Source organism: Numenius arquata, chromosome 1, assembly GCF_964106895.1.
Source record: "Numenius arquata chromosome 1, bNumArq3.hap1.1, whole genome shotgun sequence".
Classification (NCBI taxonomy): domain Eukaryota; kingdom Metazoa; phylum Chordata; class Aves; order Charadriiformes; family Scolopacidae; genus Numenius; species Numenius arquata.
Window position 1 is genome coordinate 39,421,049 of NC_133576.1, and position 144,179 is coordinate 39,565,227.

General features: G+C 39.2%; 4 protein-coding genes across 6 annotated transcripts; all 4 read right to left on the minus strand.

The window, feature by feature from the left end:
* Window positions 1–347: 347 nt before the first annotated feature.
* On the minus strand, window positions 348–11,710 carry CFAP298 (cilia and flagella associated protein 298). Of its 2 annotated transcripts, XM_074151538.1 has the most exons (7): window positions 11,306–11,710; window positions 8,589–8,756; window positions 6,970–7,037; window positions 3,745–3,903; window positions 3,108–3,239; window positions 1,116–1,211; window positions 348–1,015 (listed from the first exon to the last, which is right to left on the minus strand). In XM_074151538.1, exons 1-7 carry the CDS (start codon window positions 11,442–11,444, stop codon window positions 905–907), a joined length of 873 nt encoding a protein of 290 aa, XP_074007639.1. In that variant the 5' UTR covers window positions 11,445–11,710; the 3' UTR covers window positions 348–904. The 2 variants fall into 2 exon arrangements, with proteins under 2 accessions (XP_074007639.1, XP_074007647.1); XM_074151546.1 differs by lacking the exon at window positions 1,116–1,211 and having other exon boundaries at window positions 905–1,015; window positions 11,306–11,444.
* Window positions 11,711–12,141: 431 nt separating this feature from the next.
* On the minus strand, window positions 12,142–75,706 carry SYNJ1 (synaptojanin 1). The gene is made up of 31 exons (XM_074159395.1): window positions 75,571–75,706; window positions 64,455–64,541; window positions 63,786–64,053; window positions 61,107–61,332; window positions 59,268–59,351; window positions 58,418–58,479; window positions 57,730–57,826; window positions 56,248–56,417; window positions 54,152–54,233; window positions 52,631–52,783; window positions 49,304–49,460; window positions 47,585–47,608; window positions 43,117–43,308; window positions 42,892–42,976; window positions 41,518–41,658; window positions 40,945–41,137; window positions 39,482–39,640; window positions 37,176–37,332; window positions 36,707–36,824; window positions 36,374–36,589; window positions 35,451–35,529; window positions 34,259–34,421; window positions 33,438–33,644; window positions 31,993–32,115; window positions 31,336–31,374; window positions 26,223–26,270; window positions 24,494–24,532; window positions 24,329–24,399; window positions 20,615–20,723; window positions 19,663–19,883; window positions 12,142–15,135 (listed from the first exon to the last, which is right to left on the minus strand). The coding sequence occupies exons 1-31, from the start codon at window positions 75,692–75,694 to the stop codon at window positions 14,281–14,283; spliced, it is 4,749 nt and encodes a 1,582-aa protein (XP_074015496.1). The 5' UTR covers window positions 75,695–75,706; the 3' UTR covers window positions 12,142–14,280.
* A 9,101-nt stretch (window positions 75,707–84,807) lies between these two features.
* Window positions 84,808–112,153, minus strand: PAXBP1 (PAX3 and PAX7 binding protein 1). Of its 2 annotated transcripts, XM_074161426.1 has the most exons (19): window positions 111,929–112,059; window positions 111,606–111,790; window positions 109,810–109,938; window positions 108,029–108,205; window positions 106,486–106,707; window positions 105,774–105,877; window positions 104,693–104,913; window positions 103,566–103,755; window positions 98,648–98,771; window positions 96,262–96,361; window positions 95,682–95,797; window positions 94,283–94,482; window positions 92,132–92,276; window positions 91,846–91,967; window positions 91,009–91,085; window positions 90,679–90,745; window positions 88,949–89,095; window positions 88,422–88,576; window positions 84,808–86,314 (listed from the first exon to the last, which is right to left on the minus strand). In XM_074161426.1, the coding sequence occupies exons 1-19, from the start codon at window positions 112,057–112,059 to the stop codon at window positions 86,197–86,199; spliced, it is 2,730 nt and encodes a 909-aa protein (XP_074017527.1). In that variant the 3' UTR covers window positions 84,808–86,196. The 2 variants fall into 2 exon arrangements, with proteins under 2 accessions (XP_074017527.1, XP_074017455.1); XM_074161354.1 differs by having other exon boundaries at window positions 111,606–112,153.
* Window positions 112,154–116,275: 4,122 nt separating this feature from the next.
* Window positions 116,276–116,947, minus strand: EPCIP (exosomal polycystin 1 interacting protein). Its single transcript, XM_074157818.1, has one exon. It carries the CDS (start codon window positions 116,945–116,947, stop codon window positions 116,276–116,278), a length of 672 nt encoding a protein of 223 aa, XP_074013919.1.
* Window positions 116,948–144,179: the final 27,232 nt, after the last annotated feature.

Here is a 144,179-nt window from a genome sequence, read left to right on the forward strand (position 1 = left end):
GTCTTGAACCCAAAACTGACTGATGATACTTTTTAGAAACAGTGTCAGGATCCTAAACATCAAGCATATTGTTAGAAACTAAACACTTCTAGTCCAGTCAGAAGTACTTCCATGTTAGAGATCTTGCCCTATTAAAATTTGGGTCCGTTGTACCCAAGCTACTTGCAAACAATGCTTACTTTTGTAAACAGATTTCTGTCAATTTTTATATAAAAGCATATATATATGCTTGATATATAGCATCATGGCTAACAGCTTGTTAAACTGAATGAGACCACTAGATTGCCTTCCAATGTCAATGAAAACTAAACCAAAAGAATGAAAATGAAGCATTCCACAAGGATTTTCATGTTATTTGTGTTTATATAAAAATACTTCCTTTAAACAATTGTTAGGAGGTCAACTCATTTAAAAATGATAGTTTGGAATTAGCTGTGTTGAAACACAAACACAAACATAAAAATCACTAACTCACTGGATTAGCCTGGGAAAACTGATTTCTTATAAAATAAATTATCTTGTACACACTGTACCATCTAAAATAAAGGCAAGAATCATGAAGAGAGTATAAAGACCACTCAAAACAATACCAAACATTCTAGTCCATATTTACTAGGTATATTATCTATGAAATAGTTTAATGTTTCAGTATTCAGATTACAAGTTTCTAATAAAATAACAAACTTCAACAGGATTGACTCTATTCTTTGCAGAGACAAGCGCTGCTACAGTTACATCCAAATGTAAACTTATATTGAAAATCTAAGGCTGAAACAGGCACCTGCTACAGAAGGGACAATTTCAGCTTTTGTCAGAAGAATCTACTGCACAGAACACAACTCCTCGTTGCAAACAAGTGTATCAACCCAACAGCTTAAAGAGGCAAAAAGGTGTTTGCAGAGCATCATCTTGGCCCCCATTTGATGTCTTTTACACCGTGAAATTGCCTTTTCAAAGCATGGTTGTCTGCCCACTCAGCATTTAGAAATGAATCGTCATCATCCTCTTCTAGTTTCTGTAAACAGAACGGACAGGTTAAGGAGGCAGTAACGAATGCAACCGGCAGTTAGTGTCTACAACAGCACAGCTCACATACAGTAAAAAGACACTGTTACCTTAAGTTCCTCCTGCTTTCTGTAGTAATACAGCATCATCTGTTTTTGCTCTTCATGACTAATCAGAGGTTCACGCCCTGGAGCTCCTTGTCCTTTCTGAAAGGGAAGCCATAAATTTTATTTATGATGGCATTTGCGATACAAAAGAGAAGCTGCTACGCAAAGATAGCAAAATCTTTCTTCAGACAATAGGATTTCTCAAATTTAATAAGGTCCCTCAGGACAGGAAAATAAATGTTGAGAAACTTCTGCTGCATTCAAGTGAGAATTATTTTTTCATCTCAGCATCTGAAACATGCTGTCAATTTTCTGGACATCAATGGAAGCTGCAAACAGGATTGAGTCTATTTTACTTAAACTTCTGCTCTAAAAGACATAATAAATCTCTCTGTTTTAAGGCCATTCTGGGTGTCTCAGGATGGGCCCATCCATCTTTAGCTCCCCTGCTAACACAGACTCAAGATGGCATATGACTAAGTAAAGCAGGGAAAGAAGGCAGTTACAAAACACTACAAATAAAAGAAATTTTATTTGTTACTACAAAGAACTTTTTTTTTTTTCCCAGGCAACTGTCCTCATGGAAGAAATGATGCACACAGCAGAAAACAGCTGATGACAGCTATTGTCAACAATAGCAAACAGAACAGTTTGAATGGAGACAGTGAATTCTCTCTGAAACAAAAAGAGTGTGAGGTGGTTTAAATTAGCTCTCCAACACAAGAATGCAGGCATCTCTTGTCAGATAGAAAACCACCGTACTACTTGTGTTCTCTGAAGAGGTCCACCAACTAATTAAACAGTAAGACAGCTTTCCTGGGAGCCTACACTTCAATGGCTGTTGAGTTGTCACACAATTTTTCAGTCACCTTCATAGGAGAGAGAAAGCAATTATGGTCTTCTAAATGACAAACACATAAATCACTTGACTTCTCTTTGAGTAATTCTATTACAGACACCTGCAGATAATAAGATAATAAGATCTGCCATAATCATTAATGCTTTCTGTGGCAGAGAAGCTCTCACTAACATGGAAGTGAGAGCATGGCAGCTCCAGAGTAATTCAGAGCTATGGGTAAGTACTCCGAGACATCTGACATTCACAAAAGCACCCTTTGAGTGTGATTTTATATAGAGAGACAGATACAGATGCACACGATCATGGTAAGCATCTTCTGACAAAGCTCTGAAAATGAACTGAAACACCAAACATTCTTCCCTTGAATATGGTACTCACCAGAGATGAACACAACTGCACAGGCAGTACTAAAATCACTTTGTCCAAAAAACAATCAACAGTCCCAGTAGCCTGGTGCTAATTCTGATATTGCAAGAACATGACCACTGCATCAGACATCACTAACACTTGATGACTGGCTTTTGCTGAAGCATCAGGACTATAACTGAGGAGCAGCAAGAGGTCTTTGCCTCATTTTAGCTCATTACTCCAGAGGATGACTCATCAGACCTATGTTCACAATTAATACAGAAGGCCTCATCTGCTTCATCACATCTCATAACTGGAAAGCCTCATTTCCTTAGAAAAAGTTCAGCTTGGAAACTTTAGGTGAGCTGCAGCTGACAGCGCCACTGGGTGGTGCAGGCCCAGCAGCTTGTTTTTCCTGCTAGCACTCAGCGAGTTCTCCCTGAACGCTTTGGGAGAGCATAAGTTGAGGCTCTGAAGCCAACTGAAAAGCCAGTTGAGGTTTTTTAAACTTTTCAGTTGGTATTTCACCTAAATATCTCTGTGCTGTACTTCAGAAAAGTGCTGTGGAGCAAGTAATAACAACTACAGTATTTAACTGACAGGTAAAGGAATTACTAAAGAAAAACGCAGAATGTGATAAATTAAAACCTTAAAACAGATGTAGTTTTAAGACACTCAAGCCAGAACTAATCTAATCCATTTTATACACCTACAGACAATTCTCTTCTGCAGAGAATTTGACAGCCAAAGGCGAGTAACTTGTAAAGAAATCTCCCAGCAATACTTACTTTCTGTATCTTGACAATGATGGTTGTTTTCTCATTTTTGCCTACATAGTCAGAGAGCAACTTTGTTTCTTTCAACTCCTTTCCTGCCCACCATAATTGTGCTTCTGATTCTTCTATAACTTCAAGTCCAGCCTGTGACAAAAAAAAAAAACAAAACCAAACAAGGGTGTTAGTTTTTTGCTTTTTTCAAAACCAGGAAAATTTTTCTGGGAAAAATCTTTCTGGAATTCTTATCAGAAAGGCCAATGTAATTCACCTGATTTTACACTATACTTCTGCTACATTTTTCTCCTCATATTAATCTACAGCATTTTCATTCATATCCCATTCAATCTTCATCTAACATAAACACTTTGGGTAATACATTCTCAATACTGGCATTAGAAAGAAATGACAAGCAATTCAAAATGGGTCCAAGAATTACCTGAACTCAACTTTGTATGTAACATTTGAAATAAACTTAATTCATCTTATTTCTAGTTAAGCTATTTGTGGCTTTTACATAAACTATCAGACAAAAATATTGAACAAAATCTGTCGTGCAGATGAAAAAAAAACTTTCATTGATAAAATAGAGAACAGCATAGCACATATCTGACCCTGGCACTACATATAATTCAAATACATTACTGCATACATGAGTTCCTGACAAGTCTTCCTTATCTTCAAACTCCATCCGAATTGGGTCATGCGGAGGCAATCCCATTGGATACACAATCATCACGGCCCCTCGGAGCTGATCCAATGCGTCTTTCACCATCTCCATATTAACACACACATTGGCCTGAACTTGTTTCTGAAACACAGGCAGGGATCATTGGTAATTTAAAAAAATATGCAGAAAGACTTTGCTTTTGTAGGCAGTTCAAAGGTAACAGTGGAATATTTTCACAAAGCTAACTGGCTGCACAAAGATATTAGGAACACAAATTTTCTCAATTGCATGTCAACTGCTGAGTACATCACTGGACTTTTGCCCCCTCCATTTATCTTGCTTACACTGGAGGGGACAAAAAATAAAATAAAAATCTTCACTAAATCGTAGAGGAGGTATTTAGTAACAAATGTCTGTGGGATACAGGCATTAAAACAAGTACGCGTATGACCACAGAAATTGGACGGGGAGTCTTTTGTTCCAAGTACTTGTGATTCATGAACAAGATTCAAAACAGTAGAATTTGAGTGAGAGCTAGAAAAGGGGCCTAAAACTTGAGGAAAAAAATAGAGCATATGTAAGCAGAAGAGTAAAGCTTGGCATATTGCACAGCTTATGCAGAGATCTCTAAGATCAAATACTTGACATCATTCCAAACCCTACTGCAACGGATAGAGGAAAAACAAGATGCATCTGGAAGAGAAGAAAAAGTTTTTGCTTATGGTTAACAGCTCCAATATTTTAAGTAACAAGGTTTATAAAAAAAGAATAAGAGAATGTTGCCTCCTTGTGGACATTCTTAAACTAGTTAACTGGCAAGTACAATTGGTTTCTCAATCTCAGATGATCAGCCTTTTTTTTTTTTTTTTTAAATACACAGGTATATTTCTCAATTTTCATCATTATAAAGCAATGAACCTAACAAACCACAAACTACCCTTAACTTCATCCACCAGTGAATGGCAGTAATTTCTGGACTAAGTCAGCATGCAGTGCAGTGGGGCCTGTTCTCTTCAATATCTTTATCAATGATCTGGCCAAGGGGATTGAGTGCACCCTCAGTAAGTTTGCAAACACCACCAACTTGGGTAGAAGCATTAATTGGACTGAGGGTAGGAAGGCTCTACAGATGGATCTGGACAGGCTGGATCGATGGGTAGAGGCTGGCTGTATGAGGTTCGACAAGGCCAAGTGCCGGGTCCTGCACTTGGGTCACAACAACCCCATGCAGTGATACAAGCTTGGGGAAGAGTGGCTGGAGAGCTGCCTGGCAGTAAAGGACCTGGGGGTGTTGGTCAACTGCTGGCTGAATATGAGCCAGCAGTGTGCCCAGGTGGCCAAGAAGGCCAGTAGCATCCTCTGACTTATATCAAGGAATAGTATGGCCAGCAGGACTAGGGAAGTTATTGTCCCCCTGTACTCAGCACTGGTGAGGACCCACCCACCTTGAGTACTGTGTCCAGTTTTCAGCCCCTCACTACAGAAGGGACACTGAGGTGCTGGAGTGTGTCCAGAGAAGGGCAACAAAACTGGTGAGGGGTCTGGAGAACAAGTCTCATGAGGAGCAGCTGAGGGAACTGGGGTTGTTCAGTCTGGAGAAGAGAGGGCTGAGGGGAGACCTTATCGCTCTCTACAACTACCTGAAAGGAGGGTGCAGTGAGGTGGGGGTTGGTCTCTTCTCCCAAGTAACAGAAAATAGGACAAGAGGAAATGACCTCAAGTTGCACCAGGGGAGGTTCAGATTGGATATCAGGAAAAATTTCTTCACTGAAAGGGTTATCAAGCATTGAAACAGGCTGCCCAGGGAAGTGGCTGAGTCACCATCCCTGGTGGTATTTAAAAGATGTGTGGATGTAGTGCTGAGGGACATAGGTTAGTGGTAACTTGGCAGTGTTAGGTTAATGGTTGGACTTGATGATCTTTAAGGTCTCTTCCAACCTAAATGACTCTATGAATTTTGCAACTTTTTATTGTAAATGACAACACATAGTTGGAAGTTTCACCCAGGAAGACCTGAAAAGTGGAGATCAGATCTGAAGGTATTTTTGACTGAAGAAGTAAAACTACTTATTATTAATTTCCTCCTTGTTTAGAAATAGAATTGATGAGATGTGATCCAACAGAAAAAGAAGTCCATCTGGAGAAAATCTTAAGAGTACAGAAGCTTTAATCTGAAACATCTCTCATTTTGTGTAGATTTTGCTATGACTCAGAACAGTTTGGCTGAAATCCCGCCTCAATTCAGGAAAGGTTTGCTGTACCTCAGTGCACTGGAAGCGCTGCCAGCCAACAGGGCAGCTCCTCTGCTTGCCTCCACAAGGCTTTTGGAAATACTGAGCTGCTTACTCTAAATCACTGATATGACACTGTTACCAGCAACAAAACAGCCAAGAAGGCCAATTTAAGTGCACAGGCAACACCAAAAATTCAGTAACATTATCTGTTTGCATAACTATTTTAAAGTTCCACATGTACCAATTCCCAGAATTCTAGAGGTAGGAAGAAGAAAATTCCTTTCAGATGTTTACCAAAAAAAAAAAAAGCAATCTGACAATAAATACTACTTAATTTGTTTTTCAAAGTCACATGAAATCTGAGACACAATATAGAGCATCACCAGATTTGGTAAAGTGAGGCTGAATAATTCAGATCACAGTACCATCAGGACATACCCTCACACTTATCTTTAAACATACAAACTCATTGGGACTAAGCATGAGTCCAAGTGCTTGTAAAACCAAGGCCTAATCTAAGAGATTAGAACATATTTTTCAATTAATTATACATAAAACTCAAAAGACTATGTTAACGAGCAAAAGGTATTTTTTTCCAGGAACATCACAGAATGCTGTTAATTTTTCACCAGAAAACACGACAAGCATTCACCTAAAAAATGCATCAATGCAAATTAAGAGCCTGTGGACGAAATTAAACATGATTTAATCATTCAATGTGGTCTCGGTTGCCAGCATTCACTTGGAGTTTAATATCTGATTCCTTAACTTGTTGAACCAGCTTGCCAAAAGCCATTAAGAAAATCATTAACAGAAATGTCAGCTTTTATTAGACTATTCACATCAATTCAGGATACTACTCAAAAATTCTCAGCCCTAACACTGAAACAAGTCTATTTTTTCTTAAGCTACTCAACTACATAGCACCTATTAAGACAGTACCACATAACACATGCTACTTCAGGAAAGTTACCTTAGAGATTAACGCCTTGGCTTCCTCTATTGTCTTCTTAATAACTTGCTGCATTTTTTCATTTGGGGCTGAAAATAAGAGAAACATATTTAATAGTCTACACTTACTATAAAAAACAAACAAACAAACAAACAAATGACCTTTCCAGGTTATTCCCTGCTGTAAGCAAATGAAACATTGTTAAATCACAAAGCAAGACAGACAGTACTAAGTTGCAGTATATTTACCAGTTTGACAGTTCATTGCCATATTTCTTACTAACTTAAGAAACAAAAGAGTGTTTCTCCTGGGAGAGCCAAACTTACTTTTCCACACAAACATTTGACTAGTATTTGGAACTTCATTTGGGACAAAAGTATTGAGTAGAAAGCAACAGCCACAATTTCATACTCACCAAAACCAAGACTCTCTTTCCCATGCTGTACTCACGACTCTGGTGGGCTGTGCTGATAGATGTGCATAAAAGCAGGCAAGAGCTTGGAGTTTTCTGACTTTTTTCCAATTAAGATTTCAATTTAACAACAAATGCAGTTTTGTGAATACACTGTGTATTTCATATTACAGTTATCTATTTTGTTATAAAAAGCTTCTCATCAAAAACAAAAATCCAATTAAATCATATTCATTCACAGCTGAACATTTAAATGCATCATTTGATGGTATTTAGTTTGGCCCACATTTACATGCTGTTCAATATCGTAACTTTGTTCATATTACAAAGGTGTCCTCCCACTAACAAATGCCCAAGTACAACTACAAGTAGAAGTGGTACTGTCCTTACATTAAAGTTGCTTGCAAGTTTTTACTGTAAGGCCCAACACTGCTCACAACCATGCCAGACAAGACAGGCTTTGTCTGCATGCCTACGTACGAGACACTGAGAACACGATTAGGAGAGAAAAAATTTAGCTATAATATAAGCTCTTGATCAAGTTCAGCAAGGGCTTAAATTTTATTGGGCAATGTGTTGTGTTAGACACTTGGAGTAAGCTGTTTGTGTATGACAAGTTAAGATTAAGTTATTCAAAGATTCCTCCTTAACTGAGCTGCCCTGCAATCAACATCTAAAGTGCTGCTGACCCGACAAGGGCTGCCGTGGTTTTGGGACTACAGGGACAGACAGCAAGAAGACAATCACGGTCTCTCCTGGGCAATCAGTCCTCATGCTCTTCACTGTAAAGCAGGGCTCGACACGCATACCAAGTGCTAAGGCAAAACCACTTGGCTGGAGTTGCAGAAAAAAAAAGTGTCGGGAGCGAGTTCAGTAAGTCTGAGTCACAGTGAATGAGAAGAAATGAGAAATACCACAAAAACAATCTGTTAATGTGTCTTGGAGTGGCTGGAGAAAAATAATACACATGTATACATTTACAAATGGAGAAGAAATTAAAGTGAAACAAAGTTGCTTCTGATAATTGTTTACTTATCTTTGGAGTTACTTTCAAGTACTACAGTTGCAAAGCTAAACGGCATATGTGCTGAAGAGATATACTACTATTTTGGCTTTAAATCACCATTACATTACACCCTAATACAAAACAGAAGACTTATGTAAACTGATAGTTTAGCTGATCTACTGTGTCTGCAGAGAAAGAAACAAATGTTTACAATAGATTTACCGTGTCCATTTCTTCGCCCAATTTCATCTTTCTTGAAGACACTTCCACCACTTGGTACACACTTTTCTGCCCACTCATCCTTTAATTTCAGTTCTTCGATTTGCTCATCTGTCAGTCCTTGCATATTATAAGGCAAGAAAATACCATGCTCTGCCAGCTCCTCCATCTCTTTAAAGCGTTTAGAGAACAAGATTAAAATTTTGTGTTATTGAGAGCGTAACATTTACAAAAGCCTTTCACACACATACATGCAGGGAAAACCTTACTCCTAGCCTTCAGCTTTTAAAGAGCTAAGTATATGGAATAAACACTAAGATATATATACACACACATATATAGATATATATGCTGTAATTATGTTACAATTAATACATTTCATAAATATATGAAACAGTATAACAAATTTTTATAACAGTATAACAGAGTGCAGGTATGCAAACCTAGATCATACTTGCTGGCCATAAACTTTTTTTTTTTTTATTTCCTTAGTCAGCTTTAGCTGACTGCATATACCTTTTTCCAAGTACTTTTGGGAAAGTAACTTTTTTTTTTTAAATGGAAAAACATTTTATTCTTATACAGTAATTAATTTCTTTCCAGCTGAGAAAATACATAACTGGACTATCTATAGCTTTGTCCATACCACATCTTACCCAAAAGGTCAGATTCACACACAGTATGAAATAAAAAATAAAGAAAAGTCTCTACAGTAATTTATGTCTAATCAAGTAGCAACGGACCAGGATAATTCTGAGACAACAGAGAGGTGTAAATGCTGGTTACCAATGCAGAGTCTCACGCAGTGAGAACAGGCAGTGTGTGGATACGCTTTCCCAACCCTGTTATCTAGCCTATAGCATCTGATCCATGGGCTGCAATCTACACTCACTACTTTCCCCCAGAACAGCTTATCCAGCTGCCAGTCCACTTCATAGTATTGTTTCCTTGAAAGCCCTCCAGCCTCTTTACCATCACTGTACTAATGAAAGCACATCCCTCTCACCAGAAGCACCCTAAGTCCCAAGAAATGGCAATTCTGTTGTGGCTGGGAATATGGGCACCCACATGAAAACATAATGGCCAAGACTAAAATAGCAAGTACTGTGGAGCAACAGCCGCAGAGCTGTAGAAAGAGCGAGGGCTGAAAATATAGTAACCAAGGTGTCTGGGTTTGGGAGGTTTTTTAATTTCAGATTAGCCTCAGTATGGCCTCATAACGCTACATACATATTTGCAGCTGGAGCATATCAGGTGTAGATAGGCTGCACCCTTCAGGTAATCTCCTCTGAAGGGAATCTCAGCTCACGTGTTCCCAGGCTGATCCGCAATGCAAACCACAGCGGGTCAGCAGGGACAAACAGTAAATGTTTAATGTTTTTCAAAAGCCACCTCCTGAATTGAACTAAAGCACTAATTTAGACACATCCAGTGACTCTCCATCACACGGCAAGTGGATCATGAATCATAGAACGGTTAGAGTTGGAAGGGACCTTAAAGATCATCGAGTTCCAACCCCCCTGCCATGGGCAGGGACACCTCCACTAGACCAGGTTGCTCAAAGTCCCATCCAGCCTGGCCTTAAACACTTCCAGGGATGGGGCATCCACAACTTCCCTGGGCAACCTGTTCCAGTGTCTCACCACCCTCACAGTAAAGAATTTCCTCCTAATAGCTAATCTAAATCTCCCCTCTTCCAATTTAAAACCATTACCCCTTGTCCTGTCACTACATTTCCTGACAAAGAGTCCCTCTCCAGCTCTCCTTCAGGCTCCCTTCAGATACTGGAAGGCTGCTATGAGGTCTCCCCGGAGCCTTCTCTTCTCCAGGCTGAACAACCCCAGCTCTCTCAGCCTGTCTTCATAGGAGAGGTGCTCCATCCCTCTGATCGTCTTTGTGGCCCTCTGCTGGACCCGTTCCAACAGGTCCATGTCCTTTCTATGTTGAGGACTCCAAAGCTGGACACAGTACTTACTCCAGGTGGGGTCTCACAAGCACAGAGTAGAGGGGTAGAATCACCTCCCGTTACCTGCTGGCCACACTTCTTTTGATGCAGCCCAGGATGCGGTTGGCTTTCTGGGCTGCCAGTGCGCACTGCCAGCTCATGTTGAGCTTCTTGGATGCCTGGCACCAAGCATGCAGTAGGCAACATGAGAATTTCATTCATATGTAGGGTACACCGTTGGTCACAAAGGATTTATGCAGCTGCTACGGGAGCGGACATGCTGCAGTTCAGTCATGCAGTAGATGACTTTTCAGCCACATACAGTGGGAAACTCAGAGCCGTACAGTCTCCAAAAAATAAGGACTACTAAAACACCAGAAGGCGGGAATTTACACATGGTTTGGTGGTTTTGGTGGGTATTCACTGTTCTCTTAAATTTAGGGGGGGATGGCTTGCCTGCTTCTAAGCTCGGATTTGAAAGGTATCTCTTAACTTCTGCCAGCGTAGAACCCCTGCCAGGCTGCAGCCAAGCGACCTCCCAGCGCCGCCCCTCAGCTGCTGCTCCGCGAGTTAGTGGAGCGCAAACACCCAGGAGACGGAGCGGCGCCCGGGCCCAGGGCCGCCGGGCTACCGCCGCTCCGAAGGCCGCCCGTCCACCCGCCTCAACGGGGGAGGTGCTGCCAGGCCCGGCCAGGCGGCGAGCCCGCTCCGGCGTAGGGGGAGAAGCCAGCGCCCGCCGGCTGCCGGGGGCGGGAGGAGGCCGGCGGGCAGGTACCTGAGCAGAGGCGCTGCACCTTCAGCCTCCCGTTGTAGATGCGGGCGACGAGGGGCGCCAGGTCGGCCAGGCGGGAGCTGCCTGCCGCCTCCAGCAGGAACTGACTCTCGTCGCCGCGCTTCACGTGCAGCCGCACCATGGCGAGGCCGGGGCCGGCGGCGCCGCCACTACTCTGCGCGAGAAGAGGCGGCGGCGGCCCTTCGCGCCGTTACGCTCCCACAGCAACCGCCCCGCGTCCCTGGATACCGGCGGGGGGGGGGGGGGGGGGAAGGGAGGGGAGAAAGGCGGCGCCCGGCCCTTCCCGGACACCGTGAGGGCGCGCTGCTGCCCGCCCCTCGCAGCCGTCCGCCCACCGGAGCCCCCAGGTGCCGTACCGCCCACCCGGCGCCGGCCCTCTCTGCCGGCGCTTCCGCTTCCGCCCCTCCCGCCGTACGTCATCAGAGATGCTTAAAGGGCCCGCGCCACCCATCCCAGCGGCGCCGCCGCGGGACGGGTGGCGGGGCGGCCCCCGAGAGACAAAGAGAGAAAAAAGCTAAAACTTGTTAAGGGCAGGTACGTTTATTTCATGAATACACCGCCGCCTTCCGCAGGGTCGGTACGGAACGTTGTGCGCCGCGGGGGGGGGGAGGGGGAGGGGGAGGGGGAGGGGGAGGGAGGTGGTGTTCGCTACTGCAGCTGCGGGACGGACAGACAGCCAGATGGACACACGGGGCGGGTGGGGGGGCGTCGGGGGGGGGTGGGGGGGTGCCTGTGCGCCACAAAGCGAGAAAATCGTCACGTTTCACACAGCCGTCTACCACAGGGAACACAGAATTCATGAAAAAGGCGTCGAGCGACTCTTAAATTTTAATTCTTAGTATTTTCAGAACTTCTGCTAGTAATTATTTCCGTTAATACACGTTACAGCGGTTAGCTATAGATATATAAATACACACTATGGGTTTTGGAACATTTCTTGTGATCTTTGCAGTAATTTGCTGTCGATCTCCGTAATCCCATAAAGTGTAGAGGTGCTGTATACCAGGTACGTTTTAGACAGTAGTTTTTTTAATCACTGGAATTAAATATTCAACAAAGAACATATTTATCACGTAACTCCCACTAGCAAAAAATTCCCCCCCCTCCCCCAAATTGTTTTGCTAATGTAAGAATATACCAAAACACCGATCACACAGATGTGTAGAGCAACAGTTTAAAACAAGATAATTCACGCACCGGAGCACGAAGCGTATAGTACCACGGCTGTTTAAAATGTACAAGTACTGATTAATGACCTGAACGGGAAAAAAAGCACGATATAAAACTCGCTGTCGCCACTCCTCTATCCAACTGCAGCTCATGGCTAACCATATCCCGTTTAAAGGAAGAGTGGATTATTTAAATAAATAACGTTTTGATAGCATTTGGGAATTCAAAAAGAAGTACTGTTGTCCTGTATTTTGCTACTAGAAATAGAACGCTAGTGTGCTGTGTTGCAGTCCCTGGTTTTGCCGAACCAGTAGAGTTTGTTCTCAAGTAAGCCAATGTGTGTAGGCATGTATTTGCAGTCCCCCAAAAAGGTGACAACACTGTGACATGTTCAGCTTTGGATGAAAGTACGCAGCTGCCTATACAAATTATGTCTTAAGACACTGCGAATTTTAAGGAGAACTGCAGGGTTTTATAGCATACGTAAGTGGAGCTGAGGAAATCAGTTATTTTAAATTGCCTCAAGATGACAACATATCGTATTTTATGTAATCTCCTGTGAGTTTTAGAAAAATCATAAAAGCATAAAGAGTTGTGTTTTTATAGCGTAGTATGTAGAACTGTGACTTAGCCTTCGCTAGCCTCAAAGCAGCAGCACACAAAGGATGGTCCCTGTCTCTGGGCGAGGAAGAGTCTCTCAGTTTTAACTGCAAAAGCGACAGAATCATACTGTTCAGCTCAGAGAATGACTGTTCTCCCGTTTACTCTGAAAGTAAGATTTTAATAACTAGTCTACTAGATGGGGAGGATGCTGAGCAGACAGCCCAGTCACATAAGGTGACTTTCTCCTTCTCTTGATGTTTTAACGCGGCTGCCGATTCCCTCACTCAGGTCTTTCTATAGGGCAAGAAAGCCCTTCTGACCTGCAAAAGGGGAGACGGGGACAAGCCAGCTCAGATATGTTGTCTGCAACAACATGTAAAGGATGCCTTGTATCTCAAAACCCAAGGGGAATTTTTTCCCGGAGGTTGAGTGAAAACTTGTTCTATCAGTTGTTTTTGATCTGCGGAAAAAGTGTATCTTTAAAATAGTAATGCGTAAATGGATGATATGGAACAATTATTCTGAAGTAATGCTAGTGAGTATATGTCACAATAAGATTTAAAAGCTGAAATGTACTGACACAGAAAATGAAAGTAAAATACTGAATATATTAATACGCAAGGTTTTGTTTGTATCTTGAAATTAAACTATTTTTGTTGTGCCTCAAGTTCAAATATAAGCCTTACAAATATCCATAGCCTCTGTTATAAATTAAACAACTTCTAAACAATACTTGTCAACATTCAAATCTCAATAAACTTTGGCAGCTCTTTGGTAAATACTCATAAATATCAATCAACAAAACAGTAGAAAGGGAGTGGGGAGGCTACCAGCAGGGAGCCTCTTTTTTTGAAATTCCACGAAGGGGAACAGAAATGAGAGCTCCCTAAGCAAAAACTATTTCCAGGATTGGGGTATTTTAATGAGATTAGTAGCTCATCCTTCTTTTCTCTGTCTATTCAAATACTGTTAGATCAGGATTTTAATAAATTTCAGATAGTTTTTTGTACTCTACCATATATACATATTCAAAATTTATACACAAACAATAGTGGCCGTTTATGAGTAGAGTTAAGTTTCAGTGCATTTGACAATTAATTATTGCACACAGAATAATCTCAAATGCCCAATTATTCTACTGGATAAATGCAGCAACAAATATAACCTCGTATATTTTTGAACATCTATCTTTCTGTAAAATCTTGTGTTGGTGACACCTTAGGTGCCAAAGAAGTGAAAGGATCAGCGGGGGATCTGTTGCTGGTTATTCTTGATGGTATAGGAGGTGCAGGTGGTCTTCTTGCTGGCATTGTATAGAAGCAATCAGTAGAACTTTTATTCCAGTCACTATCAAAGTTAAAGTCTGAACCAAGGAAAGTATTTTGTTCAGTGCCCAGCAAATCTGGAGATCCAGCTGACTTCCTGGAACTGATTTGCTTAAAATCTGGAACACTTTTAGATGGCTTTAGCTTTACGTTGAAATTCTCCTCTTCATCATCAAACGTTACCCATCCTTTTGGCTGTACGTTTTTTACCATGAGAGATTTACTTCGCGAGCAAAAAGTATTTTCAGATGCATCAACAGAAAATGCAGGCTTGCTTGTATTACAGCTGGGGGGATTTAGAGAAGGGAAAGGATTGCAAGCGGCATGTCCTTCTAGGAAATGTGAAGTTATTTCAGACTCTGGCGTCTCCGTTCTGAATGGGTTTCCAGCATTCGGAGTTCTTTCAGTGAATGGATTTGTGCAGTTCAGTCCAGTAATAAATGGATTTGGAGAGCTGCGCTTATGTTCCTGGGATGCATTAAAGGTTGGAATAGGAGGCATTGCTGGCATGCAATTTACAGTGTTCAAAGTATCAGCATTTCTTTGTGTTGCTGAAGGCAACTGTATCAACTCCTTTTGGTTTAAAGTCGTTACGGGTGATGTTCGAACAGATGTCTGCATCTTGGACACGAGCAGCTTAAATGACAAATCTTCAAAAGGGTCGCTGTTTAACTGCGTTTCAAGTTTAGTGCCGTGTGTTCCGTTTGTTTTCATCTGGAAAGAAAACAAGATGCTTAGTAATCACGTGCCTGGCTGTTTTAAGATTAGTACTAAGTCATTTCTTACTCCCTTACGCGAAGAAAAGAAGCTCTTGGGCTTAAACTAAAACTTCAGGACAATTTGGTTGTAACTTGCACAAGGCACTTGTATAGGTTGATTGCTTCTTTTCTGGAAAACAATAACCCTTAACCCCTTTTCTGGAGAAAAGCCTACTAGCTATTAAACACTATTTTCTCCCTTGTTGGTTGATGCAGCTTGAATCTACTTCATGCAGGTCAGAATCCTAGCCAAAAGCACTAGTGGACATTGTATAAGAAAAACTTGAAGAAACTTGGGAAACGATGCTGTATTCTAAACAAGTGATAACCCGGCACAAATATGAAATAAAAAGCTCTAGGTTTCATTGTTTGAGAGTTTATAACGCTGATGTTACAAGCAATATTTAAGCATCACAATGAAAGGAAAAATTAGTGTAATTAGTATATGCACTTCAGACATTTCTATGTAGATATATGCATCCATAGGCATCTCCAGTGCTTCTTGACATGTGAAGGTACGATTCTCAGTTTGTAATATTTTAAAATGGCAAGTTATCATTGTTTAGAATAATACTAAATGGAGAAGACAAGAGGTTTCTCCACAGACTTCTCATCTTTTTAAAACAGATTATTCCTGTTTTTATACATTTCTTCAACAACAATGCAGCTTTTATACCTCGTAATGACTGTCCAAAAACATGGAATATCTACCTTTGTTCAGATCATCACACTGACAGAACAGAGTTTGGAGCTTCTCCTTATTACGTGAATGCAAAGAATTACGCTTAAGTTAAAACAGCTTCTGAGAATTCGAATTTCACAAACAAATTTGTCATTTTAACACATCACCTTAATATACCCAGTTAGTTTGGATATTTAGCATGAAAATTCTGTTAACTAATGTTTTGTTTAACTAGGATGCTAGCTAAAACTATCAACTAAAATACAATATTATTATAGCCTAGCTTCAATCTTTAAACATCTTGTTTTTACTGCATTTATTGTGCATAGTTTGAAGCATGTCTCCACATATCCACTGCTTAAGCAGCTATGCAAAATTAGTCTACAGGCTTTAGAGATTCTCAGGAATAATATAAGTTCTTCCCACTGTATTCAGCAGAACAATTTCTTTTAAAAAATTGCAGTTGTATCTTGAACTGGTTGGCAGGAGAAATGAAGTATGTGGACAACAATGCATTTGCTCTGGTGGGTTTTTTGAAACAATAATGTCTGTTACATGCACCCCTCGTACTACTCCGTCAGAGAGTTTCTAAAATAAATGAGGCCTAATGTTACCAAACCATAAATAGAGTAGTTCAATAGTGGTATTTTTCTATGTATATAGTGTTTTGGAAAATGATATTAAAACAAAGGCATCAAGTAACTGAGAGGGTAAATGTGAAAAATTGAACTGTAGAAAGAAAATAAATCAGCTTGGCACCAGCTGCTTAAGTCCTGTGTTCATTAACCAAGTAATCAAAAAGTACAAGATCCCAAAGAAACTATGAATCCCAATTGCTCTTTATTGTAAGTAAAAATTTGCTCTGAATAATTCTGGAACCAAATGCTTTTAAAATTGTAACAAACAGTGTATTTTACTTTGGGTAATAGTAAGTTCTCCATTCTTTGAGAAATGTGAAATATTGGTTTTATTTTGAAAAAACTTTGGCAGTGCAATTGCATCAGGATTTATTTGTGTTGAAGAGAAATGTTAACTCCAACACCTACTCATTTCTTTCCAAATAGACTGAGACCAGGAAATTCAGCAGTGACTAAGCAACATACATGAGGTTCCAATTGTTTCATAAAAGATGAAGAAGCAAAATATTTGCTATGGTGCTAAAAAATACAGTTAACAGTATTAATTTTAATTGCATTATGAAAGGAAAAAACAAACTATGGTATGACAGTCAATTCATTAATGCGGACAGGTGATTCTTAACGTGGATGAGACTGCAGATGTATGAAAACAAGATTCATACATCTTCTCTGCTTGAATAGATGGAGACCACATACAAGATTGGTAAATAGTCAGATACCTGTTACCCTGATGGTTGCTCCTGCTTGTGAAAGAGAAACAGACATCAAAGGAAAGAAAATTAGGAAGAAAATCCAAGTAACAAAGCAACCTCATATTAACAATACTTTAAGTTTTCACAAAGCCATTTTTTGACATATGAATACAAACCAAAAATACTTACTACACACTACACTAAATTCTAAATTTCTGTTGTATTCTATTGTAAGACTTATAAGCTGTACCATTAAGAGTAAAAAAAAAAAAACCAACTCAAGCCAATTCTAATGTTATTTCCAGACAAACAGTCATTGTGCAGCTGACAGTGCTATTTTTTGAAGACTGAGTGTAAGAATTTGATTATTGACGGTCTAATTCTAACCAGCTATTAACATGAAAAGCATTATAGCCCTCATTCTGGGAACTGTGTTGGTATAATTACTCTTCTATAGTAATAGTTTTTCAAGCTAAATAAACCATAAGACTTCTCATTCAATCAAAAACCAAAGTTTCCTTAATTTACAATAAATAAAATCTATTTACAATAACTACTTTTCTGTTTTAATGTATTGCTTGGTCATCTATAGAGTCCTGAACAGTCCCACTGTAGACAAGCAATTAGTTTTACAAGGAGAGACTTAGGTTCTTAAATATCCCAATCAGGCTTTCAATCAAAGACGGGCCTGGAATCCTATCTCTCAAAAGACTTGGTATTTATTTAAAGACCGTTTCACGGAAAACTTCATCTTTACAAATGATAATCAAAAAATGAAATAAATGTCATTTAACTAAACTAAACTAACAAACACACACACACACACACACACACACACCGCCCCCAAAACCCAACCAGAAAACAGAAATAAAAAATCTAAGCTGGAGACAATAATGAAGCTCAAAGTGAGCCTTCCTTGTGATTGCACAGCCTGCATTAATCAAAGAAATCTGATTGCAGAGAAAATTATAGCTCCCTGAACTAGTCTTAAACTATCTGGTTTGGATACTGTTAACAATATAGTCACAGCTTTACACAACTCAAAAAAACCCTGTTTACTGTGTTCTTAATCATATTTGTGATTGCTGTGTATACGCACAGATAAATGTAATTTTTGTAGTAATTTTGAAAGAACTGCTTGCACCTCTTACAAAATGATCAGTGGTAAAACTACATTTAGAAGGTGTAAGGCTTTCAAGAGTGACACAATGCAACCCGTTTCTTATCACAAAATTGGTACATTCTCAAGTAACTTACGCCTGCGTGTATATTCTCTGCTGGCAACACTTCATACTTTCTAACAAACTACAGAAGTCCTGGTATTCTACCTATATATTCAAAATATCCTGTTTTTTGGCTTAAGTCTCCAAAATGAAAAAAAAAGTTAACAGGCAGAGAGAGAGGTTCAGCAGAAAGGAAGGAAGAGTATTTAAAGATTTTTCAATTAGAATTCAAAATCAGCTCACTGAAGACTAAATTTGGCTGTTTCGTTGTGTACAAAAGAGGTATTAACTAACTGCTTTAGCGAAAGTGGTCCTCAGATGTAGAGATAAGGTAAAATCTAAAATACTGATGAAAACTTACATAGTTGTACATATCCACAGGTGAGTTTATGTTTTAAAAAAGCCCAAACACCAGAAAACAAACCCACAAATTTATTCTTGGTAAGAGGTGGGCAAAAATCCATCAGCTTCAATAAATTTGTGCTTTTATTTAAGTAGCATTATTATCTGGCCTAGCACTTGATACTGTAAAAACTAATAGCACTGGCCTTTAGTGAAGTTGTTTAGCCTTATGTATATATAAACAACACTGAAAACCCACTTATGCTTTTTTTTTTTAAACAGTAGGAAGAGACTCTAGAAAAATGGGTTCCTTTGAAAATAACATTGTAAATGGTCCCATAGCACAGAATATTAATATTACTGTATTAAATTTTCAGATTATTGCGATATGTTTCTACATTTTAGTTGACACTGGGGAATGGGAAGAAATATATTTCTATTGCATATCTATCAGTATTGTCTTCCTGCAATTATTATCATCAACATAAAGCACTACATCATGAGATCTATAAAGCTTACTTTATAATCAAAACCTGTGTTAGCTGGTTACTGTAAGTTTAAGTCATGCATGTGTCATTATAAAATTAATTTCTTAGATTGAATAATTTTCCACACGAAGTTGTCAAATTCCAACATAATATTAAGAACAAGCTGTCCATAAGTTTTAAGTCTGTCATAAGAAATCTTAAGTTAAATGTTTAGTATTTAAGAAGATGTTAGTTATTCATGGGCAATACATAAGCAATTATTATCCTACTAGAGCTTGATGATTTTTGAATCCAATCTTTTGACCTTTATTCTTGTTTATTTTCTTGCTTTAGGAGTTTCTCAAAAATCTACAGCATTCATTACAAGCTGTGTTAATTTACATAATGAAAAACGTATATACAAGGGCTTTTTACTTACTTGCTGCTGTGAAGGAGCAGATTCAGAAGGCAAACTGTGAGATGATCGGCTGCGAGGAGGTGGTTGTGGGGGTTCCAGACCTTGTGGGGCACTTGTCTGAGATGGATGCGATGCCACAGGTGTCAGAGGCTCCTGCATCCTTAGCACAGGCGGTGGCTGAGTGGTGGGCTGAGCAGGTCCAGCAGCCTGAGGCTTTAGTGGTTCAGGAAGCAACGGTGAGCCTGCAAGTATATTTGCAGTGTTTTTCATTGTAAAGAATTGTAATAGAAATATTAAGAAAGCCATGAATGAGAACACGTGACTGTGGAAGCACCAGAACTGCAGAAGAAGGAGCTGTAAGAACAGCAGGTGTTCATAGCAACTAGATTTAAAGTCATCAAAAGCTCAGCATATCTCCATTAAAAATTATTGCCACAGATACAAAATAGAGAACCAGAAACCATGTCATTCTTTAATGTACTTCAGTTGTATTTAAAAGGATTTTGGAAGTCACTATTATAAAATGCGTATTTTGATATTAACATAAATAAAAAAAAACCCTTATACTTAAGTTTAGGAAGTAGCTTTGAGAGTTAAACATAAACACCATTCCAAATATGATATCATTCCAAATTATGATTACAGAGCAACCAGCGCAGAGAACGGTCCAGTGATCAACACACATAGTAGGACACACCAATGTGCTCAGACCAAAACACAGCAGTCTGATCAAAGTTTCTTTTGATAGCATGAAATCTGTGGGTCTAGATCTCATCTGACTGCTGCCTATTATCTGATAAGGGTTTACAATACTTGTGGATGGTTAAAAGAAACTCCCAAATGTTATGACATTCAAGAACCTTAATTTCTAGTGAAAAACGAAGGCATCTGTTGAAAGGAAAGCATTCAAACCACAGACATTACCTCTTGACTGAATAGTGACATTTATGTTCAACTTCTAAAGTAAACTTACCCCTTGGTGGTTCAGCTGGTTTGGTCTGAGTTTCAGGTGCTGGTCTTCCTCCAGAGGGACGGGCATGGCTTTGTGGTGCACTAATAACTCCAGCTCGAGGTGGAACAGTCTGACATAATAATTGGTAAAAAGAAAGTATTTTAGTTCTACTTTGGATCTGTAGTCATTTACTGCGAAATGATTCGGGATAATTAGGACTGTGAAAAATAAATTCTTTGGTAACAGTGCTGAACTAATTTTTTAGGCACATATGAAAACAAAGAACATATTCTCAAAACATTATGAGAGTTCAATTCAAAGCAAAGGATTTTTACAGCAGTCTTCAACTTTATATAAATATTTACCTGTGCAACAATGTTAAAACCACTTATTTTCTTAGTATTAACAAGTTAATTTTACCTAAGTCTGTGAGTTGTAAGCAACAAAACCAACAACAGCAACTACTTTATTTAGAGATCTCCTAAGGACACATTGATAACCCACCCTTCAGTGCAGATTGTAGATACCATCTAACTTTTGGGCTATAATTATAGCCTGCCATTTGCAAACAACAGCTACAGTCACTTTTATATAGTGGAAGTCCAAGATATGCATAAAAGACCATGGTTAGTTCTTTTCTCTGAAACTTCTATTTGCTAATTGTTAGGCAGTTATTCCTCTTCCTCAGCAAACAGGATTAATAAAATATACATTCTGTCTCATCTGAAGGCTGGTATCTTCCCAAACTTGTTGGAATAGAAGTTCGTATGCTGGGAAGAGAATTGCTCTCATAAAACAAAATTTAAAAGTGTACATCAGTATTTAATGAGAAATAGAACACTATTCGAGATTACAACTGAAGCTGAGTAAATTACAAACACCACACTTGAAAGCCGAATATAAAGCATTAGAATAAAAATGCTAGATTTCAGGGGAAAAAAAAAAATCCAGCAAAACAAAAAAGATCATGAGGCAAGATAGTTTTTAAGATTTGTTTCCACTCTAATTTTGTGTACTTGCTATATTCTGACAAAATCTTAGTAACAGTGGATGTTCTAGAAACGGTTTTCAGAGCAAACCCTGTTACACAACTCTCTACACAAACATGATTTAAAAACAAGGAAAGAAACTTCACCACTACAAAACAAGTATCATCCTTGATTTTCTTTTACTGTATGTATGTACTCTACTTCGAAGACTTTGTATAACATCTGATTCATTATGCTTGGCTAAATCCCTTTAGCAACTTTCTAAATGCGTTAAACCACCTAACCTCTGAAATATCTATCTTCCCCAAAATGCCAAGATGCATTTTGTCATTTCTTTGAATATTCTGAAAGTGGGAAAAAGGATGATTGGATTAAATGCCAAAATGTATTAAAAAAAAAAAAAATAATTAAAAGGAACAGAAAAGAAACAGAAAGGAATTCTAAAATAATCCTTCAGAACCACTCAGTGGGGAGCAGTGGCTGCCGTGGCTACTGTCCCTGGTCCTGAAATCCTTGAAATGCTGCCCAAAAAACAACCCGAGAACAAAGAAAGCAGCAACGTGAGTTAGGAAATCCAAACAAGGGTTAAGCTAAGGCTTGAAAAGCCAAGAAGATCTTAGGAGATGTTTTTTTCAGACCTTCTACTGCCTTTGTTTGTTTAGTTTGTTGTAGTTTTGCTCTATTTGGATTTTTTTGTTTTAAAGAAAATCTCAATATCTGCAAAAGAAGAGATGCAGTCAGCTTTGTCTTGTTAAATTATGAAATTATGCTGGCAATTGCAGTACCATGGTCCTTTCTGGAAACGGGTAAGCAGCTCTAACTGTAGTCCAGCCTGGGTGCTAAGAAACATAGCACAAGAGAACAGTACTACTTTTTTTTTCCTATCTTGTTCATATCTACAAAAATTTTTGCACTTGTGCCAGTTCCAAGATACTGGTGGAGTCTCTTCTGTACACCAGATTTTTTTTTTATTGAATTATTTTGATTTAGAAATGGAAAATCCTGTGCTGGCTTCAGTTTACCAAAAAAAAAAAAAAAAGTGGAGGGAAAAAAAAAAAAGTGAGGCACATGGTGATAAATGAATACATTCTTTCCTGTGTTTACCAGGTTTTCTTTACCCAAATTTTAGAAGAGGGCATTTTATGTTTCTAGGAAAATAACAAAAAAGGATCAAGGACTGTTCACTGTGACAATCAATCTATTTGAGAAAAATGGATCAGCAAAAAGTTATTTCGGTGTTGGCTTTCAACAGTAGTTTTCAGTAGTTTCAATACTGTACAAGAGTACAAAAGAAATAGCAATAGCAGTAAGGTACAACTCAAACTCTACAAGAACTCCAATATCTCTGCACAGCTGGCGATGCTTTTTTTTTTTCTTGCTCATTTAAAAGGTGGAAAAGGACTCTACAACCTTTTATAAAGCAAATTTCTATGGATTTAACTTAAACTCTTGTGGTTAACTGCCTCTTTATTGTAATGGTTTCTTCACACATTCTCTCTCTGTCATTTGCAACAACTGGTCTATCACTTTATCTGAAAGAAAGATACAGCATTAAAGAGGTGCCAGATTTGTAGATATTTCAGAAACCTCATCAGTATCTATCCCACTGACATTGATGCAAGCAGAATGCTTTTCAGCCTTACTCAAGACTTGTATCTGTGTTCTCCATCCTGTCAGTGTCATTGTGAACATTACCCCAATGAGAAATGCCTTAGACAAAGAAAACAAAGTTCCCTAAAGACCAAGAAACTGGTAAGAAAGAGACAACTTTTGCTACTTTTTAGTCTATGAGATGTCCAGGTACAAAGAGGTATGATCTAAGTTAAAGAGCCTGGAAATGCCACAGCAGAGGGAACAAAGTAAGCACAAATACTGTGGCTGATGTAGATATAGAAAGACAAGTCCTTCATGCTGCTGCAAAAATTCTCTCAGAAATATGCTGCACAGTCTAAAGAATTATCAATTAACAAACAATACCATTTCTTAGTCATTCTTTAAGAAGACCTATAGCTATTAAAACACTTTCTCCTTCCCTAATGCAAGGCTCCTATTTGCTGCTATTAAGAGAAATAAGGCAGATGTCTCCCATCTCTTGATTTCTTGCTTGTAGTGAAGCATTCAAGTGCCCATAAATCCTTCATTCAGTTCCTTCAGCTCAGTTCCACAAATAAAGAACAAAATGCAGAACTAAGGTTTGTTGAATGTTTCATTGAAATAGTTGAATGTTTCACTTTTACATGAAGACCTTATCAAAATTATTTTTCAAAACAAGGTACAAAATTCTATTACACACCAAGTAATCAGCAATATAATACACCAACTGCTTATATATCAACAATATAATACATTAACTGCCTGCAAGCAATTCACTGCTATCAGGATATACATTTCAGCACAGAAGATAACACATCTCATCATACCAAATCACCAACGTAGTCAACAGGAACATATAATACAAAGAGTAAGATTGCAGTTATTTGAAAGTGGATGTAAATATGGTATTATTTGGGAGCCTGTAAAGTGACTGCATAGAGTGCAAAACTATTAATAAAGTCATGTCCAGTATATATATTCTGAAATATTTTTAGTCGACAAGAATTGCTGTGGGAACTAACTCATATAAGCTGTAAAATGATTAGTAAGTTTTGAAGTTTTCTTACATCTGTTACAAATTACAGAAACCCACTGGCAGTGTAATAAACTGTAGAAACTTAGGAGGAAAATTATTTTAAGACAGAACACCTACCGGTCTGGTTGTACCATATCCAGCAGTTCCTGTGCTTGAAATTCCAGTTGAAGGTGGAGGCTGATTACGAACTGGAACAGATATTAGAGATCGCTGACTTAGAACATCTTTCAAAATCAATTTATTTCTGTATTATAATTAGTACAAAGCATGTATCTGTATTACCTAAGTTATCTTTTCTTTGTGTTCCAGGGCTTTTTTGTGCTTTGAAGCATGAAAAAAAAATTAGATTATCTTTGTTAGATAAGCTACAAATGGGTATTATACGGTAATGGTACATTATCACTAATGGAAATGGGAGCAAAAAGACATTAGTGATTTATTTTAAAGTTGTTACGTATTAAAGTCTAACCATCAACTAAGCTGTTACTCTAGTACACTCTTATCCCACAGCACACATGAAGTAATTTGACCCTTCTAATTACAAATTAAGTCAAATGACCTCCTATTGGTTACAAGCTAAAGACGCCCACTTGTACAGGTACCCTGTGTTCTCAATCGTGCTAGACGTAGTTGTTTTCTGTTGTAGCATATTCTGCAGATATTCTAACAGCAGTCTTTAAAACAAAGAGAACTTATGTAACATACTGATTCAAAAAATCATGTGATCAGAAGAGCACATCTGTAATTATACACGATTCAGCAACCTGCAGAGTCTATGCCAAAGTTCCTGAACCTACTCTCTTTGTTTATGGATAAATATATTACAGCACCAACCTCAACATTTACACGCTGATGCTAATGACAACCTTGTATGCAACATTCAAGTTGTGAAGTGCAAGATACGAAAAAAATTACCTTTACCTCAGAAAAGTGCACAATTTCTAACAGGCAAAGAAGTTTATGATTCTGGCTTGTGTTTCTGTTGCCTATGTCCCAGGAAGGTAAAATCACCATGTCAGTTACAGAAACTGGAAGGAATACTCTGTGGTACATAAGATACTTAGTTTATCAAGTTGACTTCCAGTTGTCAGACAACCCTGCTCGCTTAGAAACAGTTAGAATGGGTTTCTGGGTACAGTTCTCAGTAATGCAACTCGTACCCCTGAAGATGATGGCACCAGTTTACCCTACTTAGAGCAGGGGGTTGGACTAGATAACCACGAGAGGTCCCTTCCAACCTGAACTATTCTATGCATATAGTGATTTTGCCAATTTAGAAAAATGAACCAGCAGTATAGCCAAAATTAATTGTAGTATACAGGAGGGCATCTTGATTGTGACTATATTAGGACTTTCACTGCGATACCTGTATTTGCTACAAAGGGTCACATTCCTGAGGGAATAAGAAGAAACCCAAACCCATGACTCCACTAGCATGGCTAAAACAGGACCCATTCAGTGCTATATATACATACTCCAACTGGAATAATGCAAGAGAGATGCTTCTCATAAATGTATGTCACATGCATTTAGGCACCAAAACGAAAATACATACACTGTATTTTGTACATACAGCTCTTTAGGAAGTGATAAAAAATATTAAATTACAGGCTAAATTATTTAAATAGAAGTTTCTCTCCCCAAAATATATGAACAGATGTTCTATATGGAAAAACTAGGCTTTCTGGATTCCCGATTTGGTTACAGGAATAGTATTTACTCTAGCAATCAGTCAGTTACAGCTTCATCTGAGAGTCAAAGTATTCTTGGTTAGTGCAGTCTAAGTTTTCACTTTGTTTTTCATAAATTAAGACTGCCTTCTATAACAATTTACACCATCAATGTAAAGCAGCGAGCAACTTGCCTGTCTGAAAACTACATTAAATAAAAGAAAAAAGATTCTTCACAATAAATACCTTCATGAAACCACCTTTAGTATCACAAGGGCAATAATATTACTCGGGTATTAAATTAGAAATCCATTTCTAGAATACAAAAATTGTTATGTTACCTTCTACTTCTCTCCTAGCTACCCCAGGACTGGGAGGAGCTCCAAGACCTTTTCAGAGAAAGAAGAGAAGCTGTACATTGCATAAGAAAAGCAGTAGATTGAGAAAGTAAAACCAGAAAGAACACTGCCAGAAGACAGCTTTACATAATTTAAAAATGGTCTAGCTAGACTTTAGTTATTTGTAGGAGATAACTGTTTGCAGCAGCACGGGGAAATCAGACTGATATGAGTTAGAGATGAGCAAGTATGATCATGTTTAGAAACGTGTGATTATTTCAATTTTACATTACAGTTGGAAGAGAATTTCATTTCTTCAGTATTCACTCTCCACAAACTTTTTAAAATTCAGAATGATATTAAAAGTCAGTCTTGAAATTCTCCTCAAGCAGAGCGCATGTCTATACCCAAACACTTGAAAATGTACATCAGTTATACCCTGCAACATTAAGTCTGCTTCCTGTAATTCAGGAGAATACTATTGTAGTAAGTTTCTGCCCAGACTACATATGAATAAGCAAGTTTATGAAATAATTAAGTTTCCCATTTATTTTCTAATATATTGTATCCTACAGAATCATATCATTAAATTATCTCCAAGCAGCACTCTGTACTTGGGAAAGCTGTACCAGCTGGTGCACAGTAAATGTTACAGTTCATATTGAAAGACAGAAGATTTTCAATCATGCATAACCATGCTGAATTATTTTATTTCTGTAAGATGATCAAGCATATACTGGGTCCATAAAATTGTATGGTAAAAACATGGCAGGACATAGATAACACTAGAGACGGTATGCAAGGAGAAATCCTTAAGGCATGCGCATAGGAATAAGTAACAGCAATATCTGGCAACTCTGGAGCGGCTCAAGTATAGAGGAAGGAAAGGGAGCCAGTGTTCAAGAAGCCTACCTTAAAAGCAACTTTTGCCTTAGCGATGACACAGCCTCATGCTTTCTCATCATGTGCCAATGTGTGGTATCTGCTCAGGAGCTCTCTATGATCTGGAAAGAGTGCTGTGAATTTTGTCAGATATGGGTGGAGGTGTCACTCAGAGTAGGAAGAGTGAAGGTTGCAGATGAGGCTGGTATGTGAATATATCCAGAGATGTCAAATCTCTGGTTTTGCTGAACATCTGGTTCAAAGATGTTAAATACTGGCATATGTTGCATATTCTGGGTGAGTTCCAGACTCTGCCAATTAGCCTTAGATTTCCATCGCCAAAGTTTCTGACAGTGAACTTCCCTGTGAGAGAAGCAGCACTGAGGAGGGATGGACAGTGTTTGTAAGGAAGGGGCACAGGAAGAAAGCACTGCCTGAGAACAGGCTTTCAGGTACTAGCTCTGCCCTTCTCCCATGCAACCCAGAGGAATCCTGGGGGACAAAAGAAAGTGGTAACCCATAGGCTATGAGAAGCCTACCTGCTAACTGGAGGAAAATAAAGGGAGGTGGAGAGCAGCCCAGCAGAGTACAGGACACTCCTCTGAACCCTCTGTGGTTACAGAGACATAAAGCTAACTGTTCATTTCAGAGTATTAATGGAAATAAGACACAATAAAACCTCTCTAAGAGCAGGGAACTAGCCTGTTCATTTCACAGATGTTCTGCACTTTCTCTTCCCATAGCTCAACTCAGCCTGTGCTTTGAATAGGTATTTTCAGGATGCTCTTGTTAAGCAAATCTTGTTTTATGCAAGATGATTAATAAAGTCAACTCCATTAGGAGTAGGAAGGCAGAGAACCTCTTTGACCACTGCACATAGACATGTTCCTATGTTGGTGCACCACACAGAGGAAGACTTCTGTACAGGATTTAAAAAGGTTTTGCAAATTAAAAAATTTTCATTATATGGGAAAGGGCATAAAGGTCAAATCCCCCAAATTTCACTTACTAACAATACTCTTCAACAGCAATAAAGCAAAATTACAGTGCTGTGATAATGCTATCACAATTGGTGTTATAAGGAGATTTTAATCTTAAAGACAGTGAAAAATGTACATTTGAACCCGAAACATTTTTTGGGTATCATTTTAAACTGTTACTATATAGTCTGTATATAGCTTGAAATCTGTTTCAAACAGTATTTTGCAAGTAAAGATATCACATACTTGTTTTAAATAATATTTTAAGGAAAGGAGTTGGATTTATACAGAAACAACCTGTAACTTATGCCCTGACATCTTTTAGACGGAACTACATGTTTTGCAAAGATTACATTTACACATTAGCTTAATGGAAAATAAAGCAACCCCAAATTCTTATAAAGTAAAATGTGCATATATGTGCACACGTGCATGTCTCTGCGTGTGTGTGTATATGAAATCTAGGCCATTCAGCTATTTGAACATACTTTTTTTTGAACATATTGAACATATTTACTGTTTCAGCATTAAGGCTTCTTGTTTCCTCCATTACTGAACATTCCTTCCTCAGTAAGAAAAGAAGAAAGGTGCTCCTCTTCATATTAAAAAAAAAAATCCACAAAACCCAAACCAACCAACAACAAAAAGCTTTTTCAAAACTACTGCCATAACCTAATGCACCCAAACAACCTGAACTCTGCCCTGCAAAAGCTACAAAGATGTTGAATGGTTCTTGCAAGGCTAAGTTTGATGTGTGACAATAAATACCAGCATACACTAGTGAGTACTTGCTGCTTGGGTGCATGTATTTAAGCTTTTTTCATAGCTTAACATACTTGCATTTCTTTTAATGTCAACTTTATTACTGTACTTTCTAAGTTTACTATATTTATTTGGAGGATAATCACAGTGAAAGTGTAATGCATTTTACCCAAATTATTGCATATACTGAAAATATTGTGCATTCTCTCAATCTTAACACCATTTTAACAGTTTAAAACAATGATAAAAGAAAACTATAAGCCTTTCCTGCATCGATCAGGAAAAGCCTGACTAATATTATTAAAGGGAAAAAGCCCCCAAACAAACAGTAATTTTTAAATTCAAGTAATTGACAATTAGCAGCCTTTATAATTTTGAATGTTGTGTAAGAATTTACTCTGTAATGTATTTAAAAAAATCTTTGGTAAACAAAGTGCAATATTTTAATTTTTAACTATAAAAAAACTGAGAGCTTATAAAATCATCTTAGAAATCTTTTGCATTAGCAAGCGAAAACAAGGAAACTTTGCAACCTCCTGTTTCCTTGAATTCTGAGTTACTTCTGAGATAAATTATGATCAAACTCTAAAACAAACTTAAGATGCCAAAATCCTGCTTCTATCTTCGAAGCATACTGAGCCATTAGAAGAAATGTTATGGGCACTGAAGGAGTGAAGCACCCAGAAAAAAAGGCTAAAACGCATGGGGGGAAAAGAAGAAAGTAACATTTAAAATGCACAACATTTTAAAGATATGATCAAGTGTCACTTTGCACGTGCTACAGAAGTCTAAAACCACAGTTTAATACACTTTTACAGTACACAGAGATGTTCTCACAGTGCTTTAGGAGCCTTCGTTCTGGATAAGAGAAACAGATGCCATTTCCCCAGGCATAGTAACACACTCTGACATTTATACTGCTTCCAGTCCTGTGCTAGCTTGCTCAGAGCTGAGCTCAGGTACCGCTGAAGAGCAAAGCACTATGCCTTATAAATGTATGCCATGACTGGAAAATGACGAAGAGAGAAAAAGTGGCGAGATGAGCTCTAGGTCAGAATAATATATGAAAAAAATATATTACAATCTCTTTTAATAGATTGCATAAAACTTGCTTTTTATGCAAGCTACAATTCTTTATGGAAAGCCATGGTGGGAAAGAGGGTAAAAGAAGAAAGCTGGTCTTTGCACAATTGAGACAAACTAGGCAAACAGGATTGTGTCAGTACACATAAAACTATATAGGACTGAAGCAGTACAATGAATTAAATCTCATATCTTGTGCATTATGTATAAACTGGCTATTTTCTAAAATGTCTGCATTTTAACTAAACCGAAATATTGTGCCGTTGGTATAACCTCCTCCCCTCAACAGTATCTAAAAGCCACGCACATCTCTGCCCAACATCAGAATCAGTTAGCTAATATCTATGTACTACGTAAAATAGTCTACTTATTTTCTGAGATTGCTCAAAACTTTTGAATTACTTTCTCAAAAAACACTACCAACTGAGTGGCAGTGTATGGAGAGCCATTAAGAAACTATTTCACAGGCACTAACTACCCTCACTCTATCCTACGTATTAATGAGCTGATTTAAGTCCAAGCAGGACAGCTCACCTATGAAGTGTGCAACAAAGAAGGACAAAGATTAGTTTCAAGAGGAAGCACTTTTGAGAACACGTGAGTCATTATTACATGCAAAAGCAGATCAAGCTGGAAAAAAACAAAACTAGCCTGAAGGCTTGATAAGGCCATCAGCATTATCAAAAGGGAAGGAATTAGGGGGGAATTCTTTCAGGATTTTGTTATTTTGTAAAGACCTGTAGCTCTCCAGTGCCTTCAAAGTAACTGAATAAATTTTTTTGCTAAGTTTGTGTTTCTGAGTTACGTGCTGGTTCCAAGAACTATGGAGGATGTTTCATCTCTCTAGGAAGGACTTAAGACCACGTTTCAGACTTGGAAACAGAAAATAAACTACCTGTATGTTAGTGTTCATCTTAGAGACAAATATAGCTTAGTGATTTTGAGCTCTCTGTTAATCATCCGGGGGAAACTGGGCCAGACCAGCAGTAGTTTCAACTTGAGCATTTAATTAATGGATAATCACTGCAAGTAGCTACAATCACAATCCATTTTACAACGCTCTTTGTCGTGGACTGTGAGGAAGAAAAGGTAGCCTTTTCACAACTAAAGACAAGTTTCTGCTTTCACAGAAAAATTAGTGGGGTATATTTGACCGGGACAAAGTAAGAAAAACCTGGAACAATTTTACTCTGTCTGACTATAATGTACCAACTTCTGGAGACATATTTTTTCACTAAAAAGGCAAACATAATTCAGAAGAGGATACAAGCCCTGAGAAAGGAATTACATTGATCTTTAAGAATTACAGATTTTTATACCTTTGGACATCAACATATTAAGTACTGTCACAACAGACCACCATAGTAGTTTTGCTACGTAGTCATATTGAAAACAATTAAAATCATTACCTCCAAATTCTTTTCTAGCAGGTGCAGGACTCCTACCGCCTTACAGTATTTAAGAAATGAATGCAGCAATAATGAAAAATATCAGTACAGTAAGAGGGAAGAAAAAGAATGAGACAGTTAAAAATGACAAGGGTCAGTTTGTTAGTAACTATGTTGCCCATATGCTTCTGAACATCCAGTTTCTTAGTGCTCAATTGTTTACATTTTCAGATGATCCAGATGAACTCTACATTAAAAACTCAGACATGATAAAATGCATACATACTGATGCCAAAATTAAAGGAATATAAATCAATGAATGCACAAGATTATTTATCTTCTATTTAAAAAATGAAGATGCTATAAAAATGAAAATGTGGAGTAAACGTTGCTGTAGGAACCCCACATTTTTAAACTGTGAAAATAAGTTTATAAAAATTTTAAAACTTATTCACTAAGCAAGCCAAAAATATTTAAATGGTACTGAAAAATGCTGTTATTTCCCATGCTGGTATTGCTATTAAATTTATCAACTAAACATTTTAGTGAAAAACTGGTATGTTCCATCGAGCCCCAAACCAACAATATTATAGGTAGTTTGGGCATGGAACTTCAAAGCTCATCTCACAGACTTGAAACAAAATATTCCTGACCTCCTGATATACATCACTGCATTACCTGATGGTGGAGGTGGCCTCTGCGGTGGAGCAGGGCGTGCAGGAGGAGCAACAGGACGAGGTGGCGGAGGACGCTTAGGCTCCAAGCTCTGAGAAGACTCTTTCTGCTGGGTACCAAGCTGAACTTCAGCTGGAGAACAGGACAGAAAACAATGCAAAAATTAATCACTTGTACATTCTAATCACAGTAGAGCTTTTCTAATAGCAAGTTATTTTCACAGAGAGGACAGTCAGTCCCCAGCCCTGGAAACAATGACACAAAAGGTTTTGAGAGAGAGGAAACAAGACGAATAAACCAATGGTGAAAACAAGCAGATTTTCTAAACCAAGATTTTTGTCTTATGTGCTTTAATCAGTATATGCTTTTCATGGAATCCTAAACGTTCTTAAAAATTGCAGAGTTCCAAATGTTGATTTTGATGCTAATCTATGAACTAAGTGCTCTAGAAAAATGTTGCAAGGGGAATTCCAGAGGCATTTTAGCAGTCTTTGTAAAATTACTCCAAATTACATTGGAATAAACTGTTCTGGAAGCTATTACAAACACTGTAATTCTAGATGTCCACTTTATCACTGAAACAAAGTTGTGTTTAAACAGAAGCTTTCATATTATGCACCCAATTTATAAACTGGCTGATTAAATTTACATATTACAGCTGATAGGGACATTAATTGAAATGGGCTGTATTTGAAGACTATGACTAAAGCGAACTCAGATTATACTGACACATTGCAACACAATCACAGAATGATATGGGGTTGGAAGGGACCTCTGGAGATCATCTTGTCCAGCTCCCCTGCCAATGTAGGTCCACCTAGAGCAGGTTGCAGAGGAACATGTCCAGGCAGGTTTTGAATGTCTCCAGAGACGGAGCCTCCACCACCTCTCTGGGCAGCCTAATTCCAGTGCTCTGCTACCCTCAAAGTAAGGAAGTTCCTCCTCATGTTTAGATGGAGCTTCTTATGTTCAAGTTTGTGCCCATTTCCTCTTGACCTGTCACTGGGCACCACTGAAAAAAGACTGGCCCCATCCTCTTGACACCCACCCTTTAAGTATTTATAGGCATTCTTGAAGAAAGGTTTCAAACTAATCAGCTTAGCTTATTAATCACATAACTTTTTGAGCTGCCTCTTTCATTAAGAAATGCTAAAAAACTAGAGCAAGTTAAGTAGTTTGCAGCAGCATAGATCAGTGGACAGTGTACTAAATAAGACTCAGGAAACAAAGCACTTCCACTGCCCATTAGGGAAACCAAGACACAAAGAATGAAGTGATTTGCCCAAGGCCACATATGCGTAAAGTGCTAGATAATGACAAGAATAGCCTTTTATATTAATCTGAAAGCTCTATTAAAAATAATTTATAAAGTAGTATTCTACCACTGGGCCGTACAGCTGCCAAATTGTATAGTAGTAATAGAGGGAGTTGAACAAAGTAATACACACTGTGTGTGGAAATGGGTGGTCCAGGAGTTTTTGTAGGTGCTCGGCTTGGTCTCACTGGGATCGTAGGTCCATCTGACAGCGTAGGGGATTGACAGGGACTGGAACGCGGTGAAGAGCTTGGGGAGGTTCCAAGACCAGAGCTTGAAGTTGGCTGTAGATGCTGAGGAAGGATTTCTTCTACTTCAGCACTGTAGTCATCGATGTCTCCTATATAACAAACCCCACCCCAAAAAAAGAAAAAACATATAAAATAAAGGGAACAATAGCTGCTTATTTTAAAAAGTGGGGAAATTATAAACTGATTCTGGGCATGGGATTTTCTGCAAAAAGCCCTCAAGTTCCAAGGAATTAGCTAAACAACAAAAGTATGATCCTTGAATCATAAAATTATACATGAAGAATGCATATGTATTCAAACCAGTTGAAAATACTCCAAAAAAATAATTGCTTTGCACTCGGAAGTTGTGTATATCCTGCTTATACGGTGTCTCCACGAACAGTAAAATTTACCTGAATGAAGTGACCCTGAGATGGTAGGTCACAGATTAAAGTGAGAAGAATAAAGGGAATGTCAGCAAATCAGTAAAACCTAGAGATACAGTACAAACTGACACTGCCCAACAAGTTGTAAAGATACTGTTGGAAATAAATAATTTCTAATAATAATAATAGAATAATAATAGAAATAAATAAATTTCTAATTTATCTGTTTCAGATGGGCATAAACTTGTTAAGTTAAAGTATTGATATATGCATTAAATTAACCACGTAATTTAGGACTCTAAGCATTTCAAAATGAGGAATACTTTATTTCAACAAACCTTCCATATCATAGTCTGCAGTAACCTCAGCATCTTCACAAAGCAAAGTGGAGCTTGTCGATGAAGGCAGCCCAATATTAATCTTCTCTAGATTCATTTCATCTTCCAAACTTCTGATCCAATCTGGATTTTTCAAGCTTATGTTTATGATCCTTCCTAGTAGCTGAATTGCCAAAAAGGTATGCACAAAACAGAAATTGTTAAGAGCAGGAACATTAAAATTCAGCATTCCAGATTTAAAAAGAAAAAAAACAATAAATCACAAATTAGGTTATCAGAATTTCTGGGACTAAACAGTGACACGTCACAAAAATAATTATTCTTTTCACTTCATTTTGGTAATTAAGTACATTTATGTAGTTTAAACTGTTAATTACAACTATTTAATATTTTTCTAAAGAAAAACTAATTACTTTTCTCAAGCTTTTCCTTTTCAGTTAATAGAAAGTTTTCTGGTTTCTTCATTACAACAGAAACACTGCTCTTTGTAAAGAAAAACAGACTTAATAAATGACTGAAGTAATTTTTTAGAGACTGATAGAACAGCAGGCCTGACAAACTGCAAACTGACACATGACACTGAGCCCCTATTCTGCACGGACTGTCAGTGAAACTCTCAGCAGATGCAAGGATCCATCTGCAAACATCACATTACAGAATCTAAGTCTTAACAGGAACATAGATCAGTCAAAATTTGAACATGAAAATTTTTACAAAGACTAAATACTGGCCCTACAGAAGTCAACGAGAGCTGAATTTTTGACATTTTTTTGTGATTTCAGTACAGAAGTGCTGAATTTTAAATAATTGCAGGCTATAAATATGACAAATTGGTTCATACTACAAACTCAAGGTAAAAGCTCTGCTTTTTAAACCATTAAAAAAACAGTTAAAAATCCCTGATTTGATGAAGATGCCCCTCAATATGGGATCTTCCTGTCTCTAACAGTCTTCCTCATAAAAACAAATTGTTTAGTACTTCTCTCAGCTGGTTTTTGAAACTCAACATAATGCTATGTGGCTATCAAAATCAAAAAGAAAAAAAAAAGATGCAACAGTCTAGTTATGTAACATGAAAAACCTTTAAGAATTAAAAAAAAAGAAACAAACAAAAAACCTAACCCACCCAAGTATTCTTTAAAAATTTGGGATTTTCTTTTGCAATACGAAAATTCAGTAATTTTTACATTACCTCAGTACCATTCAAGTTCATAACATTCAAAGCAGAGCTTCCTTCCAAAAACGTTACCCACATCTTGTCTTCCACAAACCTGCAACGTCCATTGGAAACAATTAAAATACTTTATCCTACCAACTAACTTTTGAAGCCTCTTATCTTAAAGGCTTTTCAGTGTTTCACTTGATGGAAAAGAATTATTTTAAGTTCATTAATATATACACAGTTGGCTAATAAGCTTTAACTGAATGTATCCTTGCAATCAAAAAAATAAATAAAGCAAAAGAGAACCCGGTAAATATCACGCAGCAAAAGCACTGTCCTCTTAAAAACTACGTGACTACAGTTACACACATTCAATACCAATTGTGTGGCTACAGGTTATATATTTGTATTAGGTGTTCCACATTACATCACACTATGGACTTGGGATTATGCTCCTAGTCTTCTAAAAAAACCCAAAAAAATCCAAACAAACAAAAATCCAAAACACACACCCACCCCCCCCCCAACGAAAGAAACCAAACAAAATACCACAACACTTATAGTTCAATTAACAGCTTAGTGAAAATGCAACATTCACAGGGATCCTTTCAGTTTCAGTTCATTTAAAGCTACTAACCTAATTTTAGAATACAAAATTTGTATAAAATTACAAATTACATAATTAACAAATTTTAAATCTGACTGATTTCTGACAAAGTCAGTATGATACTTAATCTCAAAAATAAAGAGTATCTTGAAAAATTAAGTCTGAAAACTGAGACATACAGGCGTGCAAAAGTAATTTTCAACTGTAAAGATATTAAAGTTGAAATCTAAATTTTAAAAATTAAGCAGGTCATAACTGAAATGCCTGCTAAGAAAGTAACTTTATTTGGGAAATAGGTGGGAACAATGAAGAGGAACATAAATTAAAAATAAAAAGTCTTTATAACCTTATAAGTATAACTTCTCCATAGCTTGCAAATTTTTGAAGAAGATCATCAATCAAGTTATCATCAAAATAGTTTTCTTCTGCTGAAGAACTTCTGATGGAGACCATTACAGTACCATCAGGTGGTCCTTGCATTGCGATCACCTCCTTATAGACTTTTTGCCTCTCTTCTGCTTCGATTTCGAATATGTCAATGTCAATCAACGCAACCACAGGCCTTGGAAAAAAATGCACGAGAAAAACATATAAGCAGAGTATCTGAGCAACAAAATATATAAACATGAATATTAAATCTTCCACGATTAGGAAGTAATGTATAAAATAAAAGTGAAACCTATGATCGGATGTCTTCAGCTCTGCTCTTCCGTAGTGCAACAAAGTACCAGGATTCCATGTATAAGGGACATTACTGTCATCATGAAAACTAGCGTTCAGAAGATCCAGGTCTTCAGCTACATTCAATATTAAGGAAAAGAAAAGGGGAAAAACCACAGTGATTGCAAGAATGTGCTTTAAAAAACAAGCTATATGTAAAAAGAGAAAAACTAACCCAAAACGTAGTGTTTTAAAGAAAAAAAACCCAGAAGTTCCTTTTAAACTACTGTAATATCAGTAACTGGTATCTGATTCTTGATCCTTCTTGTTCAGCGTCACTGTATTTATTGCAAATGCTATTATAAGCTTTTTGTCTCATAGAAAGTCAAGGATAGAAGCTCAGAATCACTGGCACTGTGAATGTCACTAAATGGATTCTATAAGCCAGATAAAATAATGTTTTAAACAATTTAAAGCAGCACTCAAACCTGATCGGTCAAAAGGCCATTTCCTTCTTCTCCAAAGAACACGATCTGTCCATGCCGGTGTGCGACATTTTTCACTGGTGTCATAGTCATCAGAAAACAGATCATATTTGTAGGTAGGAGCAAAATTTATTTTCCCTTCCAAAAATCCCCTAAAAATCTGTAAGAAACAAAGCAGTTATGTGTCACGCCAAAAGACAGAACAGATGGGAAACAGCTTGAAACTAATCAGAATTCTCTTTTCTAACAGTGAAAACCTGCATACACATCTCAAAAAAGAAAAAAAAAAAAAGTCATTTGATAATATGAATCCTTCTCCAAATTTTATCTGCTGAAAACATTATGCATTTGCCCCTAAGTCTAAGTAGTGACCTAGACAGATCATCGTTAAACAGACATATGTCAACATGTATATCTTTAGACCCAGGCTCATGAGCAACCTACCATTCCTCCAATGTCATTCAGAACTTGAGGTCATCCAGAACACGGATGCTGTCCACAGCACTTGAATTAGTTGGCTAGTTGCTCATGTGTCAGCAAAAGTTGGGAAATAAAGTTTATATTTTATGTACCTATCTGAACATGCAAAGTATTCCCCCAAACTGACACAAAATGCCCCAGAAATAAATAGGAGTTAAGGAAAAACAAAAAAAGAAAAAAAAAAAAAGAAAAAAAAAAAAAGAGTCCTTAAGAAATTCAATATGAACTGAAAGTAATATCACTATTTCTTCTCAAGCAAATAGGAAAACAGAATAAAAAGAGATATTATCTGAAATTATCTACCAAGAGTATGCATGGTATTTAGAGATACGGAGCCAATTGAAAGGAATCGAAAATCCATTGGGTACTTTGCAACATAAACAGATACAGCCAGTTGACACAAGACCCTAAAAGGCCAGGAGATTTGCTCGCTCCTTAAGTGTTTAAACTAGACAAAAGCTAAAACCCTTTAGTTAACCAGATCCAGTCTTGAGTTTAATCTGGTATGGGCAGTCTTACTTCACAACAGACATCTGTAAAATATAAATCTAACTTAGATCTTATAGTCAAGTCTGCATCAAATGACAGGTTAGCCTGCTTTTCTTGTTGGAAATATAAATTGAAATCCAGTCAATATAAAAAAATCAATGTCAGAAGGTCAATATCAGAATGTCAGAAGATCTGCAACTCTGAGACAATTAATTTCTTTGCCTTCGATAATTATTTCTTAACCTACTTTTACAAGGAAAGTTGCTAAGTAAATGCCTTTCCTGAACAGCAGATACACCGGTTAACAGCCACATGCAACAACCATGGAACTACCCTCGGCTAGCCAGCTGATAACCCCTACTGTCCAGCCAGCTGCTTCCAAATACTGGAATATTACCCTGACAGTGCAATATTATCCCTTCTTCTCCCCAGTCAGGAAACTATTTTGAGTCTTTTTCACATTCTGATAGTTTCCAGCTTTATTACTGCTGTTAAGTGTCCCCAAGACCTCTACACCTCTCTTGTTGTGGTCATATTAAGGGACAATCCTGCTGTCTGCCTATCTGAACATACATCTCTTTTTTTCTATGAACTGGGCTATAAAAAAAAAATAAATTAAAATTATTAAGTGTTTTTCCTCCTGTTCCACAAATGGAAGAGTACTCTAATTCAGAAAAAAACACTGCTGTACTGGCAAGCAGACAAAACTAAAACCAGAGGGTTGTCTCTCATTTTATCATTTACCGCATTCCCACATAAAGCTGGAAAGAAAGAATACACATTTTCACACAAAATTTGATTAATTACAAATATTCCTTTAATTGCTACATGCTGCTTCCCAAGAAACCCTAAAAATCTAAAATCTGAAGCTTTCTTCAGACTTTGTTATTCCATGCTCTTTTTCTTTCTAAGTAAAAAGGCTACCATTTCGACTATTCCTTTTTCCAACAGACTGACAGTAACAGCATTAGACCTATTACTGCAGCAATTTAAAGTGACCAGTAACATTACCAAAAGAACTTCTATAAATATTTTTAGATAAATGCACCTGATAAAAAGAAAAATATTATAATTAGTAAGCTCCAATGCTATTCTGTGAGTAAACTCCAAACAAACCTCACTCCTACTGCTAGTCACTGTATTTGTATCGCTGTCTCTTCAGGTCAGCTACTTGAATAAGTCACTAAATGTCATTATGTCCCATCCTTCCATACCACTACATGGACAAAAGTGATAAGTAAAACATGCTGAGGATATAGATTTACACAAGCACCACAGAAAATTGCTAAAGCCAAAAGGAAAAATAAAGTATTCTTAAGTGTGATAACATTTTTAGATACCTGTCCAGAATTTTTCTGATTGATAAGTTGGTCTCCTGCTATAAGGGCATCCCAGTTCTGTTGTCGTATTAGGTCCTTAACCTCCTCATTTGGAATATCTATTCGATAATTAAAGTCACCACACCAAAAGATATAGTCATGGGAAAAGAGCATCCTTCCCTGTAAAACAGAAGCATTCAATGAAGTTAAAACCAACGAAGTGAAAAATTTACTACTTGTAGATGCAGAAGTTCAGTTTTTAACTGTAAAATATGCATAATTTCTAGATAATGACAACAACTGAAGTATATGTATTTAGTGCTCAGATGGTTAGAACAACATCGCCAACTGTATGGTATTCACACATATAGAATATGAAAGAAGTAACATTTCTTATGTAGTTTGCATTTCAAAAGAAACATGAATCATCTGAATTGAATTCTAAAATTCTTCATCTTTCTACTCCTGTTTTAGAAATCTGCTCTAAGATGATGACTGCTACCTGTGTCACAAAGAGCTTACAAAGGAGAACAGAACACTACCCTGGGATGTTGTGGCACAAAGTGCAAATTGAGGGCTTTATTACTCAGATTTAATTGAAGACTTTTCAGTTACATAGAATTTTCATGGCTAGTGAGAAACAGAAGGGCTCTGTTAGTTTAAGTAAAGCCTATGGCTTTAGGTGGAAACTTATACTTTCATCTTTGTTTTGATTTTTCCATTGCCCTTAAGTAAATCAAAGCAGATACGCTGGAAGATCAAAACAGCAACATTTAGGAAACTGTTTCTGGGGACCATAAGAATACAGTACTTTCAAGAAAAACTGAAACATGACTGTGGGGAAAAAATTAGAAACCAAAAACCCCTGTAAAATGAGGTGTCAGACGCTTGCAGAGTGCCATAGAAACTAACAAATGATAGTTTGACTACAAAATTTAAGACACTTTTAAGTCTCAAAGAAACATTTTATTGCACTGATAAAACTATCAAGTATTTACTTGGTGTTCGATAATCCTTTATGAGAATATGGTACTGAACTTTACAATCCAACTTGACAAAAAAGACTAAACAAGAGGTTAAAATGAACTAGTAAAAATCATTCTTGTGTACTGAAAATAGTGCTGTTTCCCATGGATTTTTTTCTCATAATTTATTAATTCTGGTGCCTACAAAAGTTCTATTGCATGTCAGGAATCTGTAAGGTCTCTTTTGTATGCTAAATCCTTGATGCCTAATGCAAGTGAATTCATGCTTCACCATCTCTACTAGTCATTGCACTAGAAAGGTCTATTCTATCTGCAGTCATCTATTTTAATAAAAATTGTGGTAACTTAATTCTCTCCGAGACCTCTAACCCAAGGAAATTTGATTTCCACAGGAATCTGAGGACGGGAAGAAAAATAAATAGAGCTTTTGGATGACACTGCTGGAGCTCAAAGGGCTTAACTTCTCATTTATTATGGAATTTGAACACTGTTGCTTACCATTGGAAAACTGAGCTTGCGAGCTATTTCTACGAAGTCTTCATTTCTCTCTTTAACTTGTGATTGCCCTGCAGCAAAATGACTGCAGACAAAGCAAAGACTGGATGTATGGAACAACATCCGAATTGCTACTGCACCTTTATTACCAGTGGCTCCTCCCATGCCAGTCTTTACAGTATCAACAGCAACATCCCTAAAAGAGTTAAACAACTATTAAAACTTCAAATACAATGGCACAGAAGTTAACAGCTTTAACTATGTCCGAGTATGACGTTATGTTGGTAAGAGAACATTTTCACATTGTTCTTTCAGCAGTAAGGCCACAGGGCTATTTTAAAAAAATGCCAACAGCTACTGAGCAGGTAACAATATAACACTTCGGCCTTTCAAGCTTTCTTGGCAACTGATAAGGCATTTAAAACCTAAGATAAAAGAATTCAAGCAACTAGTTCCCCAGAAGATGGAACTGCTCTTTTAGAGCCCCATATGCTTCCTAGCACACTTGCCTGTTAGCTTGTGATACAAAGCAAACCAAAGGTGACCCAACTTGGGCACAGCTGTGTGTTCACTGACCTGATAAAAGGAGCATGCTGGGGCCTGATGAACACAAAAAGGCAGACGCCCACCAACTGCTCAGAAGCCAGCAGCACATACTTGTAATCTCTTGATATAGTCTTCTGCAGTTCAGCAGCCCAGAGCTTCTGATTGGTTGTGCTAGTAGCAAGATTAAAAAATGCCAGTTTTAAAATAAGTCAAATGAAGCAGGTATCTAAACTGTTGATCTACTTGAATAAATCTTGTACGATAACCTTAACTAAACCTTGGGGTAGTAAGCCAAAGCCAAGTTGTGAATGGTGCTCAAATGCCACCTAGCAGAGACACAGGCTATGGACTGTCATGACATTATCATTACAAATCCAGTCTCATAAAATGCTGCCTCACTTTTCTCAACACCACAGACAACATTAGGACCCAGGGCTATTTTTCCTATATTTCTGAGGCTAGATTAGAGGAGCAAAACCTAAGAATTTTTCTAAGGAGTTACTTCCTAGCCCTAGAGCTCAGTCAATACTGGACAACACAGAGATCTCCGTGATCTTAGATCAGGAAGAAACCTCCTTGGAGACCTAAAGGACTATGGGTTTCAGAGCTAGCATTGGATAGAAATGAAAAACATCAGACCTGGAAACAGCAATAACTACACATTACGTGAAATTAGGGGATGACAAACTGCCACTTTGTCCTCAAAACAAAAGCCTGTGCAAAACCACCAGAGAATGTGCAAAACAGGGAGACAAAACAATGGACAAAGCAAATACAATCCTAGGACGACACATAAAGATTTCATCACTGGTATTACCCACCATTGCTAAAAATATATTTTCATAACACGCTCCATTAGGGGTGAAAGATCTGAACTCCACGATAATATATACATGTAATACATGGAATGATGGCTAAAACTGACAGTATAGAAGGAAACCTTGCTTTATACAGATGAAAATCTGATGCAACACACTATATAAAGGCATACGAACAATACATGCTTTTGGAAGGAATTTCACAGGACTCTCTTCCCAGCAGTAGGAAGACAGAGACTGCAGGACACTATGACTGTTGGAGGTAAATTCCTTCAAAGTGTTAAATGAAGGAAAAAGTTGAGGGGTTGCGGAAGGTGCAATCCAAAATATGGTCAAGTACTGACTGTTTGGATCTTTGAGATTACATTATACATGATCTAAGCGATCACAGCTTTGCTGAGGAAAGCTGAGTTAAGTCTTTAATCCTGGCACAGAAACTGGCAGAGAGAACTGGAATACAGTCAAAAATCAATCCAGACTAATCCCAACCATAACAAAACAGGAAAAAAAAAATATTTAAATAGCATCTTACTCAAAAAAATGTGATTATCAACTGAACTAGTACTGTATAGGTTGTATCACCTACCTGGCATTCACAATGTTTCCTGCATTTAACTCCACCATTTCTTCAAATCCAATGGCAAATATGTCTACAGGCTTGCTTTTGCGATCTGCATTTAAATATTAAAAAAGCTATTTCTCATTTATAATTAAGTTAAGAACCAAGACCTCATATATCTATTTTAGTGTTTATGATCTAATTATGAAAATCAGAGTTTTCAAGAAAAAACTGACAGAATACAAATCCTACCTTGGAATTCATGAATACCAGCTAACTTTGGTGCATCTAGAAGCCAGTCAGTGAGGGTCTGATTTCTAAAGGCAATACTTCGAAACTGCTTCCCCCCGTTGACATTCCACGTCCCGACGCAGACTCTAATTTTTTTCGGTTTTGCATACTTATAAAAGTTTTCACACATACTCTTTAGCACTTTTACAGATGCTGCAAAAACATTTGAAAAGACATTATTTTTATATAGAATGTTTCTTCAGAAAAATTGGCAATGAGATCTTTCCCTTAAAATAAAGGCAACAAATCCATGCACAGACATATAGAAAGTTAAACTGTGAAAGCAAGATGAATGCAGCTTTTCACAAGGGAAAGTGTATTTGCAGACATATTACTTGTCTGGGTAGGATACCGCCCGAATGAAAGACAGCTGTAAATTCTTCAAAGGAATACATATAAAAATAAATAATATATAAAAGAAACATAATTTCTGTTTTTTATAAATAACTCATTCTTTCACCCTATCTGTGATTCCCTATGGAAACCATAATATTTCATACATGCCAACACAGAGATCCTCATTTTCACAGATTAGATTTATGAAATTCAATCTCCATTACAAAAACAACTTACAGATATGATCATTTCTAGAAATGTAAAAATGACTGATATACTACATTTACTAAAATAGGTAAGGTCCATTATTTTATCATATTAAGAGTATGTCTGTGTAACGCACAAATCTGGATTAATTTTAGGTCAGTTGATTTCCTAAAATTCTGCTTTAGTGAGAAAAGTAGGCTAAGATTCAAAACAATTAAACTCATTTCTCTGTCACACCAGCCTGTCTCTGTATCTTGTTTCTATCTGCCAGATGGGAGAGTAATGACCCATCTGTAAAGGGCATTGTAAGACAAACAAAAAAAGATTATTCAATGGTCAGACTCCAGAGTTACAGAGATTTTAAAGTCCCTTCATAAATCAGCTGCATAATATACTCATACAGATATATTTCCTAATGCAAACAAATATCTGATTTTTTTTTTTAAATTACACTCCTTTTTTTCTTGAATCTCGGTGAAATAAAAATTGCATCAGGGTGAACAGTATTGATTGCATTGTACTTTACCTAAGTGATATTAATTTACCTATTTTGAATACTCTCATGTTTATGGCTCTGAGAGAATCGTATAAAAAATATTAGATAGAATTCTTTCCTTCATTGTGTGCTGTCTTGCAAAATGATCAGCTACCGGGCACAATATTTTCATTCAAATCCCCAAACCTGGATGATTAGTGAGCTACTGTTGTCTTTTTAATTATTCTTTTTAAGTTTAGCACCTTTAAATTTGCTATAGAATCTTGGCTACCTAATTAAAACAAAACCAGGGATTCTCTATCCCTTATGGCTTTGAAACAAACTGGAAACAACAGAAGAAAACAGTGTATTGTATTTGTTGTTTGTGAACTCTAACTGCAGAACAGTGAAATATCAATATATGGGCTAATCACATATAAAAGGCAACTGACTGAGTATCCTCCACTGAGTCTCCGTGGGGTACTACCAAGTAGATCATGCTTGGGATCATGCTTTCCTTACCATAATCCAGGTAAATGAAGTAAAGAAAACAGCAAGGAGCCTACAGAACACTTTACACCTTCAGGTCTGAGCCAAATACTGAGTCTACTTCTGAATGTATCTACACACTAGGTAACAGTCAATTCAAGAAGTCTACCAAATGCCAGAAAAGCCTCCAAGGGTCAAGGACAGAAGTTACCCAAGCACCTGACCACTGAAGAGAAACCAGTCCATGAAATGTTGTAGCCACAATACATACAAGTACCCAAATCATCCAAAGGATTAGCTGAACCTGAGGAACCCAAAACAGAATCACAGACAGCTTTGAAGATCTGCACAGATCAGCCTTTGTAGTACTCTGAGCAAGTTTAAAAGCAGAGTTTGGACTTTCATTCTCTCCACTTCAGTTCCTTTTTTGTCTTTTGCAACTTTAGCAGTTTTCAGCTTAATTTTAAATAGTTACTCCAAATAATTCATATTTGCTACCAAGCAGCTTTTAAGAAAAGTTTCAAAATTGAATTATTGCCTATTTAGCTCCTGACACTGTCAAGAACCCCAAACGTGAAAAATCTTACCAGGATAGAATCTAACTTTAGAAGAGAACCGACAACATGCTTATTACAAACATGAAATCCATACCTTTAAACTAGCAAGCTTTCTAGATTGTAGAATGACTCTTTTTCTAAATTAGAATAAATAAATTATTTTAAAAAAAGGAATCGTCACCTCTTTTCCAGAACACTGAGTCAACTGTTTTTCAGAGCTCCTGAGGCTCCTGCATACATTATTTTCCTACACATTTCAAGCTATTTTCAACAAAATTGTCTCACACTACAATGTTAAAAATCCAATCAATTATATTTTCTGTTATTTTGCAGCAAAAATACTGTAACTGCTGTTCATACTAGGCAGGCAGACATTTGGAAATCACTCCTACAAAGAGAGTATTAATTTAAAATTCTTGGTGGGATATTCTGTACAACTAAACTTGATTGAACTATTTTTCTACAACATCCAAATTACTATATCTATGTTTCAAAATATGCAATTTGTATCCAGATGAAACCCACGGTGAAATGTTACATCAGGAAGTTAAAAAATAGTTGACACGTATGATTCTTCATGAGTTATAATCTAGGCTGTTATAGTCTAGATGGTAACACCATAAGTGACAATGGGACTGTTTACTCCAATAAAGTTTTTAACATTAACAAAATGCCAGGGAAGCAGTTATTTCAGGTGTATACTACCTATGACTCGGATTTCATTATTTAAGTATCAGTAAGAGTTAAGTATATACAGTAAAACACTACCAGCAAAAGCAAAGCTGAGATGAACATAAAGGAAAAAAAAAAAACATCTAAAGCTCAAAAATACAGATTACAGTTGAAATGGTTTTCCAAGGGGGAAAACAAAAATAACTAAAAAGCTTTAAACACTTCAGATGTATTGGAACAAATCCTAATGCTTTCTTCCAAGGATCCTCCCCTGTCAATCTTCAGTACCTGGAGCTAGTGGCAGCTACCCGAGCACAGAGGTTCAGGGGATTCTGTGCACAACTTCGCTATTCTCTTAAAATGGGAGACTTGTCTGAACAATTATTAAGAGCCTTCTTGTTTCTTTCCCTCCTCCTCTCCCTTCGTCTTCCTAAGTATTAAGAACGTACTTTTTTCCTCTCACCCAGAAACTAAGCACCTGATCTGGTTTCACTGAACCTACCTTTGTAGCACAATGAACCTTATTAAGGCATAGCTCAGAAACAGCCATTTAAATTTTCTCAACACATAGTAAAATCTGAACATAGGAGCATTAGGAGTATTTTATTTTCAATAATAGTTTCCAGGAACAAGGAGATAATGCAGTGTTGCACAGCTGACAAATACTCACAGTTCTCCCTTTAAAAATATGGAACATGTATGTATCACATCTCTCCAAATGGAGCAGCTTCATGTAAACAGCTTAAGTTACAACAAAAAGGAGAATTTCCACTAAGAATTAGAAAATTTTGAAAACAAAGTTCAAAGTCATTATGTTGCTTATGTTGCTGACTTAAAATGACAATAACTAAGAGCTTTCAGAAGGTTCTTAAATTAAGAGATCTTTCATGCCATTTTCCTCTGTCTGGCTCATCCCTACACATTCTCATTACTACCTAAGACTTCTTCAGGTTCACAGTATTGCTGAATCCTCCAAAGCCAACCTCTTGTATTTTAAGCACCGACATCACAGACATTGGGCAAGATATTACTGCAATGTCTCAAAGCAGAAGATTAGGAGTTAACTATAAAGTTCCCTATTCAGGCCTTCTCTTCACCGAGAGTTTTACCTAAAGAGATGCTTTAATACTTCCACTTTGTGTCACGTGCTGAGGTAGCTGTATCTCAGTGGTTTTGATTGTACTTTTGCTGCACAAAACACAAGTGCCAGCATGTTATTTCAGATCATTCCAGTACAACGTTAACCTTTGCTGGGAGATATTACAAAATCAGTCCATCTCATGCAAGAACACAAGCTGGTAGAGCCTTCTAATGGCAAATAAGATGAAGTTACAAATTGTACTGAAGAATTTTACCTCTTGTCCTAAACAAAATGACAAAACAAAAAAAACCACAAAGCATTTATGTTTAAAATGAAGCATTTGCAAAAATAAACCCCAATGAATTGGTTGTCTCTTTTCATAACTCACACCCAAGCACAACTGCAACATTTTTCACCCCTTACATTTTCACTTTTCTTGTATGAAAGAGCTTTTCTTGGATTAAGGGAGTTTAGGGCACAGGAATGCCAGATCCAAACACTACTAGGAAAATGTGAGCCCACAACCAAATATTTTGCAAATAGGCACAAGAAAAAAGCCAGAGAAGAACAATAGCTGCTCAGATATTTACAGCTTAATTTACTATACTATACCTGATTGTAATGATTGCTCTGAAACTATGGATGCAGTAAGAAGGAAACAAGAAAAAAATTAGTCAAATAAGTAATTGGTTTTTAAATATGTGAGAGAACATGCTGTAATATACAATTTATTGCACATAACCATTTGCATCAGTTAAAGCACATACTTTATGCTGCAAAATCTAAAAAGTTCCACAACAGTATTAACAAATTCTCTTTTCTTGCTTCATTAATAATGGATTTACATATGATGAAGTATCTCTCTAGTTAATTCACCACCTAGCAGACAGTGCAAAGACATTATGTTCAGTGAAAAGGGATTAATAATCCTCAGCTGACAGGAGCTGCAAATGTTGAAAGGACAGCTTGCATTCACCGAGAAATTGAGAAGAAACAAAAATGACTTTCAACTTTTTTTGAGGTGAGGCTGATTTAGCAGGTTTCAGATATGGGAAACTTTACAGTAACACAAAACCTTGTGGTAAAGAAATGAGAGGAAAACAGTCTTTCAGGTTCCACGCAGGAAATGTATAAATACTCACAAGATGAAGACTACAACTGGGCAAGAATTTATTCTCCTGTGCTAGATTTGCACTGAAGCTTTAACATATTTTTCTCATTCTAGGTTGAGAAGTGTCCAGGGGGAGCAGAAAAATTAAGAGTTTTACAAATCCCTAAAAATGGCAATAAACCCCCATTTAGGGCATTCTTGCCTGGTGTCTTGGAAAGACAACTCAAATTTAAGTTGCTTCTTTGCCCAAGAATTAGCTCTCCTCTATTTTTTATATCCCAGGAGAGTAGTCTAAACACAGCCCTTCACCTTGCCCGCTTACTATTTCCCTGCCCATCAGACCTACAGAATGGATGGGACCTGACTCTAGTCCTGGGGACCATGTAGGCTACACCTCTGTTTGGGAACGCAGGATGCTGTGGCTCAGCTTCCTGTTCTTATTAGGGGAACCACCTTCCTGTAACCAGACAACCCAAGTCCCACATGGCTACTCTGCCTAAGCAGAGTTTCTTATGGAAAACTCTCTGATATTGATGTAGAATTGCACCCACAGCCTTACAAGCTTTTGTGGTACACATGTTCCTGGGAAAGACTCCTCACAAAAAAAAACATTTTGTGATGGAATAATCATTGATCAGGAATTTTCTGATAGCTCCTATTATATTAAATTTTCTTCCATTACCAAAACCCCTTTTGTTGCTCAATACCTTAGACACCAAAATGAAGATAAATATCAGCATTCTTAAGCTTGAGAAAAGAATAAATGCTTTCTATCTAGTTTAACAGCATGGTGAAAACTTCTTCACTGATGTGACAGATCCAATTAATGAAGACATTTAGCAAATAACCCCCCCTAATATTTTAATAAATCAGGATTTTTTTCCCCCAAATTCAGTTATGATTAACACTTGCTATAAATGGATTTGAAGAACTGAACAGAACTTATCTAACATGTATCTACAGTGAAGTTTGACAAATATGCTCCACAAATATTTACCTATTACACCACCAGACATCAACAAAAGATAAACAGTAAATAAATTACTGCAGCACGTTAGTTTGGTAATATTAGTAAAGCAGAAGTAACTTTCACCTTTTAATAAGCCAACAGAACATAAAATAGCATTTATAATTTCCAATACTGCTTTGAAAACAGACTCCATACAGCTTTCTTACACCAAATAGTTATCAGACAGATTAAAATCCTGAAAGACACATACCGCGTAAACTGCTGGTGGTTAAGAGAGCCCGTGCTTTATCTGCTAAATCACTATTTAGGGTATTTCCCAATAACAAAACATCAATGGCCTCCTGCTTGGAGCTATCAAAAAAGTTATTTTGAATCGTTCTGGTCACAGAACGAGCACCATCCTTCAGCTTTCCAGCCTGTTAGGGAGGAACATGCATAAAATATTTTATGTTGGACACTGCTTACAATAACATTAGCAATATTCAGTAATATATTTGCAAACTGCATTAATGATTTTAAAATGTAAGGCATTTTCCTTCTTTAAGCGTTAAATAAAGTCTTCCGAGCCTACTGTACTATGCGTGCTTCCCCCCTCCCTCCACCCCAAATGCTAAACAACACAGAAATACCTTCAAGGCATATCTAACAACCAGATTATTCCATTTTAACTTATTTAAATTAAACAAAATACTGCAGGAAGGGGAATAATTTTTTTTCCCCTAAACCCTTGATCTTCAAAAATTAAATTGATATAGTGCTATGTTTAGACTGTGATATGGGATTTTGGGCTTTTCCCCAAATAGCGAGAGATGAGCAAGCACGTGAATCCAAATGTCATGATACATGAATTTGTATGTATATGCACATATGAACATATTAGTTCAGAATTCAAGTTCTGAAATATCCATGTTAAAAAAAGGATAGCTTCAACTTACTAAGACCCCTTACTTTTTAAAATAACATGCAAGTCTCATGCAGTATCCCAGGAAAAACATATACACTAATCTATAGCTACATACGTACGAAGTCACTGTCCTTGCACACACTGCACACAAGTGGCACGATTGAACAGTGCTCCAAAAGAACAGCATCCAACTACCTGAACTAAACAAGAATCTCCAAGAGATGTACTGCTACTACAGATATTCTCTGTGGATCAGACACCTAGAGGATAACGTAGTCAACATGTCATGCAGTTTCACACTTAATTAAAAAAACAGCAGTGTTAATCTGTGTACGCAGCATTGTCAATGATTTCACAGAGACATTTTCTTGATTACAGAGTTTATTGTGTCTTAAGCACTTATGTGTATTTTGCCTGTGAGATGTATGTAAACACACGCTATTACATTTACATGAAATATAGACTGTAACCCATCAGGGATGCTGCATGGTATTGTATTATATTATTATAAAAAATCCTCAAAATTCACAGCTTGCATTGTTCATGAAGGTCTCTTAAATGCATAAGAAAAAAAAGGCAAAAGCTTAAGAAAACTACAAAACCAACCTATCATTTAATTCTATGAATAGTACCAGATAAGAAAGAAACTATTCTTTTGTCAAGGATAAGTAGCAGTAAATTGGCACCATGATTTTTGGAAGACAATGTGGATGAGGTGTTGGGGAGCATACTATTGCAGTAGGATTTTAATAGGATGCTGCTCCCTTTCTGTCAGAAAATGTGTAACTTATGACATGATCTGAAAAAACACACTCACCATTCACATATCAGGCAATTAATTGAAAGGAACCCAGAGAAAGCAAAAGAAAGAGTAGGTAAGGAGTTAGATGTAACAAGTATTATAATACTTTAAAAAGGACTGTTTTTCAGTATAGAAATGCACATTAACACATTGAAGGCTAAAATAGTTTTTCTCCTATCCTAAATCTCTGTATCTTTACTTCTAAGTTCTCTTGGACCCTGAAGAATCAAACTGACGAGCAAGAAATGGAAGCATTTCAAACATCAAACTTTTCATGTCAGAAATATGAACTCCAACTTAAAAACTACATTTTAAAATGTATTATCAGAGTACTCAAGAAGGTATCGAGTAGTGACCTGTTCATGTCTCTTTGCAAGAATGGCAATTATTGTATGGCTTTGCAAACATTAAAGATCCTCTTTGAATAGATGGACTTCTATCAGGGATGCTGTGTTTGATTTATGAGATGCAGTACTAATTAACAGTGGTACCACGGCAGGGATGCCTGGGACAACGATTGACTATTTTGTATTCTTACAAAGACAGCAGAGTAAATAAATGCACTCTGTATTTTACAGATTAAATATGGAAGTGTAAATACAATAAATGCATTTTACAAAGTAAAAAAAAAAATCTAAGTAGCCAAATGAATGGCAGAAAAGTATTAATTTAGGAAAAGAAACAAGTACGGTTGAATGAGAAAGTCAGGAGAAGGGGAGACACCCCACGAAATACTTACTGTAGTTTTCCTGATGGTCTGGGTGACATTTTTGTAAGAAAACAGAACTAAACATCTTTAACCAATTTCCACTCTATACCAAAATACAAGCAATTCCTGAATGAAAAAGTCTTGTATGCACCAATTAAGGGTAGAATAAGCACCAAGTCTATTTTACTTATTTTCTTTTTATGTAGCTTACTGCAATGCTTTGTACATGTGCAGAGAAGGACCCTGATATGGTTTGAATGAACAAGTGATGGAAGAACAAAACAGTTGACTATGAGTACAAAGTATATAATATGGCATGAGAAGCAGTGCATTCCTGAATAAAAAGAATGGTACAAAAAGAAATACTTGAAGGAACTAAGGGCAAAAGTTGCTATGGTTGAAGATTTGTTTGTCTTGACAGATATCAACCGATAAGAGAGAGAATTATGGAAACAAAAAAAAAAGCAACATTCTTAGAAGAAAAATAAAAGACAGCATTAGAAAACCTGAACAACTCAGGCATCAACAAAGACAAAACAAGTTGATGAGAAACAGAGCATTATGCTGTCATGTAGTGCGGAATTGTTATCACAACATTAGAAAGCAAGGTAGAATTGGGTTTTTTGGTTTGTTTTTTTTTTCAGTAATCACAAAACTAAAAAGAAACAGCTTGAGGAACATGCACACAAAAAACACCCAGCTGCAACTTGTTTAATTTTAACACTGTTAACAAATGCTAAAAGCATGAACAACAACGTCCACTGAAACATATTTTAAAACAAAGGAGATATAGTGAATGAAACTGAAACAACAGGAGATAGAGGAGCACCGAGAAAAATGAAAATATTCAAAGAAACTAAAGCTGATTTGAATACACATTTTTCTGAACTATGATCAAAAGAAATAAAGAAGCCTCATCCTTTCCTACAGAATGGTGTTATCTGGGAGGCATGGGCATGGCTGAGAAAGGATGTACTGAAACAAGATCTGGTTGTCAACTTAACCAACCTTTTTATGCTAATTTTTTTGTTTGGTTGGTCTTTTTAGGATTACAACAAAAGCACATTTTAAAAAAGAAAATCACATAGTTGTTATATTAATTACAGATTTTTTTAAAACCCATACTGAATAGTGCTAAAGTTTTTAATAAGATGAACTTTACCTTAGCTTTTCCTTCAAGGGCTCCAGTTCCAGCATAGATTTTACTGACAGAATCACCATTCACAGACCACATGGATCGGAAAACTTCCTGAAAGCGAGTAACCAACTGAGGTTTCTCAGCCAATCCTAATACCTCCAGTTGTTTTGTTAGCATCTGCAACAGTTGAAGACAATATTTGCAAAAGAAAAATCTTTACATGTATTTATTAAAAGGTACATCATATTTTTTTCAGCATATACACACAAAAAAATCTTTGGTTTATATATATCTTTCTGAACAAACCGATGCCATGTCATGTTTGAAAGGTTGCATTGTACATGTAACTTTAGCATCAGCGTTTCATTTTCTTATAAAGATAGGTAGTAACACAGGAAAAAAATTACGTAATTGATTTGCAAATATTTTCATCTAAAAATTCACAGAGCTGAAACAACGGAGAAAAAAGGCATTAGATCTCTCAAACTGTGTAGTATCTGCTACCGTACATACAGATGTTGAAAGTTAAGAGAAAAATTTTCAGAGTATTTGCATGAGGGTAAACATTTCAGTATTCTGTTTGACTAACACACCAATGAACTGACAACAGTGTTGACTTGGTAAATGCAGCAGCAAAGCACTACATATTCCAGAATCAGAAATATTTGCTCTACAGTCAATGGATTTTGCAGTTGTCACAGAAATTCCTCCTACAGACACTAAAACAAGAGCATTTTAATTAAATAAAATTCAGAAAACAAAAGAATAATCCTTTTATTTAGTTTGATGTTACAGCACCCATAATATTTCATTTTTAAACATGACAAATGTTTTATCTTTAGGAGTCAAACTCAGTTTATTAAGATGAGTGGAGCTGTCAAATGTTTTTCAGAGCTACTCTTTTAGCCCAGTCAGTACTATTATACTCTGTCAATTCCTGTCAGGTTCATGATTTCAAGCTCTACTGTATGAGCCTGCAGGCTAGAACCTTGGTTTCAATATCAAGCCAATATGCTGAAGCATAGCCCTGCAGGAGGACTGAATCCCACAGTTAATTTCCAGCTTCTCAGTGGGAGCGTGGCCAAAGCCTCAACCATGATATCGCCCCATGAAGAATTCACAGCACAGTGCCGTGAAAATAGGAAGACCCAGCACTGGCAGATGCACAACTAATCCTATGTGCTGAATAACTTCATCTTCAGCATAAAGTAACTGTGAATGCAAGTGTTTTTGTGAAGGACTGCAACACTGCTACCTCTTCTAGAATTGCAAGCCTGAACTTTAACAGACAGAAGAAACTGACACCTAAAAAAGAATGAACATTTTTCATAATGCCGCATGACTACTGTTTAATTACAACTACTACACAATTACTGCTTCTGTAGCTACTAAAATCTGGAACAAGAGAAATACCACGCTATAAATCAAACTGCCATCTACAAAACATTTTAATTCATCTTGCATAGGGAGGTAATGCTACTTTTATGGCCTAATTGCCACAGAAGCATCAGGAGCAGTTGTGTATCTGGACACTGTTTTTCCTACCTCTAAGCCAAAGAAAGCCTGCACGCTGTTTGTTCTATCCAGACAGTCCAAGCAGTTTGTTCTGACAGTACCGCTTTGAGATCTGTGCCAAGAACAATGAGAGACGGAGAGAGAGAAAACAACTGAAATAACTCATTTAACACACATATCATCAACAAAGACAGGGACATCAAGATCTGAACCAGAACAGTAAATCAGGGTATTGTCAGTGCAACCTTACTGTCATCGCAAGTATGTTTATAAAGGCATCAGCAATAGAAGGTTAGCTCCAATAACAGCAGTGAATTTTGCAGCAGTGATCACTATACAAAACTAATTTATTTTCTGCAAATAACATGGTCTTTCTTCTTCAGTTTTTCTCAGTTCTCCTTGCTTTCTCAGTTAAAGTGTTACACAGGATTATGTTTTCTTTTCAAACAATCCAACTAACACGCTTCTCGAGAATCTCAGGGGGAAATAATAACGTTTAGTTAAAACAAAAATGGAAAAAAAAATAGGACAGTTCTAGGATTTGTTTAGCTAAACTAAAAGTAACAAGAATTTGTGATAAAACTAAAGGCAATTTCAACCCCTCATTACTTTATCTTTCCTCCCCAAACAAAAATGAAAAATAAACCTCTCCTCCTTAGCTCAACAGATGCTTGAAGTCCTCAGGCAGTGTGAACTGCACCCCTTTCTTTGAGAGAAGCCCATTGACTCGTGCTATAAAGTTCTCAAGAAGGACCATATTAGGCAACATCCATGCTTTTCTTGCCTGGCTGTCAGTACAAAATTCTGATGGCTCTCCCAATGATACACAATTATTCCTCACTTTTGTCATTCCCACTACACACTTTGTCCAATTAAGTCAGTGACGCTTCATCACAGCTACTCGGAGATCTAACCATAAATTGTAAAAAGTTTTTAAGAACTTTCTCCAAGTTTATTTTTTTCAGTACTATCTCTCTATTTGATTTGAAATACAAAGGAATGTGCTATCTATGAAAAAACAGGGAACCCCCCTGGCATTCTCCAAAGGAAATGGTCCCTGAATTTATAAAAATCGTCACTGTATCTTTTACTAACACAATTCTCCAAGCTATCACAAGTCCAGCCTATTTTGCTTCCATTCTGTTCTCCATCAAGACCAAATGGTGTTCTCCCAACAGAAACTGTCACACCACTTTTAAAGCTTTTTGGAGAATGGTTGGTGACGTTTTGAGGTGGAGATGGTACCTAAGCACCCTCCCACTAAATCTAATCTTATTCAGGCCTACTAAAACCTGCCTCTGGGGGATTTAATCCCATAGCCAGGTTAGAGCACAGAGTGGCACCACAACCCTCTTCTCGTCTCCACTCCCACTGCACGTGGCACAATCCCCTCACTCAACAATTCTCTTTCTCATGAAGGACCTCGCTCAGCAGTTTGCTCTGGTATTAATTAAAAGGAGGAAGGGTGTGGAAGGGAGAGGAGCAGGAATGTTGCCTGTTTCTAGCCCTGCTTGCCTTTTCCTGCTGAGATAAGCAGAGCCTTTGCTCTAGGAAAGGGGTGAGGAAATAGGGACTGAAGTACAAGCAGAGCAGGACTGGGAAGTACAGAGCAGGGCAGAAAACATGCATCCCATTCATACTTTGTGGAGAACTGAATCTCTCAAATGGGGATCCAGGTGCAAACAGATTAGAAAAAGACTGCACTGAACACCAGCATTTACAACTAACAGAACATGGTATGCTCCATCGCTGAGGAAAATATGAATAACATTATGCAGGAAGATGGAAAAAATATTCATTCTTTAATTCCATGTGCACTCACTAAAAAGGACAATTACCCATTTTCACCAAAATTGTGAGGTCAAATGCCTGAAATTAAGTCATGCCCCATCAATGTCTCAGATAGCTTTTTCCATTAAGACTTTTAGAACATATACAGAACGAGACAAAATTTTAATAAAGTAAAAGTAAGTGACTGATATTTTGGTGGCTGAACACCATCTTGGATACAATAAAAACACAATAACAAAAGTAACATTTTTTCTCCTATCTTTTTGCTAAGTGGTCTAAAGCATCCAGAATCATAATTTAGTTTGAAGAAATTTACAGAAGTTATACACACAAACCTTTTAACTTCCTTTCCATCAAAATAAAAAAATCCACACTCTAAAAATTTCTGGACTTGTGGTTTAAGCACACTGTGTAGTTTTTCTGCCTTTCCACCTTTAACCATTTGATGATAGTCGAAGTTCACCATTTTGATATCAGCTGAATGTTCAGATGCTTTCAAATGGCTCTGACATTGTAAAAAGAGAAGAAAAAAGTGTAAATATACCAATACCTAAACGTATAGTAGTATAAACTAGGTAAGAGGCTACAAATATATATTAAAGCTGTTTTATTACCTATCTGGTTTATTACATGCTTTCTCTTAGGTAAAATGAAACCATTTTTATCACTATTGTTCCAACACATCACTCAGAACAGATTAGTATTTCACTTGTGTTTTTTCTTTTTCTTGTCACCATCAGTCAGTTTTTTCCTTATTACACTAGAGGTTCCCAAGACAGTCTGCAGCCTCTTCTACTGTTAAAATACTTTGATTTGCAAAGAGCTATTTCAGTGGAAATGCTTTCTGCTAACAGTCACCATTTTAGATACACCTGCCAGCAATGGGGACTGAGTAAACACTCCATAAACTACTACTGAAAAAAAAACAGACAAATTATTTAGGTTGCTGTAGAGAGTGGCTTTAGCAAAACTTTCCCTAATATTCCCTGAAAAGTCTTGAAGTGCTCACACAATATTTGTTGGCAAAGCTATGATCTGCACTGGGCATTGATATGCATCTGGAAGCACTAATGTCTCCTACCAGGATAGCTGGATACAGAAAAGATACTAGTGAATGGCCTAAGATATTCAACCATTATAATACAAAGGGAAAAGGAAGAAAGGAAAGGCAAACAACAGATGGCTATTGACATGTTCTCTGGCTTCAGAGAGAACTTCTCAAATTGCCAGTATTTATGGACTACAACGTGAGAGTTATTTTTAATCTAGCTAGTGGGAGTTCATAAAAATGGCCACTTACAGTTAACATCTGAACAAATGTTTCCATTTAATCATGAAGCAGCTTTTATGTTTAGATTGATAAACTTATTTGTGATTTTTTTCTAAATATTAAGGAATATATCCAGGAATCCCAGGGGAAAGATTTTTGAAAGAAACATCACAGTATTAAGTACCACAAAGTATCATTTATTTATTCACCAATTTTTTAGTGCAAAAAATATTTATTTCATAAATAAGCCACTAAGTTATTTTTATGTAACTGAAAATCCTTAAACATTGTCTGTTACTGTTACAATTTTTCAGTAAAGTAACCAATCTGAACATAATCAAACACTAATTATATAGAGAGCTTTTAAAAATTCATTTCACATTATGTATCGTAAGCAGTGCTTTTATGATAAATACAATTTTAAACACAAGTGGCAGTTGCTTTGTAGCATAGCATATCTGTTTCATTTTTTGAAGTCTACATAAAAGCTTCATCACCAACAGGCAAATTCCAGGGATATGCACAGAGAGAGAACTGTCATACTCACTTGAAAAGCTTTGCTGAGCATGTGCTCCCCTTCTTTTGCCCCAAGTAAATTCACAATGATTTGCTTGCCATATAAATTTTTAAGAGTTTGGAAATGCCTGTTAACAGAAGAAAAATTCCACACTTGTTTTCTGCCATGCAGAAAATTAACATGAACACCTGCAACACTTGACTGAGACACTGTAGAAGCGTACTGGGTACTTTAATAATTGCCCCAAGCCTTTTATTATGTCATGTCCAAGCAAATCAATATAACTCAATAATAGCATAAAACCACTGACTGCTATTTAATTAGGATAATAGCACCAATTTAGCAACATACATTTAGATAAAACCATAAGGCTGTGAAGCTGAAGCGTGATGGCAGGAATAGAATCAAAATAGAAACTACTTTTATACAGCAGCTGACAAATACAGGTTATTCAATGTAAACATGCTACATTTTTTGTTTTCAATTTAACAGAATATTTTACCATTTTAAATTTTCTTCAAACTTTTCAACAAAGGACTCAAAGACACAAATCATCCTGTAGAATTTTGAAAAAGCTGCCCAGGCAGTTTGCTACTTTGCTGAATCACATGTTTGTATAGACAAAGGCTTCCGTTTGGACTAACATAATCCATCCCTCTGATGTATCAGTTATCAGAGGTTTGTAGTGCATTAACAAAAATTTAAGACATTATTTCACCTGTCAAAAGCTGGTGCATTCGCCTCAAAACCCCTTGACATTCTGACACGATGGGATCCCACCTATGACATGAAGATTACATTAAATTATTTGCCTTTACACATTTGATTAATCATTCTTCAAAGACTTTTGATCCTAAATATCATCTGAAAATTCATCTCACTTGCTAAAGAAATCTGCAAAACTAATTCTGCTTGCTATGTTGCACATTCTTTTTATAGGCTTTTCTTAAATTCCTCTTTCTAAAAAAGACTTTTTAAAATTTAATATACTTAGTCATATCATCTAATTACTTTTTGTTTTGAGTAAAAGGCACGTAAAGGTTTCATCAAGTCTATTGCAAAAGGCTTATATGTCAGTTTGAAGAACCTTGAGTCTCTGTGAGGCATGAAATCTTTTTAATCTTCCCTGTAAAAATTGTATCACAGTAGAAGCTGCTGATACAACCCTTCTGTCAAGAAAACTGGGATAAAGTTATATTACAGTAACTCTTGATCCATATTGACTTCTTGAAAAGACTTATCCTCAGGACCAATTCAGAAGAAAACGGTCTCTTTTGGGTGCCCTTAGATAACCTATTTTAAAATAGTAATTTAAATTAAAACAGAAAACCTCAGAACTTCAAAAAGAAAACATCTAAAAAGCAATGGACATTCAAATATTGTGAAGAACAGCATTCAGAGACTCGAGAGTAGCAGGCTTGGTGAATTAAACAATGGCACCAACTTGCTTCCAAAGGATAACCTCATCCTGATAGGAAAATGTGCAGAAGAGCGTAAACATTACTGTAAGATGTTTAAAAATACATGAATAAGAATTATCTGTATAGTTAAATCCATCTCCTGCTTACCTGCAGGCCTGGCTGTTCCCAAAATAATGGAACAGATCCTCGAATCTGTATGAAAGATGACACAGAGTCATCTAAAAATATGACCTGTTAAGAAAAAAAAAAAAAGCATGATATTAATAGGTATTACAGAGTGTAAGGTTTTAGGTTTCTTAGCCTTAGCTAAACATAGAGGTAATAAAATTTATTTACATACTACATATTCCACACTACAAGCTAAAATACTATATTCTCTAGACTTTTCTCTCTATCCCCTCTGAACAATTCATAAAAGAAGTCCTGGCAATCCCATGCTTCCTTGCAGAATCATGATTCACAACAACTAAGAAAATCCAGCAAGCTTTTATTATTTGGGACTGAATGACTTCTGGGCTAAGAGTAACTGGTTTTAAATAACTTGGTAAGACCTTCCTGTAGGAGCAGTTAAAATGTACATCAATGAACAGAAAATAAAAACACAGCCTACTCAGACCACCTGCACAGATTTTGTGTATCAGAATCCAAAATACAATGGTCTATTAAGTATACAGGACAGGAAACTTTACATGGAATGATATGCCACAGTCATCTAATGACATTAGCCTGGCAGGAAACTTGGACAGAGAAGTTGTAACAACAGTGTTCTGAGTAAACTCCTGAAATTGGATGTTGTCCCAGTTTCAGTTGGGAAAGAGTTAATTTTCTTTCTAGTGATTGCTGTGAAAGGAATGTCAATAATACCTCTTGTTTTTAGTTGTTGCTAAGTGATATTTACACTGTCCAAGGACTTTTTTCAGTTTCACATAAAAGAATAGACAGAATGATGGAACAGCCAATGAAATATTCCATACCATATATGTCATGATCAGTATATAAATGGGGGTTAGCTGGGAGGTGGGAATCTGTGATCACTGCTTGGGACAGTGCCAATTCACCGGGAGGTGAGAGTGCCCCCCTGTTTATTATTATTGTTGTTGTTGTTACTTTTCCTTTTCTGTTATTGTTTCTATTAAACTGTCTTTATCTCAACCCAGGAGGGTGGGGGTTTTTTTCCTCCCTTTCCCCTCCTTTTTTCGCCTCTTCCCCTCCACCCCTCTTGGGGGGAAGTGTCAGTGGCTGTGTGGTTCTAGTTGCCGGCTGGGGCTAAACCATGACAGATGTGTACAAGCAAAACCCTTCCTGGATAAAATCCTACTGAACAACCCAGGCTTTGCAATCAGTCAATGAGTCAACCAAAGATACCTACTCACATGAATACAGTTGCAGAAACATCATCTTGGTAACTAGGTTATTGTAAGAAGCGAGCAAAAAAAGGCCAGCAAAGAATGATTTAACAGCTTCTTGCATTTCTTTATAATAAGGGCAAAGATACGCAATCAAATGCAGCAGAATTACAGTGACTTTAAAAACTACCTTTCAGAGGAACTTCATTAAGTAACCGTAGGAATGCTTTTATCTTTCTTGAATCACAAGGTACCTTATATTTGCCAAAAATCTCTTGCTTGTTTCTAAGATCTTTTAACTTTGCTATTAGCTCAGGCCAAAAGTAGTACATGCTCACCTACAGCTCAGGAGGCTAAAAGGATGTACAGCCACCTACAACAGTTCAGCTGATGGATAACAGCTTCTTAAGCTATTGAAACTCAGACCCATCCATGCTCTTACCCTAAGCTATACTGAAAACCAAGATCATCAAATTATGTAACCTACTTAGATTCCTTATTTAGCAGCAAAGGAACTATTCCAATAACTGTTGGTTACAGACTTGACTTGTGATCTCTTGATTTAGGGCAAAAAATTATCCACACACATGCTTATCTTGAGTTCATCAAGCCAAGCAATGTGCACTCTAGAGTAACATACCTGCTCTGTTTCAACAAAATTAGCAACATGACCATCATCATTTGTTCCCCGGACATTAAATCTCGTGCCAGCCCGTTCACAGCTTAGTCGTGAAATGAGACAAGCCTTTGCCTGCTTGTGAGCCGCATAAATTGTCCTTATCTCCACTCCTCCACACATGAGACGTAACAACCAGTCATCACAGTTCACACCATAGTGCTTCAGATGTAAATGTAGTGACTGGTTCCTATCAGGAAAAAAAATAAAATAAAATAAATGGAAGGAAATAAAACACAGCTCAAATTGTTAAGCCAGCTACTATCTTCTTATGTTTTACACCCACTACCACAAATAAGAAAAGGAAAATATGCGTGTTATAGTTTTATGATATAACTCTTATTTAAACATACTTGAAATAGTAAAGTTTACAAGAGAACAGCTGAAATGTTTGCACAATAAGAATATGGGATGAAGCCATGAATTCTAATGACCTTAAAAAAATAACCCTTATAGCTTCTGCTCTTCCCCCAGCAAAAAAATAACACTCCAAGCTTGTTTATATTTATCTGCTCAGCCTTGCTTTGAGAAGCCAAAGATTACAGACTCTGGGAAAAGTAAGGTGGAATTCCAATTACAGAGTTACTTTTTGTGATGAGTAGTGCACCATTAATTTCCCAACACCACAAAATAAACCTAGAAAAAAAATTCTTGTCAATATACATTGATTATTTCTATGACACATCACCATAATGCATCACTTGCCTAGACAAGCCTTCAGGAATATACTCATAGCCAACTGATTCTCAAATTTCTGTAAATATCAATTTTAGAGTTAAGTGTTGGTACATTATATACTGCATATACCATTCTCTAATACCAATTATTGCTCAAATGCAAGAAAGATCCAGTTTGGATATACTTGTGCACTAAGTAGTACCAATCAACACTGCAGTAAGTAAATACAACTAAAGTTTGGGTTTTGTGAGGTTTTTTTCTTTTACCTCACTCTAGTGGGGGTTGGCTTTTGATATTCTTCGGAAACATTCATTTGTATAAAAAGGAAGTAAAGTTTTCTGCATAGCAAAGAAAAGTAAACTCACCTTTTGAGTTTTGGGCTGGTTTTGTCACCGCCCAGAAAATTCTACCATAATTGCAAATAACATATGTAGTATAATGGTTGAAGCTACTCACTTTAATTTTAGCCTTTTCATTCTAAATTTCCAATTAAAAAAAAAAAAAAAAATCTGCAACTTCTCAAACACTTCAATTCAATTACTAATGAAGACACAAATCCTGTGAATGAAGTATGCATTCATTTTACAGAAAAGTAAACAGATGCATTAAAATAGGAGACTGAGAAAGCAAACGATATTCTTTCCCTGGGCAATCTGAGACCGGAACTTTTGAATAGAAAAAGCCCAAGAAAGCTTACTGAAGTGCATGAGCAGAATACTTTCTGCTATTGACTTTCAGCATTTACATTTCTAGATCTTGGAATCTGGGACATTCCATCTACCTCCTGTGAGGACTGATTCTTACTGAACAAAAAAAGCCAGGTAACTTGGGAAGTTTTATGACAGCCATCAAAATCAGCCAAGCTTGCCTGGACAGGGTCAACAGGCATCATCATTTCTCAACCCTTGAAATACTGACTTACCAACAGAGTCAGTCTTTTTCCAGATGCAGAGAGTCAAACAACTAGGTTCCTGTAACTCCCATAAACCTACATCAAGGTAGATGTGTTTCTGAAGACTAGAGCTTATTTTCTGTCTTAATACACACATTTTATCTTATATAGCCATCTGAACATATTCCTCTATCTGACCAAAATAGTTCCAAAGAGTAGAGTAGCACTGGCACGTATACCAGAGCTGATCTGGTGTCTTGTATATTGGACAGAACAGGGGGACAGATGTAGCTTTTCACCTGTTCTAACAGCATATTGCCAAGTCTTCAGGACCCTTCCAAGGTTCATGGACACATACACCATTTTTAACAAAGGTTGAAAATATGAGAGCAGAATTTCTCACATGACAGGAGGCATCACTGGCATTATTTATGCTGCTTATTGGCAGAAACAGCAGTATTCCTTTTACCAAGAATTCTCTGGGTGAAAACCTATATTCAAAAATATTCTGTAAAAAGACAGTGAGTTCAGCAGCCAAGCAACGTGCACTGTAGCATAGTCCACCTGCTCCGTTTCAACAAAATCAGAAATGTGACAATAGTCTGTGTAAGAAAGCTTTTAAAGCCCTTTCAAATTTTGGAAATCCACTTGGAAATTGTATATAAACACCACACCATTTTAGAATTCAGAGTGTTCAAAAGTTTACAATTTTCTTTAAAGCTCCGTTACCACATTCATTTAAAAAAAAAAAAAAAAAAATGGACACACTTGATGAAGAATTAAGAGACTGGTGTCTCTTAAGCTGAAACATAACATCACAACTGTTCAGATCAAAGTGTTACATGCTAAGCAGTGAAAATCTCTGTCTTCCAGTTAAGAAACTCCCAAGTCATTGTATCATTAGTAACACACTTATGTCCTTAAAATAATGCTATTTTATCCCATCAACATTTGTGGGACAAAGGTGTAGATTTAAGAGCTGATAAAGACAAGGATAAAAACTTGTTACAGGCTAGTTTGTACAGCCACGCATTACTCCATATAATGTCTGGTAAAAAGCATCATGAACTCACCAGAAAAACCTATTGTCAGTGGTGTGCTCCTGCATGCTGCGGTGAGCATTGAGACTAAGATCTAAACTGACACCGGTTGCAGACCATGCAAAATAAAAGTTTCCCGAGTTCAAAACTTTGCGCACTTCTGAAATACGATCCTCATCTGTTGAATCAATTCGTAGTGATACAAATTCAGTGGATGTAACTCGAAAAACTTCAGAGTCTTGAATCTTTCCCACAGACATGCATCCTGTTACTAGAACCAGATAATGTAACAATGTGTCTCCTGTAAAACAGAAAAGCCACGGGTTACAGCATGAATCTTAAGTGGAGTGTGATGTTGACCTATCTATACGTTTAAATGCACAAAATCTGACCCCAGTTTGCCTGAAAAAAAGTACAAAACCAACATCAAGAACTGATTCACAAGCTCTACAGAAGAAAAGGAAATGCAAACAGGAGAAACTATGCTGCAAATAACAGGGATTGTGAAAACGGAAGTTATTTTTGTCCACTCCCTTATTTCTGGGAGTGCTCCAAACTTGCAAGTTACTCTACGAAGTCAAAAAATAAAAAGAAAAAACAAGTCCAGTTCCTGTTGCGAAGATCTTGTGCTGTGCAGTTTTACAGAAGCTGCACAATTTTCTTTCCCAAATGAAAAATTAAGGTTTTACACATTTTACTCACCAAGGTTTAATCTTAATACACCCAAGAGCCCATATGCATCCATTACTTTGGAGTAGGTGTTCTTGATTGTGTCTTTTTCTGCAGAAGCTATGGAGAGAAAACATGAGATTTTATGATGTAAAAGACCATACACTCTAAACTGAAAAGACCAGAGTCCTTTAGAGTGGACCAGAGCCCACTCTAAACTGAAAACCCAAGAAACTACAAACGTAGCGCTTACGTGAAACTTCTGGAAAGAAACCAAAATGTACAAGCATATGGCATTTTATAATAGAAAATGAGTATTTGATTTTATGACAAAGTATGATCACACTATGTTTTCAGGCAACAAAAAAAGAACTTGTAAAAACTCCAAGTGATATTAAAGGAGAACGTTAGCATTTTAACATCACCATCTCCTAATATAAAAAGCGTCTAAAATACATGCAAATGAGTTGCATGAGAATGCTTTCCTGTAATCAGTTAAAATTAGAGTAGTGCTAAATGCGGCTTTTTTTTCCATGAAAAAAAATTATCCTTTTTTCCCAACGATAAAACTGTGATGTGGCAGTATTATTTCCAGATAAGTAAACAAGATTACCACAAGTGCATTTTAACCAGTTTTAGATATATTCCAAGCAAATCAAAACTCTTGTAGGTTCACAAAATAATGGTATTTAAAAGCCATGTCTTGGATTAGGAAAACACAATTTTCATAGACATTTTTGAAAAAAAAAAAAGTAATATTTTAGAATAAACTAAAGTATTATCTACCATCATTCAACTGGGAGCTAATGTTAGTGTACACTTTAGAACTTTAATCAGCACTCAAAAAAACAGGCCCACAAGCTTGACTGCAGAGCCTGGTGACAGAGATGCTGCAGAGCAGAAATGGGATCCCACCTATCCTGAGCTTTTGCTCATGACTGAGACCGCACCTGAAGTGCAAAGAATGACAATCCTAGCTGTGCCACTGGATCCACAGGGACTGAGATTTCTGAGTCACCAAGAATCAGCACCTTCTCCCTCCTCAGAAATGACCTGCTAATTAATTTTCACTTTGACACTAAAAAAAAATAGCAGAATTTGACATAAAGAAGGACCATAAATCGAAATGCCTATTGCCCTGGCATTCTGCTGTGCTCTCTCTGACACTAGCTATATTTTCTTCAGAATTGCTGTTGTGAATCTTTCTAACGAGTACTCCCTAAGCTTAGCATAGCCCTGCCCGTGCACAAGCCTATCCCTTCTGTTCAAATGTCCACCAGCTCTATTATTCAAGTGGATCGGAAACTCCAATATAGAGAAAACAAATATTTAATCTCAACCTGAAATCTAAGCTCATTCAATGTTTTATTAACCGCATTTTTAAAAAGTTTCTTTAACTATTTGCACTGATACACTGTATTCCTGTAATCCAGATGGTAAGGGTGAGAGAATTATAGCAGCATGATTATTTCCAAAGTCCTCACCCATAATAAGTGTTAAGACTTGCAGACAATCTGAACACATTGTTTATGGACAGCGATTTTGTCAGCATCACTAAGCCATGTTTTTCTTAACCAGCTCACCATCAGGCTAGAAAGAACAACTTCTAAACTTCAAAATCTGATTCTTTCAATCCATTTTTCCAGCAAGCATTTAATGATGTCAACATATCTTCTAAACTCAATTTTCAGTAACCAGAGAGCTGCCACATTCTTTTTTCACATTTCAAATTATTAATGAAAGGTAAGGTTTAGTTACAGAATTTTTGCAGGATTTTTCTTAAAGGTGCCTGCCAGCATTTCATGACGTTTCAGAACAACGGCTTTTCTGTCTTCTATGGATTTATTCTCTTTTTCCATTGCATAAAACACCTGTTATCCTTGCTAAGCCTTAATAAGTAAATGCGCAAAGTAAATTAAGTTAACATGGGCTTTGTGAATTCAGATCAACAAAACAGGCCCCTTGCTAATAAAGCAGCAAAGGGTTGCAAAAACAAACAAAAAATGGAAATAGAAAAACTTACCATGGCTAGCCAACTATTATTTTCTTAACAAAACACCCAAGCATCTACCAAAAGAATTTCATGCCATGTTTTTCAGTCACACTAGATGTAATATAGTGTGAACTCTAAGCAAAGCTTTTCCACAGTGAGCGTGTAAGTACCCGAGCGTGGGCGCAGGGTACATTTATCAGGCCCCACAGCAGGCAACCGGGACACAGAAAAGCTTACTTGAAACATGCTCCTATTCTCCCATAAAGCATATAGCACCTAGTTCAAGTTACAACTTCATAACATAAATTCATAAGGCAGATTCCCCTCAATTGAGGGCACCTATTTGAACCTCTAGCAGTCAGCGTTCATGAAACCTGAAAGAATTATGAGATTTGGTGATGACTGATACTAGCCAATACAGAGCGATAAAAAATGGTTATCACATAAACGTCCTTTTCCTTAAGAAATGGAGCTAAAAAGAAAGTAGTCACCAAAGTAGCACCAATAGCAGAAAAGGGAGCAACTCCACAGCACCACACTGCTGCCTCTTCCCTACCGCAGCATCGCTAACCCATGCCACGCAGGGATGTTCTGGATGGTTGAGTGCAGCAGCACTCAGACTGTTTTCAGGGTAATCCACAATGAGGAACTTCCCACCATCGGGAGTGCTACAATAGTAAGGAAAGGCACTCAAGTTTTCTGAAAATCAAGACCATATCAGAAACAAGACACAGCTACACCGCACTCCTTTCCATTTTCTTCCATTTCAACTGTTGGGACACAGTGGGGACCAGCATCTCGCTGGGGGCCAGGGGACTGGTAGCCATGGAGACTCCCATGGAGGCAGGGCAGGCTGGGTGCAGCCCCAACCCAGGGCATCAGGCACCTCCACGGGGATGGGCTGAGGCCAGGCCAGGATGTCAGTCTCTGGGCAAGGGGTCAGGCCTGGCGAGTGTAACCAGGGCCAGATACAGCCCCAGGATGGCCAGGCAGGCCACAGGGACAGGTCAAGGCTGGACTGGGACATCAGCCCAGCTCAGCAGGGCTGGGGTGAGCTGGAGACCAACACTTAGCTGCAGCATAGCTGGGGCAGGGACTGACAGCCCTGAGGGAACTGAAATGGGGTCCTGGGCTGAGGGCAGGGTGGGGGAAGCCCCAGGGGGGCTGGGCAGGGACAGTCAGGGCTGGTGGTGTCCTCACAGCGCTGACATGAAGAAGCAGTAATGCTATGAAAACATGAAAATGGTTGTACAGCTGGTTTAGACCAAAAGTCCATTTAACCTCCAAACATGTACAAGAATTTCCTGAACCAGCACCTCCACTAGTGCTAGCCACCAAGGTGCCTTTCATTTATGGATGCTAAAAGGAAAAAAAACCCAAACACCCAGGCCAGAGTGTAACCTATCACTGTCTGCCACTGCACATTTCCTATTTCCGAAGATACCAAAATTAAATTTGCAGGTTTTCATATCACTCCATACCAAACAGTGTGAATAACAACGTAAGCGCTCTGGAACCATCCAGACTCTCCCCATAAGTATCATACTTAACTCTTTCTACTTCACCAGCAGTCAGGTTCACAAAGACCTATACTCTCTCACTTCATTCAGCAGGAGGTGGCAAGAGCCTGTGAAGTTACAAAAAATATGGATAAGACCCCATCACTATAATATCTTATATTCGGTGTATGCAAAGCCAACTTTCAGTTTCCTCTATGAATAGCTGAAATTACCAACTGGGTGAACTGCAGCTTAGAAGGTAAACCACAGGGAGGCTAAGGTAATCCTGACAGAAGGAGAGAGCATTTCCAAAAGCATTTCCTCATTTCCTCTGTAACATTCTTAATGAATGAGAACATCTCTTTCCAGAATGGTGGGTTGGCCTGTAGCCATGAGAACACTTTTGACTTTGATTTATGGGCTCCATATCTTGAAAAAAAAGCAGCTAATATAAATATGCACTCAGAAAAACATTAAGTCCTACAAATTAATGAACCTACTTCTCCTTGAGAAACTGACTTTTCTGTTTATTCATCTTTAAACAGCTGGAAGTAAGCAAACACAATTAAGGCTGTCTGAAAAAAAAATATAAAACACTATCACTCACTAAGGAAAACAAATTAAGACATGCAACTTCTAAAGGCAGGAATTCCTAACTGGAATGGCAACATAACAGTGGACTTAACAGATATTAACCTAAACTGTAGAGGAACACCAAACAGTAGACAGTGCAAAGCATACATATGTCTGTGTCTGAAGATGGACACAAAACATTATGAGACTGTATTTCTTCCATTACTTTGTGTCAGCTCAGATGTTAAGCAGAAAGGAAATTAAAAGCAGCTTCTGCTTAACCTGCTGTATTAATTCAAGTTGATTAATTTCTAAAACAGAAATAATGATTCGCTATTTAGCAATACAAAAAAAAACCAAAACAAAAATCACAACACTTTAAATGTGGTTTTCAGGTCAAGTTGCAATGCATTCTTGTAGAAAGCCAGCAAGCCTCATTTGTGGTGTCAAGAGAAAAAGAATAAAATAATTGTAAGTCAGTCTTTATTAAAAATTATCAGGTCATAGTATTTTTAAATGTTAACATCTCATTTCTTCCAAGTCAAATCACAAATGTGCATCTGTAATAATCACACCTTATCAATTACTGACTCATTTAAGAAAGGTTATTACATTATTTTGAATAATTATTTTAAATATTAAATTTTACATTATTTTAAAGGGATTATGTCAGCCCACTTACTGTTACACAAATGGAATGTACTAAAAATCCTGTCTTCAGGACAACTTGTTTCAACATGTATTCTGCTTAATTGCAGATCAGAAAAAATTAGCTTTGCAACCTTAACAACTATAAAGTTAAGATCATGTTAAAAGTTACCATTTAGGCTTTCTAGAGTTATGTTCTCTTCTTGGTAGGTTCACAAGGTGTCATGACAACACATTATAAGTTAGTAGCTACAATTCCCAGCTAGAACATGGGACACCGAGTTGGGAACAAAGACACACTCCTGAAATTCTGTGCAGTTCCTTCAGAAACAGACTTCTCATTTAAGTTAGGTGAGAAAAAGCTCATGCTATTGTCCATTTCAAAGGTTAAAATCTGAAGAATTTATAAACTTTTCTTACGCAGTTTGTTTTTGAGCTTTTAAGATTGAGATTTTCAAGCTTTTTGTCAAATTGGAACAATTAAACTTCCAGTATTTAAGTCAAAGCTAATGCTTTAATATTACCACATAGGTGACATTAAAATCAGAGTGGAGTCACCACTTTCATTTATAAATCAACCAACTGAAGAACCGTTTTATTACTTTTGACATTTTGGTGACGTGGAATAGACGCACAGAAAACTGGACAAGAGCTGAAATTTAAATCTGCCATAATTCATATGATTTGCTTTGAATAAATAGGACAATTTTTTCCCCACTCTATTTGCTAGTTCAAATTATGAAGTACTATTATTCACTTCACAAAGACATTTATATGTTACTATAATCAACAAGTATTTTACGTCTATGGGGAGGGACTCCCAAATAACAAATCACCTCTACCCAGCAATGAAAGAAAAAACCAGACCTCTCTAGATGTGAGCAATTATACTTAAATACTACACACCAGAAAAAAAACCCACTGTTTGGAACAACAACAAAAAAATTATTGTAACAGATGAGCAAATAAAAGGCTTTGTTGCTTCAACATTATTCTTCAATACTATGCAAATTTACTTTACAAAACGTGTCATTTCAGCTAATACCACTGATGGGGGGGACGGGAACAAACTGAGAAATAAAAGTGTGAAAATAAAGCTGACCTACATAACAGTCTACAACCACTTCCTTTCCATCAGATTTGGGCTTTCTGACCCAGTTACATGTTCTCCATTGAAAACAAAACTTATAGCACCAATAATCTATAGAGATTTTCTTCTAATACTGAACGCTGTGATTAAAATATAGTTATTTTACATGAAAGCCAACTGTTGCAATTTTTGCCTGTGCAAGTCAATTCACAAGATTACAAAATTTTCAATTTAAATACATGCTAGCATGCAAAAAAGCTGCCAAATAATCAGAAATGTAGAAATGCTAATTAGCTTTTCTAAATTATGTCAGAATAACTCCAGAAGTATGCAAACTAGGCTTCTTAACAGGCCTTTAATGAGCAAGAGCTATCATTCACTGGATGTCCTGTAGGGCAAAACCAAGACTTTTACTATCATGTGTGCTACCATAAAAATGAAAACTCAGTGTCTTGAAAAGGGAACATTTATAAAGAGAATTATTTGTTGCCAGTGAAACTCTTTGTTAAACTCATGGAAAGGGCTGTGGTACACATACAGAATACTCTTTACTATTGCTGTAAAGCTAGTCTACCTTAAGAGGCAAAAAGTCTTCAGATTCTTTTGTAAATAATTTCATTTTAATATTTCCAGAACTGTGGACCAAATTCTTGCAGGTCGATTTTGACATTCAAAGAGGTCATAGTTCTCCCAGGCAAGAGTTACCATCTCCACCAACCTCCTGGGGACATTCTTACTGTAGTTCTTGTACTTCTCAAAGTGTGCTAGAGTAGCGCACGTGTTCTTTGTTGAACCATATGATTTTGTTGAAAATGCGTGGAAAGCAAGGAGCGGAACATCTTCCCAGTAGACTTGAAAGGACAGTGAATTCTGGCAGAACCCTAGGAAAGGCACCTGACAACAGGAAGACAGGTTACAGCCTCCTCCACCAGCACAGCTGCCCTTGGCATCCACTGTAGCTGTTGCTTCCCTGCAGCTTCGTGTTTTAAGATACTGTCAATGGGAAGGCGTAGTCTGGAAGATGACACTTAGTCAAAACAGTAATAAAGACAGGAAGGTGACATTCCTGTTTGCCTTTGCATCATAATCCCTTCACACTGGTCCCTTCAAATTGGCTTCAGATGAAAATATTACACCAAAACACATTCAAAAATTGTTTCTACCACAGCCTGTATTTGACCCTTCCTCTCTAACATAAAGACACTCTTTCCAGAGAATAAATTATTGCTTGAACAATTTTAATTCTTATTATTGTACCTTTATATATGTATATAAAACAGGACAATATTTATATTAAGCTTATTTTATAGGATCCCATCATGAAAAACAGAATGCAGTAGTTCATTCTGAAATATTCTCCTTCCATAGTTAAGGGAATATGCTTCAACTCAAAACTTTGTATAAACAATCATAAAAAATGCTATAGATAATAGCAGATCTGCTTTCCCTCCATGTTCCCCCCCCAGAAGAACACAGTGGAGGAATTTTCTTTTTAAAAAGAAATGGAATGAAGGTGATAGAGTAGCATTGCTAAACATGACTATGATGCCTGCTGCACACAGGTTATTACAGCTCTTACTTTATCTACCTCAACAAAAAGCTCAGGGTGGCATCGTGCCTCGTCCTGTTCACACCTGCTCTCTTCTCAGCTTTACCATAAGATTGAAGTCAAAGGATGTGCACGAAGCTCCTGCTCTTTCCACTTAGGGCTCAGTATTTTCCCAGACGACAGAACATTCTCCTTTACTCATCGCAGGCGACAGGAGTAAAGACAGCTTCCCACTCATTTTGTTATGACTCACCAGAGAGGAACAGGGAGAGAGAACACCCTCCTGCTCAGTCAATGAAATCTTTACAGGTAAGATATGTCATTAAAGAGTCCCATTTCAAAGAATAAATATAATGTCTATTTTATATGTCAAATAAGAAAAAATAGGTCTATGACATCCTCCCACTAAATTCTAAACAAACCAGCAGTGAAGCTGCTGACATTTAAAACTAAGTGCTCTTACAAGGCCTTAAGGATCAAGTTGGCAGGGTTCCCTCAAACTTCAATATCTTGGGCTAACCCAATACCGGGAATGAGTTGATAAAAGAGGTATTAAAACAACACAAAGGCAAGCAAAGTCTTTCTCAGACATTTTGGTCACAGTAACGTTAGCTAATCCATGTTACAAGCAGTACGTGGAACACTTCCAGCAGAACCGTGGCTTGGGCTGCTTCCATGTTAAGACTGAATAATTGTGCAACAACCACCTCTATGAACTAGCCCTTCGAACCTCTTCCTTCCAGCTTATTTTGTAGACTTGAATAACAGATTCAGTGCACATACAACACGCGCTGCAAATCACACAACGTATGAGTTGTATAGCATTTCATACAGAGGCCTAACTAAACCCTGTGAATCATCCTGCAATGCTTCATTGAATGTAAAGGGGATGAAGGTTAATACCGTTATCCTTCCCTCAACAAAACGACAGATGTGCTCCCTTTAAGATGACATTTAAAGGATCAGTAAGCTTTCATTCCTTCCTCTTAGCCCATTTCAAATCCAAATTTCTATACAAGGATACCTCAGAAGGTTCAGTTCGCTAAGGCTCTCAGAACTGAACCACATCAATCACTTTTAATGGCAAAGTGTATTTTTTCCATGGTTGTGCCTGTATTATACATTCTGCATACAGGTAAGTATCAGGTATAAGGCAGAACACCTTATTTTATCTGCAGTATTCAGATTGTCAAAAACTCGTATATTTTGCTGATGATGCTAGCGCTTTTTAGACTCTAAAAAAATTGACAGTTTGAAGCGATGCTGTTCTGGGTTTAAATTGATATATATCTGATCTGATCATTTTTCTGTCTGTTCACACAGATTTTACAAACACCTGGGGAATCTTGCCTCAGGGCCAGTCTTTCAGTAACTTTGGCGTTTAGATTTGTACCAATATCCAGAGGATTGTAAGGCTACAGACTAGAATTTTCTGACTGGTTTCTGTGGCATGTCTAGAGAGATGGAGAAGTAGTACTTTACAAATCTTCTCCAAGCTCTAATAATTGTACTCCTTTAAATATGTATTAAAAAGAATAGATACCAGAAGTGAACGCCAAGCAGGAAAAGAGAAAAAAAAATAATCCTGAGCTAGGGAATTCTAGTGCTCTTTCTGCTATCAGTTCAAGGGTATGATTGTGATCTTTCAACCATTAACAAAAGAATTATGTTTCAGTACCTAAAGAGTTTAGGTGCAAAAAGGGAATTAAAGCAAAATGTCACAGGTAAATATGCATTGGGAAAATATGTCCATTTACCAGATAGAAAAGGAGTAAGCAGTTCACTGAAGGTTACTGAAAACAATATTCAGAGTAACTATTTCTAGCTAAGTATGAATGTTTACTATGTTGTAACCTACCAATTAGAATACCATGGACAAACCTTTACAGATTAGTAACATGCTATTACTAAGTACAGAATTCGAGAGGAGAGAGGCTTTCAAACTTCTTTTGGGTTCTACTTCCTCTGTTTGCTCACAACACGAGGCACAGAAGAGGGCAAGAATTTTGATGTGGTTTTTAATTTTTATAGAAGAAAGTTTATCCAGATGCCTGCACAAAAAGCTACTAACTTACTGCCCTTTTTGAGCATAACTTTCATGAATAAATTATTATCACTACTTAAGTAGCTTAAACATGTTCAATAATTACTAAGTATGCTAAAATAAAGTTTTCCACAAATCTTAAAAGCATTTTTCCCCGTTTTATGGATTTCACTAAACCTGTTCACTAGCTTTATGACTGGACACTTATTCCAAATGCAATCCACGCTACACAATGCCTTTCAAATACAGCTGGCAAAGTGAATAAGAGTACTTACACACTAAGAAGAAAATGTATCTATCGGAAAAAAAAAAAAATTCTCAAAAATAGCAGACAAGCACTCACTGTTTTTCACCTGGACCATCATACAATTGCAACTATAACGTCAACCATGCTGGCACGTCCCATTGCTAGGCCTCTAAGAGTTAACAGCAGCTTGTTCTAATTTCACATTAAAGATAGGATTAAACTCTATGCTAGAGAGCACTTGTTCATACAGCCTGTCCAGTACAGACGATTCTACGGCCCAACTGCTAAGTACCTTACAAAGGACACAGGGACAGTCAGGTCCCTCAGAAAGAGACCATATCACGGCCAATGAGCACAATGCCGTACAGGAGAGCCAACTGCAAACACCGAAGAAAGGAAACGTATCTCAAGTTCCAGTCTTCTTTGGAAATCACATTTTAACTCTGAATCTTATTAGAGAACACACTCCCCATTCAGACTATTCCACAGTCTCAAAGCCAGAGCATTCTCCTGAAAGGTGGGGTTTTGAGTCCACTAAGACTTCAGGCAGTAAATCAAATCTCCCATTTTCTGACTGGGTGCTCAGAATAGCTAGGTTAGGAAACCACAAACAGGTATCAGAATGAATTAATCAAAAAGTTATTGACTAAAAAAAATTACTTTCATGGTATGAAAGCTTTCTGTAAGGGAGTCAAAAACAAGTTTAGAAACCCTGTGCAACCAGGTGCTCAGATGTTCTGAAGAATACAAACCAAACTGCATTTTAAAACCCTATCTATAGGCTTCACGGATCTCTTCTGCACTTCTCATTTTAGTGTTCTGCTTCAACTATGACCTTAAAAAAAAAGGGGGGGAGTAAAAATAATTTAAAAGAAACATTTAATGCATTTATCACTGAAAACATGTAAAAATAACTTTGCAATGCAAGACACCTTGCTCCAAATATTACTCATTTTATTACAAGACAAATCAATACAGAGTCTCAAGATAGGTTAAAAATACAGGGACAAAATAAAGCTAAAAATCAAAAAGCCATCAAAAATCATGATACAAAATAAGATAAAAAACAAGTTAAGATGACGTACCATTTAAAAATATAGAATTTTTTATTACAAAATACAACACAGAGAAATAGCTTTTCAATGAGTTATGTATTCAAAAGGAGAAGGTTGCTCAGAACCAAAGAATTAAGCAGATGTTGTTGGAAGCTATTAGAAGAAGAAAATTTAGTATACATGAAAATATACATGCATGATGAAATGTAATTAAATGTGTAAAATTCTCTCACAACAGACGAAGATATGAAAACGTCTTTTTCTCCCCTCACTTATATCAGAAGTCATTAGCAAATAAGAAATTTGATTGCATATCAAAAAATTGATAGCAATATCATTAGCAAATAAGAAAACAGAATAGTTGCTTCTTTACATTCCATAAATAAACAGCTCATACAATGTCAAGTGTGATGACTTTTTATATTGTAGTTATCAAAACATATTGACTTACAGAGGACAGCCACAGCTCCGGATTCAAACATGAGACATTCTTCTCTGTTTCTGGTTTCCACTATCACACTGAATGGAAGTGGATCCAGCTTGTGATAGACACGGTATCCTTTACTGAAAGCCATTTTGCCTTTATCAGAGGCAGTCCTGTCCAACACAAGATGATGTTAGTGAAACCTTCTTGTGCTTCCAGATACCTTCTGCAAAACAGGTCTGACTTGCAGCCTTTCCTAGGGATTTTGCATGTTTAACAAAAACAAACAACACAAAAAGACCTGCTCGCTCTTTCTCCCTCATGAGACTTATTTTATCTCATGTTCCAAAACAAATACAGGGACTATCTAAAGACAACATAACAATGTTTCAAAAACACAACTAGCCGGAGAAACATCTTTCAATATAAAGGATTTATTTGAAAGCTTCTGAGAGACAACAAGAATTTATTTCACAATACTTCATAAATAGGATTTCTTCTTAGAAAAAAAAAGAATGAAAATAAGGTTCTGTATCCAGTACAAATACGTAAGAGTGGCAACTACCTTAATAATAAATTAATGCCAAATGCAGAAGACCCGAAGCATGGGTAGGCTTCAATTCTTAGATCTATTTTACTGATTCTGACCTTCTACAGAAGGACAGCATATTTTAAACAGTAAAGCTGTTAAGACGTTTTAAAAGATCATACAAAAACGTTAACCTATTTTGTTTTCCTTTTTTTAAAATGAAAGCAGGTTTTTGTTCGGATTTAAACCCTCCCCTGCAGTGGCTGATGACTGAAACATTGCAGTATTGTACTAGTGAAACTGCCTGTAAGCCACAGAGGTAAGATTTTCCTTGAAAACAATTAAAACAAAAACAAACCAAACCACCAAACAATAAGAAACTATAAACAAACGCGAGAGTAGCCAAATTTTAAGGGGCTGAAGCTCAGGAAACATACAGCGAGAGAAAATTCTTCCTGAAAGCCCGGAGCTGGGGTTTTTTGCCCTCTCTCTTCCCTTCAGCTCCGTCTCCGTAACCTCTAGGGCGGACACAGACTTTACGCCACCGGTACGGAACACGCCGCCCCCCACCCTCGGGCGCAGCCCCTGCGGGCCCCGCACCGCCTGGGAAGCGGCGGCCCCGGCCCGGCCCTTCACCCGAAGCCCCTCTCCCTCGCCGGGCAGGAGGAAAGGGGCCGCCGAACCGCCCGACAGAGGGGCAGCCGCGGAGCCGGCACCCGGCCAGTAGATCCCCGCCCCACTACCACCTGCCGCCCGGGGCAGGCGCGCACCGCCCGCCCCCCTCACAGCCCGGTGACGCCGGTGCCCACGGCGCTGACATAGCCTCCATCTTGTCTGGCGCCCCCGCGGCCCGAGCCCCGCAACGGCGACAACCGGGCCGGCTCCGCCGCGCACTGACAGGCGCCGAGCCCCCCCCGGTGCTGCTGCCGCCGCCACTGCCCCCCTCCCCAGCCCCCCCAGCCGCAGCGGTACCGGCGCCTCCCTCACCGGCCGCCGCCACCTGCCACCAACGGCCGCTCCGCTCCGCGCCGCGGGAGCCGGCGGGACCTCACTTCCGCTCCGGCCCCGCCGTCCCTTCCGCATTGCGCCTCCCGCCACCGGAAGTCGGTAGAGGGCGTGAGGGGGCGGCCGCGGCGGGGCGGGAGAGAGCTCGGGGAGCGCGTGCGGGCGGCCGTTAAGGCGGTTGCCGGACGTTAAGCGGTTGCCAGCCGCCCCGCGGGGGTGAGCGGGGGCGGTTGGTCGGCGGGGTGTGCAGGCAGGGAGATGTTGGCCTGCCGGAGCAGCGAGAGGGGACTGGGTGGAGGCTTTGCCGGAGCCAGGCTCCTGTGAGCGGTATCCTTCGTGTAGGCCCTGTCAGGCGCACGCCGAACCGGACCGTTGAGCAAGCCCTTCTCTCAGAGTAGGGTTCAGCCTGAGGAAACCTGGCCCCTTAGGGAAAAGTAAGAAGATAGCCCTTGGAATAACTTACCTTTTGCATTGTCTTACAGGAATGCTGGGTTGCAGGCTTCGAGGTTCAAAATTACGCTATGGATTCATGGAGAGGCTATGTTAAAACACAGTCAGCCCCAGTCCTGGTTGGATTGCAGGTGCAGTAGGGAGAAAAATCTTAGGGGTAGGCTCCTGAATAGCAGTGCAAACTGAAAACCCCCCCTGTGCAACATGTGCGATGGGCAGAGAAGCTGTCAGTGCAGATGCTCACTGGGTGCCTTGGGTTGGGTGGAAGCATTGAATAGTGGCTAAAGCCTGCCTCTTCAAAAGTTTTAGGGACAGACCGTAAGCATCTCTTTGGAAATTTCCATTCAGCCTGTGCAAGCTGTAAGTGGAGGAGGAGTACAGCTTCACTGTATTGTGTTGGTAGTACACTGCAAGCTGCTGAGGAGATTACAGAAGGCAGGTTTGAGAGATAGTGGCTAAAATCAACAGAGAAGTGAGCTTTGTTGCTCTTCAGGTAACTCTGGGGCCAGGAGGGCAGTTTCAGTGGAGAGCTGAAGTAGAAAAAAAACAAAATCTGAAACAAACTGGAGAAACTCTTCGCTGAGGCTACAGATTGAACTAAAGAATATGCAAGGGCAAGTGTGAGAAGTGTAACTACCTCCTGAGACAAAAGCTGGGCCATCTTGGATTTTTGTTTGTAGCATTTTTTCTGGCTACCTTCTCATTCAAGAACAATTACCATTGCAAAGGGTAAAAATTAAAAATGGAAAGACTGTTTTTTGTTTCTTATAAACTTCATATTGAAGCACAAAACGTTATGTTTTATATATATTCTCTGAATAGCTCTGGTCTGTTCTAAAGAAATAGTAGATTCTATACATAATCTTTTGATATTTATGGTCTTATCCCACATACCTACCATAGGCTAAGTACCAGTTGAGTGTAGTGCACTGGTGGGAGAGAACACAGAGCAAATAATATTTGTGATGTAAAATACAGCGTAAGTAAGCTTTGTGTATTTTTAGCTGGCCAACTTCCTCCACGCATTATGGCAACCCAGTGAAAATGTTCTGTAGATAAATAACAGTACGATATTTTAAAAGACTATTTAAAGGTACCTTTCATGGGTTTTGAAATTACTAAAATGCATAATTGCTACATCTTATTACAGCTTATGCTGTTTCTCACTTGCTCGTGGTAGGACGCTGACATGTAATTGAACTATCTCTAGCATAACATCAAAAAGAAACTCATGAAACTTCTTTACTATTGAGAATATGAAAAATGAAAGAATGACAGTGTGGCTGCTGTGGAAGCAAAACTAGTGTGCCCTGGTTTTGTCTCTCCATAAAGACCACTAACAGGGTGTTGTGGTTTCAGTTGGGATAGAGTTAACTTTTTTACTAGCAGCTGTTACAGTGCTGCGTTTTGCATTTGGGATGATAAATTCTTTTGATACTGCACTGATGTTTTTGGTTGCTGCCAGGCAGTCAAGGCCTTTTCTGCTCCTCACACCAACCCGCCAGCGAGTGGACTGGAGGTGCACAAGAAGTTGGGAGGGGACACAGCCAGGACAGCTGACCCCAGCTGACCAAAGGGATGTTCTATACCATATGACGTCATGCTCAGTATATAAAGCTGGGGGAAAGAGGAAAGGGGGGACGTTCAGAGTTACGGCATTTGTCTTCCCAAGTAACCATTATGTCTGATGGAGCCCTGCTTTCCTGGAGATGGCTGAATACCTGCCTGCCCATGGGAAGCAGGGAATGAATTCCTTGTTTTGCTTTGCTTGTGTGCACGGCTTTTGCTTTGCTTATTAAACTGTCTTTATCTCAACCCATGAGTTTTTTCTTACTTTTACTCTTCCAATTCTCTTCCCCATCCCACTGTGGGAGGAGTGAGCGAGCAGCTTCGTGGTTCTAGCTGCCAGCTGGGATTAAACCACGACAGGGAGAGCAATTTAAAGGTTGTTTTACAAGATACACCCAAGGCTAAAATGATGTATACTTGTAGCTTAAAACAATTGATGTATCAAGTTTATTCGCATTTTTTTTTTTCAGCAGATAAAATAGATTCAGGTGGCATGTGTGGTTGTTTTCTTATAAACACATATATTTTGTCTCAGGGTAATATTTTTTTCTGATAGCTAATTATTATTATGGAGTTGAAAATGGACCATGCCATTATTTGCTTAGAGACTTTTCAAAACGTCAGAGAAGTGCATCAATTGAAAATAGAATCATAGAATCATTGAATCACAGAACAGTTTGGGTTGGAAAGAACCTTCAGAGATCATCTGGTCCAACCCCCCCTGCCGCAGGCAGGGACACCTCCTACTAGACCAGGTTGCTCAAAGCTCCATCGGAACCTGACCTGGAACACTTCCAATGATGGGGCATCCATGACTTCTGTTCAGTGTCTCCTCACCCTCATAGTAAATAATATCTTCCTATGTCCAATCTAAACCTACCCTCTTTCAGTTTAAAACCGTTGCCCCTCGTCCTGTCACTACAGGCTTTGGTAAAGAGTCCCTCCTCATCTCTCCTGTAGACCCACTTCAGGTACTGGAAGGCTGCTATAAACTCTCCCCGGAGCCTCCTCTTCTCCAGGCTGAACAATCCCAACTCTCTCAGCCTGTCTTTACAGGAGAGGTGCTCTAGCCCTCTGAGCATCTTCGTGGCACTCCTCTGAACTTGCTCTAGCAGGTCCATGTCCTTTTTATGTTGAGAGTCCCAGAGCTGGATGCAGTACTCCAGGTGGGGTCTCATGAGAGTGGAGCAGAGAGAGAGAATCATCTCCCTCCACCTGCTGGCCGCGTGTCTTGTTATGTGGCCCCAGATACAGCTGTCTTTCTGGGCTGCAAGCACACATTGCCACCTTATGTCCAATTTTTCATCCACTGGTATCAGTTTACATCAGCTGAGAATGTAAAAAATGTATTGCTATCCAATAGTGGGAGCTTTGATAAAGCTACTATTAACTTCAGAAAATACTGCTGTTTAAAAGTTAATGGAAAAGGCGAATGAATATTTTATTCTAATTGCCAGTGTGATATACTACATAGTATAGCGAAGCATATTACAAAGTTTAATTTGTTCTTAAATTTTGTGCGATAAAAGGTTTGGGTAATTTTTCCCCACCTGCCAACTGAGTTTCAGAATCTCACCCACCTTAAATATATGGAAATGTTGCAACTGGAGCTCAGGGGAGCAGGGAGGAGGTAGAGGAGCCAAGAATGAAGAAGTTGAGCCTGAAGGTGTGGGGGGAGAGGTGGTGTTAATTGTCTTTGTTTCTCGGTATCCAAATCTATTTTAATTGGCAATAAATTAAATTAATTCCCCAAGTCAAGTCTGTTTCCCATGATGGTAATTGCTAAGTGATCTCCCAATCTGTGTAATTTAAGGACAATACAATGGTTTTAAGCCACATGTCCCCAGGGTGTGTGAGGCCCATAGTCACACAACCTACATCCCATTTAGAGTTTTCCATTAGCTAGGTATCACAAAAGTCTTAAGACAGTAAATAGACAATACTCAAGAACTTGTATGAAATCTAGACTATGAAAATTTGGGCTTAAGCATGTAAGAAAAATACTACACCAAATGTTGTAGATAATCTGCGCTTCGCTCCAGGCCTCTGCTCTATGAAAACATTTAACTATGCACAAAAAGCACAAAAGTAACGTTAAGTGGTGCCAGTGGGACAGTTCACATATTTGTACAAAACTGTATGCTTAAGTCACTGTTCAGAGCAGAGCCTTAAATTGCAGGTCCTTGTATTATTATAAGTTTGTCTCCCTGCAATTATTTTATCCCCATTCATTTATTTCTGCATATTCAAGGCAAGAGTTTTAGTTATATACAGAAATTAAGTACTCTTGGACAAAAAAAATCTTATATTATTTCATGGTGCAGACAGACTAATTTAACTAACAGTTGTAAGGCCACCAGAGTTTGATGTTTGGAGTACCCCATGCAGGGCAAAACCGCTCAACTCTGATCCATCCTGTTGGTTGCCTGCGAGTTTCTCAAAAAACCACAACCATCCTCGCTCCTTGCAGCAACTATTTCTGAAGGCTCCTCAGCGTTCTCTTTCCTGTACGGGACCCTACTAACTCTGGCAGGAATGGTTTGCTCGTGACTTCACTGGAAAAGCTAATGGGCAGGTCACAGGTATTGGTATTCCCTTTTAGAGCGCTGATCACAGAACATTTAATTTTCACTGGGCAATTAATAATCCTAACATGACTGCTTTTGAGCACCACCACGCATATGAGGACAGTTCAGCCTGTTAAAATGAACCTCACCCAAGATATTCTACCAAAGCTAAACGCTACATCAAAACTGCAGGGACATACCCCTTTTCTAAAGATTCTTTCTGAAAAGACCCAGCCTTTTTCATAGAATAATGGAGAACTGAAAGCAGAACCACTGATTAGCAAACTTTTGCAGAAAATCAGACGTTTCTGAAAGGAGGGGAAAGAGGAATCACGTGGCTCCCTGTGTCTGCACAATTTTTTCTCAAACTTCTTATTTCACATTTCACATTTCATTTTGTTTTGCTTTATAGAAAAGGACAAGGTTTTCCATTTTCTATTGATGACCTTTGGGGTAAAGGTAATACTGTAATAACTGTAATCTTAACTAACTGCATAATAAAAGAATTATAATAATTAAATAACTTTAAATAATTCTGTAATATATTATTCTGTTCATAAAAATGTCAGTGACTGACAATTTTACATGCAATTTTTTCTTACATGTCCTACATCTTTCCTTTTCCTAAACACGCTAACTACTAAAGAGGTTATTAGACTTTTTCTCAAGAGTGCCTGTAGAGTTCTGAGCAGAAATAAGATTGCCATGTCACATAATGCGTTAGTACCGTCTCACGTGGGATTTCACCATCATCTAGGACATCAGTCCCTTAACATGTTATAATTATTTGTTGCTTTTGACAGTGAACATGTGAGATACACATGGTAAAGGGTTATTAAGCATTGGAATGGGCTGCCCGGGGAAGTGGTTGAGGCACCATCCCTGGAGGTATTCAAAAGACGGGTTGACATAGAGCTTAGTGACATGGTTTAGTGATGGGGTTTTTTATCAGAGTTAGGTTGATGGTTGGACTGGATGATCTTAAAGGTCCCTTCCAACCTAGACAATTCTATGATACTATGACTATGATTCTAAGCTGTGGGGAATAACGTTAAAGCAGTTGTCCTTGGATTGCACCTCAACCAAGCAGCAATCTCGTAACATTGTTTAAAAAAATGTCATTACATGAGGTAGGACCACTTTGCTACTAGCATTCAATTTGCATCAACAAATGAGATACAGGTGAAATGGTAGAAACGCAAGTGGTTATTTTGTTTACAAATAAAATTGGATAACGTTATTTACATAAAATCTTTACGTGCCAATATAATTCTAACCATTCTAACCATAGGAAAAGCACCACACTGCCCAAAATGAGAAGTTAGATTACCTATCGCCCATAAGAATACTTTGCTGCCAAGTTTCTTCATGTTAGTTACCTAAACATGACATTGTATGGGGACGGGAAGGAGAAACTCCTCAAGTGTGCCAGGGCTTAGACACCATAGCCACACGGTGTCATTAGAGTAGAGGGAGGACAGGCTAAGTGTAATACGAAAAGCTGGTATTCCACAGCAGTTAATTAGGAAAATGACTACAGGCTATCTTGAAAAAAGATTATCTGTAGCTATAATTTATAATGAGGTTACAAGGAAGATAGTTTCTCCATTCCCTCCCTTACAGTTCTAGTCACAATCTGAATTGGAGCAAAATGCCTTTATTTTCAATAATATATGCCTTGAGCTTTGCTGTTCCGCTAGTCTGGAGCACGTTAGTAGTGTGCACAGCTACTGAAACTAAAGTTTCAAACCTGCATTTAAGTTTTGTAGTGTTATATATATATATACACACATATAAGAAAAGCAAAGTTGGAGATGATAGCCAATGGCTTAAGCCTACAGCTTTTCCCCTCCGTGAACTAGAGACGGGGAGAGAGTCAGGGAACGACTCATTACAAGCATCCTTCCCAGAGAGCATGAACACACATGATTTCCAAAACCAACTCCAGTTCCTGTTGTTTTATTAGCTCAGCCCAGCCCCACCACAGGGAGACCGGGTGGACAGCAGAGCAAGGCTGAAAAGGGCTTTCAGAGCTGGTGGATTCCTGTTGACCAACGTTTGTGAAGGGGCCATCTTTTTCCACACAGGCACCCGGCAACAAGAGAATAGTTGATTCCAACCCTTTTCCTGCATCCTCTAGTTTTTCAAACTCCCTGCGTTTGAAAAATTTCATAATTGAAAATCCGAACTCTGACACTTCCCGGTCAAGTATTTCCCTTATTTTCCAGCATTTCAGAAATCTCTGAATCTGCCACCTTGTGGCATCAGTATTAGATGACAATCAAAATTCTGGATGTAGAAAAACCAGTGAAAAGCTTTGGCATTTGAGGTAGCTAATTCTGAACGAATTTGACAGTACACAATGCGCACTTGGGTTAATATATTCAGAGAGGACAGGCTTCTAAATTTTTGCAGCTGTTTCAGCAATTTCAGTTGAAGCAATTCCATTACCTAAAATACGCAAATAGAAATAAAGTACATTTTCACTCCCTGCAGTAATATTACCTGTTTACATTCATTTGCAACCAGTAACACTAACTATCCAGTTGGACAACAAACCCAACTCAGTAGCACAGGTCCAAGAACTGTGTGAACTTGAGCAGATTTTATTCTGAATCTACAGGGGTGAATCTAGACCCCTTCTCTCCCCCCCCCCGCCCCCCAAATAATAATCACAGGTGTAGGGGTAGCAGCTATTCTGAATGCCAGCAGTAGCTTTGTTTGTTGTACCATAAAAGCCCGTGTTAAAGACTTCATCCTAAAGCCAGGAAGTTCAGCTTCGCTGAGCTTTATACTGCAGTGGCTAAACCAGAAAGAGCTGCCAAACTAGACTGTGCAAAAGGTGTCTGAACTATGCATCCTCACCCCTGGAGATCCTGTGACTAGAAGGGAGGCATGCATCAAGCTGCAGAAAAGTCTCTGTACAGTACTGTTCCTCCTCCTAAGAAAAATAAGAAACAATCTCATTGCTTATCCTATTGCTTTTTCAAAGTAAAACCAGTTTTGTTCACTCCAAAAATCCACCTTCTAAGGACGATTTTTTCTGTCTGACATATTGAAATAGAGTCAGCCAGCACACATATCATTTCCTTTAGGAATTCTTCCCTAAAGGAATAAAGCTTACCAAGTTGCACTGCAACAGCTCCTTGACAGACCAGTTTATTGAAACAATTTTTAAAAGCAGATATTTCTTAATGTACTCCATCAATCCCAACAGTTCAGAAAAACAGTTGTTCAGTGTCCAAATGAAGTGTGCATGTTACAAATTGTACATTTTTAATATACTCATTTATACCACATGACATGAGCATAAAATACAATGATTTCTTATGTTGTTCAGTATGCCAATTTATTGCTACTGTTCCTCCCAAAAGTAGGGCACACCTGGAAAAAGCTGTTAATCCAAGGCTATTACAGCTGTTCCCATGCCTTGGACCCCAAGATCAAGTCACTAGTGTTCCGATGTAAATCATGAGATTTTTAAAGTGTTTTCTTTTTAATTTAGATGTAAATTAAATGTTTTGTTTCGCAAGACTATTCTTAGATGGCATTTAGTGGGAAGTGTAACATCTAAATATTTACTACAACTTAAATACTTCAAATCATAGGATACAGAATTTTCAACTTTTCTTCACCTTCATTTTGCCTGACATCTTTAGCTGTACCAATCAGAAGAAACAGATTCCATGTATGAAGTTACAAAAAGAAAAAAAAAAAGACACAAACAGTGAATTTAAGCAACTTGCACAAGGAATGAGGGTCCAGAGTTCATGGGTATACTATTACTCCTACAAAATGAAAGGTGTTTGGGGCTTAAGAAATGCTGCCGTTTCTACTTGTGCAATAATCACAAGTTCTCATTGTACGCCTGTATAAAAAAAAAAAATAATTAAGCATTGATTTGTTTTTTTTTTTCCTAAGATCAGTCTTAAGAGTTCCATATTCTGAATGCAAATACTTTTTTAACAATTCCAATTTGAGTGCAGCACATCTGCTTTTTAAAGGTCAGGTTCCATTTGAAAATATCTCTACTCTAGCTCAAATGATACTCACATATTTAAATGTTTTTCCAGCCCTTTTGACCAATAATATGATCATTTTATTGTCAAAATAAGTTTTTTAGCAAATGAAAAGCTTATTCCAACAGTACAAGATCTCTGTATCCAGTGTGAAAGCAACATGGTGGTATAAATATATGCATACATTGCATTACACATAATATATTATACACATTCCAGTTAACCATGGAACAATTAACAGGAGTAGATGACTACTAATCATGGGTACAAAGTATTTTTGTAAACAAGATTTTCAGAAACTTTAAGGAAAATCTGATTTCTGGAAAGATGACAATCTTGGGATTCCATTTTTTGTTTTCAAAGAAGTCAAATTTTTTTTTAAGGATGCTGTATATAAGAATGCACTTTGTATTAAAACAAAGATCAATACTTTACAGTTTAAGAAACTTTACATATGTACATAAATTACACATCAGGAATGGTTTTAAAGCTCAAACTGAGTTGTCAGTAAAGTCTATTTTCCTTCTATTAAAATCTTTAACTCTTTTACGTTGTGATCATTTGCAACTGTCACAGCATGATCCAGTGCTCGGATGCTTGCTAGAAGCTTTATGATCTGCTTTATATGCTCCCTAAAAAAGAGAAAGGAGAAATCAATGCAGGAGTGGAACATTCATGTACAAGTATTAATATTTCAACAGAAGACTACATTATGAATCCATTACAGCAAATCAGTTTCAGATAATTTGACATCATCTCCTCCTCCACTTGCTCAGTCTGATAAAATGAGTTGGTTATCAGCTTTGTAGTGAAAATGAAAAAAATTATTTTGGGTGTAGGAATTAATCATACAATATGCTTTAATACTAGATGCAGTATAATCTCAAGAAAAAGTCTTGGATTACTTACAGTACTGTGCAATGAGTCACAGCTCTCTTAGTAACTAACATGTAAGCCAAAAAGAAAAAAAACAAACCACCATCAAGGCAGAAAGTATGCTATAATGCATGCCTTAAAAAGGTATGAAGCTTGCCACCGATGAACTGCTAGGAGGACTGTACTTATTCAGCTGTCAAGAACAATTTTGTTATTTTGCTAGGGGGATGGACATGAAATTTAGACCAGTCTCACAAAAAATACTAGAAGTTCAAAATTAGTCTTAAAAATGAACCTAGCTGGTCTGTGAAAAAGCATCCAACATTTGGAAAACTAGCACCAACAGACATAGGTAAAGACACACTTCCTTCTCAGCAGAAATTAATGCATTTTTGTTTCTAACAATTGAACTAGGTTTTGTATGAAAAGACATGACATTCTTCAGTTATAAAGAGTATGCAGACTGCTGCAGACTTATTTTATCTGCTTAATGAGGGCAATGGCAACATTTTTTTTTAAATGCTAGCAAAAAGCAGGAGGACAGAAGATAGAAATTAAATTAGAGCTCACTATGAAAAAAAAGGATTAACTGGATGTTTCTCTTCCAATAAAAATTTTTACCAAGTTATCATTTCATCTGGTAAAGAAAGTTCTTTCAAAGTTAGAAACAGGCTACCGAAAGAGAGAAAGTTTAATCTCTACTGGATTCTGTCTCAACTGCTTCATTTCAATTCCAGTATCATGCTAGGCCAGGCATTTTGGTTTCAGAAAAGAAATAGTAACAAATCTATTTTGAATTTGAGTCATGGGGAAATTTAAATTGGTGTCTGACATTGCTATTATACTTTGGACACAAAGCTCTGAGCCATAACCTGAGAGAAGATAAAAAGTGTGGCACAAAGCTTGGTGTTCTCTGAAAATGAGATGATTCATATGCCACAGCCAAAAGTGACTCTAAAGACAGAAAAGTGTCTAATAACCAAAATTGTCTAGAAAAAAACCCCAGAACTCTTAACCAAGATTTTTCTGCTATGGTTTAAGGGAAATTTTTGTCTCTATGTTTCAGTGCTATGCATAAGATCAAAAAGAGAGAAGGATCTAATCCCCAGGAGAGCCTCAATAATTGAAGAGTAACAACAATGGCTCAAGCAAGTTCAACTATCAAGAATGACTAAGGCAGGTAGTAAGGGTTCGTCTTTCCAAGTTTCAGGTTTGCTGGAACAACTGAACTACTGACCTCGAAACCTCTCCTTCTCATGCAACAGCACAGGAGTAAACAATCTTCCAGTCTTGTTATATTCTGGTGTATCAGTGCAACATTTTGGTTTTTAAGTTTATAATTTCTTAAAATGATACGGCCATGGCATTTCAGGATGCTTGGACAGCAATAACATTTATGCATCTAACCTGAACTTCTAAATATGCTCGTTATCAGATACAAGTAAAACGACTCTTCGATCTAGGGGAAAACAGGTTCATCTAGTTGGTTATGTAAATAAAGCTAGAACTTTTGTACTGTATACAAAAGCACAATTTTTAATTTACAAGTCATTATGCAGAAATCTCCCACAGGCTCACAAAGTGGAACAGTCCAAAACCAGTAACCACAAAGTCCGCCAGAATCAGGGACACTAAGCACTAGTGCAAAACACGTTACAAATGTTTCAAGATTTCCAGCAGCTGCTGTTTTCAGACACCTGAAAAATCTCCCCACACCATAACATTTTTTAAGTTTGCTTTCAAAATTGTTTCAAAAGACGTGCAGCAGTATGGAGATATTTACTCATGTTTGCATGTATCAGCAAAATAACGCAAAGCACAAGAATTGCAGTGCAAGAATTGCATTTGCTTAAAGTCAGTTACCTGGCATTTCTCTTCTCTACATCTGAGCAGCCGATGCTGTTTCTATAAATTGTATCAGCCAGATGAACAAGGTATCTACAAAAGTTTTCTAACTGAGAAATAGTCTTGTCTCCTTTTAGATTAGTGAACCACTGTTTAGGAAAGCAAGCAATCACCTAGACATAACAGGAAAAAGAAAGTTAAACAAAATGTAACAAAATTTTAAAAGCTATCTCACATGATGTGCAAAGCCTGCCAGGTAAGATTGCAGTTACAAGGTCCAACTGAGTGAAACTGGGGACAAAAAGATCCAAAATTCAAGCAGTAAAACATTGAAACCTACACCATACCTAAATTATCCACAAATATAAGCCAGAGAAGCTTCTTTCTTCAGTTTGTGTATTAAAAAAAGAAATATATTTTTTTTACTGACATTACAATATTGATATTTCAAAGCCAAGATTTTATAGGTAACCTCAAGTTTTAACTACATTTTTACTTAACTCACAAATTTCAAGTGTTTTTAAAGATTGTTTAATTTTACTTACACTTTGAGCTTTCTTAATGCTGTCCTCTCCATACTCAGAGTTTTGAAAAGCCATAAGAATATATCTATTTAGCAGACCATCTATTGACAGTTCCTGGAGAGTTTTATTTGAAAGAATTCCATACCACTGGAGAAAGTTTCCTAATAACTGAAAATACAACACAGGGAAAATCAGCATTTAAAAGTGTACTGAAACCAGGAAGCGGATCAAACACTCTAGAGCCTCTTCAAATGCAACAGCATGGGCAAGGTAAGCAGTGGAAATATATCTTCTATTAGAAACTATTCAGAATCTATAAAGTACTGGCTTAGAGTGTTACGAATTCTCACACAACAACCCTCACCGTAACTTTGCTCATGTTTTGCACAAGAAATCAGAAAAAAGAATTAAAGTTTTAAGCCATCTTGTTCTCAGAATTTGATGTCAGTATCAAGCCCAGTGAGGCTCAGCATACGTCACAGGGGGGCAAATTCACAGCCCCCTTGTCAAGGAAATCCCCAGCTATGCTGTCAGCATACCCTTGCTCCCAAGGCATGGTGACACAAGAGACACAGAAAGTGTCACGGGGGCATGCTGGCTAAGCCAGCCGTACAGCTGTTATTCCCCACTGGCGTATGGCCTGTGAAGAATTGCTGCCAGCCTTGTACAAATGAACACAGCAGTTTACTGTTGAGGCAGATCATCAGGAAACAATAAACGAGCGCTTGCCTCACAGCTTCTATTTCTGCTGTCTGTGATGCTATAACTGACTTGCTAGCGCAAGAGCTGTATTTTTAATGCTTCCCTAAAATAAAACAGTGGTAACAGCATGCATAGCTCTAAACTGCCCAGGCTCTTAACAGATATTGGCAGAAGCAGGCAATCTCACTCTTAAAAGAGACACAAGCCCTAAACAAGCGACTGTTTCACCTTTAACAACAGTATTTTTAACAAATCAGTTTTGTGCATTTTTTGCCCTAGACGGCATTTAAGTTGACTTTTATTTCAAAGTGAAAGAATTCAGTGCCAACTATTTTAAGCAAATGAAGTGACTGAAAACCTATTCAGAATACAGTCTCCCTCACTGCTGCAATTTAAACAAAAAATTTCAGATAAGAGTTCTGTTTGCATGATCACGGAGATCAGCAGTTCAATCGACATAGGTCTCAGACTTCCCTGTTTAGTTGGGACTTCATTTTCTTCACAGCCTTTTATTGGAAATAAACTACATCAATCATAGCTTCTTACAGACCACTGCAAACTCTACTTTGCACATTCCACACACAGAGACTTTTTCTGTTACACTCTGTATCATTTCAATTAAACTACAATTACAAATGCTCTTATACTTTACAAATACTAGTAAGCTTTCCAAAATAGGCCAAGTTATTTTCATGAAGATTCTCTCTCTCTATATATATATAAAACCCCACAAGCCAAGCTTTCTCATTCAACATATGTGAAATAAAAGCATCATATTTTATTCTGACAAGCACAATGACATTAAAAAAAAAACAACTGCTTTAAGTATGCTAAGTAAACCCACAATGCCCAAGTTAAAATGACGGTGCTTTCACCTGGCAATCTTTTGAAGAGGGTACAGTGCATTATCAAAGACTAAGAATCCTAATTTAGAGTTCTTTCAACTAAAGTTAAAGCAATTTCCATCTACCATTTTCCACAAATTTGAAGAGGATTTTATTGCTACACTGTCTAGACCAAAGATTTACGGGATTTATTTACTGACTTACCTTAACAGAGGACCAAAACTGACGTTGGAAAAACAAATATGGACCAGAGTTCTTGTTTTCTAAGATGCTGGAAAGTAAGAGATTTCTTTAATGAGCAACCAAGACCACCTCAGTCTGGAGTTTGCTGGCTTCCTCCTTCCCACACACATTCATTTCTATAAATATTCCCTTCCATCCTGCTTGTCTTTGCTAATTCCTCACAGCATGATAATGAAAGTTCTCCTGTATCCAAGCCAGTGAACCATACCAGGAAAAAAATGCTGTCAACTATGGACAGAAGACACCAACTTGCTAATAAAGGTCTAACACCACAGTTGAAGGCAAACTTACTTTTTTGGATATAAGGGCATGAATACATCATCATCTAGTGTTCTCCTCATTCTTAGCAATAATGCCTTTAAAAGCATCTGAAACAGATAAATATTTTTTTTTTAAAGCGTCCAAAACACTGCTTAGTAGTTACCCACTTAGAAATTGATTTTCAAAGCAACAAAGAACATCTGTGACCCTAACAGTAAAAGGCATACATACTTAAGCACACATATAAATGAAGTCTTAGAAAAGCTTATAATGATTAACAGAGCTGAAATTTGATGCTTTCAATAAAAACTGAAGGCAACGGAATTCACAGTTAAGCTTGGCTACACAATTAGCTACTGTGAAGTCAGAGCTTTTGTAATTTTTAATATTCTGCTAACTTCCCCATGCACATGCACTTTGGCTTATCTCCCATTATTCTAAAGGCAACATATACATTGCATTAGCTGTGGCACCTGAACTCATGACATCAGTTCTTGTATTCATGGAAGATAAGTAAAAAAATCAGATTTCAAGGCAATACATTTGAAAAGGTTACAAAGATCTAAAGAAGATAAGCTTGACTATTTGTAGCTGAACCTTAAAGCAAAACTACAGAGACCAACAAGTTGTAGTACATTTGGTATCTCTTTTTTCTCTAGCATCTACTTTGGGGAGACTTCACCGAGTTCTCCTCCTCCTAATTTATCACCGTACTTGACTCTCTGTAACTAGGCTGCAGAGCATCAAATAATTGCAAAATTCTCTTTATTGCTCCTCACTAAGCATGCTGTGTTATCCAATATACTGTATTAAAAATATATTCAAATTCCTTAACTTGTCCAAGATATTTAAGAAAAAACAACTTACTTGTGTATTTTTGTTTTCTGCATTCACCACTGAAGGATATCCATCTACTAGTTTCTGTATAATTGCTACCATTCTAGATGTTTGTGTTGTAGAAAAAGGATCCCAGATATTTTCAGAAATCACTGTAAGAGATTAAAGAATTACTCCACTTTGCAGATACTCAAATACAGGTACTAAGACAGACAGACAACAATTCACAAAACAGTAAAATCTGAAAGCACAAACAAGCACCGGCTTCCACACACACCCTTTCCCCCCCCATTTTCTTTCTAAGGCTACACTGTACCTGTTAATTTAGGAAGAACAACTCTCTCCACAATGGTAGGCAACAGTGAAATATCAGCATCATCTTTCACTTGCTCCTGTTCTTCACAGCCATAAAACAGCAATGATTCAAACCACAACATAGTCTCAAAGTCTCGACACTTGCCCTAATAAAAAAGAATTCAGGTTAGATTCCCAAACAGAGATTTGAAGTCAACACATTAAAAAAAAAGGATTATATATGCAAGTATGATACACTCACAAAACGGAACAAAACTACTTTAAAACAGTCTACCAAGTGTGCTAAGCAGGCAGGGTAAGCAGCAATTGAGCACAGTAACAGCTCAAAAATCTAGTCCTTTTTGCCTACGTGTCAGGTACTCATCTGCACTGGAAATAATAAAAAAACCCCAAGATATAGTGACTCAAGACCAAGCAGTCTCTTAACCTGGCCACAAGGAAGGGCAAGTTACTTCACCTCCTGCTTTGGTTCCCCTACTTCTAAGCAGTGATATACTACTTCCTTCAGACACATAGGCAAGCTTGATGCCTGAGAAATAGAGAAAACGTTCTGCCTCTTTGCTTGGAGACTACTAATCGTGCCTTCACATATTAGTGTATCTACGGACAATCCAACCCAACTAAAACCTCAGAGAGGATAGAGAGCAAGGTCAATTTTCCATAAATCAGCTGAAGGAACCAATGCATTCTACAACCACACCATCACAAGATCCAATGAAAGTGAAAATGATAGAAGCAAAACTGGGTTTTTTTGGCAGCTGTTGTCCTACAGATTTTAACTTCTAATTAAAACTGAGCCAAATAAAAGCCCACAGATGAGGGTAAAAGCGAGAAGTATAGTTCATTTGTGCTGCATTATAAAATTACATTTCCTGGATGGAAAACCTCCTTTTATAAACGACTCACAATTTTTCTAACTTAACCAAATGCTTAACAGGACCAGTAACACCGAATAGTGAAAACGACTAGATTTGAGAATTCTGTACCATATCTCCAACTAATTTGAGTTTTGTTTTGCCAGCCTGGAAACTCACATAAAAATCGCATGGGGAAAAGGAGAATTTACAAAAACAGTTTTAAGTTTAATGAGGACAGCTTTCATAAATTTTCCCTCATTTATTCAAATTCAATACTCTGAATGCTCTCTGAAGCTCAACTCTTGCTTCCCTTCCTCTGCAATCAGAGCAGAGGCAATAGAAGATCCCCTTTGACAAATATTATCTTAGTAGTTAAGAAAAAAAAAAACAAACTTCTGAAAAAAGGAGAGATCCAGTCATTTGTGAGATAGGTTGACACATCTGCAGACCATGCTGTAGATTAGCTAAGTTTTGAAAGGGGAGAAGACAGTCTGCCATATTAGCCTACTTTCCTAAAAAGGCAAGCTTATGCAATTGCACTTACTCTGTACCTTGACCCACTCCCATTCCCCAGTAAAAGCCAACATGGCAAAAAAAACTAAGTTCCTACCAGTATTGTGAAAATAAGCACCTGGCTGCAGCAGAAATATTTTACAAGAGCTTTCACTGGTAGGAAGAACAGTGGAAGTCAAAAGCTACCTGAACTGTTAGTCCTGCTGCCTACTCAGGTCAGCACACATATTCAGGCTGGACAACGAATATGTGCCAGGGATACTGGGCTGCATCAATGCTGTCCTGCTTTTCCCATGTTCCTCATCTAATAACTGGGCAATGAGTACTATGAGGAACACTTGGAAATTGCCAGCCAGAGTTCTACAGGGTATGAAGGTGTAGGTAAGAGAAAGAAAGATATATAATGTAGAGACACAAGTTGCAAATCAACATAAAAACAAGCTTCTTGGTTCCACTTCTGAAGAAACAACATCTCTAGAATCGCAATTTTCTCTTAAGTATTTTAAAAGCTAAATGGGTTATTTTAGAAGCTTTTTGGCTTTTTAGTCTACACCACTCACTGAGAAGGTACTGGCATGGCCTGAATTGAACTTTGGCCTGCTGGCAACACAGATGACAACAGTCCAGAAACTCCCCAGAAAAGCTTCACCCCAAGGGAGGTGCCTATTTTAAACTTCATGCCTAGAACATCCATTTACACATCAAAGGCACTTTGCTCTGCGGAAGTGTGAAAGAACCACTATATAGAAGCTTACATAGAAGATGCTTGCACAGGACCTTACCTCCAGAGGAGTCCAGATAAGGAGCTGAAGTCTGATCAAAGGGTTAAACAGCTTTGGTAAACAGAGGCCAATATAAGCATCTTTATAAGAAGCAAAATACTTTGAGCGCCAAGCTTCAAACTGTGACTTAATACAATCAATTGAGTAAAAGCTTTCCAAAACATCTTCGAAAACTTTGCTGGATTCTTTCAATATACGATCTGGTGGGGGAGAAAAATAGTAGCAAGTTAAATCACCTGTAATACCTCCTTCAAGATGGAATTTGATGCTCATTTGCCTAGGCTAATTCCTGTGAACACAATGTAAAAAATGCCACCTTTAAAAGTTCTCTTACTTCTGCCTTAAATGTACAAAGCAATAAAAGCATGAGTAGTTGCTGATATACTGTTTAATCATAGGTCTTCCTTTAGACATTTCATACAATGATTTTTCATTTATCAGGCTGGGGATGAATTGGGCCATATTCATAGAGGTAAGAGAACATTGTGGATCTAACTTCAAAGCTGGCCTTGCTCTGCGTGGGAGTTTGGAATAGCTGATCTCCATGTCCCTTCCAACCCAAATTGTTCTACAACTTGCTCATCCAAGTGCAAGTACCGGAAGGCATCTCAGATCAGCCACCTGAATCTGCCCTTCAGACAGAGTGGGTTCTGACAGAGACCACACTAAACTGCTGAATGTAACGTGGCTGTTAGCACTGGACAACCATTACAATCCCATAGCACCTTCCTTACATTTTTTTTGTATTTACAGTACCAATATTCTATGTAGTCCAAAACTATTCCTCTATACATTATTTTCCTTTCATCTTTTCTACTTCCCAGGGTTAGTTTCATTTTAATCAGCCGTTTTTGCTGCAGCCACTGTTTTAAACGTTCAGTTACAGTAGTAACCTGCACACAACTAGTACACGCAGCAGATAAAGACCGAGCTGATGGAACATGAGATTATGTCATATAAACATATGACTTTTCACACTGGGATCCACAAGACATGCTACAACTAAAGTTAGCAGGTCCAAAGTGCATCCCTCTGTTCCATACAGCTCACTGCATAAAGCTTTAGAAATACTATGCCTACTCAGAAACTCATGAAACTCCTACAAAAGGCTTTTACAAACATAAAAGCACCAAGTTACAAAGAGCAATTCAGCCACAATAAATTTTTAATCTAGATCCTTTAACTTACCAAAGTTAGCAAAAGAATGTTTAAATTAAATAAAGAGAGTCTGTCTAAGGATGGGGTATTTAGCTGCAAGCTGTACAACAGCTGGTGGAAGAGACTGTTTTGGTTACATTGATGATTCAGCAAGGAACAGTTTCTAAACTTTCTCCAAAATACGATGAAACATATGGACAGGCTATATTTTGTTACATAATGCTTCAGCAACTTTTCTAACCTCGCTCCATGTTGAAGTTTGTAATATCCGTTGAAGTTTCCTCATCGTCGCTGGAAAGGCCTTCTAGGTGATCTGCCATCTTCCCAGTTTGCTCTCTTGCTTGTCTACGACGAGTTCTGAAAACAACCGGCAATATAAAAACAGCTATTACTCCCCCCCCCCCCCCCCAAAAAAGGACAGAATGACCTAAGCTTGTCATAATTTTTAGTGTAAGGAAATCCAGGTTGAAAAAAAAAACCCTTCCACTATGTCACCACTTCAAACAATCCACTATGCTGCTGCCTCAAACAACAGAAGGAAGAGAAACCAGCAAAGATCATATAGATAAGGAATGGGTTTACCATGCTTTTTTTTTTAGTGATTTTTAAATCAGTATCATTGTAACGAACAGTGCCTTGTTTTGTACACTTGCATGCTAAGTTGGGATATATAAGAATACCCCAGCACATCAGCTGAAGTGTTTTCTTCCCTTTGCAGAAAAGGAGCAAACATTGCTACTTACATTACTACGTCACACAGGACAACTGTATTCTGCAAGCAGGCAAAGACTCCTAACGGACAAGAAATCTCAGTACTCTACCTTCTAGCTTCTCTTTCTGCAGTCCGACGCTTCACTTGTTCTTGATAGATCACTCTGTCTCGTCCAAAAGATTCAAGATTTGGTGCCATCAGTGCTTTATCTGTAAAATTACAGTAATGAAAATTAAAATGCTTACCTATGATTATATAAATGTGTTGTAGGCAGTTTCATAAGAGCCTTTTACCTTCTTTAAACTAAGAGTAATTTGAGCTAGGAAGTTGAAGTTTTCAAAAAGATGCACCAAGAAGCCTGAATCCACAGGTGTAGAGGTTAAAAGAGGAAGTAGCAGAGTTTGGAAAAATCTCCACTTAAATGTCACATAGTTTTCACCTACTTCACTCTTGTCCCTCTCACAACAGTATAAAAGTCAACAATTTTAATAGAAATTGCTTAAATTTAATGTTTCAAGACAAAAAGTGCTCCTTACATAAGCAAGTTCACCATGTAATTTTTGAAAGGAAAATGACAAAAAAGAAAGGCAGAGAAGAGTGACTGGAGCAGGAATATATGATATTTCAGAGTTCTAGTCATAGCGATTTCTAACTTTATATGCTTTAGATTGCCTAAATTTTAAAACACATCAAAATCTACAGGAAAATAAATAATCTCCCCTTCTTTTTCTAAGCTGTGATTCATTATAGATGTTTCTGATTATAGAAAACACCACAGCTAAGCAGTGAAGCTGATCAGCAACGAGCAGGCAGACCCAAGTGCTTCCAGTTCATCCTTTTCAGGTAAACTTTTAAAAATGGACTGAATTGAGCCAGTGCTCAAGTCTGCCCACTAAAATATAAACACTGAAGTTCAAACAAAAGCCTACCCAAATTTCAGGAGTAAATTTACATGTTCTAACTAAACCCTTAAAAATATTAACTATGTTCTTTGTCAGTATTCCAATTCTACACTGGAACTACTGAAAACCTTAACATACAGATGAAGCCATCATTTGTCCAATTTTTTTAAATGTTACTCAAAGCTGAGCTACTTGTCTCTATGTAGAAATAAAGCAAAAGTTGGCAGACAAATTCACTTCTAGCCCTTTAGTGTTCTGAAATGGTATGAAGAAAAGCAGACTGTCTATGCCCGCAACACACATCAAATCGAAGGCTGGCATCAATTCCTAGTTTCTGTGACAATTTGAGGAACAGAACCGAACTATTCCTAGGTACAGTGAAATTCATCCTCGAGACTCCCAGATACTAAATAAGATCTCTCTTTAAAACTCAGCCTTGACAATGACAACTATTCCCACCCCACCATTAAATTCCAGTCTAAAATAATCCAATTCAAGCTTCTTTTAGGAAATATGCTTCTAGTACACTAGGTTTCTAGTTCTCATAGCAGCATTTTCATGGTAAAACTTTAAGGCCTACGTGTGATGTCTGGGGCTCCAAAGTCCTAAAGGGAGCACATATGCTAAACACACTGTAAAGGGATGGCCAACTCTTATGTCCTAATGCTTTATCACCCTCAGTAAGTTCTATCTAATGGTATTAATAAAACTTCATCTCTGAACACGCTGTGACAGAATAGGAAATTGCTTTTATTATAGGATTTTAGATCAGCAACTGGACAGCCAAGAAAGCCATTTTTAAAAATGGGAAGCTCTCCAAAGCAGAAAGACAGCTACTATTAATAGGATATTTTACCCGTTGTTTAACATGCTGAATAATGCCTCCTCCACGGAACGTATATTTCCAGCCAAGTTAGCATTTGTACTTTTGTGAAGTTTTACATATTGAAGAGTAATCACTGGAAGAAAACTCTTCAATGAGAATCCCCCATCCACACACTCACAGTAAGCAGCAGGTATTTTAAGTGGCTAATTTTAAGCTGTATTTCATATAGGGTCATTTCGTATTAGTCTGAATTTTAACAATGGCAGCAGTCACTTCCAGCTACTTAGCTTTACCAGCTGTCTGAAATGAAATACTTATGCTGCCTACAAAATAGAGCATTAGAAAGAAGTCAACTCTAGCCCACTGCTTCATGGCTTTGTACAGTTAACTGTAGATGTTACAGGAAATTTATAGATTTAAGGAGGTTTAAAAAAAAAAAAAGAAAGAAAAAAAGTCCTGACATAAGAGGAAAATTGGGATTCACATGCTACCACTACTACCACTGTCACCATGCATACATTTTCAGTGCTAGGAAAGAGAAAATATAGTTAAGAGCAAAAGAAAGGAGAGATGAAGTCATGAGTCAGAGTGGCTTTGAGTTTAAATCAAAACAGATTAGAGAATTTTTAATCTAAACTTGCTTCTACCTATCTCAAGAGTAAGGATAAACTTAGTCAGCCACACTTTTAACATTTACATTTAAATTAAGCCATACTAAGTAAACAAGGTTGTTTAATGAATAATAAAAACCTTCAAGATGGACTGACTTGAATGGCTTGAAAACTCCGAAGATTCATCTTTAATATCATCTTGTCGTCTTTGGACAAGGCGGGAAGCTCGCTGTTTGTACAGCTGGTGCATTGCGGATTCAAGCTCGTTAATCAGAGGCACCTGCAAAAATATAACACACTACGTAATATCAAATTCTTCAGGTGCTTAGTTTCTGGGGTACCATACTATTCCGAAGCAAAACTCTGCCACTGTACTTCTAGCAGCACAAACTGTTTCCTTTTACCCATTTGTTTCATTTTGACCAGTAAATATTTCAACTTGAAGAAGATGCATGCATTTAGCAATGTTGACAGCTTTCAACTATAGCAACAGCATTCTGAAAATAACTTCTGTTGACTGAATGAGTCTATACAGTAAGACAACCATTTTAGAGTGTGAAATGTTATTTCAAGTACTCGTCTTTTTTCTACCAAGTGTGTTATATATTGTGTTACATTGCTTACAATTCTCAGACCTCACTGTTTCCTCTCTATATTTAACCAAGAACGTAGTAGCACTCTACAATTAAATGAGAAAATGATCTGAATGTATACAGTGAAAAAACAAAGCATGAATCTAACCTCATGAAGCCAGCAGGTATTGTTTTGCTATAACTCTTATTAGCATATGCTGAACTATTATTACTGAAATGCAATAAACCAGTGCATAAACATGTTAGACCAACAACTCTAGCCTATCATTAGAATTAAAATTGCACAGTCTGTGTGAGTTATGCATTAAGTATTGAACAATACAGACTTAAGTTGGATCAGACCTGCCACTATTTTTATTTTTTTTAAAGTGGACTAAATTTTCAGTAGCAACTATAACAAAAATATATTGTAACAACTAGGAATTTCCTGACATTAAATAGCAGATTCACTGCTCACTTTTGCAAAAATTCATTTTCTAGGACAAGTTAAAATTAGATTATTATAAATATTCAAATGCAAACCAGAACTTTTCACAATCTCTTAATTTGGAAAGGCAAGTTCTTTTGGTATAAACACTTAAGCCACATCCTCCTTACCTCTGAGACATATGCTTAGTCCACAGTCTTCCAGCCTTTTAGCTTAAGTATTTCACTGCTGCCTACATCCATGATTAAGGTTTTTTTCAAAACAAAAGATAAAATCAGAACTTGTTTCCTGATGTAATTTAGAATATGACTCAGCAGCTGGTAAAGAACCTCCTCCAGTAAAATATAAGATTATGATATTATAGCTACAGGGCCATTTCAGCTATCTGAAAATGACACAGAGCTAGATGATCTTCAAGGTTCCTTTCAACTCTAATCATTCTATGAAACTATGAGATAGTAAAAGAAAAGAAATATCAGCTCTTTGTGGCATGAAGTGGGCTATAGGGATTAAAATGAAAGCAACTCTGCACCAACTCAAAATACAAACAACTTTCCTTTGGATAAAACAGAGTACAGAGAAATAGGAGGAGGGAATATCCTAGTGCAGGAAGTGCATATTCCGAATTTAAGGTAATTTTGAAAACAGAAATGATAATTAAAAAAATACTAGTTTTACAGCAGTTTACCATATAAAATATAGCTTCTTCTCTTAAGCATGTAGAGAGAATTCTAAAATTGAAAACTTAAATGAAAAATTAAGTGAAACGAAAACTTAAATGAAAAAAAGCATCTGTAGAGGTTCTTTCTATAATTGCCTCAGGACTAAAAAAAAAACAAACCAAAAACCCAGTTATGTATTCAGATATACAAATCCACTCAAAATATTTCCTATTTAAAACACTTTAAAGGAGACCTAGAAGCTGTTATTCTTCTATGATTGATACTGTGGTTGATGAGTGACTGACAATTTCACTGACTACCATGAAGTTACAGCTCTCATTCATTGTGTTTTGTTTAGTCAATACCTTATATTCAGTGTTTTGGGTTTTTTTTCCTTCACTTTCACTGTGGACTCTGTAAAAAGTGGAAAGCTCTCTGAACATTTAGATGACAAGGATAATTTTAACCTACAGTCCTCGTTTCTGACACAGAGTGTGTTTTGATAATTTATTTTTGCACAGTTCATCTAACCGTGCTGTCGAAGACAGGCTCAGAACAATTTAATCTTTCTGTATCCCCTGCATATTCTTACATTCAAAATGTAAAGGTGCTATTATCACTTTCTAGCCTTCTCAGAGAGCATAATTTTGACAGTAATTACTTGTGAAGGAAGGCATGCAAGCATCTTCCACTCCATTGGTTTTATAATTTATGGGAAAAAAAAATAATAGAGAATTTGATGTTTGTTTTGCTTGTTTCCAAAATTTGCATAATAGCTGCCTCATTATACTCCACTGCACCTTACCAACAGACGAAGTGTTTCTAATATTCAGAACCTCTTCAAAATAGAATACAAACAAAATGATTTTGCTTGGTTGGGGGGTCACAAAGGGTCGAGCATGGTGAATAGGTGCAGAAATAACACGGTAGGGAGAAGAAATTCTAATTCATTACGATATTTTTGGTTCTCCAAAACTAAGTCAACAGACATACAAGAAAACTCTAGGGGAATGGGCTCCTTTTGGAGTGGACGAGTGCTTCTTCAGCAAACTGCTTTCTCATTCAGATCACTACCAATGTGAATTTGACTAATAAGCATGACTAGTCCTAATAAAATAAAGAGAAAGCATCACAGCATCATATTTGAAAGGACAGGGAGGAACCTAGCTTTATAAATATTTAGGGTATGCGTTCATATGTGTATGTGTATATATATATACACATACACTATTGTTATTACTCATACAGATACACATTTTATATGCTTACATATATTATAACAACTATGTACATTATATGTTATAAACACACACACTTTTAATATGAAATACTCAGGGCCACAGGTTCTAGAAAAAAGGTGAAGGTCGCTTATCTCTACAGTCCAAAGATAAGAAGAATTTACTGTCCTGCTGCATTTCGTTACTTCATTTAAATAAAAACTGATACTGATTTTATTACTTTACTTTTTTCCCTCCCCCATCTCCTTTTTACAAAACCACGTAGTGTGCTGTGGAACTACTGTTTTTGAATTTGATAGTACTTTGATAGTACAGATTATCTGGCCAAAGAACTAAGCAATATATAGGACATCATAATAAATGTAATGCTCCTGTTAAACTGACCACGTCGCCTCCTAATTTTGCAACTCATTGTACATACAGGTACTGCAGCAGCCTCCAACTGAAAACAGCAAAACTGTGTGAATGCCCCTGAGAAGCATGAGATGATAAAAATCACATCTTAAAAGTTCAATGGACTGTCATGGCAGGTGGGGTATGGGGAGGGCGGGAAAGCATTAAGGTGTAGAATCCTTAAAAGACCAACTACCAGGAAAGCAAAAAGTTATATTGTAAGAAAGTAACTTTAACAAAGTTTGTTGAATTATCAGCAGCTAATTTGCAGTATAATGGCTAGAACTGATTTATTTACTACTATAGCTAGACAGGTCAATAACCTTCCTATGGACTCGTTACACTATTAGTTAACAGTAAGTTCTCCTAGTTTATACAAAATCTGGGAGACTAAAGGGCTTGGTTTATAACTCAAAAAGGTACATTGTAGAACAATTTGTTTAGAGAAAATATTTGAACAAGACAGCATGGGCTATCAAAGAGAATCTCTAGACATGGCTTATAGTTATCACAAAAAAATTTAACAAGAGGTGTTTAGAAAGCAAATGCTGAATAGAGATACAGGTATTTAACTTGTCTTCTGAAATACAGATTTATCTCAAAGAAAGAATATAAAAAGTTATCCTGAAGTAAGAATTTAGGCATCTGGACAACCAGCACAGAGAGCACTGCAAAGGAATGTAACTTTACCACCTCTCAACAGCTAACGCCAATACAGACTCAGGAATACTGCTTCTACAGTGAACAGTATCTATTGTTAAATGATCAATTAGCTGGGTGAATTAACTGGTCCACATTTCCTGGGTTTGTTGATGGCACAGTTAATTCTCCTGCTTACAGGACTGAAGATGGGACCCTCCTGATACCACTAATGCTGAACAAATTATGTCTAACCATTTAGCAACCAGAATGCTTTTATATTCTCTCCCACATCTAGCAAGCTAGGTAAGCAATAGCTTCAACTACTCAAGTAATTCTGACAGCTAAAAGTATTAAGAAGACAGTATACTATTGTACTCAAGTCAGAAAACAATGAAGAAATAGCCCGTGTACTACTAATTTAATTTTATAGCTCCTGTATGTGTGTTATAGATGTCTGTCTAAATAAATATATACATATATTCAGGAGCTCCTGTTATATTTACAACAAAGTAATTAAAGCACAACAAATAACATAAGAAAGACTAAATTTTCAAGTTAGACATATACATAAGTATTGCACTACATGAAAGCAGTCTATTTTTAAGTTTGGGTGTCTTCAGACAGCTACACTAGTTTTAAAACTTTTCTCCTTCAGTCCCTAGAGCAATACCAAGTACGTGAAACTGCCTCGCAGGAGGAAGTTTATCCTTACACAAAAGACAAATCTTTGTTACTGTGTTCATAAAGCATTCCAGAAAATAGCAATGTTGTAATTCAGCCCTTACTTTTGTTAACCTGATATCCTACACAACTAAAAAGCAGCATCTGAGTAAAGCTGAAATGCCGGAGTATCTACCAAAATCCTAGAGACACATAACCTAAAAGTGTTTTTAAGCCAACTTAAGTCAGTGATCTCTTACACTGTGAAAGAGGTTTTTAATAACCAGCTTAGCATGATGAAAAGTTATCTTTTCAACCCTCGAATAACCAAACCTTTAGAAGAATATGTTCTCAGGGGACTTTTTTTGAAAACAGAGAGAGATGTGGTGTCTGGAATGTACTAAGAGTCCCTAATTTTTTTTTTTTTTTTAAAAAAGATGAATGTTTTTGCATCCTTACCTTTTCACTGAAACACTCAAGCAAGTCTTGAACATACCCTCGCATTTCTTGCAAAAACTTATACTGTTCACCAATACCCCCAGAAGACCCTTCTAATCTTTCAATTGCCTTGGTAGAGTCCTCTCGGCTTTGCTGATGTTTCTCATATTGCTGCCGATTAGCTTTGTGCAATTCTTTCATAGAGTCCAACCTGAAGGGCAATGGATAAATAGCAAATTTACATCCAAAAGTCTATATATTTCAGACTTGAGAAATTATACAGACAGTGCAAGTACCAAGTCTATATATGGGAAATACTGCAAAGACGTATTCTCTAACTTTCATTTGACACTTTCTCCCCTCTCTCCATAAAAAGCAAGGCTAATGGTTTAGTTTGCTAGACTATGCTGAGTGTATTGCACTGATCACTCCTACAAATTTTTACAGGAGTTGATAGCACTTAGAATAGCGCAAAGCTGGCCCTAAAATATAACTGGGAGGAAAGGTTTTGGTGGGGGCAGGGTGGGGAAAGAACTAGAACTACAAAGCGGTCTTATTCCTCTCCTAACTTGATTCACTGTCAAAGGCTGTAACACTACGAGGGGCATACGAACCAATTTTGAAGACATGTAAAGTGTAAGTTGTTCATTACAAATGATTTCTCACTGTAATTGTGTTGTTCATTCAGTAGGACCTTTTGCGTACCTGACAAGCAGACTACAGTGTTTAAAGCAAAAAAAACCCTGTATACACTAAAATTTTTTATCTACTGAAGGGGAAAATATCTGATTCACAGTTTAAATGAATGCAACTTGACAAGCTAAACACTTCACTGGCCTTTCAATTCTTGACTATAAGACTATGCAGTGTCCAGAAGATGCAACTCAGACCTGTCTTCAACAAGATCAATGGCCTCATATTTAAAGCTTCACTTCCAGAGAAGCAATCCAAGGAGATTTTCGAACAAAGTGTCAATGTCATCTTCACTTTGAGTTTTTTTTGTTTGCTTTTTTTTTTTTTTAAATGATGTGCCAGTCAGTACTTTTCCAGCGATGAAACTCTGTGTTTGCTCACCGAGACTAAAAGACGCCTGAGGAACAGAAAGCTAGGGGACAGGTCTTTAGGTCTAAAAAGATGGTCTGTCCTACCTGTCTTTAAGCTGTTTCTTTACCAAATCAATAGTAACAGGAGTCATCTCATTACTGGGAGTTTTGAAAGGAACTGTATTATCTGTTTTTTGAGACTTGGTTTCCGATGATCCATACGCAGCATAAGTGTATGGAATGCCGTATGATGAACCATAAGACAGCGTCTGGTAAGTGTTCTGGTAGTACAGATTATTCACTTCTGCAGGCTGACTTGGTTGAACCTAATGGAAGAGGAAATGCAATTGTACTATATTAGACTTTAAAGAAAGGAGAAACTTATTTTCTTTCACATGTCAAGCGTTATAAAGTGAAAAATGTAGGCAGGTACGTTTACAAAACGTAATTATCAAGTGGATTTACGTGCAGAACTCCCAGCACCTAAGGTGGAAGAAACATTCCTTCAGAAGCATCTTCTTAAATGGACAAACTCTTAGTATCATTATCATTCTAAATATTTATACTTATAACAAGTTATTAAATGACCATTTTAACCAGCCTATAGCTCCTACAATAACCAAGTGTTTGGGACTATACAAAATTGTGCTGAGACTATTTAATAGAATGACATAGGTTCTTAGAGTCAGTGTGTTTGGTTGTGATTTTGCTGAAACATTTTTAAAAAAAATCCAACAAACTATCCTCTTCAACTGAGTGGCAACTTCACTATGAATGCACAGAAAACCTGTGGCACAACCTGCTACAAATTCAAACTCTATGCTGCAACACAAGATACAGAAACAGCAAAGAAACACACACTGTTTACACAGACTCTACAAACCCAATGATAAACAAGAATAGAGGTCTCTACAAAGTGGCACTATTCTAGCTCTATTTTAGGCTGCAAATAAATGCTGGTTAACAGCACCACAAACAGTCAGTATCTACCCAGAACAGAGAGACTAATGCAACGGATACCACTGGATACTTAAAATCTGACCTCTCATTTCTATTTAAAGAGTATCAGAAGTTACAAACTGAAGTTCTCAGACGAAACAGCTTTCTGTAAACTATTCAAGTTTGTAATAGACCTAGTCAATATAAGCAGAAACAAACCCAAAAGAGTTCACAACAAAATACATGCCTGAGGTATGTTGATTCCTTTCCGTATCTGTTCTTGCTCCCATCTACTGAGTTCTTCATCTTGCTCCCCTGCCACCAGCGCTTCATCATCGCTTCCTTCAATACCTTAATATGAGTAAAACAGACAGGCAAAAAAAAGGAGAAGATAATGTATTCGTATTAAGGGGTATGAGTTCAAAAACCTGAGAGACCATGCTTTGGTGGGAACATCAGAGTGCATCCTCCTTTCCTCTTCATGAGGAATTAAGGACGCTAGACTGTGAATTATTATCACAGAGATTCCACTTAAAAATCCAATGGGAATTTGCAATTAACTGCTGCTGGTAAAACCCTCTAATGTTAAAATCCTATATATCTTACTAACTCTCCTTTTCCAAAAGGTTATTTTACCTGCTTGTCAGCAACAAGAATGCCATACCAAAGAACTAATGTTTTTCTTTTCACAACTATATACTTCCTAAAAAACAAAGTACAGGAACAATAGTAGTTGATCCTTCATGTAAGTTTCTACCAGATTCAGTTGAGTTGTGCGCTTCCAGGCACAGGAACATAGTTTGTGCCCAAAATTTTATATGTAGATTACATTATGCAGCACTTATCCTTAGAAAAATTGATTCATGCCTGTTTAAAAAACTTTTAAAAATGTTGAATGGGAGCGCTTGCAGTGAAAACAGTGTGAACGTTTATCAGCTGTCCTTCTAAAAAGGTTTTACCTATTTCCTCAGCAATCTTTTGCCTTTGGGATTTTTCCTTCACTGCAAAAACTATCCTCCTCTTCTCGTCATCATCTTCATCATCACTGGCATCATTTTCATCTTCTCGAACAAGGCGGCCTTTACCTGGTTCACTGTCAACGGGGGTAAAGTCTCCAAGTTCACGAGCCATTTGACGCTTTTTCCTAGCGGCATGAATAAAAGCAGCATCTGGAATTTCTCCTAGAGATAGATGTTTGCACTGTTAAACAACCACTTCAACAAAACAGGTATTATGACTTCTTATCACTCATCTCTGCCACCCTACCAAATCATCTTTGCAAATAGAAAAAAATGTGAGAGGAAAAAAAAATCCATACTCACAGAAAAAAAAAACATTTGCAAGCAACTTGGAAGCTGTACATGCAAACTTTCTGACCAGAAACCCTCAAAGCTGGGATCTTTCCCAAAATGTCTGGCTCTGCTTCCAACAACTCACGTGCCATAAGGGCAGAAGCCTGACATTCCCATGGGAAATATTCCTAAAGAAGAGGAAGCCCTTTACAGGAGCTGACTATTGCAAAGGCAGAAAGAAAATGAGGTTCTTGACTGTGTCACTTCCTGTCCTGATATTGCTCCCAACTCTTCTTATTTTTGGGGACAAAAAACATTGGCCACTTCAACATGGATGACAGCTCAGAGATTAAGAGGACAGCAAACCAGACAAAGCTAACATGAGAAGACTATACAATCGAGGGGAAACATGAAAAGCAGATGTAATTTAAAAAATCTAAAATCCCTAGCACAAAATTAATGAAACTTAAATAAGTCATATAAAGAATGGTCCACCAAAATAAATTTTTTGAAACATGAGTAATTTTTACCACTGCTTTGATTAGGCACAGATAAAAGGTTATTTTTCAGATTCTCTTTATACTTGACATGAGATACTCTATTCAAGCCAGCAATATCTTCAGAGATGCAATAACATATGCATCGCACCACTTTGCAATCACCCCTAAGAGGAAAAATTATTTAGGAGTCAACTAGCAAATTCTTTTCCCCTTGAAATATGGCCAAGTCTGTGGACCCAGGACATCCATCTTCTATTTGGGGAGCAGGCTACTACAAGTTAGCTAACAATTAGTAAACTAGTTTAAAAAATACTCTCAGATTGATTTCTTTGGCCTCAGGGCCTGACTAAAACCTCATTAGACAAAACCAGACAGGAAAACATTTGAGATACCTTGCAAACCTTTAACTGAGACATTCGAACAAGACAGAATTTTCATTGAAAACAGTTAAAATTAATGTAAATTCACCTATTCCAAATCTAGATTCTCTTACAGTTTGTCATAACTGTGAGAGACAAATTCTTGCTTTTGACATCAAGATGAAGCATTTTCTTGTAAAATTGAACAGCTTTGGAAAATAGCAGTTTCCTGAATTGTCAGATGCTGGATATATTGCTGCAAAATATTTCCTAATCTCTCAAATACATTAGTCTGCTGTAATTGCTGTCTAAAGTATTTCTTAGCACATCGGACACATCACAATAACCAACCTGGACGGAGAACATTCAGTGATGACAGAGCACTTGAAAAAGCCCCACCAGCTTTAGGTTTTTCTTCTTCCTTCTCACTTTCAACTTCCATTTCTTCTTCACCATGCTCACTGTTCGCAGTTCCATCTTCTTGACCTATATCCTTAATCTGTCCTGTCTTTTCTAGTGGTGGTTCAACTGGTAAGACAACAAAGCCCATGTTTTACTCTTCTTATAAAAATCACTCAGAAGTATTTTTTTAAGGTCTAACAACCAAAAGTAAAAATCAAATGAAAATGTTAAATGATGTCATTGTTTGAGATCTAGTAAAATACACTTTCTTAACTGTGATTGTCACTGACAGCCTCTCAGAACAAAATTTGATAAAGCAGACACCCCAATAACCACTAAACATTCTACATATTGCCAATTATTTAAAAAGTAAGGGAAGTCAGTAATTAGGATCGTATGTGCAACCTTCACACATCCTGTAATGTATGTAATTAGAAAGCATTGCCAGTATTACACCAAATCTTTCCACAAGAACAGGATCATTTCAAGAGAACCCCTTCATCTTCCTCTTGGGCTGGGTGCAACGTTACGCTACATTAGGTGGGTAGCATGCAGATACAGGCAGCAGGTACAAATATTATGTAAAAAAATGCATGTTAAATCCAGCTATCCAATCCAAGCTGCACATATCTGAGTTTTCAGACTTCAGCATTTGTTTAGAGAATCCAGACTCTTGACTCATCAGCAGCAAATCAGTCCAACCAAACCAACTACACAGACAGACAAACACAAAATAAGCACACACTAGCCGTGTGCAAAATACAATTTTTTCAGGATCTTTGTGACAGAAGCAAGAATTAAGATCCAGCTTTCCAGAGATCACCTGAACATTAGCCACAGAAATGATCATATCTGGTTTTGCTTATGCCCCATACCACTGCATAGGCAACTTAAAGATTCTAGTAAGATAGAATTTGTAGGTTTCTTTAAATACAGGCAAAGACTTTTTAAAATCTTTAAGATTTTTAAAAGACTAATTTAATTAACTTAAAGAAGGACAATTTTCTGCATGGGACCATGTTCAACTCTCATACGCTTCAGCTATACCATTGCGTTGTAGGTTATTACACAAAAACCTAACTGGAAAAGGAATCATTACGCTTTGAATGAAGCAATGAGCTTCCCAAAAACCAACAGCAGAAGTACAATGAAATCAAAATCCTAGGCTCTATTCCAAGCTCTGGAGTACTATACGTTGTTAGAAGATCCTTCTGCCCAAAACTGTCATCCTGTCATCTTAATCATCAAGTCTGCTCTAAGGTCCAAGTCCTGAAACAGGCAGTTATTGAGGAAGCTACTTAATAAAGAACACCACTCTGCCCACCCCAAAAATCCTCCTTTTCAAGAAGATGCATTACAAGGACACATCCTGTCAGATAAGCACCAGACACAGTTCTAAACTAATTTAATTTCTTTCTAATTCAATAGGAAGAAACTCATCTGACATAAACAGCTGAAATACAGAAACCACTGAGGTCTATTGACAACAGCATACGTATCTGAGAAGCTTCATCCTTCTACATTCACTTCCACATGACAGAGAATCAAAGAACTCCCTACTAGCTTCAGAATGGCATTTGTAAGGTTCAAATGAACACATGGATACCTTACTTCAGTTCTAAATGCTAAATCCTCTAAAAAGACTAACAATTAATCTTGAAAGCAACTAGTTTGTATTTACAATACATTATCTTTCCTATTACAAAAGTTACTGTTAGTTTTGCAGTTACCATCTGTTGGAGAATTGACCTCTGTTCTAACTTTTGATTTTTCAAGATCTTCTTTGTACTCTTTCTTCAATTGTTTTACAATCTTTTTGCTGTAACTTGATTTCTTCACTTTAAAAACTTCTTCAGTTTCTTTAAAAGAGAAGATGGAAAACATTACATTAGACCTGCCAAGAAGTATACTTACCTATTAGATCTCTTAATTTTGTACCTAGAGTTTAATACTAACAACATAATTTAATGTGAGTTTATATTTACACTGTTGCAACAAAACCAGACCTGTATGCTTTCATGTGGACTCATATTTATCTTGTCTTTTTGCGGTCACTTTCAAGTGTATTCATCCTGCTCACAGCACAGTCACAAAAAAGCAAGGCAGAAGTTACACAAAAGTGTACACACATGCCCTGCTTTTATCTGACTGTAGTAATCTTTTTTTTTTTTATTTTTTTGACAAACAAACAAAGAAAACCCAGCTGATCCTTCAATGTTTTGGGTCAACAGCCTTTTCACAGCCACACATATACACAACTGATCAGGAAGGAAACGGCTGGTTTTGATTGTACTGCCAGTTCAAATGCCTGCAGCACTACAACCTACCAAAAGGCATGTAATAAGTTAAAAAACTAAGTAGCATAGAAAAAAAAATAATCAAAGTTTGATGTAGGAAATCTACAAGTGTGTGGGTTTTTCTTTGTTGTTGTTGGTTTTGTTTTTCTGGTGTTGGGGTTTTTTTAAGTCTATAGTGTAATTCCATGTTTCCGGTATTTCTGCCAAGATTTCAAATCACTAGTCTTAGAATCCAAGTTCCAGTGATTACAAGAGAATTCATTCTAAGAAAATTCAAAATACATACTAACTCTTCTGCTGGCAAAAGATATAACAAAAATAAGCTCCTCATTTTATACACCCTAAACTTCTAAGATGCAATGAGCTCTGGAGTGTGAGGAGTGTTTTTTGATCATTCTTAACACGTAATACCTATTATCCATAATTAGATTATCTGAGTGTGAATGGACCACTTAATGAGTGCAGTACCTGCTGGAATCCAGCAGAATTATTATCTGAAGCACTGCACAAACACACTATGCTATTTTTCCAAAAGCTGAGGTCCAGAAACTGCTCTACCACTTTTTCTGCTGTTTGTGAAGGTTAATCTAATAAACCTTGTGGCTAGATGAACTAAGTCTGCAACAAAACAGCAGCAGCTTCACGTGGAGTTTGCTAGGACAACAGGCAGTCCGACCTGACCCGCGAACACCAGCCACACCAGATGAAGGCAAGCTCCACACAAAGCCGCAGGGAAGATGCCCCTTGACCAGCACTGCAGGTTCTGGGTGGGTGGCAGGGGGGGCTGCACAGGGGCTGGGCCCGGTACCTGCTACCGCGCAGACCCAGGTCAGGCTAAAGCCCGCGCCCGGACCAGCAAAGCCACCCAGCTGCAGCGAGGCCAACACGGGTGGAGCAGCCGGGCACCAGCAAAGCAGAAGGAGAAATCTATCTCGCTAAAGCGAAATGAAGCCCGCGGGACGCCATCCCGCTGCTGGGAGCACCCGAAGGAGCCGGGTCGGGCCCGGCTCCCCTGCCCTCCCAGGGCTCTTCCTCTCTGCGACCCCTCATCACCCCCATGTCGCACGGGGCAACCCGACTGCCTTAAAATATAAATAAGGGTCACAGCTCTCTTGGAGACGACGGGCGGCCGCCCTGTGCAGGCCGACCGGCTCCCGGTCCCTCCCAGCCCTGCAGGCAGCGAGGCGAAAGCAGCCTCCCCCCCGCCCCCCTCCTCACTCCCGCCTCACCCTCCTCCTCGTCCTGGAAGCTGAGCAGGCTGGCCCGCGGCACTTCTTTGTTCTCCCGCGGCCGCTTCTTCTCCTTGGGCCGCCCGGCCGCCGGCAGCCCGTTGCCCTGCTGTTGCTGCGGCGCCGGCGGCGGGGGCAGGAGGGCGGGCGCCGGCAGAGCCCCCAGGCCTGCCCTGTCGCCTCCCACCAAGCCCAGCCCCAAGCCGAGAGCCGCGCCGTAGCTGGCGGCGCAGGCGAAGGCGGCGGGGCTGCCAGGAAGGGCGAGGGGCACGCAGCCGGCGGGCAGCGGCAGGAGCCCAGAACCCGCCGCCAGCGCCATGGAGGCCTCGCCGGGCCCTTCCCCCGCGGCCGCTGGCGCCGCCGGCTCCTGAGGCGGCTCCTCGTCCCGCTCCTCGTCCTCCTCTTCTGAGTCGTTCCGCTTCCGCACGTTCACCCTCCGCGCCTTACGGAACATCCCGACGACGGACAACGACAACGACCCGCCGCGCTGCTCCGGTACCGGCCCCAGCACCACCCGCTCCCGCCAGCCCGCGCCGCGGCCCAGGCCCGGCTCCCTGAGCATGATCGCCGCCGCGCCACCCGCTACAGCGCCCCCTGCCGCCACCCGCCCACCGCCGCCCGGCCGCGAACGGCGAGCGGCCGCCCGACCATAGAGAGGCGGCGAGGACGGGGGATAGAGCGTGCGCGGCGGGGACCGTAGAGAGCTAGGGCTAGAGCGGCCCGCCGCGCCGCCCGCCACCCCCGCTCTTCCTTTCCCAGCGGCTGCCGCTGCCGCCATCTTGTGTCGAGACGGGGAGCTGGGCGGGAGAGGGGGTGTGCGCGGCCCCTGTGGGATTGCGGCATGGCGCGGGGGGATGTCGTGGGCGGTGTCCCCCCCCGGGGTAAGGGGGGTGCCGAGCCTCCGCCTCCCCATCCCCATCCCCGGGGGCTTGTTTTCCATAGGCAGCTTGGGGGCGGCGGCAGCAGCCAGGGTGCTCGGCTCAGCCTAGTCTCGCTCCCTGGCTCGGCGCAGCCTCTGCCGGAAAGCCCGCGCTCTCCCTGAGGAAATCTTGGCTTCTGGCGTGGAGGGGAGGAGGTAACGCGGTGGTCCTCTTCGCTACTAATAAACAGTAGCGTCTTTCGTGGGCAAGGCCCTTTGGGGGTTCGATTGCGTCTGAGCTGAGGGGGGTGTATCCTCAGCAGTCAGTCGAGCCGGCCTCAGTGGCCGCTGCATTGGCTGAAAAACTGCGAGTTTGGTGGCAGATGCCAAAATACCGCTGGTCTTTTTAAAGACAGTCTCTCCAAGGATGTATGTTGTGAAGTGGAGGGACCTCATCAGCCTTACTACCTTATCAGGAGCGCCAGACTCCACTGCAGCCCGTCTTTGCCAGCCACCTTGGGAGTCTGCCCAGGAGAAGATGCAGAGGGGCTGGCTGGCCTCCTGCAGCTTCTTGCTGTGGCAAGGTCTCCCATACAAAGCATCATGTTGCTTTTGTGTTTGTTCTCAATCTGTATTGACTTCCCAAAGTCACACCTGAATTGCTAGTAGGAGTGAAAACTAAACTTACAGCTCTGATCTCTGTTTTTTTCTGATACAAAAAAATCAGCTCAGTTTCCATTCATTGGCATGTGCAATAATCGTGTATCCAGGTTAAAGACTGGCAAATACAGGTTGAACTTGATACATGGAAAATGAAACCATTATGCATATAAATATTAATTGCCATAAATATCAAATGCCATAGGGTGTTGAGTGTGGTTGAGTACCTTAACACTGGGATGTAAAACAGATTCCTGAAATAACAATTATTTCTGCAGTGATGCTTAATGTACTACTCTGTGTAGTTTACATGCAGATGAAATCTCCATCAGCAGAATTAATAAAACTCACAATATATGTGGTACTTGTTTTGTATGCATTGCTCTGAAGAAATTTTGCAAGCTTCAGATGCAGTACTTTCATGTGGCAAAGCCATACAAAATTTAAATTGGGAGAATTGGGTTCTTAGTATCTGCTGGAAAAGAATAGGGGAGTTGAAAAGATCACTGCAATATTGGTGCTGTAGATTTCTGCTGTGCATGTAATTGAGAGGAAGATTTTTGCCTGATTCCAGGAAAATCTCTGCCATGCTTGCTTGGGCACAGAAATAAAAGGTCTTTTACCTCAACTTTAGTCAGAACACTACAGTGGCAAAAGTAACTGAAATGTAATTTACAGTGCTAGAAAGCCCATGGGTTTAATCTCATGGTTGCTTCCCAAGGCCAGAGTACATACATTCTCAGTTACCGCTGCATGTGTGAATTTTGAACAGTAGCAGCAGCCAACTGCTGTCATGGCAATGTGGAAGCACTGTGTCATTCAGCACATTTTTTACTAGGGGGCAGCAGAGCCTCAGTGAATTCGCTGAAGATCATTTTGCTTTGATTTTCCCAGATTTTAAAGAGAGAGTTGGTAACATTCAGAAGTCAATACATTGGTGTGTGCCAGCTATATATATATTTTTTTTTTTTACAACACTATCCTGTGCAGGATTAGTGACTAGCCAGTTTGTGAAGGCAAGGTTAGAATTCTTGCACAGACAGCTGGAGCATGGGATTCCTGGGTGGAAAATATTAGTTATTTGCCCGTATATGTAATACCTTCTAGGCATGTAATGTGCTCAGAACACACACATACTCTGCTCCCAATTTCTGCCAGACCAGCTCCAGCTCCTAACCATTTTGTAACCTGTGACACAATTGTGAGAGGTATCACTAGAAACATTTGTGATTTGTGGAGAAGGCTTACAGTTTGCTGCCAAGGTGGTGACAAAGGAAACAGCATCTTTTACAACCGCTGATTTAATAGTTCTCTGGTTAAGTTAAATTGAGTTCAATCCCCAGCCTTCAAACACCTATGTACTTAAATCTGTTAATTTGCAATTGCAAATAGACTCCATTAATTCAATAGTTACCGCATTGTTGATTTTGGTGGGAAAGCTCACAGTAATAGAAGGTGTGCATGTATTTAAGTTTTTGACAAGTTAAGTTTTGCTTCCTATCAAAACTGCTTCATCATCGATTACAGTTACCGAAAAAGTCTTTCTTTTAAAGTTGTTGAAGAAAATTCACTGGTTCCTTAGAGCCTTGATAGCTGTTCCCTTCAGTACACAGATTATATCCCAATTTCATGTAATCCTTTGCTGGCAAATGCAAGACTGTTAGGACTTGCTGTTCCAAAGCATTTATTGTACTGTATGGATGGATCCTGGCCTTAATCATATCTCATAGAATGCAAATCCTGCAGACATGGGCAAGGAGCAGACTTTGGGCTATATAAATAGTCCTGACGTGGGGCTGGCAATCTTTCTCCCCCAACATGTCTGAAAATCATTTGCTACATGTGTGTCAGAAGCCTTGCCTCCCTTACAAGATGAGAGTCATTGGATGGGGTCTTTCTCCTTTCTCAGAGGGGAAAACATGAGCAGAGTTTGCCATTATCACAAAAGATGCAGTCAAATTCCCTGCATTTGGGGAAATTGCAGGTATCAGCACACTCAACGTGCAAGAGACAGGCCTTTCTCTGGGAAAAAAAAACACCTTTGTGAGCATGGTGTCTCAACTGTCAGGTGGCTTCTCGCCCAGTGCTTTCCCACGATGTGTGCTGTGGCTTGGCAGAGGACACAGCTTCCTGGTAATCCCCCAAACACACCTTCAGTTTTGCGCTGAGTTTGGAGGCTGCCTGCATCACCTGTCCCTGCTTTCGTAAGAGGCTGCGTCACTAGCCTGAGCAGAGGGTTCCCAGCTCTGACTGAGTACCAGAGGGCAAGAACAACTCAGCACTCCCAGTTTGAGTAGTAACCACCTTGCACCCCTTGAACCTGACAGCAGTGGGCTGTATTGACAGGGGCATAGCCAGTAGATGGAGGGAAGGGCTTATTCCCCTTCTTGCAGCACTTAAGAGCCTGCATTCGGAGTACTGCATGCAGTTTTTCACCTCACCCCTCCACTCCCCCTGCCGAGTGCAAGAAGGATATGGACCAACTGAAGTGGTCCGGTGGAGAGTCACCAAGATGGTCAGGGCCTGGCGCTTATGACTGTGAGAAGAGTGTGAAGGAACTGGGCTTGCTCAGGCTGCAGAGGGGAAGGCTGGGGTTAATAAATGAAAAAAAGTTTCCCCCTGAGGACAGGCAGGCAGTGGAGCAGGTTGCCCAATGAGGTTGTGCAGGGCTCCGTCCTTGGGGGTTTTCAGGACCCAACTGCAGAAAATCTTGGTCTGATCCCAGAGGTGGCCCTGCTTGGGGCAGGTGGTTGGACTGGAGACCTCCCAAGCTGCCATCTAACCCGAGTGATTCTCCACGAGGCTCAGGTTCTTCTACAAGTGGAGGTACATGGTTATGTCTTTTTCTGTCTGAGGTGCAATGTTAAAATTTATCTGCAGATTTCACTTCTTAGCTTACAATATATAAAATGAATTTGTACCAATGCTTTCTAAAACAGTCGTTCCACGTTTTCTTTGTTCGTTAAGAAAGCATGTACTGAATTAGTCTGATCAGTCTGTCTTACTTTAAGCACCTCCTTGTAGAGTGCTATCACAGTCAAAACTGTCCATCCCGTAACAGCTCTTTCTGGCCAAACCAGGCAGACTTAAAGAAGTCCCATCTCTCTCTTAGCTGTTGTCATGCCTCTGACTACTGAATATGTTAAATAACTCAGTAAATGAATGTTACAACATAGCTCTTGTTATCTGAGGTTGAGAAAACATCAGAGTACAGCAGGCTAGGAAAGTGCTCTGTGATACTAGAGACGTTTTCCACACTGTACGACTTCAGCAAAGAATATCCGTTGAAAAGCGAGGTATCCAGAAAAGAAATATATACAAGCATTTGTCTGTCTTTATTGTGCATCACAGGTGAATCTTCTTTTTCGTTGCTGCTACTGGAGATCGTTACACTCTGCTCTGGAAATCGTCCCTTGATCTTATTTACCCGGAGCTTTCGAACTCCCCAAATGGCCAAGTACTCTGTCGGGAGAGCAGTGGTGCCACAGAAGGACAGCTTCAAATCCCACACCCTTGTGAAGTTGAGGAGCATCTCCAGCACAGAAGTGTCTGTGAACCAAATGGTCAGGTGGTTATTGTAGGTAGTTTTTTCCATGGTTGAAGGCAGCACCGTTTTGCAATTGCACATCAAGTTTGCCAGGCAGTAATCACAATCACGGATATCCACTGAGCAGCTGCAGTTGCGAATTGTGTTTTCCTTAGTGAAAATTAGCGTATGGTTCTTCTGACTTCTCACAAAACTGCCAGTGATGTGTATGCCAAGGAAGCCAGCCAAAATGAGAGCCAGCCAAAAGGAGAAAGCAGAGAAGGCTATGGGCTTCATTAGTACTGGTGCCAAGCTGCCAAGTGTCTCCTCCTTTTACTCAGTGAATTATATCACTTGGCTTTACCTACTGAGGAAAAACAAATTCTTTATTATACTAAAGACCAGTCAATGGTTCATACTACTTTGCTTTTCCCACTCGTTATCTGTCTCATCTATTCAGAACCATATTGCAGTTTTGCAGGTTGCCCTGCATTAGATGGGAAGCGCAGCTAAACTGATTCAGAAAAATGAATTGTGAGTCATATTTGGGATTCTTCTTTCACACCTCTTTTATTCTAAATGGTTTAATCTGCTTATGGCACAGCTTGGACACCCTCATCTCTATGCAGGCAGCTCCTCAGCCTTCCCAGTGTAAAGGTAAGGGCAGGACTCCTGCTCATTTCTCCTTTCTCTTTGTCCACTTCCCAACAGATAGGGTTGGCAAATGACCTTGTTCTCCACTTCACCGAATGAAGCAGTCTGAGAAGAGCTGAAGAGAAACATTTTGTTTTACACCTGAATTGCTAAGTAAGGGTTGTGATAAACTTCCCTTTAAACTGAGTGTGGGATATACTGGGCAAAAGGAAAGGGAGAAAGGGAGAAAAAGAAAGAAAGAAAGAAAGAAAGAAAGAAAGAAAGAAAGAAAGAAAGAAAGAAAGAAAGAAAGAAAGAAAGAAAGAAAGAAAGAGAAAGGAGAGAGAGAAAGAAAAGAAAGAAAAAGAGAAGGAGAGAGAAAGAGAAAGAAAGAGAAGGAGAGAAAGAAAGAAAGAAGTTTGTCTGATTTGACTATAAATGTTTTGAAGTACCAAGAGACACTACAGCCAAATTTTGACCAAAAGTGTCAGGTCCTAGTGAAGGCAGCAGTAGGGCATGCACTTGGCAGAATTTAGTCCTTAGAATGTGAAAAGATTGATGCATGTCTCCAGCACCTCAGAAAACATGGCAATGCACCTACAGTTTTGGAGAAACTTAGCAGATAAACAGGAAAATAATAAAAACACAAGTTGTTTTTGTCTGTTATTCAATCTTCCATCATTTGACAGTGGAATCTTCTGCTATAAACTCCATGGTCATTTAATAGACAATTAAAGAAAAGTGTCTTTTGGAGCACACTAAAGAATCATTAGCACTATCATATGCATGGTAGTTTACCAGGTATGTGATTTAGACCTAAAGGTTTTCAGCTCAGTTCCTGCTGAAAATTCAAGTGACACTGTCCTTTGACTAATATTATATTTTTAAAAACCCACAAGACTGCATCTTGACAGAATAGTTTGTATCTTGCTTTCCATATTTCTCACTTATAGAGGATTTAGTAGTCTAGCCTGCCTTTTTTTCTTTGAAATTCAGTCTCCTGTCAGTGAATCTGTAGAAACTGTGATGGTTCGTAAATGACTAGGACTTTGCCATCCATGGGAAAAGGAAGGAAAGGGAGAGTTACATGCACATGGGAGAAAAATCTGTACATAAGAAATGGTGGACTCTGGGCCAGACATTACCGCCGGATCTTTTCCAGGAATGAGATCTTTAGCTTCTGATAGGCAATTACATGAAAACATCAGCTCATTGCCTACCAGCAGTCGAAAAGTAATTAAATTGCTAAGATGTAATAGGAAAATAGTGGAAAAAAAGACACAGTGCTGTTGAGCTACTGCACGAATCACTTCTTTGCTGACACTTGCCTGTTATGTGCAGTTCAGATCCCACCATTGCAGAAAAAATATCACAGGACTGGAGTTCAGAGAAGAGCAACAAGAGTGGCCAGATATGGAAAGGCTTCCCTTTAAGTAAGGTGGGACTAGATAAGGTAGAACTGTAGGTGGGAAAAGAGATGGTTGAGACAGGATATGGTGGTGACCTATAACAGCATTAATAACACCGAGATGGTGGGTGAGGATCAGTTTTTCACTGCTTCTTCCTAGAACAAGAGCGAGACATCTAAAATAAAAGCAGCAGGGTCACAGCTGACTTGTTGGTCCTTAGCAAAGGATGTTGGGGGTGTGAAAAGCTTTCACTAATTCAAGGCAGGACTGGGTAAGTTTAGTGGGGAGAAGTCCACTGTGGTTGTCATGTACCCCGGCACCACACCTGGCTACAAAAGGCCCTGTGCTGAAAATAGTTGGATGCAAAGAAAGTTACATCAGTAAGCATTACACATTCTTGTCCTATTTCAGATCTCTCCTATGCACCTTCTTAACCGCTGCACATGGAGATGGCTACTTGACTAGATGGATCTTTGGTCTGACAGGTTATGGCCATTCTTATACAAGACCTATATAGTGTAAATGCACGCAAACTGACTCAGCCATGATTTAATTCTGTATGTACTCCCTGAATGTAGTGTGTTGCTTTCCTAAATGGAGGATACAGACATTGTAATGCTTAAATCAAATATTTAATCCATGTTGTGGAACATACCAGAAATACCAGTCCAACTGTTAGCTAATGTTTAACTTCAAAGTTAAAGTCATCCAAGCTGTAGCTGTTCTGGTATCATTACTGCTAGATTATTTTGGTCTCCAGTATCTAAGCATCTAATCATGCATCACAATGAAAATCCTATTAAACCTCCACACTATGCTTATTTTCTCAGCCCATAACTGTGGCTAACAGTTCTGATAAATCCGAAACCTGTAATATCACCACTGTTTCACAACTCAGGGAAATTATTTGGATTTGTCTGTTTTGGAGAGAATATTTGCAAGAAGAATTCCTAGACAATGTTAGCAATATGAGTTTGAACTAAGTGAAATAATTTTTAATTGAAGACTTAGCTCTTCTGCATTTCAGACCCCCATCTGCGTCAAAAGGATTGATACTGCTTTTTCCATATAGCATGTGAGGACTTAATAGTCATAAACATTAGAATAAATTACTTTCATGTATCCTCATTAGTTTTAACTCTTGATTCCTTTTCATATTTTTTTGCCAGTACCTGAGGAGTGGAGATCCTTTAGTTCTCTACTGTCTTGCCAACCAAAGAAAATTCTTTTTCAAGTTTAGCTTAGCTGATAGCATTTGGGCTTCGTGCATCAAAATCCAAACAAAATTCTAAAACTTGGCATTCCAGGAAATGTTATCTCCAGAAATACTTGCTATCCTCTTCTGCTCCCTGCAATCAAAAACATTCCTATCAATTCCATTCTCGTTATTTAGTTTCTGTGGGGCTTTGGAGAGTGGTATGTAAGCAGTGAAATATATGTTGCAGGTTGTCAGTCCATGAAGTTTCCAAGTCATCTGCAATGCACCTTTACTTAAGCTACCAATTATCTACAGAAAAATGTGCATTATGTGGCTCTTAATCAAATTACTTTGCTGTCTGCACTGGTTAAGGCTTGGGAAAAGGTTGGCTTTAATTTTAGGGGTGGAGGGAGCTGCCTTGCAAGGGAAAAGCAAGGTAAAGCATAGATAAAACTTAACCACACTAACTTGCTGACTCTGAGTTGTATCTTTTTGAATTATTACTGCTGTCAAGACACTATTAGAAGGGAGGGGGTCAGAACTTAGCAAGAGGTTCTTTTCACTAAAAGTCTGGGGAGAGGTCTTCAGCTTGTCTTCTCTAGGACTGCCTCAGAAGAGTCTGAGTTTCAGTAAGGAAGATAAAGAAGAATGGGAAGCAAAAGTCTCAGATATGACAGTTGAGGGGACTTTGCCAGGGCAGAAGATGTGGGGAAAAGAAAGAGGATCAAAGAGCATGGGCCTGAAAAACAGGGCCAGGGCCTGAATGTATGCACTGCAGGATGACGTCTTGTTATTATGAAGAAAAATGGTTGAGGTGTTTTAGGTTTAATCTTTGAAAGGACTGGAACACAGATTTGTTAATATTTTGGTTTGTTGGTTTTTTTTAAGTTGTGTTGATGTCACGATGAGCTACACAAAGAATAAATCTTTTGTCTCTCAGGAGGTACTTTTGAAGTTGCAAAAGCCAACAGAGTTATTTTCAAAAATCTTCCTGCTTTGCAGATATTCCTTATATTTTGGATTGCTTGTAATGCAAAGGTGCCTTCAGTAGGGCTCCTGGAGATACCCAAAAGCCCTTTGTTGTAATACTGCCATTAAGCTAAAAGAAAGTATGGGGTGATTCTCATGCCTGTTGTGGGTCTGTGTCCTCCATCATCTCCAAATTTACAAGGAGTGGTGGAGTATCTTCAGAAAACTGGAGAATTTGGGCTGTGGAATACATCTTTGCACTGTGCTCTATCTCTGTGCATTACCCACTCCCCTTAACAGAGATAACTTACCCGTTGAGCTCACTAACCTATAGACCTGAGCTCAATAACCTATAGAAACCCCAAAAATCCATTAGATCATGCTAAATGTAATGAATTTCCATACAATTTTTCTAGGAAAGATTGGTGGGTATACTGCCTTTTCTTCCCTAATTTTCAAATCAGGCTTAGCTAGACTTCCAGTATAATCAGTTCATATTCAGAGACTAAGCAACAGACTCATCATATGCATTTAATATGCATGTGTTTGACTAGTTCTGCAGCCTTCTTCCTTGATTATGGCTAGGAGACAGCATTTCAGTGATAACCCAACAGACTCAGTCTATGTCTTTTTTCTTCTGTGCTACCAACTTTGGCAAAAGGAGGCTTACCATACAGTTATGAAGAAAACATCTGTGGGTGTCATTTCTACTTAAAACTTTAAAAATCTATAGCTATTTAAAGACTCATCCACCTGACCCAATGGATTTTACAATTTGTTTCCATAAGCAATTTGGTATTTCCTTACATAGCAGGTATAGCAGTCCTGTAAAAATCATACAAGCATTTCTCAGCTTTCCAGTTTGTACGAGAAGATTGCTGAACTCAAGAAACGAGAACGGTATTTCAAATCTGAACTTGGCAAAATGTGAATGCTCTTCCCTCACAGGTGGGTAACCAAAACCTACCTGCTTTTATGTATCTATTCTGGTGCAAAGAATAACTCCTCTGTCTATAGAAGCTCAAGCTAAGAAGGAACTGGTCTGCATTTTGCTTGCATATAATTGTTCAATTTTTTAGACAGTCATTCTTGTCCAACCTTATACTCTATGTTCATCAGTTTTTGAAAGTGGCTGGAGTAATACAAACGGTAACGCATTTTCATATCAGAAGCGATTGAACTTGTTTATTAACCAGTTGCACCATCTCAGTTGGGCTGGTTGATAAATTCATTTTGACTAGAACACACAATGGGTCTGTAGCCTAAGAGCAGAATGTGCTGTAGGAGTCTTGTGCTATCGCTGAAGGTTTGGCTTAAACTTTCAAGTTAAAGAATCTAGAGCTCTACCAGGCAGCAAGATGACCTCAAGCAGAAGTAATACCACCTTGGATTTATCTCTTTGTCCAATGCAGCAAAGAAGTAATTTGTCCAAACAGATGGTGGTTTATTCCGACAACACGGTTTCTTCATGATGATATTATTTCTAACATCCCAAACAACCATGAGGTTGTTTCAAATGAGGCATAGGTGGGATATAATAACGTGCCCTTCACCCAACTGCACTGATACTTTTTCTAAGTTAGTCTCATACAGTCAGCTCACAATTACACAGTGTTTTGAAATTAAGCACTGTGATTGCAACTTGTCCTTTTATCTGCTACTGGTCAGGTTTTTTTACAGCTGCAACCTTCAACAAATCCACCCCCTGCATAGGTAAACTGGAAGTAAAGCCCACTTTCCTTCCTTTGCCATCTTTACGTAGTTCCTGTTTTGGAAATACAGTTAGAAGTGGAAAAAACAAAAGGTGAATAAAACTAGTAGATAGATAGCTCCTGAGCCATGCTCCCCACGCTGCCTTGTTCTTCAGACTCACAATGTGATCAGCATTTGCTGTTTGAGAACTAAGTGGAAAATTAAATAAGTGTACGAGAACAACTCAGTGCCTTGAATAGTAATTAGAATGTGTTGCCCAGAGGTCTTTCCTTATACCTGCTTTTTCTTATGCCTGGTAAGCAGTCTTCACTGAGCAGTGGTAAGAGTACCTCTACCTTATGGGAATTACTGATCGTTGATTCAATTCTCCTCCAAGCAGCTGACAAGTGTTTCCCCAGGGGTTACCTGCTGATTGCAGCATTAAAACACCTTGGAAGGGTTTTGAAGTGTGGATTTTGGTTTCTATGAATTGAAGAGATACCTCAGTTCAGGTATCAGAAGGCAAAGATGCAGCAATTACAAAAAGCATACTGATAGAAACTCTGCCACTGCAAGGGCTTTCTGGGAAACGGGGAGGAGGAAGTGGGGTATGTTCAAGATCAAGAGATTCTTAATTGGCCTGAAGATGTTAATCATCACGAAGGTTTTGATGATTGGTACCATCTTCTTGATTTTCATCTGGCAGTTAAGCTTCCTGAAGTCCAAAGCTGCCATCCAATTTTCCTCATAGAAAAGTCTCCCTTTACATTGAGGGGAAGCTCTTGCATCACCCCAGATTGGAGGACTTTTTGTTATAACCAGATCTGTTTAGCTGAATACCTGGAGAACAGGGAAGAAAGGTCAGCTCTAAGCACCAAGAGCAATTCTGTAACAACTTAATAAGTCTGTAGTAAATCATGTCTTTAGTAAAGCTACCTGGATACAGCACCTAAACCCCAGAGTACAGGCTCAGCAGATGCAGGTGGATGAGTATGGTGGAACAAGGAGGTAGCTGTGGGCCAAGTAGGCAGCTGTACAGAGAAGAAAGGGGAAAGGTGGTGGTAAGGGGCTGGGTGGAGGAGAGACAAGTGCAGCCCAGAGGTGGAGTGGAGGAATGAAAGAGAAGGAAGGATTATGAAGCCTTCCTCAACAAATCAGGAAGCTCTTTAATAGGGCAGAATATACAGAGAGAGTACAAAACTGAGGTCCTGGGGCAGGTTTTTCACTAACTTTACAAGCATGTCTTGACAGAAAGTAAAAGAAAAGGAACAACATTTCTCTAGTCACCCATTCTGCTTCTGCTTTGGCTCCTGATTTGATCCTGATTTGGATTTATATCCAATCCAATATTCTTTGTTCAGTAATGAGCTGTTCCTTCCATGCGACAACTGGAGAAAAACAAGATCCCAGCAGCTGCCTCGCAGTCCCTCCAGCCCCTCCAGTCCCTCCAGCCTGCAGTGCTGACCTGGGGAAGAGGAAGGCAGCCACTGCTGGGATCTCTGCAACAGGCAGAAGAAGCAGCTGCATTCTCTGCTTAGCAGCAAACAAAAATCCTAATGATTTTAGGGAAATTTTACTTGCTTCCAGTAGCAATAACCTGCTTCTGAAAAAAAACATTTTTGAGTGATCTAAATCTGGCAAATCACTTGTTCATTTTTGTCCTGAGTGGGGGACCTTTCCAGTGAAAATTGGACAAGACATAGATACCAGCACAAAATGATTGCAGTTGATTGCTTCAGCCATACATGTTTTTAGATGTGTGTCCTCTTTCCAGCATCGAAACGCCTGTTTTATTACATGTTATCCCAAAAGTTTTCTAGCACAAGATTCCAACCCCACTCCTTTTTCTTCACAGGCTTTGATAGCTAAAGGAGATTTTCAATGCTTATTTAGTAATAGTGTCATTTCAGGTTTCTGAATTTGCTTTGATCATTCCACTATTTTTTTTTAATTTCTTTTTTTTTGCTAATTGCAGATCTGTGTATTAAGAAAACTGCAAAAAAGCAATAAAAAGCCTTTGACTGTTGTGTGAGAATGCTACTGTCTCAAGGAAAGTTAATCCTATTCAATGGAAGTCCCAAGCCTACACAATTAATTTCTTCACAGGGTGCTTTCTTCCATTCTCTATTCAGAAAAAAACCTAATTAAAACCCCTCATTGATCACTTGTGTTAACATGTGCCTATGTGAAAGTGCTGTATTAAGCAAAGAGGAGCTTAAATCCATATAATCTTGTGCAGCTTGAGTAATGTACACAGGATGAATACCAAAACCACCCAATTTAGATCAAAATAGCGTGAAAGGCTGGACAACGCCAGTAGCATTTAGAAGAACTATGAAGACTGCCTCTTTCTTTTCCTGTTTGCATGCAGGTAGGGGAGGGAGGGATGGGTAAAAAAATACATGGCATTTCAGCGTGAAGGTGGCAGCAAGGAGGAAGGTACAGCAGCTTAACTGGGCTGATCTCTGTGGGGCCGATGCGTTACTTGCCGGCCGCGCAGAGACCTCAAAAGGGAGGCAGGGGAAGAGGAGTGTGGACAAGCTCCCGTTTCTCTAAGGAGCGAAGGACACCCTGGGCTTGCCTTCATCTGTGTACTCTTTCAATCATACTTAATACTGGTCTAACCTGTAAAATCTTTGTTGAAAAGAGGGTTTTAAAAGACTGCACAAGGCTACTGTTGGGTGGCTGCGCTGTGTGTGCATCGTGACTAACTGGAGGGTTTTGAAGTGCGATTTCTTCGACATTTGAAAGAGTAAACTGAACTCTTTTTTTTCTTTTTTTTTTTCTTTTTCATTTTCTCAAAGATAATGCTACAATTTTCTTGAAAGCCTATCGGATCTTCTGGAAAAAAACACGTTTATTGTTAAATTGTAACTGAAAAAAAAAACCATCTCTGGTTTGCAGAGAGGTATGCACATGAGAAAGGGTGAGGTTAGCTTTTAATGTCTACTGAACTAAGCAGGTGTGAAAATACGAGATTACAGGAAAATGTAGAGGGTTATGTAAAATGCAAAGAGTCATTTCCTTAATAAGTGTAGTCTGAGTCTTCACTGCAAAACAGCTACATTATCTGACCAGAAAACCCTAGGGAGGCTCAAGCCTTGAGGGAAACAAAACGCTGGATCTGACCTTTTTAATCTGTGGGAGTTTTAGGAGTTCCCTAAGTGGGCTGATGGCAGAGAGAGAGGTATTTTTTCCCTGTCTCTTTGTTTAAACAATTGCCATATTAATTTAGTTACTCCACAGATAAATGTAGGAAAATAACTTTGTGATAAAACCTGGTGTTCTACAGACTTCCAGGCTGCAGCGTGATCAGTGCTTGCTGTCAATAACTTGAAAACTGTATTTGCATTTGCTTGTGTGGCAAAAGCCTAGGCTGCTGTCACTGGGCTGAGCCACCAGTGCTGTAGCAGTGGTGCTGTCAAGTGTAGCGGAACAAATTCCTTCCCAGCAATGACAAAAATGCAAGATTAAATAGATAATTCTGTTTCATTGAACTTGAACAATGCACAGACCCTTGAAAATGTTCCCACGTGGGTACTTTGGTATTCAGGTGTGCACAGGTTCCAAGACAGAAAATTAATCTAACAAGACCTCTGCAAAATCATCAAGCCTGTCTATCCCATGCAAAACTTCTGCCGAGGCAAACGTTACAGTGGGGAAGGTTGTGACATGTAACTGGAGGGAGGCAGATTAGTAGGAAACAACTCAAGGAAAAGGAGGAAAATTGGGAGTGGTGATACCTCCCTTTTTCCCTCGGATGAAGGTCACCCTTGGCAGGTCGTAGCCTGATTATTCCCAACTCTGAGAGAGCAGAAAGGATGGATGTGTAAGGCCTTCATTTTCGTGCCCTGCTTCACACATGCAGTCTGCGCTTTTCCGAATAAAGAGCGAGGGACCAAGATGAGTGGCAGGATTTGCTTTGCCAGAACAGATTATTCCAGCTTAGAGGTGTGCACAGTACATGCTGTCCAGGACAGCTGACACACACTGACCTGGGTATTCACCTTTGAATTGCTCCAGGATAAGCATTTACATAAATGAAAAGTGAGACGAAAGTGGTATAAACCTTTACCAACTCGAGAGGAGAGCACTGACCTGCACAGCTTTACAAAGCAGCTCGAACGTACCCTACCCACTCAAGCACCATAGGCAGGATATGTCATTACACCTGTGTAACTGGATTGAAATCAGTGGTATAAATTTGATCTAATACAACAGAAAATCAGAATTTTATTTCTAGCAGTGCCATTATGGCAGCGTGTCTCCATCCTGCCTGCTAGTACATCCTATGACTACAAGTCACAGTTTTCTATTCAGTGGTTATGAAGTGCTTTAAGAATCTCAGAGGGAAGGTATTACAGAAAAATAAGTTTCTTCCTGTTGATATCTAACCAGGCAGCTATTCCAGTCTGTTGACTGTTGGATATTTCTCTGCAGTGCCTTCTGCAGCTTTCAAATAACAGAAGGGCTAGTGGCTTGAACTCTTGTCCTGATGCTTATGAGAGAGCCCTGTACCAAAAAGGTGTCAGGAATACAAAATCACGCCCTGGCTTTGTGTTAAAGAGAAACCCCGGAGTACACAGTTATATGTTACACTGTGAAAAGATCTTACTTCTATTGTAAATTATAGATTAGTATTTTTTAATAACTTCCTTGTTCGCTTCTTGAACAATCTAGCCTTTTGCATTCCAGTAGGCTAATTTTATTTATTTTTGTAAAAGAGAAGCCTCAGTACTGGAGCTGACTCAGAATGCACTGAATGTATGTAAGCTACAATGTTAGGGGGGTTGTGCTTCCTGTGATTTAAAGTCTGAGTATTAAAAAAAAAGAAAACTGTATACACATGCATAAAGTGTGAATTTGTATGCTCACGAATGCACAAGTGCATCACATTTTCATACAACAAGTACTTTTGTAATTGTAAGGTACGCACAATCAAATCCCTGTTTATTCATCTGTCCTCAGGAAGGGACACCTTCTGGGAAATCAGATGTCCCGAGGACGAGTGGTCAGCACTGCCTGAAAACCAGAGTTATCCTTGGTGGCTCAAGCTGGGTACTTGAACATTGAGGTACTAAAAGTACTTTTAAAACCACTTTTTAAATTTCTCATTTTTTTACATCAAACCAGCTACTCCCTGGAGCAAGGGTACTTACACTGGGTGTACTTTAGGAAAGAAAGCTTGACTGCAACTTTTTGTTACTATTTCCCAGTGCTCTTCCTAACCTGACCTGTTCAGGTTCAAGTTAAGCATTACACTAAATATATAACCTGTTCAAGTTCAAGTTAAGCATTACACTAAATTAAACATTTGTGAAGCCCAAAACATAATCCTTACTTCATGAATGAAAACGGTGTAAAAAGCATACTTTAACTCTTTGTTTTCTATTATTCAAATCCTAAATTAAGGAAAAAAAAATGTGAGAGGAGAAAGCTGTGCGATAGAAAGCTGTTAGGAAATGTTAATGGTGACTAAGCAGCTGGAGACTGGAACTCTGGAGTAGAGCCTCCTGGTGCTGGGTATCTCGGCTCCTGTTCACTCACTGGGATAGTGGATGTTGTCATTGCCATTGAGACTCTAGAGCCATATAGAGACAGTGTCTTTACTTTGTTTTGTCCTTACCGTATCACTGGCTTGATTTATAAATTAAGTGGCAGAATAAAACGCAGGTCCTAGCTGCTTTTTCCCAATTCTCCTCTTCCAGTGCTCTTCTCAAAGCAGTTTGAATAAAATGACTTAACTCCTGTCAGCTGGAATAACTCCCACCAACACTTCTGTCACCTTTAAAGACTTGCCTAAAGAAGTATTTGCAACATGGAGCAAAATCATTCCACGGTGCTTTGTGGTTATTATTCATAGAGCTATTAATTAGTACCTAGGCATACAGATACAGCGTATAAACAATTGCAACATAGGAAAGACAAACTTTGCAGAATCTGTTATTTCACCGTGATTACAAAACAACAAATCTGAATCAAAATACCTGCCATGAACAGAGTTACTGGCAAGGAAATAATTGTGCTGGAAGAGAAACAGACTTATTCATAAAAATACAAGCTATTAAACGTTCCTCGGCTATTTACTCCCTGTCTTTTAGAGCCAAAACAAAGACAGCGACTTACTCTTTCTTCCTCTGGATGCTGGTGGATAGGTTTGCCACCGCCCGGCTTCCCGCCTGGCCGAGCTTGCGGAGGCCGGGATGCTCGGCTGGGGCCGGGAGCGGGGTCAGCCTGTGGGGCAGGCGGCAGTGCCTCCTCTCCCACTCACTGCTGCTCTTTTATGTTTTCCCAGGCCGGCAGCCCCGTGCCGTTCCCCTGACAACCGGGAGAGCGGTCCAAGGTCTACCCCGATCATTAACGCCATCACAGCAGGATCCCTACCTGTCTTCCATTACCTCTGCTCCCACGCTGCCGGGTGCACCGTCATAGCACGGAGAGCTCGCCTGGAAACGCTTAGAGGAGACCGGCAGCCTCCCTGCTTGCTCTAGGAGGTAAACTGGGGTGGAGCCGAGCAGGTGAGAGCTGGTGACCCGTGTTTGCAGGGGGATGGCCAGCCTGGTGCACAGAGACGGAGATGGGACCTCTGGCGTGCTGTGCTCCCCTGCCGGCACTGGGCTGGCCCTCCGAAACTCAGGTCCTGTTTGAAAGCCTGCTCACCCAACTGGAAGGAGTAACTGGAAGTTTTTAATTTCACAACCTAGCAGAGGCTCAACCTTAGCAGAGGTTGAGAGCAATGCAGCCCTCAGCCACGGCTCAAACGCTGTGGCTCTCTGTGGCCCAGCGTGGAAAACAACATCTTTGTGGCATGTTTTACAATGCTGTTGCCGCAGGGGAGTACTACCAAAAGCTAGAATCGCTACAGCTAGCCTGGTACTAACTGCCCTGAATAACCAGTGGGATTATTTGTAAGGATAGGCCAGCCATAAGCAGCTTCACAAGGAAATGCGGTAGGAGCATCCTAAAAAAAATGATGATGCAACAGGCTGCAGGGCAAAGGTATTCTGGCAGGGCACCTGTGGGGGATCAAGAGTAAGAATTGCTGTGATTCAAATGAAAAGATATTTGCTGCTTTTTCAAAAACAACGCCTGGCCTTTACATGCCCAAGAGCCCTCTTGGGAACTGCTAGTACTGTTACCTCAGTAAGGGCATTTGGCCAAAGCCCAAAGGTTTGGGTGACACGGTGAAACAAACTCTTGGTAGCTTCAGGTCTATGCTAAAAATGCTGAGAATTTCTATGAAGTGAGATTTCAGTACCTGGCTACAGCTACACGGGGGAGGCAGCTTTCAAAGTCTGTGCTTGCCCTCAAGACACCCTTTTTACCAGCTGCCTCTCTCTCGGGGGGAGAGGGAGGAGGAGAGATGGCGTCTGCAGAACGGCTCCATGCAAGGTGCACGGCTGCCATCCTGTGGCATGCAGCCTGCCCGTGGACTGCCACAGGGCACAAGCCGGGTCTCCACATCTATTAGTACCAGTTATTAATATCTGTATTGGAATAACATCTTCTGAGCCCGGCTAACATCATACTGCTATTTATACAAGCTGCTGTACAAACCGAGAGGAAGCCCCTGCCCTGAAGGGCCCAGAAAGAAACAGGGACCCAGGAGCAGAGCTCCTGAACTCACACAGTGGAGTAGTGGGGAAACTGGGGGGCTCTACCATTTAAATGACAGCACCTTTTCCTTCATGTCTACCTGGAGTATAATCCTTGTCAACAAGCTTTTCCTGCCCGTACACTATTCCAACTAAGTCTCTGAACTATGTAAAAACGAAAACAAAACTCGCCAAATTGGTCAAGAGTTCATTGGTTCAGTTGCACCTTCCTGTTCCACAGAGACTGCCCACATTGCTCTGCTCTAGCTGTGGACAGGTTAGCTGACTCTCCTGAGCGTATTAAAATGAATCACTGAAACCCAGAAGCTTGAAGAGGTCTGAAAACCTTGTATACTCCATTCATTAGGCTGTAAAGCAGCTTCAGATCATCTTTTTTAAAATTCCCACTTAAAGAAATTCCAATGCCTTCCTGTTTGTTTCAGTATGTAATCAAACTTAGCATTAGAAAATTTTCCTGAGTTTATAACCTGCAAATAAAGTGAATAGTTTTATTCCCCTCATTCTTGGTGTACCGTATATTTTAAAAATAAATTTTAAAATGGTCATTTGGAGTATTCCCTTTTCTAGGACAAACAGCTCTGTCACCTTGTGCTCCTAAGCTGGTTCCTAGACTTGACATTGCCAAGATGATGGCTGAAATCCAGCCCAACCTTTAGCCTTCCTTAAGCCTTTTCCCACTGACTCCCTGCATCTAGTAGGGTCACTGCAGCAGAAGGATGCCCTCTTTTCTACCTGTGGGTAGTGCTCTGCTCAGCCAAGGGGCTACCACGAGCAACCACCAATCCCCATAGTACCATAGCCTATTATACAGTGATTTCTTCTTCTCTTAATTGGTAAGTTACTTCCCTGCAGACCAGATTCTGTAGTATGGCAGGCACTCCCATCCCTATCATTTCAGCTCTCGCAGCACTGCAGGATCAGACTCTAAACCTCTAATGGGTTCAGAGCCAGGCTGAGGGATGGATATCAGCTTTGCCTGGGTTCAGCTCTGTTTTACGGACTCAGAATTGAGCCAAGTGACTTTTGTGCTCCTGCTTATGTCTGGCGTCTCTCAGGATGCCATCACGGGGAATGCTAACATGTTCCCATCTGCGTGCAAAGTGGACTGCTACAAAAGCACTTGCATAAGATGACTGATGCCTTTTGCCACTTGTCTTTGAAGGAAAAGAAATACAGCTGTTAGCTGCTCTCTGTATGATCATATGTGTGCATAGTATAGCTTCTTGAATTGGGAGCTTTTCCCCCTAGTCCTGTGCATTCTTCCCCTATGAATGTGAAGATAAATCCTATGATGCATCAGAAATGCTACAGCCTTAGGTCAATAAAAACAAGCAGCAATTCTGCAAGACTATAAGTAGCAGAGAGGTTTTATGGAACAGAGCATATATCCGACAGTATGAAATAGTATAATATCCCATATGCTGACATAGAGTAATAATAAACACATATGTTATGTATGTATCTATTACAGCAGTATTAAAACCATGTGAAGTGAATGATGATTGTGTGTGATAAATCAATGCTTGCTTCTGAGCTGACTAGGGTTAACCATTAAAATTGGTAGTCACTGTTGAGTACTATCCATAAAGTGAACTGGATGTTTTGTCCTGTTTTCAGGGAATAAACATTTCTAAATAAACACCAAAACCTCACTTTGGATAAATATTTTTAAGCAAACACCAAAACCCCACTTCCACACTTGGCAGCAACCGGTGCTCATCTGAACCCACAGGCCAAGGACTGTGTACATGTAAGTGAGATCATCTCTCCACCTAAGGCTTGAGAAACCTCATGAAAAACAAGGAAAGAAGCTAGATGTACTGACAGCCAGATTATTTCAGAGGACTTGACTTTGGTTTCTTCTCAGAAGGAAGCCAAAATAATGTGCTTAGCCCAAAATGTGGAGCCCACCTGACGTAATGTTCTTCCTTGAGCGTAGCCATGCTTGCTCCTACTGTTCTATGTACAGTACAAGCAATTTTACAGTACAAAAAGGTCTCAACAAAAATAAATCTACTCCTTTTAAAAACACTTGCTTTGAAGACCTTATACTGACTTCATCCAATCCAACAGGTGACTTTGGGGCGTGTAATTCTGCACGGTACTTAATTGTATTTTCTCATTGCATGCCATAGAAAAAAATATAGTATTTTAATGTTGTTTGAAAAAGCTGAGCAGCACAAGCCTCACCCGTGATGAACAGTCATTATTCTGCTGGCACTAATATGGGGTATCTAGGTCCGGGCTCACATTACACAGAGTGACTGCAATATTGGTTGTTTTAGGAGCTATATGTCATGGCTTTCTTGTTGGCTGGGAGTTGGTCATGTCCAACAATCCCCAGAGGAAGTGTGGCACCAGTTACGGCTGTAGTTTTTGTTGTGGAGAAAGTCATCCGCTAACAGCTGGACTAAAACTTCTGGCCAGTTTCATGTATGGCACCATTCAGGTGCTTGGTGGCTATGCCTACATTTCGGCTGATGTGTGGCTCTACTGATCTTGGCTTTGTGAACGTCCGTGTAGCTGAGCAGCTGGGTACGGAGTCCCAACAAAGCTCAGCTCTCCCCGTCTCCCACTGAGTGCAGCAGCTTAGAGATCGTTAAGAAAATCGGACTGCTGGTGTTCGGTGATGTGCCAGGCCAACCGCGCCGTTTCTCCGTGTCCTTTGACAGCAAGAAGCTCTCATTTGCCACTGGTCTCTGGAGAGGAGGAGGAGAGGGACTGGGCCCCTCAGTGCCTCAGAGAGATGCAACCAGTAGCGGGTCCGTGAGACTGAGCTGGCGTGCAGTTGAGGTACAGGCTGAATTTCCCATCCCGTCAATCTCTCCTTTTTATTCCTCTTCTTCTGAGTGCACCGGCTACCCCCTCAGGCAGCCTCAATTCTCCACAGATAAACATAGCTAACGGACAAACCACATCTAGTAATCAACAACCCGTTTGATCTTTAGGGCAGCGGTATCTTGACAGTCCAGAAGCACCGGCGGGGCAGGAAGAAGCTCAGGCGCTGCAGGCACCTCTCTGGGGATGCCCGACCACTGTGCCGAGCTGTATCGGGGGGCACAGGGCAGAACGGGGGAAGGACAGAGGTTTGCAGCTGGCTTTTAATTGAGTTGCCCTCCAGGTGAGGGCAGCGGGACCTTGTACCAGGCCCGCAAAACGCTAGACATAACCTGCGGTGAGGACAAAACCTGCCCAGTTGAGGTGGCCGACGTTGCGAGGACCTCCGCAGCAAATTAAGGAATTAGCGTCCATCGTGGGGATTTCCAGTACCGCGGGAGGGATTTATCTTTTATGTAAACAACACACAGATGTGAGAGCAGAGCTGAGGAGGCGGCGGGGGGGGGGGGGGGGAGGGGAAGGGGAGAAGCATTCAGAAATCACAGTTTTGCTGCTGCCTGCCTGCATTCAAGGACAACACGCGGCCGAACAACACTCCGCCATGGATTCACCTGCCCAAGGCGGGCAGCGAAACGAACCCCTGCGTACCTTACCGTCTGTACGCCTCCCCCCCCGGGGGGGTGCGTGTGACAGACACGGGCCGGCGAAGCAGCGACCGGCAGCCACCGGGGGGAGGTGTTGCCTCTCCCGCCGCCGGCGGGTCCCGGGACGCCGCCGGCTCCGCAGCGCCCACCCGGCCGCCAGGCGGCGCCCTCAGCTCCGGCAGCCGCAGCCGCCGCAGGAGCGGGAGGGAGGAGGCGCGCTGCCCGCCCCGCGGAGGGCGAGCGCCGCCTGGCGGCCTGGCGGGGCCGGGGGCAGGATCGGGATGGGGATCGGGTTCCTCCCAGCCCCGGCCCCGGGTGCTGCGGCAGGAGCGGGGCCGAGCTGGCGTTGCGGTAACGACCCGCACACGGACCCCCTCCCCCGCCTGCCCCCTCACAAAACCGACCTTGCTGGCCGAAAGGAAAGGTGAGCCACCCGGCTGGTATCGGTCAGGTGGTGTTATATATTTCATCTCTCCAAGGTAATGAGAATTTGAGGTGGTTCTAGAGTTGACACACTGGACATTCAATTTTTTTTTTTTTTCCTTCTTTTCTTTCTAGGTTTCCTTTCTCTTTGGCTCCAGTGAGATCTATTTTAAAAGACAGTTTTAGTCATGCTGGTGAGTCAAGTATTTTGGTGGATTTCAGGAATCGTTTATCATTTATCTTCCCTTAAAATAATTTCTCTTCCCTTGGAGGCAGAACAAAAACCAGTGTGCAGAAGGAAACCATCTACTAAGACACTTGGCTCTGAAGATTTCTCTTTGGGAACCCACAGAAAAATCACCTTGAATCTCATCCCTTCCCACCTGTGTACTGCCCTCAGGTATCAACATTAAATGGTTTCATGAGGGGCTGCAATCCATACCAGGCAGGAAGTGGAGATGTGTGTCCCACGTGCCCAGTGGCGTTGCTGGGTTGTTTGCAAGGCAGAAACTTCCTCTTTTGCTCACGCAGCAGGCAGTGGGGGACATGACTTTGTGACACAGCTGCCCCCTGCCTTGCAGCAGCCCCCCTGATGCAGGGGGAAGACTCTCCTCCAGCTCGGCCCCCCTGGCCAGGAGGGGACACAGATGGCTGGCTGGGGAGAAATCGGAGAGGGCTTGAATTTTCCTTGTTCTGGCTGTGCTTGGGATTTCCCTTCAACCCTCACTGCTGTCCCCAGGCGGCTCTGGTTCCCTGCCGCAGGCTCTTTGTCATCCCAAAGCGGTAGGCACCGGAGGAGCCTGTGTCAATGAGAACGGATGCTCCGGGAAACCAGGGAAACTGCTGGCTTCCCTGTGGGCAGATCCTTGCCAGAGCCTCCCTGGGCATGGAGGGAGTGGGACATGGGCATGGGGCAAACAGGACAGGGGCACCGGGGGTAATCACTGCTGAAGCACTCCTGAGAGCTTTCAGCCCAGGCTACTGAGCCACCGGTGTCTGTGACTGTCCCAGCTCTGGCAGGGAAGCCTTGCCTGGGATTAGACGTGCCTATTTTGAGTTAAATGCTGCGAGGGGTTCCTGAGCAACACCCTTCTCCAAGTGCCCAGCTGCCATTCCCACAGCTGAGGGCAGAGGGACTAGGGGGACCTCAGTACTCAGAGCGACTCCCTGTTTCAAACCATCCAGGGTGTGCGTCTTCTTGGCCATTAGGCTGCACTGCTGATCACGTATCTTTTCCTTCCCTCCTCTCTCTCTTTTTTTTTTTTTTTTTTCCCCAAGGAACAGGGTGGTCTGTGAAGCTGGGGAGAGCTTACATATTAGGTCTAGGCAAGGATGATTTTTATGGAGGGGGCTAGAGAGAATTCTGTTACTTGTCTCCCTGCCTAAGCCTTTGGAATTAGTCTCATAAGAGCCTAGTTGAGGGAAAATGCTGGCTTGCTTTGTATGCTTGAAAGTAACAGGAAGTGAAAATAAAAACAGCATTTATATTAAAGATGCAATGGAAGGGTGTTATGTCTTGGTGAGGAAAACAAAGCAGAAGGTGCCTAAGACTCATCGGTTTCATTGGAATTAAGAAATTGGCTTAAGCAAGAGCAAGATACCTGAATGCATTTTGGCCATATGCTCATGGGAAAATCCATCGCCCCTCAGAGGCAGTGATGCTAGTAGAAAGCAAATAGTTTTTTGTTGCCAATAAAGTCCCTTACAAAAAAATCTGATCAAAAACAGGCTTAAAGGCCAAAACTGTGTCATTCTTGCATACACTTATCTGCCATTTTTTTGAGGCATCTCTGCTCATCCTTTCTCAGTTTTCCTAAAGTGCCCCAAGTTCACCTCTAGAGTAATAAATCTTATTACTGATGCTCTGAGTCTCCTTTTAGTTCCTTTTCTGTGTTCGAAGTGGAACACTGGAAACAATCGTATGTTTACTGATGATCAGCATCTAATCATTTTTAAATGTTGATGTGGTATACTTGCACCAAGTATCACGCAGGATTTCTATAATGTGTCCTTCCCTTTGTGTCACACCTTTATTTCATTACCCAAGGTAGGAATGACACTTAAATAGAGCACATTTATTTCTTGCTAAGCCAGAAGTGCCTCCTGTTTCCTACATAAAATGTCCCTATTTAGGATTCTCCACGTTAATTGCTTTTCCCATGTTTACTGACCATGACAAAACAAAGCACCACCCAGTGAAAAGGATAGCTTCTTCTGCAAAATGAGGGAAAGAAGCCTTACAGTAGAGCTTTTAATATCCCAGTCCTATCAAACAATTTGTTCAGACATCACTCAGGACTCTGTATCAGATGAGGCAAGTGTGGCTGAATTAACTCAGTGCCAGAAATACTTCCACTTAATCCTTATCCTTTTACAGAAGGCAAAAGGGCTTTCGTTAACTTTGTATGATCAGGCTTTGAAAGAGCAGGCAGAGGAAAGAGGTGCGAAACATTCAGCGTAGCAGAGCCTCTGGCAAGCTTCATCTCCACTGATCTCTGTCTGCTTCTACGAAATACGCAGCAGCAAACACTGGAAGCAAAGGCTTGAAACTTGTTCTTAGTTTAAGCATCATTTTTTCTGGAGGTGACCATTTTTACACACTTAGAGTAACAGACTCAGCTCTATTACTGTTCATTGCACCCCAAATGTGCTTCCAGCATTGATACCCAACTAAATAACAAATCCGATTAGCAGGCCGTCTTTCCCCTCAGCACTCTAATAACCTTCTGGCCTACCAGGCTTCTGGTACAATATCCATCCAGGACAAAAAAAAAGAGGTGCTCAAATACAGACTAAGGATGTGAAAACTAACATACTTCATGGAGCAGGCGGACCTTCAAAGAGCAGGAAGCTTCCTAGCTAAAAGGATCTCACTCTGTGCCTTACTTCTGGAATTAAGAGGGCAACAGCTGACCAGTTCTAGAGAAAAATTCATTTTACAGAATTAAGAAGCCACATTAAATGAATACAAACATTTTACAAACACATAATTTTATTCACGTAGTCTGTCGAGAGTAAAATCAGTAAAAATCCCTGAAAAAAATCTTGACTACACATGATACAGACTTTATTACAATTACTGGAGTCACATGTGGAAACACACATGACTCCTAATGCTGTTGGCACTCTAATATCATATCAATTCTTTGAACTTCATACAGCCTTCATCAACTCAGTTATTAATATGAAAACAACTTTTCCACTTCATTCCTTCAGATTAATTTCATGGTTTTTTGAAGAATTTTTTCCTTTCTGGGATGAAATCTCATCTTTTCCCTATTTACTTGGCAGGGATAGATCCCAACACAGCAATAGGGGTTGTCTCAAAGACAGTGAATTGTGAGGATTTGGGAAGAAATGAGAGAAATTTTAGTTAGGAAGGTGTTCAAATTAGTTCTTTCAAATTATTTCCTAGGAAGTATATACATAACTGTAAATCTTTTTAGGTTGGTTTATATTAACTTACATTGTCACCTTCGAGAGGTGACAGCCCCTTACACTTTTACTTGGCAAGCTGTCTGTTTAAAGATGACTCCTTTAGCTAAAGTTTACTGTCCTGATAGTTATTTTGCTATGAGATGGTATGCTGGCCCTAAGCACATTGGAAGTTATTTCTCTGAAATCATGAGAAGTCTATTTAACTTCATATTGTGATGCCTGCAGACTTTTAGGATCCTTATGGTTTGAGACCATCATTGACCACATATTTCATTGTCTCATCCTTTTCTGCTTGCACCTTCCTGAGAGTCTGCCATGACTAATCCCCTCTGTGCTTTGATTTCCCCTCACCAGCACTTCTGGCCTCTCCAGCAAAACAACACCTGGGCAACAGGGCACCAATGGGGAGATTTCACAGGGATGTCAAGGGTGTTACAGAGGGTGAGAGAAGAGGTTGGGGAAGGGGGTCCATCATCACAAGAAAACAGCTACTCTCCTCTTAGGATGAAGTATATCTTATGGTCTAGTCTTAAGGCTAGCGAGGCATCCTAGGAGGATGAGCAGGAGCTCAAGGACAGCACTGAAAAAAGATAAAGGGGAGACAAATCACAGAATCTTCATGGTTGGAAGGGACCTTTGAGATCATCGAGTCCAACCACAAAAAAACAACAAAAAAAACCCCCCAAAAAACCCACAGAAAAACCAACAAACCAAACCAAAACAAAACCAACCAAACAAACAAAAAACCACCACACACCACACCCACCCACAAACAGACACAAACCAACAATCTCGGGCACTAGAGCATGCCCTGAAGTGCCATGTCTACACATTTCTTAAATACCTCCAGGGATGGCGACTCCACCACCTCCCTGGGCAGGCTGTTCCAGTGCCTGACCACTCTCTCAGTAAATTAATTCTTCCTAATATCTAATCCTCCCCTGCCGCAACTTTGCACCATTTCCTCTGCTCCTGTCATTATTCCCTTGGGAGAAGAGGCCAACACCCACCTTTCTACAAACTCCTTTCAGGTAAATAAGTATTTGAGGGGCCTGCAGACAATATTTCACCCTCTGCAGACAACAGGTACAAATGACCACGAAGCGAGCCCCTTCTTTGGCAACAAGGGTGCTGTCTGCCTGGCAGCAGCTGTGTCCTTGGTCAGTCAGGTCAGGAGGGAGTTGAAGGAGTCAATGTCTTCGAGTTGCCTTATACTGACAACACTGAAGGAAGGAAACCAGGAATAGTGCGGTCCAGGGTTTACGATGTGATACAATTAAGTTGGCCAACATGCAAGTGTCCGGACAGCCTGTTTTGGCATGGTGCAAATGCATATGGGATTGCTCGAGTCAAATACATGAACCTTGTGTTTCAAACATACCTTTTCAGCACATGTAACTGGCTGACTTGGGCAGGCTGGCTGTGGTGAATCATATTCCATCCCCAACCCAAATCTCTTTCAGCACGTAGGAAGCTTGGGTGCCTGGCTGTGCAGTGAGGATTTTATGTCAGGAGCCAGGCGCCTAAGGGTTAGATGTTGAGTTAATGGATGTCATAGCCCTGAAGGATTTGGCCTCTGGCACCTAGATGGGTGATGCTTCTGCATTTGCTTGTGCTGGAAGTAGTTACTAGAATGAACAATGCTTAGCTTGAGAACTGAGATCACAAGCCATACTCATGTGGCTGGAAGTACATACCGTATAATATTTCTATACACCATTGGAATAAGGCTTAATAACTCCTGATGATGTACACCAACTGATGCAGCTTTTAATAATACCACTTTCAAGAGAACTTGTTTCACCACTGGATATACTTACAAGTGATAAAGTCACAGGATGAAATCCTGCTTTACTTGAGTTGGTGAGGACTAAAACCACAAAGAGATTTAAAGCTAGTTCAGTAATAGACCATAAGGTATATCAGGACACAGAAAAGTGTGCTAGTGCTTCCATCGAGTCATATAATTGGTAGTTACCATGAAGCTCAACAATTAACTAAAATGCTACCCTGAAAAACGAACATTTGTAAAGATGCCAGATTGCCAACTCCAATGTTTATGATCAGACAACGCAGGCAATGCTTTCTTTTAGAAAGTGGGCACAATGAGAAACAAATGACAAAAGCATTTGATATTATGTGTGTGGTCTTCATCAAATTAGCAAAAAATCCTAGGAGGGCAGGATGAGAGTTCGCAGGCATCATTAAAGAAATTTATTTTTAAAGGGACCTTGAAAGAGGGCTGTATGAGTAGCTGGGGAAAAAAGTCCGATTGGATGGTATGCAGACAAATTAGAGGAGTTATTACTAAGTTTTTTTTTCATCTTTGGTAACCAGTTCTACGACATTGTGATTTCCTGGAAAGGCTTGTTACTGTGAAAACAAGACCTGTTTAAGAGACTCCTAAGTGCACCATCCAAAAATAGAGTCCCCCACGAGTTGCTGTTTACACGTGGATATTTGGGCCAGCACTAGGCCAGTGCCTTTATAGTGTTTGTTTGTTTGTTTGTTTGTTTTTTTCTTTTATGTGAAAAGTAGATTGGATTAGTGTACGCCATAAATCAAACTTTTCTTCTTTTCCTGAGGTCGGAGTAACGTGACACTGAGGCTGGTCGTTGCTTTGGTTTTGTGTTAAAGTTTTTTGGCATAAGTGAAGAAGATAAATACTGAGGGACAAGTTAAAAAAAAAGATGGTGTTCTCTGAACCATGTGCTGCTCAGTGTTTTACACTTAGCCACTATACACATGCTAGAACTTTTCTTTTTCAAAACTGAACCTAATTAGTCAACTTATTCTACATGCAGCAGGCATTTGAAGAAATATCTAATGAACATGTTATCAGCTCCGGTGCTGTAAATACAAATGAAAGGTCACAGGCAGAGTGGCTTCTGCTTGTGAAGTCTCCTGATTTAAAATGTGGCTCCCAGACTGATGGTCACACTGATCTTTTACTCATCCTTTTGGACAGCAAATGCCTGCCCAAAACAGTAGCAGCTACTGTTCAGGTGAAGTGTCAATCTCACCACTCAAATAAAATAAAATGAAATTTAAAAAAAATTTCTTTCTTCCACAGTCTCCATCCAAAAGTTCTTTTTGAAGAAAAATAGCTCTCCAGAAAAACTCATGACAGAGGAGAGGATGATTTTTCCAGTTTTGAAATATATGGAAAATTGCAATGTTATACCTTTTTGTCATCTAATTATGAGAAATAAAGGCTTCCCCCTTTTTCCAGTCTTACATTTGCACTTATAATAGCATGTTGCCATGGTGAAATCTTATAATCCTTCAATTCTTTGATGGAAACACATCCTTATAGGAATATAAGGAAAAAAAAGAGACCAACCCAAACTGGCGGTATCCAGGCTTTTTTTGCTCTGCTGGCCAGAGCCCTTCCTTTGGGAAGCTTTGTGGGCAGCAATGGAGCGGGCAGCGTGGATCCAGAGGCAGGGGCCGCCCAGGGCCGTTTCATCTCGGTGACACTCAGGGAGGGCGTCCCGTGCGGAGCACGCGGAGGTGGCGTCTCCTCACTGGGGGGACAAAAGAGGGCTGGATATGTCAAACGGAATCAAGCCGCAAAAAGCTGGAGAAGCTGCCTATTGTCCCCAGCTCGTGCTATTAAGTGTGGGATTAAGGAGGAAACAGCCCCCCGGCTCATTGGGCCCATTCAAGAGGAGCTTGTTCCAAAATTTTTTGACAGGGGTGGCTTCTATTCAGAGCCCCAGCTGATATCACCAGCCGCACAAAGGGGCTTTACGGGGTTAATTAAAACCAGGTAATGGAAAGAATTGAGTACTGACACTTCACAAATGCCACCGTGGATCCAAAGCAAGAGAAAAGGCATATGGTAGGAAGAGCAACCTCCCTGCTGCCACCAGCTCTCTTATATTCAGCCGGTGATTGACACTTGATTATTTTTCGGGCGAAACTGAACATTAGCAGTTAGCTCCCATTCTTCTGCTGTGAAACCTGAGCAGGATTGGTTCACAGCCAGCCTCGCAGGGATCAGCAGTACCTACCAGCCTCAGAGAATCCCAGATGGTTCCCCCAAATACTCCCGTACGTATCTCACTGCACCTCCCTCGCACCCATCTTCAGGTTATGAAATGATGCAGTCAGTGTTTTGTTTCTCCCCTTGTCACTCTGGTGTGAAAGAATGCAAGATGCCATAAAACTAACGATGTGCTGGTTTCTCAAGGCTGTGCTTGAAGCATAGTCGGGACCCCGAGGTGTTTGCCACAGGCCTGCCTGGCAGCCAGGGCGCTGGGGCAGAGCAGAGATTCTGCACAGTGCTGGCAGGAACAGCTGTTGGAGCATATATATGCAACAAATAATTATCTAGTTCTAGAACTTCCCAAAACAGAGTGAATGAAAAGAAAAAAACGCACACTTAGGACAGCCACTAAATGTCATAAGCTCATGCCAGGTTTGCCCAGTTGTGAACTTTCTGGGAAAAACAGCCAGAACTGTTTATTGTTTATAACGGGAGAATACAGACGTGTATTACTTGGGCATTTCTTTTATTGAATTTACTTCTGTTTTATTTTATAAAACCAAAGTACCTAAAACCAGAACAAAACGCTTCTATCCAGACCAGAGGCAAAAAGTTTGGCTTTGAGGTTTGGTTTCTTTCTTTCTACCATTTTTTTTTTTTAATTATTTCTGTGGCAATCCCCTTTTGTGATCCTCTACAGGGAACTGAGCTCTAGCAAGCACTAAATCAGCAGCCCCAAACTTTTCTGATAATGCCACTATTTACAGAGCGAGCGCGTTTTGTGATTTAACTGCTGAACGACATTGTATTTCAAGTGTGGTCTCAGCTCCTAAATTCAGAAGTGCTGCTCTAACTAGACATGAATATTACAGCCTGGAGAGAGGGGCCTATTCTAGAGATATTGACAGATGGACAATTTGCTGTAAATCAACCCGGGCCACTAACATGCAGCACAACAGCTACTTCATGGCAATTTGTTTGCAAGTGGGCTATTACTCAGCAGCAAATGCGAAACAAATGTCCCTTCTCTGAGGAAGCAGAAAGCTTCCTTCCCTCTCCCGTGGGTTACCAGGGTAAGAGCATGGCTGCAAGCAGTTAAAGCAAAAAATGCGGAGATATAAACTGTCTTACCCTCATGGACCCAAATCCACAGGGGGTGCCGTGGAACCACCAGTGGGATGAGGTTGGCTTTGGTGGATTGGTGTGCGCAAAGTATACTCCACACATTGAGGATGCTGTGCGATAAATCTAACCCTTGCACATCTCACCGTCTTCCCTGCCCTTCAGAATGGGTTTGCCAGCGTTTCCCTGTTTCATAGGTATGTTGTAATGCCTGAAAGCTATTCACATATTAGGGCTGGGAGGGCTGTTGGAGGATAGAGATGGGGCACATTATTCCCAAACACAGATAACCTTCTTTCTACAAAAACATTTAATGTGCTTTATTTCTTAAATTTGGGGAAATTTTAATTGAATCTTAAATGTAAATTGTAACCAATATTGATGTGTCCTTTGCAAAATGGTAGGGAGCAAATATTACACAGTCTTGAAGGTAGAAACCTGTCAGGAAATCTTCCTGCTACAGAGCACGCACACCAAGCAGAAACTGAAGCGCCTTGGCAGTCTGGGTAGCAAACTGCTCTTAGTTTGAGGTGGAGGCTTCCTTTCTTCCCTGGAGGAAATACCTCAGTCTATCCCTGGGGCTTTTCCCTGCCTTAGATCCCTCCTGCTTGTCCCCCTCATTCCTCTTGTAAAAGAGGTTGTACCGCAGAGACCCAGATAGTACAAGTGTCCCGTTTATCTCCTCTCCTGCCCTTGCTTTCTCCCATCTATTTAGAAAAGCAGAAGGAAAAGAAATGTTTCAAACCCAAACAGGGGTGAAGATGAGTCAAGTGGAGATCTCAGTCAGGTCTTATGTTGTCCCCAAAACTGCTCACCCCTAGCAGCAAGCCAATTTGCAATGAATCTCTGCATAGGAAGACAAAATATTCTGATTATTATCCTCTCTTATTGTTTAGTGCATGCCTTCACAGCACAGAGTATTTGGAGTGGAGGCTGTTTTTCGCCCTGCATCAGACTGCCAGGAAATGGCTGATGTGGGATTACTGGCCTCACACAGGGATTTTTGTTCCCAGGTGTGTAAATCTGGCACATCCATGTTTGTCAGAGGTGCTTCAAAACAAGGCACGTGCTGTGGGTATACTGCCTCTGGAGCCATCACTTTCAGATTTTTATGGTTGAGCAGTAACCAGTTCCTGACCTCTTATTAATACTCTGGTCTCCACATAATAATAAAATGAAAGCTAACTAGGGAACTCAAAAAATAGTTATATACATAGAGCTTTTATGTTATTTTAAAGCTACTGTTGGATCCTGCCTGATGTGCATTGCTGTTGTTTACTTATACACACTGGATGAGGGAGAATCAAAAGGATAGCCGAGGGACATCCATCCCTATAAATACAGCTGTGTAGTAGTTGCAATGATGTCAAAGCCTTAAAGGAAAAAAGGTCTTTTTTCTGTTGCAGATTTCTTATTTTTCTTATCTGTTGAACAAGTGTGTACCAAGGTGTTACTAGGCACTGTTTGAGGCTGGAGTTTCAGTGGTGGAAGACACTTTTCTGGTGAAGTAGACTATGTGTTGCTCTAGTTTTCTGTATTTTTCTGGTGTAAGGAGA

Coding starts and splice junctions, on each gene's coding strand:
- SYNJ1 (XM_074159395.1), bottom strand. CDS start 75,694: ATGGCTTTCAGTAAAGGATACCGTGTCTATCACAAGCTGGATCCACTT. Junction 64,542..75,570: donor CGGAGCTGTGGCTGTCCTCT/GTAAGTCAATAT, acceptor TTCTCTCCATAG/CTTCTGCAGAAAAAGACACA. Junction 34,422..35,450: donor TGAACTTGAATGGTACTGAG/GTAATGTAAAAA, acceptor TTGGCAATTCAG/CTACTAGGAAGGATCATAAA.
- PAXBP1 (XM_074161354.1), bottom strand. CDS start 112,059: ATGTTCCGTAAGGCGCGGAGGGTGAACGTGCGGAAGCGGAACGACTCA. Junction 92,277..94,282: donor TTATCTGGACTCCTCTGGAG/GTAAGGTCCTGT, acceptor CTTTTTTATTAG/GGCAAGTGTCGAGACTTTGA. Junction 89,096..90,678: donor AGTTTTGGTCCTCTGTTAAG/GTAAGTCAGTAA, acceptor TTGTATTTTCAG/TTATTAGGAAACTTTCTCCA.
- CFAP298 (XM_074151538.1), bottom strand. CDS start 11,444: ATGGTGCGGCTGCACGTGAAGCGCGGCGACGAGAGTCAGTTCCTGCTG. Junction 8,757..11,305: donor GGTGCAGCGCCTCTGCTCAG/GTACCTGCCCGC, acceptor AACGCTTTAAAG/AGATGGAGGAGCTGGCAGAG. Junction 3,240..3,744: donor AAGACTTGTCAGGAACTCAT/GTATGCAGTAAT, acceptor TTTTTGTCACAG/GCTGGACTTGAAGTTATAGA.
- EPCIP (XM_074157818.1), bottom strand. CDS start 116,947: ATGAAGCCCATAGCCTTCTCTGCTTTCTCCTTTTGGCTGGCTCTCATT.